At 37.0% G+C, this 144179-nt stretch overlaps 2 protein-coding genes, 1 long non-coding RNA gene and 3 pseudogenes across 3 annotated transcripts; 5 read left to right on the forward strand and 1 right to left on the reverse strand.

Annotated features, from left to right (window-relative positions):
* Positions 1-5519, forward strand: part of LOC122144379 — a 9939-nt pseudogene extending 4420 nt beyond the window's left edge.
* An 8632-nt stretch (positions 5520-14151) lies between these two features.
* LOC122144380 lies at positions 14152-19343 on the forward strand (annotated as a pseudogene).
* Positions 19344-28533: 9190 nt separating this feature from the next.
* LOC122144375 lies at positions 28534-29607 on the forward strand. Its single transcript, XR_006159686.1, has 2 exons — positions 28534-28642; positions 29184-29607. It is a non-coding gene; the product is annotated as an uncharacterized LOC122144375 (long non-coding RNA).
* Positions 29608-50381: 20774 nt separating this feature from the next.
* LOC109097851 (PHD finger protein 24) lies at positions 50382-83965 on the forward strand. The gene is given in 10 exon segments (XM_042755233.1): positions 50382-50745; positions 63225-63652; positions 70045-70230; positions 78328-78409; positions 78594-78802; positions 79604-79651; positions 79654-79793; positions 80779-80814; positions 81783-81872; positions 83749-83965. Coding segments are annotated over 9 exon segments (1314 nt in total). The 5' UTR covers positions 50382-50745; positions 63225-63226; the 3' UTR covers positions 83846-83965.
* A 3709-nt stretch (positions 83966-87674) lies between these two features.
* On the forward strand, positions 87675-94182 carry LOC122144381 (annotated as a pseudogene).
* A 16415-nt stretch (positions 94183-110597) lies between these two features.
* LOC109097853 (protein phosphatase 1 regulatory subunit 3C-B-like) lies at positions 110598-112829 on the reverse strand. Its single transcript, XM_019111471.2, has 3 exons — positions 112655-112829; positions 112300-112366; positions 110598-111902 (listed from the first exon to the last, which is right to left on the reverse strand). Exons 2-3 carry the CDS (start codon positions 112311-112313, stop codon positions 110921-110923), a joined length of 996 nt encoding a protein of 331 aa, XP_018967016.1. The 5' UTR covers positions 112314-112366; positions 112655-112829; the 3' UTR covers positions 110598-110920.
* Between the last annotated feature and the right edge of the window lie 31350 nt (positions 112830-144179).

Consider the following 144179-nt stretch of genomic DNA (forward strand, 5'->3'; position numbering starts at 1 on the left):
CATGCCACAGGGATGCTTTTCTCTCAAACTGAGCAGGAACTGTGCACGGAACTGCCATAATTGATACTGGGCCCCATCCTAGACCTTTCTATTATTTCTAGTACAGTTCACCCCCTAAACCTCTCTGGCCCACACCTGTTCTGTCCTTTCTTCCTTCTATTCTTAGCTCTGCTGAAGTCATTTGGGTTTGGAAAGCAGCTGTTCCTCCCTCGTGGTACCTCAGAGCTCTACTGAAAGAGTGAGACATCCTGGTGTCTTGTCTCCTGAGATTGGTATGCAACTAATTTCATAGCACAGCAGTGGCCACGGAATGCCATGCCAGCATCCGTGTAGTAATACGTGGCATGTGGCAATGACAGGAGTTTAGCACCAATTGCTCTTCCTCGTATCTCTAAACCTGTCTTTATTTTTATTTACAGCACATTTTTTTCAAAGTTAGAATTTGGTCAAAGTCAAATTTACAACCTTTTTTAAACCCTCTTTTGGTTTTGTGAACCTATGTTGCCCAACATTTCATTATCTGTGCTTTGGACCCCATGGGGAGTACATAATGGCTGACTTGCTCACCAGCACTCTTCCTTGAGCATGCAGTGGGGCATTCTTCATCACTGCAGCTAGCACTGCAGCCCTTGGCTCAGATATAACCTTTCTGCGAATGGTCACTTTTTTTTCCCCCACCCGTCCTCCCCCAAAAAGGTGGTTGCTGATATCTTGCCGGATAGCCTTTAAAATACTCACACTTGTGCCATATGTACAGTGGCTTGTGTCACTGCAATGTTTTGCTGCTGTTGTTCACACTCACATCTCACCTGAATTGTTATGTAAGAGACAGGGCCTTTTGCTGCATTTTGAATGTGACCAGATTTGACACTGGTTGCGTTGAAGTTTTGGCTTTTGTTTCTATGGACTCTAAACATGTGGAGGAAGTATTATATATATTTTTTTTAGAGTGTCCCCACAGCATTTTTCTAACTAAAATGATAAACCACAGCCTGTGGCCTAAGTATTTTTCTGAATATGATTTTTCTTCGAAGGGTAGCTATTTTTGGATGCAGTAATCCACTTCTATGTCTTATTACTGTTTAACTCCCAAAACAATTACTAACAACCTGAATCCAAAGTCCCCGCCCCTTCCCTAATGCTGTTTATGTTGATGGTAGCACATGCTGCCCTTTGTCTCAAAAACACCTTTCCTTTTTTCTCCTTTCCCTCGCACCCTCTTGGTCCCTTTTTCCCCCGTGAACATGGGACTGCAGTGCTGGGCTTCGGGGTAACTGCCCCCGGTGGGGAGGCTGCTATTTCACTTTGGGTTGGGCCGGTCACGCTATCATCGTTGGTTTGCTGTCTGCCCTAGGCTCAAGAAGAAGATCCCAAAGAAGATCTGTCTTTTGTCTTGTGGTTAATTCAACCATGTAAACCATAAAACGATGTATCATTAGCAATACACTATGATCAATCCAGTTGGGACAGTGTCATTTTCCCGAGCACAATTGGGTATCATAACCATTGCCAAATAGATTAATGAAAGAAAGATGAATGGGTGGGGTGCCTCAAGGGTTTGTGTTAGGGCCATTACAGATGTTTTTTTTGCATTGTACTTGAAGATATAACAATACATCAACCTTGGTGTTTTTTTTTTTTTTTTTTTTTTTTTTTTTTTTTTTAGTTTTTTCCTCCAGACCCAATAAAGTCTGGACGGCAATCTGTGGACATGCAAGGTTTATTAGCCTTAGGCCAGGAATCTCCAACCCTGCTCCAACACGCATGTCTGTAATCTATCAAGTAGCCCTGAACATCTTGATTAGCTGGTTCAGGTGTGTTGGATTGGGGTTGGAGCTGAAATCTGTAGGACCGTTATTGTGTTATTTTACTGACAAATGTCGAGAGTACATTACTGTAGCGCGAAGCACATTAATACAATGCAAGAGCGCAAATCCGGATGCGTGCTCTCAGATACACGCTTTGGGTCTCGCCCGAGCGAGAGAGTGCGCGCACTTAAAACGTATCTCTACTCTCGCTCAAAAAATGTGTCTGTGCACTTCCAAATCACTCGGGCTATGTGCTATAGATAATATTAATTCTTTTGCATCTGAATTAAACGTTGTCAAAGGATATCATTGCTTTTTTTAAAAATTAGTCTCAAAAACCGATTTTTTTTACATTGTTTTGTATTTTTGTTTTAACAAACTGGTTATTGTAGCTACTTTGTTTTACTAATCTCTAGTTGTATTTTGATCTTTTCTGCAAAAAAAAATGCACAGATGTGTCATCTCTCGTAAAATAGGTACTTGTAAACACTGTTTAAAAGGTACTTTATAATAAACGCTTTTAACCAATCAGACGTCCACAACTGACACAATTTAGCAATGTAATGGATGTAGCCTATGAAAACATGGCAGGAATTGGGTGCTTGGAGATTGGTACATAACCTTTGTTATTTATTTTATAAAGCACGTTTAAAACCATAAAAATGGACCTTGGTCCCAACTGGTTGGTCTCTGAGCAATTTATCTAAAACAACATAGTATATAGCCTATGTACCCTAAAGACATCTATATAAACCATCACTGTTATATCATATATGTCAGATAAGGTACCTCAACTGAAATTAAACTCAATTGCAGTAGAATTCTAAGTTGGTATGATGGCAGAATAATAAGTAACAAAGCTCACTCAGATCAACATCAAATGTAGAATATATGATTGTAAATTATGCAAGATATAGCACATGCTCTAATATCGTGCTGTTTGGGGACATTTGTGGGAACTTACAATGTTTTTTTTTTTTTTTTTTTTAATCCATGTGTCTGTTTTCAGTTTGATTTGTTTTTTTTTAATCATGACATCACCACTTAAATTCGCTTAAACATTCAAGGGCACTCTTCTCTAAAACAGTGAATATTCAGTTATATGACAGTTACATGTAATACGGGTCTGCAAATGCATTAAGCCCATTAGACTATAAGAGTAATGTTATGGAAAAATAGAAAAAATAGTGTTAATTTATATTCAATCCAAGAGCCACAATAAGTAGTATATGACCACATGAATTTGTTAGATCCATATGCTTTTTTGTTGTTTAGATAAATCGTTCAGAAAGGGTTTGACCAAACTGTTAAAGGTATTTACAAATCATCCAAATGCCCAATTCATTTGTAATATTATGACTAAGTAGTTATGAAAATTGTAAAGAAATTACAGATCCATCTTTGAATCTGATGGTTGATAACCTTGGATGACAAGTGGGGTATTCAGGGCCGAAATGCAGAAAAGAAATAATATCTATAGTGCATGAGCCCAGAGAGATTGAGAGTGCACAGGGCACAGTTGAGCACGAGGAGGAGATAGTTTAAGTGTATCTGCGCGAGTGTCTGGTTTTTGCGAGAGCAAAGGACTATTGCGCCGGTGGGTCGTGACGAGAGAAGAGATCCAGCTCACACATTTATTAATGTGCTTTCGTGCTACAATAAGAGCTCTCGACTTTGTCAAGTAAAATAATGCCATAACGGTTAGCTCTCCAGGAAGCAGGGTTGGAGACCACTGCCTTAGGCCAGAGCACCAGGTGTTCCATTGGGGATAATACCCTGACAGATTAAAACTGTGGCAGTGAACAGCAGTTTGACAAAATCAGTTCACTTAGAACGGACCAATATAATCTTTAAAGGAATGTTCTGGATTCACAGTACAAATGTAAGCTCTGTCAACTCTTATGGGGTTTTCTTTTGTTTTAACTTATCCTTGTTAGTGCCATGAAAAGTACAGGATGTCATTAAGTGATTGAAAATGTAGTAAAAGTATCTTAACAGCTGTGATTCAGTATAGTTCACAGAACAGAAGTTTAATGGCAGCATGTTTATAATTCCTCAAACACATAAGACAAAAACACCAAATATCCCACAAACTGCACTTTCAAGAAATACACTGCTTCTAAACAAGCACAGTCTGGTTATTCACTTGTGTTTGTTTTTTTTTTTGGATCTAAAGCTGTATAGATTTTGGCAGTGCATCGACAGTGCCTGATTGGGTCATAGAGAGAGATTCCACTCATTGTTGAATATGGCCGTGGTAGATGAGGTGTTGACTGGGACGTTCACTCAGGCTCGTAGAAAAATAGAAAGCGTGTGCTTTGAACACCATGAGCAGAATCAGTGGAACGATGGACCCGAGTTATGTCATGCTGTCCTTGAAATGTAGGGTTATAGTGACACAATTTACGCAAACAGAGTTTGCATGATGCGTGACAGTTTATGAATCGAGCGCTCATGTGATGGCCATGTGAACTGAATGGTGAGTAAAGTGCGTACCAGCCTTTGTACTGTCACAAAATGATTTGATCAGATTCACCTTTACTCAACTAATTAGGGTTCTTCATTTAGTGTTTATACAATGTATTTTTTTGAAAAATGGTAAATTTATGCATTCAATTAAACCCTTGACCCATAGGTTAACTTAATGTGGAAATAGTCTTATAAATTTCTAACTTCTGCATTTTTGGCCGTTTTTAGTATGATTTAATGATATAAATTTTTATTATATGTTAATGTTGTGATTTTTAATGTTATTCAGTATGAGGAGATGACGCCATACTTAGGGGTGTATGGGCAACTAAAGATTTAAAGCCCCGGTATTTAGATAAAGTATTAATAGTGATTTTTCAGCTAATTTGTGCATATTTACTACTTTGTCTGTACCATTTTTAATTTGCTAGCAGAGCTTGGAGGCTGACCAATGTCATTTGATAACACAGGTGAAGTAACAGTCTTCACAGTCACTCTAAGAGTCCTCTGATGGAGAAGAGGGGCAGCATGAAGCTCACAGCCATCCTGAAACCTCGCCTGAGGAGTCCAGTGCCATGCCCTATTTTCAGCCCCTTGGCCATCCTTTTTCTGAGGCGCGCAAGGGTAACTGGGACTTGGGATTCAGATGACGCGATGCAGAGGAATGCAAAGAGTCAGAGAGGGCAGTGTGTAAGTTCTGTTAGAGCGTAACATTCCATGCCAGTCATGACCACCCGTTTATGTTTTTGTCGAAAGTTCGATAATGTAACTTGATTCTGGTTTCAGCAGCTCGAAGATTGCCCATGTTCATTTAACCACTGGGCCACCACTCCGCCTAGTATGGTTACTCTCAGTACACACAGTTCACAAGGACTCTGGCCTCATACAAGGACCTGCCTCACAAAACTCCATTGGCAAAAGTGGGAGACTGCCATGGGGGAGGGTGGTGAACGTCCCATCCGCCGCAACAACAGCTACACCTAAGACACCAGGCCATCATGGCATGCATGGAGACTTCAAGGCCCCAAAGAAGGCTGACTTCCATGTCAGAAGACGGTAGCCAAGGACAAAGCCAACAACAGAGAGACAGGCGCCATCCGCGATGGACAGCTAACGAGTTCTGCAATGACGTGGCAGAGAATGGGCACCTGAGGTATCGGTGATGGTGAGGTTGCTTTGGAGTGCTGACGTGATGCTGGGAGCAGCCGTCGTTCTTTGGAGGAGGGGATAGGGCCGATGTGACAGACCTGAAGTGTCAGATGCTCTTCCAGTTCCTTCAAATTATCACTGACTGCTTGGCTCCTTTGCTTCACGGAGGAAATGCTTGTCAGGTAATGAGCATGTACTGCACAGTGCCTAAATAGATTTACAAATGCTGGTATTCTAAGCACTCAAGCAATTTACCTTATTTTGGTTTTCAGTAATGCAATTGGTCCAATGGTTGCCTTGGTGGATATGAGAGTGGGTCAGTTATATCTAGTGCCACCAACTCCAATCGGTTGCTGCTGTATGAGTGGAGTGGGTATCTGTGTAGGTTGTCGGTACTTTTCTTTTTTTATTATTAGGGCCGACAGAGGCATCCAAACACTGGGCAAGGACCGCCCCCATCCCACCCGTCTAGAGTATAAACAAAAAGCCATGTTGGTCACCCAGACAGCACCTGCGTGTACAGAGCAAAACCCTCCAACCGGCAGAGCTTCCCTAAACGAGACTTTGTTTAATGTCAGTGGTTTCAGCATTGAGCTCGCCTCAGCTGTCACTGCTGTTGTGGTTGCTTTCCAACATTGGTCTTCCGTTTCTACCACTCCTGCAAGGAACAGGACTGTATGCAAAACAACCAATGCCAACAAGTCCTAGACAGAGGGCTCTTGAATGAGATTGCTAACTACATTTGTTGTTGAGGGTGTTTTTTATTTATTTGTTTTGCTTTCAGGGTCGGTGTCGGTGGGGGCTGGTGGTTGGCTGCGCTCCAAGAAGGCAGTGGACTGGCGAGACTGGTCAGAACATCTCATGGCCGGGTTTGTCCACTGTTGCCATTTCTGGCTTTATCAGAGCGGGGCCATCATGGACCGTTTCATCTATGTCATTTGTGAATGAAAGCCTTGAAAAGTCTGCTTCTGCTTCCTCTCTGCTACCAGAGCCCCAGAGAGAGGTGGACGGTATATCTAAACTTCTACTTTCTACCCTCCGTCCATGTTCTACGTGTGAGCGTGAGGGCTGAAAAAAGGCCCCTTTGATAGCGTAACTCGTGATTCTTGGATGATTCATTCTAGCCTGTATCAGACTTGTATGCACTGAACCAGGTTCCCCATACCATAGCAAACGAAGAAAGTCTTCAAAAATTAGAATGGGTTGCCATTTAATCCCTCTTGTACATATACGTCAAATTCTTTTTTTTGTCATCCTGATACAGAACTAAAGGGTTTTTTTTAAGGTAAAGTAAAAGCAGTATTAGCCTCATTTGACATAGATTTTCCAGTTTCTTAAGGATTTGGAGTTCTTAGAGAAGCAGTGTCTTGGTGCAAAGAATTTGGAGGAAAAGGAATTTTCCTTATGCATTTGGTTCTTCATTTTCCCCTTTTTTCAAGAAGGCCTGACTAACTGCGGAGCTGTCACAAATAGAGACTATGAAAACACATTTTAGCGAAGTCTGTGAGGGTTGATTAGCGAAGAGTAAATTGGGGCTCACATCCGTGTTCCTTAATACAATTTGTCAGTGTCCCTTTTCCAGATGTTTGTTTGCTTTTAGTTCCTTTTGTAGGGTAACTACAAAAATGGGCCTTTGGTAAACTAAAAAGTTATTCTTTTAGTTATTATATTCTTGAGTGGTTTACAGAATATCAACTTCTTCTTTTGTTTTTACGACACTGTAACTGAGCGTTTCATAGTTGCTCTGTTTTGCCCCAGCATCTAATAACAACTAAATGGACCAACATGTGCTTGGAGATGCAGTGAAACATCTCCGAAGCTACCGCAAATATTCAGCTTCTAGTTAAAGCACAGACACTTGCTGTAGTTTAGCATACTCTGTCAAATACTTAAATGTAGCGGAGCCCCAAATGTTTGCTGTAGACAGGAGCTCCCATTCGGTGGATTATGGCCCATTGTAATCTGTCACCAAAGGTCGTTGTTGTTGCTAAGGATGAAGTGTTTACACTCCTTAACAGGTTAATGCTCGGCCAGAGTTACTCCAGGGGCTAATAGATTCATAAGTTAATTATTATGAAAATTCCCTGCCCTCCCCTTCCCCCCCCCCCCCCTAAAGAATTTGGCAATCATTTGTTTTAGTAAAAACAACAGAGAGCCTCTCTTCCACCTTTTAGAGTATAACAGTAATGCCTTGCTGTGGATGCTTGACATACAGAAACAGTGAATTAACCCTTGATGAGGGAGTGAAGTTTCCTTCCAATTAGCATCCCTGCAAAACTTGAGGAATGGTGTAAACTCATTTCTGCTCCAGGGTATCATAGACCTGCTTCCCCAGTATTTCTGAGGAATGCATACCAATACAAGACAGTTTTATGTAATATTTCAATGGGTTGCTATTGTAACCCCTACGCAACACAAATTGACTTACCCTATTGTATACGCTAGGTGTGGGACGGGGGTGTTAAATGATGGTTTGGACTGAAGGGTAGACGTAGCTCCATCTTGCACTGCTGTGAAGCACCAAGTGTGAGGGGGTAGGGGTTATGAACAACTCATTTGCTGTAGTTGCCTAAGGAAGAAGTTCTCTCGCTTCTCTCTTTTTTTTTTTGGTTTTTAATACAAAGAGAAAAAGTGGAGCGTTTTTGTTGGCCACTGGGGCTTTGGGGATAAAAAGAATATCAAGGTCTTTTCAATTATCACTTGTCTTTCGGCCTTTAATTTCCAAAAGAAGTAATAATTTTTGTGCCATATTTATTTATTATCTTAGAAATACTATAAACCTTGACTGGTAGGTCGGCCATGCATAAATCACATATATATATATTATATATATATATATACTATATATATATATATATATTAGATATATATATAGTATATATGTATATATTTATGTGAATGATTCATCTGCATTTTTTTTTCCTAAAAGTATTTAGGACTAGAATTTTAATTGTGGGGGTGGAGGTCCATAATTCTAAATAAACAATTTAATTTGTAATATTTTTTTTGTTTGTTGTTTTAAAACAGACAAAACCACATATATTATGTGACCATTACAATATTTGTATCAGACAAGATTGCATTTAGCGACAACAAAACTATCAACATTTTCCATCAACACTTACAAAAGAATTTCTTGAGGAGTTGAGCTTTTCTCATACAGTTTAAAGCAGCGGCGACAATAATCCTGCTTACAGTATATGCACGTACAACCGTGGTTCTCATTAGGTTGGAGGAGTTGGTGCGTGGTTCCGTGGCAATTGATCGCATCTGGTCCAAAAATAAGCTGGGACCAATGCAGAATGATATAAATAAAGATAAATGAGTGTACACACAAGGAAGTGGAGCTGGCGCTGGCTGGATAGCCGTCACTAGATCGTTCTGTAACCTAACACGGATAAGCCATGTAGCATCTGTAGTACATCCACCTGCAGCCTAGCATTTATATGGAACGCTGGACACCGCCAGTGTTTACAGTCTTATTTGCGAGACGAGAAAATAAAAGCTGCCAAGCACATTCTGTGGAAAGGCACACATGTTTTTGTCTGTGTGCTACAGAACAGTAGGTTAGAAATTGTACAATATGATTTATAAAGACGAAGGCATCATGGTTTAAAGATGTTGCTGCCTTTGTAATATCCGACATATTTCACACTAGAATCTTTAGAACGGAAAGGTCACATTGATTATACAACAATAATCTATTAGTATTATTTGTATTTATTTTGTGTATATTTGGCATTTTGGAAGATCAGTCTTCAGCACATACTCTGATAATTTGCTAAAATTCGTCACCCAGAACTTTTCACACCATCTTCACCTACTACACTGTGTTACAGAGAAACAATATGACAAAACGATCTATAGATAAGAAATAGAAACATTCTTTTCTCTATCAATAATTATTGTCTCTAAATATGGATGACACAAATAGTGGTAGTAAATAATACAGGTGCGTGACCGCACTGTAGCCCTCGTGTGTGGATGAATGGATCTCACGCCGGATCGATCCTACCTATGTGCGCGTTACTTCCGGTGTTCACCTACGTCAAAAACACATCAACATTCCGGCAGGATTTTGTCACATGTGGCTGCAGTACAAGAACACCTTGGTTCATAAAAGACCGATAGTTAAAATCCCATATATTTAGCACTGACATGAGTTAATTTTGACATTAACATATGTGAACAGATTTACAGGATTTATTTTAGACGTAATATAATTATGTTATTTTACTCACACCAAATTTTGTTGTGGTTTTAGTGGGTGTCACACATGTTGATACCACACAAACTAAAACAGCTTCACTAAGTAAATACTAGAGTATAGACCTTTTCTACGCTTGACCAAAATAACATTGTTCAACAGAAAAGTTTTGTGTATTCAAGATAAAAAGGCCTATTTGTGGGCGAGTGCGTATGAATGTATGCTGCAATGCATTATTTTAAGTTCTGTAAAAAATGCATATCTTTTTCTAGACAAATAAACTTCTGAAAATATACATTGTCTTTACCTGTAGCGTCCGCCGGTTTTTTAGTGCCTCTCTCTCACCATCTATAGGGTTATCACAGGAGTATAAAGCAGACAAATTAATAATAATAACAACTAACTGAATTTAATTGGTTTTGTTCTGGGTCTTGTACTTTAATAAACCGTTGAATCCATCTAATCTAATTTAGTAACTGGTAAAAAGATATGTGTTCACTTTTACCATCTCATCTTCAAGCAAATTTTTTTCTACTATAAAAATCAGTAATGGCCACAATATGAATCAATGATTTTTAACAAGGATCCTGAGCAAACTTCCCTTCTGATTCCCATCATTTCCTCCTCTGTAATATATAATGTTATATCATCAAATGCCAATTTGTTATTTGTCAATCCATCATCATCATTCTGTTTGCATATGTATCTGTCTTATATATTACAGTTATGAATGCTGCAATGAATATCAGCGTATCTCTGTACTTAAATATCTTTTCAGAAAATAAAGTTTTGAAAAAAGGTAATTGTGTACCTGTAGTGTCTGTCATGCCTTTCTCCATCGTTAAGGGATTCAGATAAACACTTTTATCACCCAAATATGTTGTTCCTTATCTTTATTCTGTCAGGAGTCAAAGCTATTGAGTTTGAGTAAATGGCCCTAAACCATTTTGATGCTCCACATTTACCTTCCATGAGGCAGCCTCATACTCCTCAGAGCTGAGTCTGAGGGACGGCGAAATGAGAAATCGAAAATGAGAATGCAGCATTTATGTTAATGTGTGTGGAATGAGATAAGATATAATCAGTGAGTCATTTCAGTTGATCCTCCAACATGAGCAGAAGTTACGCAGAGAGGCCAGGCTGGCGTGGGAATAATGAACCCAACTGTTTGTGGGTGTCGCGCTCTGTTGCTCTTCAAATGTGGACATAGTCAAAACAGAGAACCGATGTTTCAATTTGTATTTATCCTTTTCCCTAAACTTTGACTGACGACATAAGATTTGAGGTGAAAAAAGCAAATCAATCGGAAATAGTTACCTATATCATCTGGCAATTCAGTTGTTTTTATCACATTGCAAGAGAAAATGAAATACTACCAACACAAAAATGCACAAGTTAATTTAATTCTGTCATACAAGCTGTCATATTTTCTCAACCATGCAGATAATGTGAAAAATGCTGGCTATTTGGCATTTCTATAACTCATCAGGATGAAATTATTAACTGGTTATTAAGGGACTTTTCTTCATTAAAAATTAATGCGTAAACTAAGCACAGAATCAGTTCCAAAACAAAACAAAGAAAACAATCGATGCCTACGAGATATTAACTTGGAATAGAATCACTAAACTTAATCAAAATAACTGTCAAAACAAACAATAAAAAAATGCAACATATATATATATATTATATATATATATACTAATAGTATTATATATAGTACTTATATCTATCTTTTTACAAAAAATCGGTACATATGATAAATTGAATTAAAGTTGTGTCGGGATGTGATATTTTACATTTTATACTCATTGTTAATCATATAAAATAACATAATGACATGTTTAAAACGATATTATAATCTAGTTTTATTTCTAATTTTAAAATAACACAAACACCAAAATGTGATGTGATGTAATGTAGTAAGAGATGTATTGTAGGTATAGACTACTAATAAAATATATATTATGTTCAATCATAATCCATATATAGACACCTATAGTATAATAGTTTAAAAATTATAAAATTTTATACATAATGGATCTAGTTTTATTCTAATTAAAAAATGGAATCATAATAAGATACACCTTTGTTTCTAACTGGTATTACAATGTGTGATGTAATTACCCTGTAACCACATGTGGAAACCGTAGCCACTGCCAACAAAGGAGAGAATTTGGGTAAACCGTTGTCATACTCGGATGACAGGTGTGAGTATGCTGAACTGAAAACTAGAAACAAAGTGCTAAATTGGCGTCGTGCACATGATATCAACCTGTGGTGCGAGAACTTGGAGATCTTTATTAGTTTCCGTCATCACAGATGTCGACTTGTTTACCTGTCATGAGCAGATGGATGGAACATCTCGCCCCACCACAGATCATTGTGCAAGCGTCATTTCCCACTACTCAGTGGCCTTTCATTGTGCTTTGTGATCAGAACGTCCCTGATTGTGGTCAGCAGTGAATGGTGTAAGAGTGGGATGGTGTCAATTGAGGTCTTTTCAATAAAGTAAGCCAGGGTCCCTTTTCCTCTCCAAATTGGTTTGTGTTTGGCGATTTAGTAAAGAAAAATAGAGTGATCGTGCGCTCACTGATAGAAGTCACTGCAGTTGTGATCCAATTCCAACTGTTCAAATTATAACTGCTTTATGCTGACACGCTAGTAAAAACCATACCCCTGTTTCGCTGTAAAAACATAGCGTCTGACGACATGTTCGTTTTATCTAACACGCAGTGGTTTGTGTGTTTTTCATGCTCCAACGCCCCTCCTCTCCGAAAAAAAATCTGTAATGCGCACACCCACCAACCTTTTTCCATTCACGCACAATAGACCTTGCATACGTATGTAAATAGTGGCGCAATCTGTGTTTGCAGGGCTTACGGGATGATTTATGCCTGGCAGACTTGACGCACGACGTGGGAACCCGCTAGTATAAGTACACAAGGCCCATTATGGTTTAGCCGTAGATATGAAGTAAAAAAGTTAAATAACCGGCGATCAGTCAGTGGCGCCGACCCGAGAGAGCTTTTAAGTTTGAATATCAGGTAAACGGTATGTCTTTTATTTTTGACAGATCGGCTTTACTGTGGACGTACTGCGCATGTCAACAAGTGGAAACCGGGGTGCGAGATAACCATGTTACAATAAAACCGACATGCAATTAGATTTAATGTCACCCAGTGTAGAGCAGCAGTGCGGCTCGAAGCGCGTCGCGGCCAGATGTCGGTTAACCTCGGCAGCTCCAGGCTCCTGCACGATGCTACATGTCAGCTCCGGAAGAGAGAGAGAGAGACGGAACACAAGAGAAGCAAGGTCAGTACTGGAAGCATGCAAAACACACACTCGCCTGCATTATGCACTCAGTCTTAAGTGCGTTAGTAAGGCCTTGGTTTAATTATTACAGTCAATTTTCATAGTAAGTCTTAAAGGTTGGTGGATTTTCAGGGCTTGATTTTACCACGTAACAATGCTTGTTTGTAGTTGTGTGCTACACAGACTACCTGTGTGTGAGCATCAGGTGACTAGGAAGGGAACTAATTGCATTGGATGTATGTCTAGTGATATGTGAATCCTGAATTAAAAAATGAGTAAAATTTTACAGCGTCCAAATATGTTTATTTTTGACTGTTTACTTGGTATATAATTTTTTTTTTTAACGGTTAAATAATAATATTTGTTCTTTTTAAAAATGATATTTAATTTCTGTGTCATCAAATGTGCCCCCCCCCCCGGTCAGCTATGTTCCAAAACAAACGTTTTATCACATCATTTGATGTTATGTTTTTACCACAGGTGGATTTATTTTAAAAATACTGAATGTGTCACTCTATTCTGTTCAATATAAAAACTACAATAACTGTGTAAGGAAGTATATTCATTGTCCTTCAACTATTAGGGTCCAACTGTTTTGGTTTCATTATTTGTAATGATTTTAATTAAGATATATATTCATAAATTTGAGGTTAACAGGATCACAGAAACTAACATTGTGGTTGGCCTACACGGTAGAGCCCAATTTCCAGATATAAGATCCTTGGATAGCATAATATGATTCTTAATATATTTAGTATTTTGACCCAGTACTGTATTTATATAACTTTTAATATATTTATAACATAATTCGGGCTTATCATATCATCTCGGAGGGATTGTTACCATCTCATTCTAAGTTCTAGATATGATATGGGAAATGTTGGAGTTTATTCTGTTAGCACATTGTCAACAATGTACCAAAATGAAGCATGTAACAAATAAAGTCTTGTACAATATTGACTGTGCATATCTGACAAAACTGCCAAAACTCATATGATTCATAAAATTATTGTAAAACCAATCGCTTGTGTGACCACACCAGTTTGTCTCTAACATATATTGACGAATATGGCCACTGGGAAAACATCCTTTCCACTTGGCATTACCAATTGGTTTAATGTAGCTTGGACACTAAACTATAACAACTACATCTTACTTTTTGGTTGATGTGAAATGTCCCCCCGAGTACATATAAAGAGCCCGATGGTTTATTCTCCTTCTCATCTTGTCTTAGAATGCAGAAGACTTCCTGTCCTGGTCGCCCTCATCGGTGTTATGCTCAGTATTTTATGTGGGCATCTTTCTGTTTGTGGGGGCGTCCTAATAGTTAGGATGGAGGTCAACAGAACGACGCACCTGTTCGCGGACGGCCTTGTCTCCAGGAGCCCCGGTTGACAGGAGATTTATGGCTGAGTGAGCCACTGCTTTCGTAGCGGCCGGGGTTCTTGATCATTGACGCCCTGAAGGCCGACTTCATCCCGATCTGCATCCGGAGACCACAATCACTCCAAACCATTCGAGAACCAGCTGCCCGTGTTAGATGAGATGGCATCATTACACGCCACTCATGCCAGACTCTACACCGTTCGGGCTGATCCGTGCCACCACTACTATGCAGAGGATTTTCAAAGGCTTTTACCACAGGTTCCATGCCCACGTTCATTGACGTGGGGAACAACTTTGCATCACAATGCCATTCATGGACGACACTCTAGTGCACAGCTGGGCCAAGTGTGGGGTGTGGTGAATCCTTACAACTGGTATTTTCCATTAAAACCCAACCACGTCAAAGTTATGTTTTTGTCAAAGAAACAGAAGGATATTTTAGGATTTGTACCCCCCCACATTATCATATTAGGTTATAGCCTTGTTCTGAACCACTTCCACCAGATCTCATTACCATGCAAAACCCCCCACAAAACCTTTTGACGCTTTACATATAAATGATCAAAAGTGACAGTAAAGAGATTGATAAAGTGCTGCTCTTTCAAAGTTTCTATCATCAGAGAATCCTCAAAAAAAAATTAGCATGGTTTCCACAAAAATGTTTACAACACTAATAATAATCAGAACTGTTTCAAAAGGCTTAATAGAATGATTTCTGATGGATCATGTGACACTGAAGACTGGAGTAATGATGTTGAATATTCAGCTTTGCATCACAGGAATAATACGGGGGTGACACTATGTGATATTTGCTATAAAAACAAAAGCACCTATTTATAGCAGTCTGATTACTATAAGCATGTTCTTTGTCAGAAAGCTTTATATGCCATTTATGACCATTTGTAGAAATTTAGAAAGACCACTATTTTATTCAATTTAAATGAGGTATATTTAGATTGAATGATCTAAAGTGTAGATTCTTTGCTAGTTTTGGTAAATGGTTGTGTTATTTTTCTCGACTGTTTTAAAAATGGGTAAGGAGTGTTTTTTATGGGGGATGACACATGGGTGAGTCTCTTCCCCAAGAAGTTCCACCGATCGCTTCCCTTCCCATACTTAAAAGTGGAAGGAATTGGAACACCGTTGCCAACGAGCATGCTCCAAAACATTTCATCCACGAGTAAGCAGAATGATTAGCGCATCAATTAGGAACTTGCCTGGTGGTTTAAAGATCTTCCCTTTGTTTACCTTGTAAATAGATGGCCATATCTCGCATGTGTACACTGTTAAACGCAGAGTGTTCCGAATGCAGAGGGGCTATGGGTTTGTGTGTTCTTTCTTTAGCTGGAGGGGGATATGACTGGTTTGTGTTGATTGCTACAACTTCCTCGGTGATGGGATCACGTGGACACAGAGTCGCCCTGGGATCACCCGCAGATGGCGGAGGAAACTCTCACCAGATGGATGGAGTTATCAGGTTAGCTGTAGCCTAATGCGTTTACCCACATCTTTACCATGTTACCAGTTGTTATATATTTTCTTGGCATTATGCATTTGCTTTCCATCTGCTTATGTCTCCACCGCATGACCCCAGGGTCAGTGATTAAGCGTTTGAAGAATGGACACCCTGCTGGTGTTGATGGGTGATCCTGGCAATGACGACACTGAGGATCATGGTGGAGGGAAAGCCAGGAAAGAGACAGATGCTGCTCTGTGTTTCTACGGTTACTATCCCTAGTTCCAGCACCAGGCTACCAGGTTAAAAGAGACACTGTTATGATTTGTCTGTATTTAATCATATAAAACCACACTGGCTGTGTCCAGGAAAAATTTAGCGTGGGCGTGGGCAGGTGGAGAAGAAAATGTTCAGGGGTTGGTGGCACAACACAAATGACTACTGTAGTTAGTAAGCTGTAGTCAACATAAGTTGTCTGTATTTGCAATTAGTATGTTTACTTGTGTACACTTACGGGCAGAATGACTTTATTTTGACTAATGAAATGTAATGATGACAATGTAAGACAATACTATGGTAAATGTAATGTAATTATTTAATTATAAACTTTTTAAAACAAACCATGCATGATAATTGCAAGATCATGCCTAAAAGTCAGAATGACCTTTAGTCTCCAGAAACATAATAGCTGCAGACAACTTTAATTCCAAATAATATATACAAACAACATACATGTACTTAATACGTAAAATTATTTAACAAGGGGAAGGAAAGGCATATATCCATCCATATATTTTATGTTATAGACAAGTGTATATGAAAATCGTGAAAATGGAAACTCAAACCAAGTTGTTGTAATTTAAAAAAAGCAGATAGTATGAGCCTTGTTCGCCATTTCCCCTTTCCTACAAAATGTGAAAAATAGGCCTCTTATGATCGAGAGGAATGTTAAATTTTGTCTTTGGGGTTATTCTTTGGCCTTTTTCTATGTGTTTGGAGTGTTCGTCATGTTATGTTGTGTAGGTGGAAACATGAGAGTGGTACCTCAGACTGAATCTGGTGCCAACGCTGGCACTTCTCTGGGAATTCCTCATTCATGATAGCAGTGTGGGCCAGGTTTCTTCTATGACCCGTTTTCCCTCAGAAATGGCTCCACGGGGTTGCACCATAAAGGACTCAGCATGGCTGTAGGCACTGTGGACACTTACACGGTAACAACAGGTCTGATGGAAATTTCTAGCTTGCTGCTGGTGTTTTGAGGTGTAATTAGGTTTGCCTGCATTTGTCGTGTACTTCCTTTCATCAATTGTGATAAAACTTAGCTTAATTAACTGTCTGAATTTGTCGTGTATCTTTAAAGGTAACCACCAGCTTCTTGGATGACCTACTCCAAACATGGCCAAGAAATCCCACACAGACAGTCTGTCTCCAGCTTGCGGGCTGACTTTCAAAACATTTCGATATATGACTAGTACTTGGGCCAAATGCCCACACAAGGCAATATTCCCTTCTCTGAGCTCGCGTCTCCATGCAAGAGGACTATCTGATAGGCTGTCAGTGAGACCCTTTGTTAGACGGTCTGTGCCAGTTTTTTTACCCCTTCAAAATGCTGCCTGGGCTTCTTTTACATCATAGGGAGTTGACTGTATGCTGTGTTACAGCCTTACTGAGGTAGGATCATGTAAAGTTGTGAATCAGGAAGAGCTCTCCCTGCTGAAGTTGCCCCGTAATCCTTAAGGGTGGGTGGTGGGACTAGTTGGTAAGCTGCAGGTCAGCTGTTCTCGCAAGGGGTTTATTTAGAGATCTGTGGTGTGTGGGAGCTGCAGCACTCTTTTTTGAAGTTTTGTTCTATGGAAGAATCATGGAGTTTCTCCAAAAAGGGACGTGGTCCAGATCTGGCCTACTCACTCAGGCCCTGCTGGTGCCACACTCACTGAGCTGTGCCTACCTTACTCTAGGGACAGCTATGTCATCTATGAGGGAAAACGTGGGCTACCTTCTTGCTCTTCACGTTAAGCATCTATGTTCCTCTCCGTCTAAAACTGGGATGGACTCATGGTGACACTTCCCCCACCAGACACCCAGAGAAGACCACTTCAGAGGCTATCAACAGCACTGCCGTCCTCAGTGGTTAGACGGCTAGGACCACCATTATTGGTGGTTATGGGTGGGAGTGCTGGTGGGATCGATCTACCTATCCCTCTCCATCCACAACCTGCCCGAGAGGAGCATGGCACCTGCCCACCCTCATCATTTCCTCTCCCCGCTCTTCACGAGTACAGAGAACCAGCCAACTGGCAACCTCCCAATATGTTCATCTCCGTTAGTGGCTCAATAGCCTTGGGGGGGGATACCTCTACATCGATGGCCAGGAAATTACCGGGAACGTATATGTACCCCAGTGTGACTCTGTGTGCGGCCTGCTTTCTATTATCACGGGCCTGGTTTTTTTTTGTTGCATGGGGTTGCACTGGGCGGTTAGTGCACCCCAGAGGACACCTTCAGGAGGTTTGTCTGAACTTATCGGGCCTAGCTCACAGTGTTCCTTGCCTAGGGGCACTGTACTGCTTACTAGGCCTGGGACGGATCCTGCTGTGGGGGGACCCTCTGAGAGTGTTCATCAAGTTCAAGGGACTCATGGAAAACTCTGAGGAAATTCCCTGCCACCCACGAAGTACCGAGCCAGTTTAAGGAATCAAGTCAGCAGGCTGAAAACTGCCAACCAAAACCTCATAACACCGTTGTATCAGCTGCATCCGACACGCGCGGAGGGGACGGGCGGGGGCCACAGAAAGTGGTGAAGCAGGCCAGCAGGCCAGATGTGGAGGCTTCCGGGCTGGTTACAGTGTACTCTGCCACATTGGTTCTCTTTGTGGACTCCTGGGGTCGTTGTTGCTTCTGGTCCTCCTCCGGAGGGAATGGCCTTGCAATTAAGCCTTCTCCTTGATGGAAGGCCGGACCAATGCTGCACATCCAGGCCTGTAGCCACCAACCTCTCCAGCCTCTAACACAAGCAATCCAGTAAGACGCACTCGATTATGAGCTCCACATCTTATGGCTTGCTGAGCTCATTACTACGGATGGCAATAAATATTATTTCTGTAACCCCGCCTAAAGGGGGGAAAAAATGGGGTTTTGGTTTTTTTTTAGTGTGCCATGGGCTCCAGTGGTTCATGGTATCTGGCCGCCACACAGTTTTTCAATGCAAAGAGGACACCTCCCAACCTTCACATCCATTAAGTGGGGTGCAGCATTTGTGGGCTTTCCTCAAGGGTCACACAGGCACTGCTCGTCCTGCCTCATTGGTGACCCTCAAACACATTCTACTCTCACATCATTCTTTGCAGGTATTCACATTGTATATCTTTCTGTCTTAGAATTTCTTTAATTCTTTAATCTCTTATTTCTAAGGCATCACTAATTTTACACATGCAGGTTGGTGTCCTTTTGTGCTGTGTTCTGGCCTCGGGTTGTGCGAGTGTGCCGTTGGGACCCGTTATACGCGTCTCAGAAGGAGCGGAGGAGAGGACGAGAGACGCTGTCATGGAGATGAGACCTGCGGAGAGAACCCTCAGACGTTAAGCTGGGTCTCTTGCAGCTCACTGAACGCCTTAACCTCTTGGTGCATGGAGCGCACCCGGTGGTTCAATTGTATTGCATTAATGCTCACATTAAGTTGGGCACAAAAAGCGTGCACAACAAGATTTTTCAAGGGGGGGATGCACGGTCCTTAAAAAGGTCTAAAATCTCTTAAATTCAGAATTATGTGGCTGCTTAAATATTTTCGGTCACGTTACCGACAAAGATTAATCCAGTCTTAAATAGCGATTGATAATGGATAGTGTATTATTTCTGGTTATTAATGTCTCGCTTTTGAGGCTTGTGCCTCGTTGAAAGACCTTTCATGGAGAAATCACAATCAAATGAGCGTAACGGAAGCCGTAAGAGAACGCACCAAAGTCAAAATTTTTTTTTATATTATTTATAACATGATCTAGTTAAATAACATACCATGGACCAAGGGGCTATTTTCTGATACTTTCATGATTGCAAATGCTCTGCAATGATTGTAAGTCAACAAAACAACGTAGTTAAGTTATATTAGGTTACACATTTTTAGACCACAATTCAAACCTAGTTCCAACACAGATCACAAACAAGAAGTATTGCACATTCTCCAAGTGTTTTGGTACTGGAATGCTTTAAGCGTTTTGAAGGAATCGGTTAATTACCGCCATAACTGGTGGTTTAGCCTCATGTTTCAAAGTAATGCATTTCCACCAAACATTTCTTATTGAATATTCAAATTGGGAATTTAAAACATTAATCTCATAAAATGTATTTATTGCAGTAGGAATTTTGCGGCAGTTAAATTATGTAATTTGATTGGTAACAGCCGCCTGTAGTGTATATTGAAATTACTTGATCAACTATAAGAATTGGACATGAAAGATGACAAATCCTTTTAATAAGGTTAAAAAATATTGGCCCTTAATAAAGGTAAATAAACATCCTGGGGGACATATTAAAAACCATGCAGATTCAAGTATGTAAAAAAGGCTAGCATAATGATGAAAAATATTGCTTCAGATATAAAATCGTTTACACTATCAAAAAATCGCGGTGATGCAATGTTTTTATGGGGTATTTTTTGTATTGGGGATATTGGCTGCTGATATTGAAAAGTTCACTGTATACGATATAATAAATAGCATTTTTGACCGAGCAGTGAGTTTCTTTTTACACATTAAACACATTAAACTATTTCATATACTATGTACTATAATGTGTATTCCAGCACAGGTTTGGTCCTTAAAAAATGTCACGTAGGATGGTCTTAAAAAAATCTTTAATTTAGCTTGATCAGATCTGTAGACCCTCGGTTTAAACTGAAACAATGTTTTTTCTGTCACTCCTCATAGTGACACAGCTTTTTTTTTTTTTTATCATTCACCAGACTGTGTGAATTGTTCCATAAAGAAAAGTATATATTTTTTTTGTGTTTAGTTGGTGTAAGACTTGGTGTTGAAGAGGCCTTAGCAGCTAATGTGTTCTCATCACTAGTGTGGTTTATACGCTTGGTTGTAAAATGGAACATCAATTATAAATAAACTTGTTTACCTTTAGGTTTTTGCGTCGGTTTGTGCTGCAGCCATCCCTCAGGAGACACCCTCATGCGTGTGGAACGTGTTTGCACCCATGTGAGTCACCATCTCTAACTTATTGTTTCTTTCCTCTTCTACCTCTTATCGCTTTCTGTCTTTTTTATTTTAAGGAATTGATGAAATGATCTAGGGAATGTGCACATTTTCGAAATAGACTCGTTTGGGGGTTGAACAAATGGTGGTTGGTGTTGTTTGACAATGTGGTTTCGTACGAGGTCCTTTATAACTTCACTAAAATTCACCCACACACCACTTGCTTTTCATGTAAAGAGAGTTTAGCCCGCTAACTGTCCCGCTTTGTAAGTAGGATATGTTACCCCATGGAATTTATGCATAAGAGTTTACTAAAAACTCTTGGACTTTCAACAAGAGGTAATTTATTGTAGGGATGACTTGGTGTCATTACGGAACCAAAAACCCACACAGGGATAACATTGTGGATTAATGGACAGTGTAAGGTAATGACAAGAAAAAAGCTCTTCTCCATGACTGTCATTATACGATGTTATTCTTTTTTTTTTGGTTGGGTAGATTGATGTATTGAGGCATCGGGTTTCATCGTGGGCAGTGTGTTTGTGATACTGTGGGTTGCCATGGTTTGATGAGGGTGGACGTGTCAGTGGCCCGGGGGTATTTAAGAAAACTCCTCACATCAGAACGCCAGGTGCACTGGCTAACCTGGCCACGCCCCGTTACATCATACAAACCCAATCCAAACCTCTTCAGAGATGTTGTGTTCATCCTCCTCAACTACCACTGACAACCATACGGAAAGGAAACCAGTATTGGTTTTGCATCTGAATTTGTCTGTTTTGGACCAAAAGAGGTTCTAAAGCATTCTGCTCCATTTTCGAAATCTGTGAGCGAAGTCAATACACCGAAGAGCTGAAGTTTATAAAAACTTTCAACAAAGCTATTGACCGCGTCAGCCTTTGTGGACGCTCGCTGCCTTATGTATTGAAGAAGAGAGAGAAAAGATGATCTTTGTGCATGCCTTTTTACGGCCATGGTCCACAAGGTTATTATAGAGACAATTAGAAGTTATTATATTGAAGGGCTACAGAAAATCCACAGTGTTGCTATGTTCTGAACACGAAACCCCAACCCCCCCCCCCCCCCGCTGTTCAAATATTTAAAGGGCTAGTTCAGCTTAAATGTAAATTTTATTATCATTTCCACCATGATGTTGTTCCAAACTCAAAGCAGTTATCTAGATGACCAAGTTGCTCCATACTTTAATAGTGGATTGGGGCCGGCCACAATTGTGGTCACCATTTGCCTTCGTTGTATGGAAAAGAGCAGCATGGGCATTCTGCCAACAGCCACCACCTGTTGTGTTTTTCAGAAGAAAGAAAAGTCTACAGGTTTGGAGTAATGATGACAGAATTTTTTTTTGGGTTTGGGTTGAACTATCCCTTTAAACCTAGACTAGAAGTGCATGCTTAAGGGAAGTCATTGATTCAGCAGTGGATTGGAACTATTTTATTTTTAAAGCTTGACACTTTGTTTGATAACCGTTCATTGTTAATGTGTTGTCCTGTCTATTCCCTAGCAATAACCACTCAAGCATCAGGGTGAACCCATTAACATTCTGTTATTATTCTGCACCGTTTGAAAGGTTTTTTTTTTAAATTATTAGATTTAAAATTCCTTACCTAGATACCTCACTAGTTTTAACGGTTTGCCTTTGTTTGATGTTAGTGAATGAAACGGTGTTCATTAAGTTTGCGTTGACTGTTTATTTATTTAGCTGTCATATATTTAGTTCACTAATGGATTAAATGTCTTATATGATCTCATTTGTGAGGAGAAATGCACGGGGAGAAGATAATTACATCATGTGCTCAGGTTAATTTAGCCATAATGCAATAGAAGATAGTTTTCTGCTCTGCTGGTGCATTTGTGGTGTGTGGGTAAGGGGCTGATTTTTTTATTTATTATTTTTACTTTTTTTTTTATAAAAGCAAAATACTGTCAAGACCTGGCGACATACAGTGGCTTTTAATGTTTTTTAATGTGTGGTTGATGATTGAATTAGCTGTGAAAGGCATCATTTTAATTGTCCTAAAACTTGTTTAAAATTCATGATAAAAGGGAGAAAAAACAATTAAATATTTTATACAATTTGAAGTGGTTGGTTGTGTGTGTTGTTTCTAGTTTTTTTTGTTTGCAGGAGCAGCTGTTTGCCTGCAGAGGAGCAGTGTTTTATCTAAAAACACCCTATGAAATCTGATCGGTCCTGCAGACAGTAAGTGTCAGGGTAAGCTCAGAAATGACTTCTGACCAGCAGAATTCAATCCTGTTATGCTGTGACATAGCTTTTGAAGCAATATACTTGCTTTGTAACCAAATAACTTTTTGATCTTTCACACATATTTAAGGGAGAGATGTTCAGGCAGATGATGTATTTCTTTTACAGTCTTTATCAGTAACTTAGAAAAACTGTGATTAATTTTTGCAGAACTAATGTTATTTTTGGTATATCAGGCGAAGAATAATGTCTTAATATTGTGGGACCCTGAGGTGGCAACATTATTTATTGAAAGTTCACCTGCAAACGTTAGAAATTAAAATATAAAAATAAAACAGTGAGATGACCCATTTTATTAAACATCACTGGAGGAAATAGCTATTTATTTATAACTGACATACAGTGTCACTTCCTATTTATTGCCCATCCTGCACTGAAAGGAACACTGAAGACTAACCTTTTAACGTAAAATTATACATTTATATGCTAGTTTGTAATTTAAGGATGCAGCCCCTTTTCCCCCTTGATGCCCAAAGTGCCCTTTTGTCAAGGAAATTTTTTATTGTTGTTGTTATTAAAAGCCCTTTGTGAGGGCCTGACCAATCTAACTATTAGTAAAAATAATGAATACTAATTTAGCCATAAATAAAATGATCCACATGATGACCTTTCAAATGACGATCTCATCCGGGAGATCCCTCAGGTTTCATAAACCTTTATTAGTTTAGCACACTACCGGATACCTTCAATAATGGACACGGTTGTTCTGCTTTTTTGAAGTATAGTGTCAAATGTAATGATCTGTAGTGTGTTTATTATTATTATTATTTGTGCGTATGATTTGAAAGCTTTGTTTGATTTTTGACTAAAGGCTGAAATGGTTTTGAAGTGATTGTTTGATTTTTGCCAGAATAGTCAGGGGTCCTGTGAATTTAGTTTGAAGGTTTGGATTTGTGTTTAAGGTTTTGAGAAAATGAGTGAAGTTTCACGAAATGTGTTTTAGCAATTCAGAAAAAATCTAAATTAACACATTTATTTATATATATATATCTTCTCCCCCCCCCCCCCACCACTACAAACCTACAGAACACAATTAGCCAAGCAGGTGGGCACACCCTTTGTGCCCTACATCAAAGTATGAAATACCTGTCCATCATGTTAAGAAATTACCCATGACCATCTGTGACTGGAACATAAACAAACTAATCTTACGGACTTTCCCGATTGTCCTTTGTTCCTGAATACAATACAATCTCCTCATATCATAGCAGGCTCACTGCACAAACATAAAGGAGAGAGTGTTAAAACAAGGACATTTGAGCAGATTTAAGAAGATTTTATCAATGCAACGATGTGTTTGAGTGTGCACGGTAAACTTCCAAAGTCCATTTTAGCAAACCAATGCTACAGTTTACGCAGAAATACATACAAGCCCTATCAGACCTCTGGTTCAGTCTGCGTAACAGGTGCAAGTCTGATTCGGAGATCCTTGCTTATCTGGAGAGAACGATCTATAAAATCCCCGCATACCTGATAGGTCTTCTTGAAAATGGTTCTCCCACGTAACCTTCCCTGGCAGTCACAAAGGGGAGAATTTCCGCAGCCATGACCAGTTTGATTCCAAGAAACAGGATGATCTTGCAGTTGTCAGTTAATCTTTATCTTTATCTGTAGACTAGGGTTTCTGTAACACACATTGCAGGATTTTGAAAAAGCCAGGACAAAAAAAATGAAGAATAATCCAAAATCGGGGGGAAAAAACTTAATGAATGGATAAATAAATAAATAAATATTTCCATTAAGGGGACAATAGTTTCCCCCTTAAATTGAATTATATTAAACCTGTATGCATCATCTTTCATGTTAATGAATATATTTATTAATTAAATGAAATTTAAGAGCCAGACTGTTCGACCCCCTCAAATCAGAAAGATGACCATTGTATAAGAAAAAATAATATTTTGTAATAGAAAATAGCATTAAAACAGAACCAAGCCAACATACTAGTAACTCTATGTCGGTGGTTTGCACCTACGTGACCCTGGAAGACATTAAAACTACATTAAAGCTTCAGAGTCTCCGACGATAAGAATCAATCTTTTTGGAGAGCTGTAGATTTCTGCGAGGAGTTTCTCTTGTGCCACGGATTTCAGAGGGCTTGGCAACTCGCACGACATGAACTAACCATGCTGAAGAGCCTTTTATTTTTTGGGTACCATTGAACACAGAAAGTAATTGGAGCCTCTTGTACAAAACAAGCGCTTTAGAGTAGTGGGGGCGCCTATACAAGGTAGACAAATCTTTAGCCATTCATCATGAGCACAATGAGTTGGAACCTCCAAAGAACAGAACGTCTTGTTATTAGAGCATCTTGCAATTTAAACAACTTTCGCCAATCTACTAACCACACATATTTCATAAATACCGTTCTGAAGTTTTGGCAAGTTGCTAAATCTGGTAGATAGAGAACAGATAAAAACATCTCTTTCAAATCTACAACTGTTCTCCGTCGAAATGAAGCCAACGTGGTACAACGTATAAAATTCATAAACATACTGATGAAAGAAAACTAAAAATGATACATAACACAATTATTGTATAACTGGATGAATGTTAGGAACGGAATACTTTGCTATTTAGTTCACAGTGCTGGCAACATCAAAATATATTATTATTTTTAGTAACAAATAATGAAAATGTAGTTTCATCTAATCCACCGACTACAATGCACATTCTCTCTGATGATTCATTTTAAATTTCTAGATTAATATGTCACTTTGATCTTTTTTGGGCGCGGTGGTCTGGATTCAAAAAAAATAAATAAAAAAAACTTAAAAAAAATTCTTGAAAAATGCAAGTTATGTGGTGAAGCCAACCGGCAGAAGCATGCCATTGCAATTGAAATAAACCAATAACAATGGAGCTCCTGTGGTCAAGGTAATAACTCACTGTGTCAAGGTAGCAAGTCTTAAATATCCAGAAAACTGAGTTTCGTGTCATTTTCCTTTGAAGATAGAATAATAGAGGATATATATATATATATATATATAATAAACATAATTTTTATATATTATTTTTTAAGACATTATAATTAATTAAATAGATAATTTCATTTCAATTAAAACTTTAATAGTGGAACGTTAATAGGGTGCTGTATCATGAGCAAAAGGATATTCATCAAAACGCAGATTGACTAGAGCTACTCTGGGTCGTCAGTCTGATTGTCTGTAATCGGAGGCACAAGCCGTCGTCCCTCGACAATCAGCTTGGATGACGTCTGGACCTGCTGCTGGGGACTATGCGCCCAGAGGGGAAGTGGATCAGCAGAGAGAAAGTGACACGGCATGTGGCTGCATTCTCTGACACTCGTGAAGTAATGACTGAAAACTGGAATTGCGAGCTGTAGTTAGAATTCAACCGCTTTGAAAGTCAAGTAGAGGAGCAAAGTCGTCTGTTCAATCTCTTCACGCTTCATTAGGCGCATGAGATCCCAGCACAGAATGAAGACCTGCTGTGTGTGGGTGGAGGCTACAGCCCTTGAGGAAGTATTAATTGGTGCGTGCAGGATTTCAGGATATGGGCCCGGGGGTTTTTTTTTTCTGCTTAAATTAACACATGTCCGAGGCCTTCAGACACGTTTGCTGGCTGTATTACCATTGCTATATATTTTAGCATCCAACATGTAGATGCATGCCTGAAACATAACACTACCAGTATTTGCCAAAACAAAAGGCCATTTCTCTGCACACTCAGGCTGCTCTGAGCCATTTATACATTTCACAGAAAATATGTATTTTATTTATTTCTGGTATAAAACAGTTTTAACACAGAGAAAGATATAAATAAAAATCTGTCAATGACTGGTAATTCCTACAGTAAGCATAAAAAATACAGGTAGTCAGCAATGCTATTAAAAAATACTAAGCAAGTTACATCATAATATTCTGATAGCATTCATTGCTTACCTGTCGGCAACAGCAGGTACATGTTCATTCAGGGTTACACCCAAAAACACATGAACCCACATATTAGTAGTGCTGTCAATCAAACAACCTGTGGTTTGGCGAGAATTTGTAAGTTTTGATATTTTAAATATCTTCAATAATGTTCAGAAGAGTTAAGATATAGATAAAAGAGTCAATGAAATGATTATTATCATAACCATTATGACTATAAATGGTACAATACCACATCAGATATCCATAGGTAAAGCATGTTCAAGTACTGAACCAGATTACTGCAGATGATTAGTTGGCCAGAAATATGTATATTCAGATAAGAGCAGTTGGAAACCTCAGTGCTGAAAATGTTTTATTATTTATTAATTTTAAGTTAATTAATTTTAAAGTATTTGCACTCACAATCCGTGTGGACACTTGAGCAAATTATGAATTCAATGCAGAGCTGCATTGCACTTTATTTGATTTTATATTTAAGTAACTTGAATAAACGCAAAAAAACACTGATTTCAAAGGCACATGAAATCTAAAAATGGACACATGACATTTAAACATCTAATTTGTCCGACAAGCACTTATGTACAACCTTGTTCCCTCCAGCTATGACGTGACATCTGGCAATACAACTTTTACTTTCACCGCATTTGTTTCTCATGAGGCAGTGACACTGATAAGCACATTTCAAAAGCCCAGAAAAACATGTTGAAACTTTCCCTCCAGTTCAGATGAAGGATCACTTGGGAGGTGCCACCAATTCCAGTTAACAAAAGAAGGTGAAAGGGCTCTTTTAATAAGGATTGATTTACAGGAAAGGGATGCCTTAAAGCATAAAGAAAGTGAAAGTTTGTTAAGAAGCATATAAAGGGTGTGCAAGCAGCAGTGAGGCATATATCTACTGGGCACAGGTGAACGAACACATACAGAGGGACAAAATGAACTCTCTGACATTTTGGGCAGGTGCTCCTGCTTCTATTGAGCGTCAGTCCTATGGAGCTTTACAACAGGTCAGTCAAAATGTGTAATTTTTTAACAATATCCTTCTGCAAGATGTGTAAATTAATCAGGTTCATTTTAAATTGAGACTGTTGATGTTGTTAATGGTTAACATTCTGTTTACTGTTTAACTATCACAGCTCAGGACGATGGGGCAGCGGATTGTTGTCTAAGCACCAGCAACCGACGCATCCCGCAGAAGGGAAATAGGCTGGTGAAGTCCTTCACCATTCAGACCGGTGATGGACCCTGCAGAATTCCTGCCACTATGTAAGTCGCATTACATGCATTTCAAAATGCCTCTACACACTTCCAGGTGTATTTGATTTTGCATATTTAAATATGAATGTATTTCCACAGATTTGTCACAAAGAGGGGTCTTGAAGCTCTGCGCACCCTTTCCAAGCGACAGATAACTGGGTGAGCCCCACTGATCGACTACATACTAGCAGGACCTGTAAAAAAAACACCAAAAAATCTAGAGGTACGTGTTTGTGGGTATTTCAATCATCAAGTCTAAGTACTTAAATAATATAAATGTACATGCATGCTTTTAAGCTCTGTTTGCATAACATAAGATGACATACATAGCATTTAGGACTCACCACCTAGCAGCATCAAATAAACACAACATAACATTTAGAACATAACATTTAGAAGAGATAATGTAACAACATGTATCAGATAACATAAACATAACATAACATAACATAACATAACATAACATAACATTTAAAACACAACACATAACAACCTAATTTAAAACTTAAAACACAACAACCAACATTTAGAATATAACATTTACAACCTAACCATAATATATCAATAAAAATAATATAGTATTTAGAACACAACATAAAACTCATAACAATGTATCAACAACATTTAGTAATAACATAACATAACATAAACATATAACATATAACACTAACATAACATAAACATAACATAACATAACATAACATAACAAAACATAACATAACATAACATAACATAACATAAACTTTTTCTCTCTTTTCTTACAGGAAAGAAGCAGAGACAACAGTAAATGACACCATCACAGATTATGCAGGTCCAGCCTGCTCTCACACTACATGCATGAATGATACTGATACTGGAACAGATAGCTGATATTACTTAACCTTAATAGTAAATATTCATTAACAGGTTTGCTAAATGTGTACTCTAGTGGAGCAGGTCAAGTGTAAATCTACTGTCATAAGAATAAGCTTTACAATATATGAGCTATTTTTGAAATGTGAACCCTTCCCCTACATGGTCTTCATGAAGAGATTTTAAGCTAACTAATTTCTAATTTCCATCACTTTCTGAGTTTGTATTCTGTCTACATTGTATAAAGTTACTGATTCCTGAGCCATTGAATGAAAATATTTTTCTATATTTTCGCTTTCTATTTTGGAATATAAATAAAAGATTTTACATTTTAAATATGACATTTGTGTGCATGCTTTTTTTCAAGTTACAGAAATCTAAAAATTCATCTAAAAATGAACAAATTACTTTAAAACAAACAAACAAATCCTTCTCAAAATCAAAATAACTATATTTTTGTGTTTCATTTAAAAAAAAGTAATATGTTTGCAGCAACTTTGTAAAGAGATGTGTAAAGAGGTCCTGACTTTCACACATGCTCTGCATCCAAAATAACACTCACTCAGCATACACATTATAGGAGAGCTGAAGCAGCCCAAGTGACCTTTACAATGGTTATTTGTGTAGGACGCATTCAACCTCTAGACTATAGTGAAGCGCTATTCAAACCTGTTTGATGTATCTATAATCTCGCTGTAGTGTCACCAATGATTACATAATATTTCTAAATAATATACTGCACAAAAAAGGCAGTGCATCATCTGGCCATGCCCAAACTGCAATATGAACACTACCCACAGAGGAAAATGAAGTTGAATCAATTTATATTTGTTGAGACTTTCACACAATATATTGATTGAAACTATAAAAAGTGCAACATTTTAACAAGTAAATGATTAATCTCTTGTGAATATATGTTGAGAATAATTGTCAGATCAGCTCTGTGCATGAGGTAGATGAAAACTGACTGTATTGCCATCATTGTCATCCCATCAGTTGGACAGTAATCCAGACCATGATTTCAGTTGTGAAATCAATCTGCAGTTGATTCCAGATATACAAATTTGCTCAGAAATACCCAAAAACCCACAATCCAGATGCCCCAGAATTCTTTGCAGCCCTCCAGCATAGAATGCACTGAAAAGGACATTAGCTCAAACTCAAAGGTGGATAAATTCAAAGCTGACACAGAAATCTTAGCAAAGAAAAACAGAAACTGTTCTACATTAAATAAATGCTAAGCTAAAACTGTTGAAACCATCATTTACAGTCTGCACATAAGTATTTATATTTTTAAAGTACATTATTCCTGTAATAAGTACTCTTCCGAAAAGTATGCTAAAGTGTACTTCTTTTTCACAAGGGCATACTTGTAGTGCTTAGTATAAGTAAGTGGATTGGGATTCAGCCCAGGTCTCTGGACCAGTGTGCTGCATTAGTACACATGTAGGGGGGTCCAGGAGCTGTACTGAATGATCTGACCCCACAGGCTTCATCCATTAGCTCTTCTGTGCTTCACTAGTCCATTTAGCCTGTTAACCCCCACCCCCACCCCCCAGACTCCCTCTCTCTCTTTTCGGTCATTCCCTTGCTCTGTCAGATTTCTCCTCCAGGATACAGAAAAAGAGAAGGCAGAGACCCACTCTTTTATTTTCTCCCAGGTCTGCTGGGCACTGAGCGATGCTGAGGCTGGAAGACTGAAAGAGTGGGAGAAAGAGAAAAGTCAGAAACAAAAAGAGATTCTGAGAGGATGTTTGAAGAGCCTTTACTTGACCCAAGGAGGAATGAATGGACAGAAGGAAAAAAAAAGACCGGGAAAAATAGAATACAGAGACTGTTTAAAATGCAGGAAACTCGATCCTTACAGATCTTAAAGGAACAGATCACTCCAAAATCTATCATTTCTATTGATTGTTCTTTCTACCTATCGTTCTGTCATTCTATATTCGATCTGTCCTTCTTTCATTTTATTCTATCATTCTATCTATCTATCCATTGTTCTATCATTTCTATTATTCTATCTATTGTTCTATTGTTCTAGCATTTTATTTTATTTCTTTAAAAAAAAGTTTTGAATGGTAGTGTATATATAAAAAAATTAACTTGGCAGCATGCTTAAAAATGTTACATATAAACCCAAGAATGTAAAAAAATAATAATAAATGCAATGGCTATTCACATGATAGGAATTTAAAGTAAAAAAAGAGTAAATTACTATTTGCATGCATATCTGAGGTCTCTGTATGGGACCCATCATATATAGGACCATCTCAACATAACCAGAATTGATATTCTAACATTCATGAATAGCTATGGCTATAGATCTCTGTGGTAAAGGTTCACATTTCCCTTGAGAATGCATTATATGAAACCAGCAGACATGCCATAAATGTTGATATTCTTTTACAAGGCCTAACCATTTACCACTATCCCAACGATATAATCAGACTTATAATCAGTCTGGCAGTGATCAATCAGTCTTTCATTAATACAGAATCAACATCTTTGATTAGCACTACTTTTAGGAAAAAACACCAACTGTTCTAAACAAAGAACAAAATTATTTTTGTAGAGAATATTTTTAACCCTTATTATGTAACATTGCCGAAAGGGGTGAGGACAGTAAAAAAAAAATCGTAGTTCTGGCTTCTTGACCTCTTTAATCAGGCAGATGTGTCACAGGAAGACCATGAGTGGGGTCTCCCCTACTGAGCCTTTTAATGACAAATTTATTCACAGGCCAATTACAACCGTCCTCCCCCGCATTCGCACACCATGTAGCTCTTCTGCTCATTGGATGCAGGCTGAACAGCCGTACTAAAAGAGTACTGTGCGTTCTCTGATATTCTCTCTGTAATTATGATAATAGTCTGTGTTGAAAGAGAATTTGCTCATATCTCCAAATGGTACATCATGTTGAGCTCTCAAAGGGTGTTCAAAGGAACAGCGCTCCCCAAAATGAAGTTTTGTCATAATTTACTTTCCTTCATGTCGTTTAAAACCCTGTGTGACTTTCAAAGGGTGTAATTTTTGAGAATCTCCTGGCCATTGAAGTGCATGAAGACTAGGTCAGTCAAGCTCCAAAATGACAAAAAGCATCATAAAACTGAGCGATGTGACTTATGCTCTATATTCCAAGTCTTCTAAAGCCATTCGATAGCTTTGTGTGACTGAAATTTGAGTCAGTGAGTTGAACTCAAGAACTGAACCAGTCTGATTTAATGACTGCATTAAAAATCACATATAGTACTCTGCACCTACATAGTAGGTGAAAAACAAAGCTGTGGCAGCTTTTGTCTTAGGTTCATCTGCAGTTCTTCATGTAACTTTAATCTGGGACACATCATTATTTATCAAAGGGATATTATATGAATTGGATCACAAGATTTAGCCTATAGCTTTAGCTTAGCATTTAATGATTCATTACAAATCAGACATTGCTATTTCTCTCATTTTTTTCTGTGAATGGCAACTTAAATTTTGGTCTGTTTCTCACATAAAGCTACTGTATGCCTTCAGAAGACTTGGGGATATAGTTGTTTGAGTCATAAAGACCTCTTTTATGAGACAGCTAGTGAGATTTACTTGTCATCTTAAAGATTGACAGCTTCATTCCTCAAGCAATTATCTTTTTAAAAATTACTTTTTTAGAGAAATTAATTCAGGTTTGAAATGACATGAAGTTGAGTTTATTTACGTGAGCTGTTCCTTTAAGGTTCCTGTCTAATTGATGTTGGTTTTATTGACGGAAACTCTGCAGTCCCGTGACAGTAGAATGGATTCTCTAATTGGCCCTACATGTCCTGTAATTCCCATAAGTGCCATGCAGATGTACATATACAATGTTGCACTGCTGGACGTCAGTCCTGGAAACCTTACAACAGCAAAGTGATGACGGTAGAATTAGCAAGTGTTTCTGTTCTTGTTGATGGTGCAGTGGAAGACAAAGCAAGTTGTGAGAGTGGCTCCTAAAACTCTTTATCTGTCAGGTACCATTACACAAAAACTACTCAAAGTGGGGACGACTAGGCTTGAGAAATAGTAAGAGGCCTTATTCCTGCTCTAGTTTACTTCCTGTAAAAGACAAGAGATCAATAATGGTGGGAAATTTATGGCATCGTTTAAAGATGGTGAGATCCGGGAGCAAAGAGATGATGAGATGGTGTGGGCCATATTTCTGTGGATTTTGTGTTATCTATCTTGAGCCTTAATGACTTTTTTCTCTTCCAAAGATCTGAATGTTCTGTTATTCTGTTATATTATTATTCTGTTATATTATGTTATGCCAGAAAATTGCAGAAATGTGTTGAAAATGTGTCCATAATTAGGCCATAACTAACAAAAACATGTTTTGATAGCGCTGACTGTGTGATTTTTGTAAAAAGGAATGTGGTATGAAATTTTTCCAAATGTACACTATACATGAATGTTCAAAAGTTTGGGGTTAGTACGATTTTTTTTAATTTATTTGAAAGAAGTCATTTAGGCTGCATTTATTTGATCTAAAATATGGTGTGAAAATAGCAAGTTTGTATTGTAATATATTTTCAAATTTATTAGAATAAATTTTGAAATCATTCTGAACTGCTGATTTGATGCTAAAGAAACATTTATCATTATTATCAATGTTGCAAACAGTCCCTTTGCTTGAAATTATTATGAAAACGGTGATAAATATTATTCAGGATTTCCAGTTGATGAATGGAAATGTCAAAAGAATAGCATTTGTTTAAAATAAAAATATTTTGTAACATTATAAATGTCCACTGTCACTATGATCAATTTAATGCATCCTTGCTGAATAAAAGTTTAATTATAAAATCTTATAAATATATAAAGGGATGAGAGACAGGATGTTATTTCTGTCATGTCACACTTCGGTAGCTCCACCCACAGTGATCTTGCAGTAACTGTATTGCATCACACAGCATTTTTGATTTCATTTAGACAAATTACATCATGGTGGATAGTGTCAGGTCAGGACACAGTGTGACAAGATGATTCAACCATTCAAACGAATTTGCACACCCCTGTGGAAAAAGGTGACGTAACTCTATAATCTCAGAAGAAGCTTTGTGTTTAACTTCCTCTCAGACTTTGTCTGGAAGAAAGGGGTCTTCAGGCAAGATATCAGGCCTTGTTGAGATCTAAATCAAAGAGCCCAAAAAAAACCATGTGCTAATACAACAGCTGCCAAGCCACGCTGAGACCTTTCCACTGACAAAGAGTGACATTTAAGCTGAAGTGCCTGACCATATGGTGTTTTTTTGAACCAGTTTCATTATGATAATTGGTTTTGAAATTATGATGTGAAAACATGTTAAAGACAGGTTACTTTGCAGTTAAGAATTATGCTGTGACATGTTTTACCTTCATATTTACTGATTGCACCTGTGGCCGCAGCACTTGGACAGTCAAAGCAAGGACGTTTCTGGTGCTAATAGCACAGTGACCTGGTTTGGCTTGCAGTCATCTTAAAGATGTGCACAGTGAATAGTTATGTTCAATCATCCGACAAAAATCACATTATTATTCAGTGCTGCAGTTGTAGCAGAAAGGAGGTTGAGTAAAGTGAACTATTATTTAGTATAGCCTAAAATTAATTCAACTAAATTAAATATAAGAGCACTATCTTTAACATCTATGGGGTTGAAATGCAGAAGTAAACTTAGAAGGGTAAACTTCTACAGGGGAAATTTAAGACCATATCAAAATGGTGAATGGGTGCCGTCAGAATGACATAATAAATATAAAACATAATAATCCACAAGTAATCCACACCACTCCAGTCCATCAGTCAGCATCATGTGAAAAGCTTAAAATCTTCAACAATTCATAATGAATCTTTCTCTTTAAAAAAAAACTGTCTTTTCTGAATAAAATCATAAACATGCACAGCGCTGTTTACATTTGTCCACTGAAAAAGTAATCTCACCTGAATCTGGAGAGAAATATGCACATTTAAGCACTGTTTACAAGTGAAAACAGTCCAGAACAGTTCTTAATAAATATATCTGTGGATTTTAATATGCAAAGACAAAGGGAATGGACATATACACTGGAGGAAGCATTATAGTCTTATTTTGGCCAGAAGCAATGGTTTAAAGTAAAAATGTCTGAATGATGGATTTGTATCTTAGAAACACACAGATTTTCACTTCACAAGATGTTAATTGATGGACTGGAATGGTGTGGATTACTTGTGGATTATTGTATGTTTTCATCAGCTGTTTGTTCTGACGGCACCCATTCACCGCAGAGGATCTATTGGTGAGCAAGCGATGTAATGCTACATCTCCAGATCTTTCCTGATGAAGAAACAAACTCATTTTTAATAGCTTGAGAGTGAGTGAATTTTCAGCAAATTATTTTTTTTTTGGCTGAACTTTTCCTTTATTACCTGCTTGAGTTTGCTCATTAATTCACTGGACTATCAAGAGATAAGTGTTAGACTAAAAACACAAACGTAGTTTTTCTCATATAATAACTAATATTGCAGCGCAGAGTGTACCACGTTTGTAGCCAGGGCTTTAAGCACCACTGTTGTAGCCAGGGTTTCTAAAATAAGTGTAGTCTGGGTGGGAATTGTGCTATAATAACCCCACTCATTATATACACTAAACACTTTAAAAGAGACAGATATATAGATGTTTGTGAAAGATGTTTTCTGTGTTTTGAAGGAATGAGCATTGTTAAATGATATCACATTGCACCATTACTTTAGGTTAGGGGTATATCATTTTATAAATTGTTTATTATTCATTCAGTAATACATTGGCCTATTACTGTTATAGTTTTCATTAATAACCATTGCTGTATAGATGATAACTTAGTCTAATTCCCTTATGAATGTTGTTGTTGCACAACTTTGTGAAAATTTAACTACAATATGATATAGCATAGATGCAACATACTTGTTCTACAGATCTCTGCACTAGTGTCATATGCTACTGTTTTGATAGCGTTGATAACGTTTCTGACAGATAACATCATGTTTTTTGTTATTTTTTTGCATTTGTCTTACCGTATGTGGCCAGTCAGCAATAACAAAACAAATAAATAATGTCTGTGGGCTCTTTTGATTACTATCAGTTTCTCAGTGTTGCCAGATATTGCTATGAAAATAAATAAAAATAAACTAATAAAAATATCTTTCCACCTATAGTCACTAATGGCCAACAAACTCTCTGTTTAGTCTGTTTTTAGGAAAGCTACAACTTTGGAGTTCAACATATTGTTTCTGAGATGCAAACAATTAAATATTAAAATTTAAACTTAATTTGGTTGGTTGTATGTTGTTAAAGTTAACTTTAAGAAAATAAATATGACTGTCTGTAAAAGGAAAATATTAAATTAGTTTTTAAATTATTATTTATTTCACATGGGTTTGAATCAGATTCGGTCAGATGCTCATTTTACACCCAGATGGTGCATCTTACCCACTGACTCAACTCGGGTCAACTTACCCCAAACCCGGGGCAAACTGAGCCGTAGGAACACTTTTTAATAAGAAGCCATATTTTAGAACCCTTTGTCATAGATACATTCTATGACAGCCTTGTGTGATTTGGTTTTAATGAAATATGTGTTATAGATTACAAGTATCAAGACAAGTGATTATAATGGGACATATACTTAATTACAAGAATTAAAGTGTGACAAACTGCTAAATATACTATATGATGATTTACCTGCATGCTGGCTTGCTAGAGCTTTGTATTCATGTTTGCAGTGTTGAACTGCCTTTAGCAGCCCCTCTTTGCTCTTTCTCATTCTGTCTTCTTTTTTTGTGAAGGCTTTTTTTTTGTCTACAAAGTGTGCCAACAACAGCAAATTTGGTGTTATCTATATTAGATCTGATCAGGTACAATAATTTGATTAAACATTCTAATTCTAAGAACATGGATATTTTGTACAAGTTGTTAGCACTTTTAGAAGGCTGAGTCATTACCAACAAAAATAAAAACAAACTACCAACTTATTACTAATTCAGCAGATCAACCACTGACTAATGAGGATCATAATGCATCTACCTGGTAATGCAATGAGCTTCGGGAACTGTGGTCTCCACTCTCCAGAGAGCGGCACACAGATCGTGAGTGATGCTGCGGTGCGGGCGGGAAACACGGAACGAAATCAGCTGATCATTGATCAGCTTTGAACTGGGGTGAAGGGGGGATTGGTGAGAGGGGCACCTCAGTTTATGAGGGCAAAGGGGCAGTGACTCTAGCCACCGGGCCACCCCCCTGTGCACGGCCCTGCCGCAGACCTAGAATATGCATCAAGTCACTGAGCAATTATACGTATGTTTCCCTCAATTACCTCACTGTTATCTTAGAAAGTTTCTCAAATATGTCCACAAACCCAGGCTTGGCAAAAACACAGCAGGAATCACAGAGAGAGATACCAGAGATGTTTGAGAGAAAAGGTCAGTTTGAGGACAAATGGATGTTGATCAATAAACACTCTTAAAGGGTTACTCCATCCCAAAGTGAAAATTTTGTCATTATTCACTTACCCCCATGTCGTTCGAAACCCGTAAAAGCTTTGTTCGTCTTCGGAACACAATTTAAGATATTTTGGATGAAAACAGGGAGGCTTGAGACTGTCCCATAGACTGCCAAATAAATAACAGTGTCAAGGTCCAGGAAAGTATGAAAAGCATCGTCAGAATAGTCCATCTGTCATCAGTGATTCAACCGTAACGTTATGAAGCGACGAGAATACTTTTTGTACACAAAGAAAACAAAAATAATGACTTTATTCAACAATTCCTTTCCAAATCAGCGTAGCGCCATTTTGGCAAATCTGAGCTGTACACAGGTGACATACACTCTTCTGTGTCAGCCGCACTGCACCAATGCGCTGTTTGCTTACCAACCAAAGTGTAAATACATGTAAAAAATGTATCCTTGTGGCGCGGCTGATACAGAAGAGCATAAGCCGCCTGCGTACAGCTCAGAATTGTCAAAATGGCGCTACACTGATTGGGAGAGACACAGAGGAGAGGAATTGTTGAATAAAGTCGTTATTTTTGTTTTCTTCGTGTACAAAAAGTATTGTTGTCGCTACATAACGTTACGGTTGAATCACTGATGACAGATGGAGTATTCTGACGATGCTTTTCATACTTTCCTGGACCTTGACACTGTTATTTATTTGACAGTCTATGGGACAGTCTCAAGCCTCCCTGTTTTCATCCAAAATATCTTAAATTGTATTCCGATGACGAACATAGCTTTTATGGGTTTGGAACGACATGGGGGCAAGTGAATAATGACAAAATTTTCATTTTGGGATGGAGTATCCCTTTAAGTATAAAAGGAATGGCAGTAAAGCAAACATCCTGCTGAAGAAATAGGGTGTGAATTTGCAGACCACATTAAAGAACTCCATGGCTTCTTTTATGGTTTGAGTTTTTACCTCTACTCAAAAGCACTGTAGCAAGAAAACCGTTATGAAAGTTTTATTCTGGTAAAGTATTCATAGAGTTGGGGATGTTTGTTTTATTTTAGGCATATCCTTAGGTTGAGCTGTGGCATTCAGTGAGCACAATCTGGCTCTGTTTTTGCACAGTGTGCATGCAGGCTTTACATGACATCTGGGGCATTGAGTCTTGTTGGATAATGGCTTGGGGGGGCCGTTTTCTTTTGTCTGTACAAGAAACGCCTCTAGGAATGTTATTTCTTCGATGCTCAGTTTTATCTGCTCTTGTCAAACATTGTGCCAGTGATCCCAACCGATAACTGCATCTACTATTGTGTGGATGTGTGCTTAAATAGCTCCTATTTTTTATGGTTAACAGCTATTGTGCATTTATTTAGGAAATATCTATTCTTTTTAGTTTACATTTTATTTATTTATTTTTTAAGCCTTTATAAGTAGACATAATAAGTACCTGGACTTTAATAGCAAACCCCATAAAATGTTTTTATTCCCTATGTACAATGCTGTCTGGGAAGTCGTTTCCTGGTTGAGTTTCAGTTTTCAGTTGCAAAGATCTTTCTAAGGAAACAGCCATAAAAAAACATGATATCATGTCACCCTGGAAAAAAGATAATTATTTTCCATCTTCTATGGGAATTTCCATAACCAAAGAGGGACTCGAGATCTTGAGATCAGAAATATTTGTAATGCCCTAACAAGTAGTATTTGGATATGGCACAAGCCTGTGATTCTCAGTTCAGCTATTGCTTAAACTGTAGTGTGTGGACACTTATATATATTGTGTATGCTTTTACAGTGGTTGAAGTATGTCTTGATCTTTACATCATGATATTAATGTTTTGTGGTTTATAATCTGTGTGTGTTAGATTAAAGGTCATCTATATGCTGGTGTACTTTTACAAATGAAGAAAATTAACATCAGTGGATATACCCATTTAAAGTTGAGAGACTTCTTAATGGACAAAAAATATTAATGACTCTTTACTTTTCAAGTAATAAATCAGGATTCATGGTTGTGATTTAATTAACATTGTGCTATTTGCAATATATTTTAATATGTTTTTTTATTTAATGGTTAAAATGGAACCACTTCACATACATTCTGTGTTCTCTCCTTCACCGATTAGTTGCGTGCCTTTATTTATTTTTTAAAATCTAGGCACGTAACACTATTTCTTTACAATTCATTTAAAATATACTTTTAATACTTAATTTTAATGTGCTTCAGGGATATTTCAATAGCATTTCAGCTCATTAGAAATGCATTAGCATTACACTAGTTTAATATATAGCTGTTTTCAAAATTATACAAAATGTTACAAAAATCACAAAAAACAAAAAAAAAAAATTAAAAAAATTAAAAACATAAAAATTTAAAACATTTTAAAAACTTACAAAAATTACAAAATAAATTCCTAGAGTACATTAAAAAGGTCCAGCAGCATATATAATATCTTGACTCAATTACATTATATTAATGGCAGCGTTCACACTTATTCAAGTAAGTGAAGTGCACCAACCTGCCAAGTGTGAACTCTCCCAGAGATGAACATATGGAAAAACCGTCCCACCAAATGTACTCTTCCATGTTCAGTTTAGCTATTTGGGTAAAACTCAAAAGTCATTCTTATTATACTATCCCTGTATTTTTTAATGTTTGTTGGGGGAGAAACCAATTAGTGCTCATAACTGGCTGCCATTTATTTCCTCCTTTAATCTTTTATACTCAGTAGCAGCACATCCAAGTCTCATTCATGAATAAGACTGATGAATTATACATACAGTCATTTCAACTAAAGTGCACCGCAGTCCTCTGGTTTCCAGCTGATGTCTCACCATTTATTATATCTGTTGTTTCAGCAAGTCTCATGCACTAAGCGTGTCTGATTACCTCCATCACAACTTATTTGCATCCACCACTGTTATAATATGCCGTAAAAACCTCAATCCGCTCAGTGTTTTTCCAGCTTCCCGTCAGTTTGCCACAGTGTATGATGACTGCACTAGCGACGAGTCATCTCCGGGGACATCCAATTTTGTAGCCCAATTGTCGAGAATGTGCGGAGATGGAAAAGAGATCAGCTTAATTGTGTATTTTCCGCTCGTTTGGGCCAGTAGTGTAGCTGTGGTTTTCACCGACGGAGCACTTTCAGGTATTTTTCCGCCTTTAAATGGAAAACAGAGGAAGTTTTTTCAGTTAACTTTTGAAAGGCATGATTTATAATAGTGTGCATGATATATAATATCACATCATTAGTACAGTGATGTATGTAGGTGTATACAAAGGCATCAGTCATTAAAGTCTAAGTATAGCTGGGTAGTGGTTGTCTTCGCTCTGTATTAGTTAAGTAGTCTAATAGGGTTGGAGGAAAGCTCTCAATATGAGTATTACAGATATGCTTTTAGCCAAACTACGACAGGGATGTGTCTTACAGTAAACTGTCTGAGGTATTGACATCAACTTATGATTGTTGATGTTTCTCCTCATTTCTTTTCCCCTTCTCGCTGTGCTCTCCCTCCCTCACTCTCCATTATGCACTTAAAGTTTTAAAAGCACCTCCTGTTTTAAAACTGTAACCTTCGTGAAGCGCTGTCATGTTAAATTAAAGATGCAGACAGCATCATTTTTATGCAAAATACCTAAAAGGATGAGAAAGGCAGTTTAGCATTATTGAGGAGTGTTTTACAATTCATATTTTCCTGAGATTAAAACGCTGATTGAGTTTTGCTTTCTGTAAAAGCATCGGTTCTATTCAGCCAGAGACAAAGCAAGAGCCTACACAGATGAGACTGGATGCATCTTCCTTGTCAGTTTATTTCTAATTAATCAGCTCATGCAGGTCTTCAGAGGCCTAGGCTGCACAAGTAGGTTATGACAGCGTCTATCTCCTCATCCTGTGCTGCTGAGAGTCACCTTTTTTGACTAACTGGTTCAAATAACAGTGACACAACTTACCCAACGAAAATAAATCTAAAATAGTCCTAATTCTTTCAAAGATTTGATTTTTGAATTTAATTAACATGTTCATTTTTGCTTAGACTGATTAATTGAGATAATGACACAGTGTATCCTCATCTGACACAATTTACCCCATATGCTTTCATATTTCATGGCTAATGTTTAGCCATATAATTTCCAAGGCTTCATACATTGGCAGTTTAACATATATGATATATTGCATCCAAAGTCACATACTTGACAGTATAGGTACTACATTTCATTTCAAATTCACTTTGCATTCTATAGTATGAATATAGGTAATATGAATGAAATTCAGATGGACTACGTCCGCCATGTTGTTCCTATCACATGATCTGCCAGTGTCAGTTGCATCACTTAATTTCCATTCACAAGTTCTTTCTTGTGGCCTTACTGGATAGTATCCATTGAATGCGCAAGAAGTAGCGGAGGTAGTAGGTCATCTGGTCATCATTTGGTCAAAGGCCTACTACTCTGTTCACATACTGTTTTTTGCATACTATATAGTATGGAAGTAGGCATATTCGGACACAGCTCTGGTTTTTATCATAGAAATGCTTATCACTCATGGGAATCTCTTAATTACAGGCAGCTGCATATGATGGGCCCTTTCTGAATATATGGTGATATGACAAAAATAATGCAGGTTGATATATTAAGGGGGCGACACAGCTGGCACATCTTACCCCACTGCCCACTCTCCCTTATCTGATTTTAGTGGCAGTGAGTGAAACCAATATATATATATTTTAAAACCCAGGCATTTAAATATGAGCTGAAAACCACATATCTGCCTCTAAGTAAGGATTGTGAAAACATTCAGAGCATGACTATGTTTGAGCCCGAGGCATTGATCTAAAATCCTGCAGAAATGCTTTGATACACCCCCAACACCAGCATGACCATCCTCTATGAAAATGTGAAGACATGCAAGACATGTTTGGCTATGTGGACCATTCATTATATTTGTGTCATATAGCCTATGTACATGGAGTATAACATGCATATAACTATATATCAAACCCACATTTTACAACCAATTACATTCTTCTGAATGCTTTTCTCTGCTTTCAAATTTGCTGTCCCTAATAATTGGAATCAATTTGCAGAGCCAGCTGGATAGATAGATTGATAGATAGATATTTTACCCTTACCTTTATGCATGATTTATGTTTCTTTCTGATTGCAGCTAAAGAATGCTATGTGTTCTAGCACTATAAGAGTGTAAGGCCTTCACAGGCATTTAATTAAAGAAATAACTGACTGGACCTGCTGTCAGAAACTCATCCTGCCACTCTTTCTAACACCTCTAATGGATATCTGTGCTCCGCACCGGCTGAATGTCAGGTCATCTTGCCAAAATGTCTTGTATTTAAGCTCTGCATAAAATTCAGTCAAGGTCGTACTTCCCAAATCTAGCTTATGTCACCATTCCAATCAAATCAGTGCAGACAGATCCATTGGGTTTGGGGCTGAAGAGTTTATAAACAGCTTTTTACCTCCAGGGGTGCAAATAAAACACTTTACCAGATTGAACTGGGGGAACACACATGGGGTAGTTTAGCAGCTTAAGGAAATGGATAAATGTTGATATTGTTGATAATGTTGATATTACACCTTTTTGAATGACTCAATAGCTTGTCTTGTAAACATGTCTTAATAATTATAAACCGTATGGAAAAGGTCTTAATTAGAGACTGGACTCATAACTGTTATCTGCCCCCGATTATTCTAAGTAAAATAACGTACCACACGATACCTCATAAACACAAAGTCAACAGCATATTTAAATAAATAAATAAATGTTAAAGTTTTTCTGGTTGTTATCTCTGGAATGAGTCACTGACAAATGCCCACTCACAGAACGAGTTTGGTTTTTCGTTTCCAAGACGGTCTTTGAATTAACTCTTGGAAAACTTTCCTGAGAAACATGATAGTATAATGTGTTGCCATGATATTAGAGATCAAAACTGTTGGTGGCAAGTGATGGCAAAGTTTGTTGAGATGGTAACATTTGCTATTATTCTTAATTTAATATTTTTTTTTTTAAATCATATTTAAATTCTAAATCATATTCATTAAGGGTTTTTGTCACATATCTGTCTGAGATGGTAACATTTGCTATTATTCTTAATTTAATATTTTTTTTTTTAAATCATATTTAAATTCTAAATCATATTCATTAAGGGTTTTTGTCACATATCTGTGGTTGTTAAAACAACTGGTCTCTTAGTGGACATATCTGCTGATAATAACAAGAGCTTAATCATTATCTAATAGTCATCTGATTACTGTCTAAATGTCTCTAATGACGTAAGCAAAACAATGTACTTCTGATTATATATAAAATTTGTGGCCTGACCAAAGCACACAAGAGTTTTTGTACTACTAGACTGCTGTGGTAGGAATCAGGATGAAGAGGAAAAGGAGGGAATATTACATTGTCTCTATCAAATTTCCGCATTGCTGCTGTAATACAATTACGATGCCATTCGATGATGTGAAATAGGGAGGCATATCCTGCTTCTGAAAATGCAGTGAAACTGCACTGCATGTTAAGCACTGTATGAAGTGCTAGAAAACAAATTACATTTGTAGCATTTTTAATTGGACTTTTATTGGCAGAGGCCAAACAATGAGGATGCAGTGAGTTGAATATTAACATGTGACATTAAATCCTGATGCTTACTGTTTTCTAGCTGCTCACAAACCAACTCAAACCAGCTTCCAGCTTTTTATAACAATGTGAGTTAGTCAGGCTGGTTTTGGAAAGAAGGGGGCTGGTCAACCAGCTAGTGACTAGCTGGAAACCAGTAACTTAGGTTTACCTAAAATGGGATTTTACAGCAAATATAGACTGAGTAAAATGAAAAGGGGAGTTCTCTGTGAAACTTTCTTTTTGTTTATTTTCTTTTCACAAATGGGACAGAACTAAACCAGGCAGAATAAGAGAGAGAAAGAGAGAGAGTGTGTTGCTTGGCAACAAACTTGGCATCAAAATATTTTAGGATTTTAGGTTTGGCTAGACTTGTAGTGTACACATGTCATACAGACTTAGATTTGATAATTGCACAAATATACTGTACAAGTTAATGAATGCATGATGTGATATTTTGCCTGAAAATCTTACTGATGTTTAGTGGTACTTTGTAGAGTAGTATTAAACATTGATATCTTAATTATGCATGTAGATTTGCCATACAGTGAAGACTGAATGTCTGAATGTACCTTATCGATTATATATGGTACTATTGCCTGATCAAAGTTTAAATGGCACAAAAAGATCCCTATAAATGAGCAATATTTAAAGCTGAATATAATGATATTCACATGTAAAGTCTGATATGATACAAATCAAGACGTTACATCACAAAACTGCGAGAGCTAGCTGCAAAACTATAAAATATGTTTTTTTCTGTGTTCTTTTTATTCGCCTCAGGAGTATTCCTTGTTTATTCTGTTGAATGCGTACATTCCTCCTGAAACTCGTGTACGCACGGCGCTAGAACAGCTGGCTGATCAGATCACACACAGAGCAGCGTTACCCAGACTCTTTCATTGTCATTCTCTGTGATTTTAATAAAGCTATTCTCACCCACAAACTGCCTAAATACGGACAGCACATCACATGTCCCACCAGGGACAGCAATATACAGGACCATTGCTACACTCTGTCCTGGACTAATGGACTAATGAAATGGGATTTACAAGCCTGCTTCGACTGCACTGATTGGAGTGTTTTTGAGGCTAAAGCCGCTGATCTGGATGAGCTCACTGACACATTGACATCCTACATCAGTTTCTAAGGACATGTGTGTTTACACCAGGACCTATTTAACATTTATCAACGACAAACCCTGGTTCAGTGCAAAACTCAAACAGCTTCGGCAGGTCAAAGAGGATGCCTACAGGAGTGGGGACAAAGCCTTGTACAAACAGGCCAAATACACATTGAATATGGAGATAAGAGTAGCTAAGAGAAGCTACTCTGAAAAGCTGAAAAAAAAACAGTATTCAAAGAACGACCCTGCATCAGTGTGGAAGGGCCTGAAAGCCATCACCAACTACAATACCCCATCCCCCAGCACTGAGGCCAATCAACAACTGGCTGAAGACCTGAATGAGTTTTACTGCAGGTTTGAAAAGCCTGGTATCACACCCCACACCCACTCTGACCGTCTTACAACACAGCCATCAACACCCTCTCTCCCCCTACTGCTTCCCAGCCTGCACTTAAGATCTGTGAAGATGATGTACGCAAAGTATTCAGGAAATAGAAGACAAGGAAAGCCAAAGGCCCAGACGATGTCTCTCCAGCCTGCCTCAAAGCCTGTGCTGTCCAGCTGTCATCAGTCTTCACACTGATCTTCAGCAGATCCCTGAAGCTGTGTGAAGTCCCCTCCTGCTTTAAATGCGCCACCATCTTCCCTGTACCCAAGAAACCAAAAGTAACAGGGCTAAATGACTACAGACCTGTTGCTTTAACATGGTCATGAAGTCATTTGAGAGACTTGTGTTGGCCTACTTAAAGGACATTACTGGTCCCTTGCTGGACCCCCTGTAGTTTGCTTACCAAGCAAACAGGTCAGTGGATGATGCAGTCAATATGGGACTGCACTACATCCTCAAACATCTGGACAAACCAGGGACTTGGGCATAAAAAACATTTCCCCCCCATGCCATCTCCATCTTAAACAGCTAACACAGAAATGATTACCTGTTTTCTGTAATTCATTTCTCCACTTAAAGCAATTACCTGTCTGTTCCAATTTTTTTTTTTACCACTTTATTATAATTATTTATTTTTTGTTTTTTCTTTAGTCTTATTTAATTGTTCTTTCTTTTCTCATGTCATGTATGCATGTATGTAGTATGTATGTGTGTACCAAGAGCTCCTAAAAAAAACCACAACAAATTCCTTGTGTGTCTGCACACACTTGGCAAATAAAGCTTATTCTGATTCTGATTCTGATTAATATTGAAAAAAGGTAAAAGTATTTATCTTAAATTATTTAATATGCACTTTGTATAAAATATACACAACCATTCAAATGTTTATATATATATATATATATATATATATATATATATATATATATATATATATATATATATATATATATATATATATATATATATATATATATTAGCTAAAAAAAGTAAAAAGTAATTTTGTTAAATATTATTACAGTTTAAAGTAACCATTTTCTATTTGAATACATTTTAAAATATAATTTATTTCTGTGATGCGATGCTGAATTTTCAGCATCATTACTGCAGTCTTTAGTGTCACATGATCCTTCAGAAACCATTCTAATATACTGATTTGCTGCTTAGTGTTTAAAGCAGTTTTACATTTTTAATAGTTTTATTAGAATATTTAAAAGAACAACATTTATTTAAAATAGAAATATTTTGTAACATTATAAATGTCTTAATGTAATACAACATAATAAAAATAATTCTGTGGTGAAGTAAATCCTAAGAAAAAACAAATGTTATTTCTACATTAAATAATTTAGTTCAGGCAAGAATTAAAAAAAGAGTAAATTCTATATTAGTTCTCAATTTAAACTTGTAGAAATTAAAGTTTGAACTTATAAGTATATTTTACTTGTAATTGTGTGTTTACATTATTTGAGTAAATATAAAAGTTATGATCACAACCCACCGGCTAATTATTTATTTCCTTTGGAAATTGTATATATGTCACAATTGGCTTGGCATGCTCTTGACAGTGCTTCATAGCATGCTTTTGCATTTTCATATGGACAGAGATTCTTTTTAAACGGAAGATGGAAAAACTCTGTTTATAAAAATATGTTTGGACATGGCCTTAAGGAGGTTTTTACTTAATTTCATACTTACATTTTACTTAAATATGTGTGCAAAAATTTGCAATTGAAAAATTAAGTTTTTTTTTTTTTCTTCAGTGAAGGGTGAGTAAATGATGATAGATTATAGATTATTTGAGTTTTTATGTCTAAGTATAGATATTTAGTTTGAACCTATTTTTCCTGTAGCTCTAAAGGTACAAAGTGCTAACAATGGCAGATCGTGACAAAACAACATGAAATTTGGGTCTAAAATGACATTTAAAATTCAGGATTTACAGTTAGAGGGTAGAAAAATTTCATGCTGGTTATTTTCAAATTTGATAGAACATTATTTGGAGATTTATTCTGCTTTCTAACCTTATTAAACCTCTATTAGTGAAAATAAAACATGCTTTAGAGCCATATTATTACAGTGCTGCAGATGAATGTTTAAAACTGTGACGAGAACATCACAATGTGTCCTATTCATTCTTTGGGACCGAACCATGCCATATACAGTCCACAACAAATGCCCGCCAAACAGAAGTCTCCATTACTAGCATCTTTCAGCACTGCATTCTCATTCATCTGATTGTTAGCAGAGAGGCTGATGGCGAGCTCCTCCCCAGAGTCCTGCCAAATGAACACTAATGGCCAAGAGATCACGCTGTGGATGGGCTGCTAATGGTGATGGAGCTAGTGCAACGGCTGTCTTCCCTACTACTCGATGTGAAAGCACCGAGTCTGGCTCCATTGTGCCTCTGCTCTTGTCAGGAACATTTGTCTGTATTAAAGTGTTTATGAAGCACTTGTTGAAAGACTTAAGTTTGGCTGCCCTTGAAGCGTTTATGACATCTTTTCACCCAATATGAACTTGACAAAGATGTAGCTTTTTGCCACCAGACAACACAAAAACATAAGGCAAACTATAACCAGCTATTGATCATGTGTCATATTCTAAAATGAAGCAAATACAAAGACAAAATAACCAAATTTAGACACTTAAAATGACAACAAACAGTGACTTTTCACTAAAATGTTCCAGCCAAACACTCTCGTGCAGCTATCATGGATGCTGATTATCATTTTAAAGCAATATGCAGGGTTCAGTGCAAGTTTTAAGCTTGATTGACAACACTGAACAAAAATTTATTTCCATTTTTCAAATCTGGTTTACGGTGGGGCACTTACAGTACCATAGAACGGAATGTGGACAATGGTGCAGGTTTGATGTCAGAACCTTGAAGACTAATTTGCCACTGGTTCCTTCAAGATTTTTCCTTGGGGTTTTCAACTTACGAGTAAAATAAAGCATAACTTGATAATATATTTAATAATATATTAAGATGACATTAGTGTGACAACTTGCTTTCTATTCAAATTTTCAATTCCATTGCCATGAAGACATAACTCTTAAAACCCTTAAAACAACCATAAAAATGACAAGAATAACTTCTTTAAAAAGACACATTTTATGAGAAGAATTAATGTTAGTGCTTATAAATCCTCCAAAAACGGCCCCCCGTTAATTTCCATTCTAAGTGCCTCATAACCTCGCTAACCTTGTTAGACAACAGTACAGTCCATTGAACACACTGACATCAGTCCCTCAGCCTCATTTTCATTCCTGTCAAAAGTTAAATATGGTGCTATACCCTGACTCTTTTGTTTCATTTATTTTCAATAGTGACAAAAAAGTAAGCACAGAGTCCTTTTAATTTTCAGCTAAAATGCCCCACACAAAGTCTCATTAGCATCATTATCCTCTCCATGTTGCCTGTAATATCAATAAAGTAATATTCACTTGAACATGAGTTCTGGCTTGCTACAGGATCTAATTTATAAGCACATAATGTTTTCTCTCATTTCCTTTTTGACTGTAAGGTGTAGTGGTCCCTAGGAGATCCATCGTTCAATGTGCATTTACCTCAGCATTAATTATGCATGTGTCTCCATTTGACCCAGCATGCACTGGGACCTCATACTGGGAAGTGTTGAACATAACTACGCAGGATTATATGTTCATGGGTGTTTGAGATCTTGATGAAGATGTATATGTTCAGAAAGAATTCCATGAACTTTTGGTGGTCATAACTATTACCTGTGAAAACAAGAATAAAATGTAACAAATTAGGGGTTGTTTGGATCATTAATTATTTAAGCCTCATTTTGTAAATCCTCATCCTAATTTGGTCATGATGATTATTGGTGATACATTTTTCATTACTATTGATATTTTGACTGTAATATTTTACATGCAAATTCTATGACTCATACTATTTAGAAATGAATTACTTTTAAAAAAGTGTCATGATGCCGGACTGTTTAGGCTAACTGCTTAAAGATAAAATATAAATATGTAATTGTTATTTATTTTTTTATTATCAACATTAACTCTGCCCCACTGGCCAGGAAGTGTGAAGATCAAACAGTGAGTTTAGTCAGTATTTTGTAAAATAAACGTTAATTGTATTGCATAGGCTATTATGAAATTTTATTAAGTTTGAGCTCTCAGGGATACTTGATTCTGGTTGGTAATTTGAGAAATTCTGAGAATTTTAGTATAATTGTGCATTAAATGAACATGGATTTTTGTAGTTGGACAGACAACAGATTAATTATGTATATTTTTGGGCATAATTAATTGAATATAATTAGCCAAGACTGTAGTACGCGCACATCTTTTTGTCTAGATATTCAGTATTGGTTTTTGAAAATATTGTAGTATAATCTACAACCCCAAAATCAACAAGGCGATGTATGTGCATGGCTTGTATCCACTCTCTATGTATTGGCTCATCTCATCTCCCAGTGCCAACGTCATTTGAACAGACCAATGAAACGTCTCCTTTCGCAGGCTGAAAACAAGTTCCCTGAAGAGGCTGTAAGAACATTGGACCCTCGCGAATCTAGTGGGCTTGTCAGCAGAAGCAGCGGACACAACTTTTACCAGGCTTGTGTTTATTTACCCGAGCTGTACGGTGTCCACAGCAAAACTGAGCAGAATTCAGCACCGGAGCTGTCCAGTCTCCGCGCCTCACAAACAACGCTGTATGCACGGCCGCGGAATATTGTTTGAAGGGGTTACACACTGTACACTGACCGCCGCGATTACACACGCATAGCCTTCACTGACGAAAGCAAACACCTTGAAATGACTGCTGGCAGCGCGTGAGAGGAGCAGAAGAAAATCGAGTCCCTGGTACCGGAGCACCATCCCATTCCCTTCAGGTTAGTCTTAGCTCTTTTCTAACTATAGATACTAACTAAATCAAGCCAGTTGTGATTTTTACAGTCCACGTTCAATCTCAGTTAGTAAATCTTGTGTGCAACATGGAACATGCATTTAAACTGATGGTCATAAACGCAGGCAACTTACTGTGCATGGACGTAAATTTCACGAGACGGATCATTCATGCATCGGTTTTGTGTGGGTGTAGAAAAATATCCCGTCTATGCCACCCGATCTAGGTCAGTGCTGTTTGGCGGGTGTGGATGAGAGCCATGCATTATATTGCATCATGTTCTACAGTGAGGTGTAACGAGGCAGTTTGATATGCAGCTGCCAGACTTTACGCAATAACTTTTCTTACACTGACACTGAATGTTGCACGTTACGTATTTACAGTGTTGGATGTGATGTGAAACGTTTCACACAATAACTTGCGCGTGGTGAAGTGTACACGCTCCCGTGAGCAGCACTGCAGAGGTAAGTTTTTCTGGATCAGTTGCGGTCTCTTTGTGAGACCTTTGTGCATCACTTCTGACGTCACAGTCCAGGAGCCAGCAGGGTGTTATGTAGTCTTCGAAGAGATGATATGAGCTGCCTGCATTCAGAGAATTTCACAGAACATCATTTATACATTTCTATAGATTTTAAAGAATATAAACTGATAGCCTTTTATTTTTTTATTTTAACTGATTATTTATTTGTTTGTTTTAGATAGCAATATTTTAATCATTAATATTAATAATAAATCATTTTATTTTTTATTACTAAATGTAAAATTAATTATTGTAAGCAATATTATTGCAGAACTGAAGAGGATTATTATGGTATTACAACCTGCATATTATTAAATAATAATAACATTGTCATAATCGTTATCATCATCATCATCAACAACAACAACAACAACAACAACAACAACAACAATGATCACCATTATTATTAATAATTAATAATCTGATTTTAAATATTTTATATTGCCAAATGTAACATTATTTAATAAATATTGTAAGTAATATTATTTCAGATTTTAGGAGCAATATAAATATTACAATATTACTACCTGCATAATAATAATAATAATAATAATAATAATAATAATAATAATAATAATAAATTACATTATACTGGTACTACTTCTACTATACTACCAACAACAACAAAAACAATAATAATTATATTATTATTAATTATTAATTTTATATGATTATCATTAATTTCCAAGCTATTTCTACCTGATTTAACCCATAACAATATGATTTGTTGATTTATTTAGGTTGATTCAGTAATGCTAAATAATATTTTTTAAATATCTTGACTTGAATATCATCTATAATAATAATTGTTATATGAATATAAAGTTGATTTAACCAGAGCTTGATGATAATAATGATAATAATAATTTATCATTCTTTATATAAGAAACTATATTATTTATAATGCAAATGCTAATACTAACAATAGAGAACATAAAGAAAATAAAGCTGGTCTAATCAAAACATATAGGTTAATAGGAGTCTACTGAATTTGAAATTGCTGTACATTTAACCTTGTGAACTTTTTCCAAATCAGACTCTTGACAATCATATTCCATTCTTGGCCTTTCTAGTTCTATATGTGTTTGCTATTCGCAATGGTTCAGTATTAGTGTTGGTTCAGTTGATCTATTTGACTTAAACCTCCGCTTTTAGCCCTGTCCTACTTCTTCAGGACCCTCCTTCACCTTTTGGTGCTCGGTTCTCTCCTGTCTGCCCTCCTACCCACAATGCACCATGAGTGTCAGCTCTGGAACCCAGCAGACATTCTAGGTTCCCTCGTCTCTCTCACAGCTCTCATTGTCACCTCCTCTCAGAAGAGTGCCTGGCACAGACTCTGTGCCTGACAGGAACTGAATGCCAACGTGGGGGCTTCTCTCTCTGGAGGCATTAACATTCAAATTCCTCCACATTGCAACGCCTCCATGCCCATAGGCCAGTGTGCAAGAGGAATCTCAACTCCCCGTGCTCATAGTTTGTCCTGCATACTTTGCTTTTGAGATTGTCCAAGGTCAGGCTTTATGGGATGCGATGGCATATATGCGTTCATAAATGTTCCCAAAGCGCACAAGCCCACATTGCACAGATTATGTGTTTTATCACTTTGTTGCTCATTAGCATTTACAGAGAGCGTTGGCGATTTCATTTTTGAAGTTTGGCTGCTTATTTTTTTTGGGTGGGTGTTTGTGATTCCAATCACTGGCAGAAGGTGGCCTTCGTGGACTCGTTAGTGTGATTAGTTCCAGGCCTTTGGGGATGGGATATTCACTTCAATGGGAAGCATTCCCATGGAAAAAAAGAATGCTTTGTCGCCATCCTATTCACAGAGAAAGGGAAAAACAAAGGCTGGTGCAAGGCAGGGTTTGTTGGGATTCAAGTCAGCGAAAGCTTGACAGTGCGAAGCGGATTTGTGAAACATGGTATTAAAATAATATTAAAGGGAAAAACAAAGGCTGGTGCACATGTAGGTGCAATGCATAACATTCATGTTTTGCTGTAGTAAATAAGTGTAACTACTGAAATGTTTCAATTATTGAAACTGTAGCTCACCACGCTACAAGTTACTCATAATTTAAAGGGACAGTTCATCCAAAAAGCTCTATGTACATGTACAAGTTACCTTTGTGTTTCCACAGGAATTTCTTTTTTCAACAAAAAGGAGATATTTTCAAGAATGCACAGATATTTTCCAAATACGTTATTTTTCAATAGTTTGAGTACTGGAGCATCTCCTGAATTCATTCATGCGTTCGGATTAGTCAGATTCACGAATGATTCATTCTCTACATCTCTTGCTGCCTTTTGACAAAATATTTAGCTTACAAGATAAAAGGTATTGGAGCTATTTTTTTTGCAGAAAAATATATTTTAATCGAATACTTAGAAAAAGCAATGGTTGTCTTTATATGAAGTAAACATATTCTGCTGAACATCTCTGCAGACAGATGCCTCACTCAGATTGATAATTAGACGCCACGGTGTCCTCACATAAATTGCCTATGAAATCCAATTTACAGCCTCACTTCATGAGATATGATTTCACACAGAACATGTATATGTCAATATGATACTGAGAACAAGCATAGATAATAACCAGTGCTTCTCAGGATGAATGTGATTTAAAGGGGTCATGAACTGCATTTTTTATTATTTTGTACTGTTCTCTGAGGTCCACTTGTAACATTATCAATATTTTAAAAAAACATAAGCATTTAGAAGTTATAGACTATTTTCTATTGTGTTTTGACCCCCTCATCAGAACACACTGTTTTAATAGGTGTGGTGGATTGTAGACTCGGAAGTAAACGCCCACTGCTATGATTGGTTGACAGTTGTGTTTAGCCTGCATCCTTCATAGATGGATGCTGCTGTGATTAAGGTTAAAAATGCATAAATATTCAGTACGATCTCTAATAAAGCAATAGTAACCACGTAATAAAAACAGTTACTCACACTTGTGTGGTGTGACATTACTTTCAGATCCAGTATATGGCACTGCATCGTCTTTTAAGTTTCAATCTTTATAAAAATCCTGTGTTAAATTGTGCTTTGTTTGCAAATTAATCCACGGTAAAATGAAATAAACAAAGGACCAAGTTCTTACTGATGTGGTCTGGATCTACATTAAAAAAAGTTCATCCACTCTTTCCTAATGTTGGGATCAGCAGGGAAAGCAATGCAAAGATGAATACAATGTTTTTTTTTCTTTTTTTCTCAACTTGGCACTGCACACACTTGTTGTCTATAGAGCCATCTGTATCGTTTGATTTCAGCTTAGACCTGCATTTGCCTCTCTCATTATTCACTAATGTGTGAATCGTGGGCGGGGCTAAACAGGCTTTGCTGTAAAAGCAGGCGTTGATCATCTTCTGCCTGCGGAGGCGGTGTTTAGCCACACTATTACATCATAAAGTGGCACATTCCACACCCTGTCATTCTGGAAGATTGGCTTCAATAAAAGTTATTTTTAGACTCTTTCTATCTATCCGTCTGTCTTTCTGTTTGTCTATATAAAATGTAACTAACAAATTTCTGTTCTGTGACACGTTATATAAAAAATGAAAACACTATATATAGTCTGTGTCTGTGTCATTTGTCATATAGAGAGAGACAGAGACAGCAGAGATGTGTACATATGGCTGTGAGTTTTCATACATGACTCCCCACAGCCCCCAACTTCATTTCTTTTTCAGGAGAGTCATCTAAATTTTTCATGGAAGTATAGCTGGCCTGTTAGTGAGCTGTGTTGGTGAGACAGCTGTTGCCCAAAAATACACTGCACCCTTTGAGCTTACGGGAATGATATTCCTCTCTTTTATTTCTGTGAGATTGCTGACTTGGTGCACCCTTTAGTGCAAAACTTCAACTCTAAACATTCTCAGGGACCTGAATTTTCCCCTGGGTAAAAATAAAAAAATTCAACCTTGTATATGAATTCAGGTCAAGGAGTATTGTATTTGCTTGTGCAGGGGTTTTAATAACGGATAATTTACTTAATGCTTTCCTTGAGGTGTCACATATTACCTGTTCCAGTTTAATAATCAACCTACATCAACTATAATAATGCATTATTTTAATTAGTAAAGCATTTTGATATTCCGTAGATAATTTTCAAATCTTTACTAGTGCATATAGGACAACATTTAGGTTGGTTTTAATAAAATCCATTTGCTGAATCACATACCTTGGGAAGCCCATCTTTTATGGAAAAAGGACTTTCTCAGGTGTCAATCACCGTAGACTTCCATATTCCATATTCAAATCTCAATATTCAAATGAGCAGTCGACCAATATTTGATTCTCTAATTATTACAATCCTGACAAAGTGGTTACAGCTCTTGTGTCAAACTCACCACAAAATAGAACATTAGCAAATCTTTCATTTAAAATTCACAAGTGTGGCCCAGAATACAAATGGTGTTCTTTCTATTTCCAGAGGCAACATCCTTGCAGAGATTTAAAGTGCCCCTATTATGCCCTTTTTAAGATTCCTAATATTGTTTTGTGGGTGTTATACAATAGGTTTACATGCATGCAAGGTAAAAAACAAAACAAAAACAAAAACAAACAAACAAAAAAAAATGCTTTCATTGTATCAACATATGCATTTAATATCACCTAATTTTCCAGCGATTCTCAAACGATTCATTCGAAGCAGTTCTAAGATTCAGTCTCTCTAAAAACCTCCTCTCTGTGAACCTACTCTGCTCTGATTGGCTGTGGTATATCAGAAAAAAAAATATTTTAACCACTGAATCTTTGCAGCCTCATCATTCGGAAGTGAAAATAAAAATTTATTTGAAAGTGAAAGTGAAGTGACATTCAGCCAAGTATGGTGACCCATACTCAGAATTCGTGCTCTGCATTTAACCCATCCGAAGTGCACACACACAGAGCAGTGAACACACACACACACTGTGAACACACACCCGGAGCAGTGGGCAGCCATTTTATGCTGCGGCGCCCGGGGAGCAGTTGGGGGTTCGATGCCTTGCTCAAGGGCACCTAAGTCATGGTATTGAAGGTGGAGAGAGAACTGTACATGCACTCCCCCCACCCACAATTCCTGCCGGCCCGAGACTCGAACTCACAACCCTTCGATTGGGAGTCCGACTCTCTAACCATTAGGCCACGACTTCCCATTTTCTAGAGATGTTACGATTCACTCAACTCACAATGCGATATGATTCCTGATACTGATTTCACGATACGATTTTCACACGTTATTTATTTATTTTTTTTAACAAAATGAGATTTAAGACAAATTATAAATGAAAAGGTGTCCTTTTATTATTTCTCAGAAAAAAAGCTGCACATGTATTTGTGAAATTGAAGCATGGCAAAACTAAATAGAAATTTTAAAACAAATCCCAAATCAAATAAATAAATAATACAAATGAAAGTAATCTCTCAGAAATATCAAATTAGCTTGTGCTCTATTTAAAATTAGAGGCAACCACTGCATTTTAATCACAAACCAAAAGCAGTTTTAGATTGTATTTATAAATTCAAAATTTGAAACAAAAACAGAATGGTCTGACTTTAATTTTGTGAAATTATACTATATGCGATAAACATATCTGAATGAAACAAACACAGATGGGCTGAATGAGACGCAGATTCACTATCAAACAGCAGGTGGCGCTTATGGAACAGCAGATACAGCGTTTCCTTGGTTGCAGCTATAAACAAAGAAGTTCTGCGCTTTAAAATATTATGCATTTAACGGAGGCAAGATGAAAAGAAAATACCATCTAGACTTTTCTAAAGACAATTCTCCTCAGAGATACATTCATATAAACCCCCAACCCAAATGTATCATTATTCGTTTAACATCTCAACTGACTTGAATCGTCACATATTTTTATCGATTTTCAACCGGCTCCCGGTGCATCATTACATTACTACCTTCTCGACATGATGATGAACAAGCTACAGTGTCTGAGGGCGGGTCAAGTTGTAGAACATAGGCGGGCATTATGCAAATGTATTACCCGGTGTGGGATTGGATTTACTGATGTCTTATTTAGGCTGTTAATAGCTGATTCTTTCTTTTGTGAGACAATAACTACTTATTGTGCACTTCTGACTTTACAGCTTTGCAGTTCGTTTACATTCACATACAGCTACATAACACTGCATGAAAGGCAATATTCAAAATTGCATAATAGTGGCACTTTAAGAAAATAGTCAGAATCTGATTGTTTATTGAACATTTTGCATCCCAAACAATTTTATTTTTGTAATCTGATGTATTTTTGTCAGTCATAATACATCAATTTAATGTTCAGAATTTTTTATTTTATCCGTAGGCATGGCAAGTGTATTTTTATAGCATACACAATAATAAATGAAAGTGCTTTACATTGGCATCATAAAAAAAAATTTAAAAATCCATTTTAAAATCATTTATGAACATACAAATGAATAATAAATGAAAAAGACAAAAAATAAATAAATGATAAAAAGTCTAATACTCAGTCTAGTCAGTTATTTCCATTGACTTATTTCTCTGTTTGGCAGTAATTGCTTCCCCTGCGTCTGAAAGCATCGGCCGTCACTGGAATGAACATGTTATAATCTATGCTGAGAGTTGGGATGCAGTGGGATTTCTAGCCAGAAGTCATTTTCATAAGGGTTTCAAAAAGGGACTGGCTCAGACGTTATTACAGAGGCTCTGTAGCCCGAGAGATTCTCATCTTTTATTCTCCTCGAGGAGACCTGCGATGACCTCTGTCTTCTGTCTCTGAGGACTCTTCATCCATCACTGCATAGTCACAGTTTTACGTCTGTGTCACAGTTCTAGTTCTAGCATCAGAGTGTTCACGCATGCATATGTTCTTCTGATACATATTGCCTGCTGAAATCACCAGCTCTATGAACTGATTGTCTGGCTTCTATGCAATTTCCGCTCATCAGGTGTGCAGGACTGCTGGGAAACAAAATTGCATTTACACTTTCCCAGACTGATGCAATGAGTGCTTACAAAGGGGAACGCATGAGTTCAGATTCACCTGTGAAATAAATTATATAAATTAAATAATAAATTAAACGTAATAAATTATAAGTAAAAAACAAAACAAAAATGGAGGGTCACGGAGCACACGGGGAACAAAACACAACAAAAACTAGGAACAGAGTCTGACAATTTCTGCCATGGGGGAAAAAAAAAATATATATTTTATCTCACAGTTCTGACTTCTTTTCTTGCTATTCTGAGTTTATATCTTGCTCTTCTGAGTGATTAATTGCGAGATATAAACTCAGATTTGCAATTCTGAGAAAAAAAGTTGTGAGATATTACCTCACAATTTCAAGATATAAACATAAAATTCTGAGAAGGAAAGTCTGAATTGTAAGATAAACTCACAACTGCAAGAAAAAAAGTTGAAATGACTTTATTATTTATTTTTAATTTTCTGTAGCAGAAAAGGCTTCCATACATTGGTAATGTCTTAGGATAGCCATTTCAGAGATGGAGCAAGTTATTAAATTATGATGAATGATTCTGGGAAGACTGATGAAATGTGCACAATAAGACCCCAACATGTATTAAAGAGGAAAATAGTATTATATAAGTCAAAGAAATCAATCAAATATAAATAAACAAACAAAATATATAAATGAATTATATTAATTCATAGGTTTTAAAAATCACAGATTCTTTTGGCACTAATCCATCACATTTTCTTTGTTGTAGCAGTATACAAAATAATAAGATATTTAATACATACAATAATTGTACAAAACAATATTAAAATTAGTCAAATTCCAGCTAAATTACTTATGATAGCTATATTGGTGGTATCTGATGTAAATAAATATGTATAAATATTGATTCATTCTGTCACCCTATTGGCAATCCTGATTGTTTTCTGAACGGTTGCCTGGCTGTAATTCAGAAACTTAAAAATTATTGTTTGTTTGACAAGCTACCGTTTTAAAGAAGCTTCCCCAATTTATTTTTATTGACTTAAGAGAGAAGTAATGTTATTCTCAGACAATAATATATGCAGTTTGCTGCCAGCTTTGAGATTGTGCCTAAAAGATACACATTAATTAGTTTGGTGACAAGGCATTAATGTGGCATCTATCAGAACACGCTGAGCTGTAACAGAGTAAAATACATCATACAGCCGGGGGTAATTACTGCAAAAACCTCTGTCACTCCCAGACCTTTGATGAGAAGAGACTCAGCACCGCCTCCTTGAGTTCCCTCATAATTAAAGTTTTTCAAATGCTGCCTGTAGGGACAAATGCAATATTACAGAGTGGCTTGTTTAGGTGGGTACAGAGAAGAACGTGATGGGTCAGAGGAATTAAGAATAAATGAGGGAAGGAAATATCCATTGAAATTCAGGAGCATGTACTTTGTGTTTAGAAGGCGAGAGAATGCCAACTGAAGCAGTTTCACACCATTACCCTGATTAAAGGCTGAATGGATGGAGCAAGCATTCAAGATTATCTGATGTCTGCTTTGGACAAGCTAAATCACAGTTCATGTCCAACACAAGAATGGAATGAACCAAGCTAAATGCTTCAAATTCGTTTTTAGTGCATCATTCCTGTGTTTTGAACAGGGTTGGAAAAAGATCATAATTTGAGAATTGGCTCCCTTGCAATTAATGAGTGTGAATTTAAATTGAAATGGAAACTGAAAAAGGAATTTACATTATAGTAAAGTATGTACATTATATATATATATATATATATATATATATATATATATATATATATATATATATATATATATATATATATATATATATATATATATATATATATATAAAATAGGCCTTTTTGTTAAAAATTGTTGTTTAATCTATTTTACCACAATTTCACAATTATTATATCTTAAAAACTAAAATAATTAAAATGTGTTTTTGCATAATCCTAAATGAGTCTTGGGCATGACATGCCTGTAAATTTGCGTGTTCACCTATTCAGTTAGCCTATAATTTGCAGTTGTGTGTTAGAAAATGTTAGAATGACAGCAGCAATGCATAATTCTGTTAAAAGGACTCGCATTGACGCAGGAGAGAGGTTTTGTATGTGGACAGGCTGTAGCTGCAGTTCTCTTGTATGTCGATGTTCTTAGTTCACATCTGTGTTTTGTATTCATATTAGTTGAGCATCCCCACCCATAGTTATATCTAAGTGTGTGAATTACTTTTTAAAATGAGTCTTTCCATTAATGCCATTATATTGTTAATTCAGACTGATTCGCGAATGCGGAACATGCATGAACACGCATGAACGCATTAAGAGGCGGGATTTATCGCATGAACCAATCTAAGCCTAGCATAACCAGTCAAATCGCGATGGAGGCATTGTCTCCTCTCATGTGGTAGTGTACGTACAGGTGCATCTCAATAAATTAGAATGTTGTGGAAAAGTTTATTTATTTCAGTAATTCAACTCAAATTGTAAAACTTGTGTATTAAATAAATATTTGGTTCTTTTAACTGTGATGATTTTGGCTCACATTTAACAAAAACCCACCAATTCAATATCTCAACAAATTAAAATATGGTGACATGCCAATCAGCTAATCAACTCAAAACACCTTCAAAGGTTTCCTGAGCCTTAAAAATGGTCTCTCAGTTTGGTTCACTAGGCTACACAATCATGGGGAAGACTGCTGATCTGACAGTTGTTCAGAAGACAATCATTGACACCCTTCACAAGGAGGGTAAGCCACAGACATTCATTGCCAAAGAAGCTGGCTGTTCACAGAGTGAAATGAGAGAATCTATGGGGTACTGTCAAGAAGAAAATGAGAAACAAGAGACCAAAAAAATGCAGATGAGCTGAAGGCCACTGTCAAAGAAACCTGGGCTGTCATAAACTTAAACTACTTCAGTTTGTGTGCACTGAATTTATTTAATAGACGAGTTTCACAATTTGAGTTCAATTACTGAAATAAATGAACTTTTCCATGACATTCTAATTTATTGAGATGCACCTGTGTGTAGCCTATATGTATCACACTCATATCACATCTTGTTTTGGATAAGAATAAAACGTCAGGTCCGACAATATTGTCTTTTTTAATTTAAATCTAGCTTTATTCGCATTTGCCCATGGAAACCTCTATGAACACACTTGACTTGACTTGGCCAATAAATCGTGAAGGGGGAATTTACATTTCTAGGACAGGTTAGATGCCTGCCTTCGTTGCGAGTCCCATCAAGCACTTTACTGATTCAACTACTCTCTTCTTCTCCTTCTGCCTGGCTCTTTGTCCCGCATCACTCACCGCAGAGCAAGCCTGTTCTTGATAAAGCTGCTATGAAATTGTGGGAAAAGCAGATGAGGAAGAAGTTGTGGTGAAGCGATCTTTATATAGGTGGAGCAAAATACTTAATCGCTACGTCTATAGCGCATTGTGAGTGGATGTTTACATTGTCAATACAGGAGACAAACCAATGGGCCACTGGCTGCTCGCTGTCCCTGCGTGATGGTCCTTGGCAAAAAACAAACAAACAAACAAACAAAAAAAACATTCTGTTGGCCCCTTTAGGTGCATCAGCCCACCGGGAAAATGCCCGGTATGCCCGATTACCAATCCAGCCCTGGTGTCTGAGCAACACAGCGGTGATTTGTTTCTGAATGAATCCACGTTTTGAACAAATGGAGTGAACCGATGATTCAATGTCCTATTCATAAGGAGAGCTATTTACTTATTTCCTGAATAAATCAGCCGTTTGAACGAATTGAATGAATGAATGACTCATTAGCTATTTAGCTATTTTATAGTTACTTACACTATGTGTATCTGATATGAATAAAACAGTTCGGCAAATTATATTTGAATTAATTGTTATTGCTGCTTCTATAGACATCCATGTGTATTTTACAAACTCTAAATCTATTGTTTTACTAGTACTTATGTGTATTTAAATGACTGAAACCTAAAACAAACATAATGTGGTTAAAAACACTGTGATTAAATGACAAGTGCAGTGTGCATCTCAGTGCCAGCCAAAGCAAAGTCTCTTTAATGCAAGTCATTTCACTCTTTGTAATGCCTTTCAGGCATGCAAGTGCAGCTCCTATCTCTTTGAATGGGGAAACATCAAATTCTCCAAATGCTCGCCAAGTTTAAAATTAAATTTCATCTTTGAAATCACCATTGAAATCTGACATCAACTGTCTCATAAATGTTGTTTCTTTTGCTCAAATAGTGATAAAAATGCTTATTTTTCAGGCTAGACCAACCAGGTCGCATGTATAGTCCTGAGCGCACGTCTCAGAACGTTGACTGTTTCTATAGCAACCGGGACTTCTAACAGCAGCTGCAGTGATGAGATTACTTTACCGATTAGTGATTGGCTCTTTTACTCAGTAGGCGGGGCTTCGTTCAATAGAGCCGCCATATTGAGTGTTGAATTTTTCCCTATTCAAAACTATACAAGTAACACGTCTTGGGTATTCTATAGTCTTTGGCCAAAGCGCGAAAGCTGTTTGAATTTGCCAGTTTTGTGACATCACTGAAAATTCTAAATCACACATGTAGGACCATACCACTCAAACGGTTAAGATTGATGATCTGTGATGGCAGCAGACCAATACGAGACACACCTAGCCATTCAGTGATCAATAATATGAGAGATCTGTGTTAAGAAAGCTCTAGCGAGGTGATTTGCAGCAAATTTGATGTGGTTCACAAAATCTGCTTAATCCAGCATGTGGGCGTATTTTGCCAGAGCAATGATTTAGAGACAAAGTCGATAAAACATGTCTTGTTTTCAACCTTTATATTTGTTATGCAACAGGGTGCTAACACCTACGCAGCAAGCATGAGAACTGTCTCTCTTTATTAATATAATGTAGGATTTAAAGCTTAACCTGCTGAAAAAAACACCATAGGTGATTGAATTGCCTGATATGATATAATAATGTCTCATGTTGAAAATAGCTTCTGCTGTGTTACTATATTGCAGCCATGGGTGTGCTGATGTCCAAGAAACAGCAGGTGGAGAAGGTGCAGAAGTGCAGCGCGGTGGTGTCTGCATTTAAAGACACTCTGAAGGACCGGGCAGCTCCAGCGGCTGTGGCCCAGACTGAAGAGGTCATAGCCGAGAACGGGGAAGGATCTGCTGATGGATCTCACCAGGCTAACAAAGAGCACACTGAACAGAAAGACAAGGACAGCAAACCAGGGTCAGTACCAAATCAGCAGGCCTTAGCTCTGCCCACAGAGGAGCATAAAGCCAATCAGGAGGCTTGGGGGCGGCTCCGGGATGGGAAGGGGGTGGAGCCTGAGGATCTAAAGAAGGCACATCAGCTCACTCCTCCTACGTTTGTGCGGCCAAAGAGAGAGGTCAACGACGACCAACCGGTAGATGTGCCACTTGGGCAAAGAGAGCAGGTAATATGACTAAAATAAAACATTAACATTTATTTTTGGTTCTCCTATATTCCTGCTCATCTGTCATCAGAAGTGTTTTTACTGCAGAAGTATTTCTCTTTTACTTATTCACATCTTTTTTTGCATATGGTAAGTTAAAGTTAAAAAATAAATAGTTACCTATATTTGAGTTTTGGGATATATCATACATATCATTAATATATCATTATTCTTTGTTTTTTTAAATGTTTTATAAATTCATTTTATTTTATTATGTCCCCTTGACCCTACATAGAGTTGGACAGGTGGTTTGTAGAATGAATGAATGATTGTCTTAAATGTATTTAGAATGCTAATTGACAGGATAATTTATTATAATTTTATTTTTATTAAATGGACATTTTAAAATGTATTCAAATTCATTTAAAATTTGGTATAAACCATTTTTCTTTAGTTTTATATTTATTTGGGGGACTATACAGTATATTAAAAATTATGTTTTTACATTTTTATTTTTTTTATTAAATATTTGATAAATTTGTTATTTTATTATATTCCCGTAACCATACATCAGACAAGCTCTTGTCACACTATGCTGCCAGAAGGAACACGGAGCCGTAGATAATCGAAACAGTCTTTATTAATCCAACACAGGGGTAAATCCAACATGGAGAACAGTTGGAAGACACACATACGTAACTGGTAGACCCGACAAAACTGAACTGAAAGGACATAATTGTGGCAGGATAATTGTGGAAGAATGAGACACACCAGGGATCAAATTAACACAATCACTGGGAGACAAAACTGGGTTACAGGGAGCAAAACACACACAGACAAGTCCATAATCCTGACATGAAGTCCCCTCCCAAAAGGCGCATCCTTGCACCGTAGTAACAGAGGGAGGCATGGGTGGGAACTTGGGAGGAGATTCCGGTTTAGGATGGACCCCCGGGAGGGGGCCGGCAGACAGAGAACACGGAGGGAGGAGCCAGGGAGGAGGAATGCCCACCAATTCCAGGGGGCCGACCAACGGTGGCGGAACTGGTGGAGGAGGAGCCCGAGGCGGAGACGGAAAGCCAACGAGCCAGGGGGTGCTGAGGATCCGGGGGGCCAAGGTGGAGCCGAGGGTTCTGGCGACCGAGGGAGAGGCGGAGATCCAGAGATCCGCAGTGGAGCCAGAGTGAATTAAGACCAAGGTGGAGCTGGCGGGAGGAAGGAGCCCAATGGAGCTGGTGGGACAGAGCGACTAGGCGCAGCCTGTGGAGAGTAGTCCAGACATGCTGGCGGGTCGATGCGCGACCAAGCCGGAGCCGCAGGGACAAAGGAGCCCGGTGGAGCTGATGGTTCCATGGTCGACAATGGAGGCGAGGGAGCTAGGAGCCGAGGTGGAGCAGCTGGGACTACGGGCCAAGGTGGAGTCCGGGATGAGGCGCCTGGAGGCGAAAGTGAGGGAGACTTCGACCACGGCGATGCTGGAGGATGGCAGTCCCGCGAGGCTCGCATCGCATAGATGGTGGGCTGAGGGGGAGCAGAGGGGCTGCCAGATGACAGCAGTGGAGGAGGCAGGAGCGGGTAGGAGGGCGGGCATTTTCGAGGTGTGGGCACTGGAGGACACTTTCTAGGAGCAGGCACTGGAGAATTGGAAGCCCCCTCAGGGCTGGACAAGGAAACCAAGGATGAAGGAGGGCTGGACAGGACCAGCGGAGACGATGGAGAGAGGAGAGTGGGCAGTTCAATCTCCAGTTCAGATTCCCAGTCTATAAGATCCACCTCCTCATTTTGGCCCTTTTGGCACTCCATAGTCCACTCACCCTCAGCCACGATGCAGGGGGCGGAGCTCCACTCCGCGCTCACACCGTCCACGGCTCTCTACCTTGTGGTGGGCACTGTAGCCGGCTCTCACACCTGGTCTGATGGGTTGGGCTTATGCTCCGTACCATGTGGAGATGGTGGGCTGGGCTCTGGGTCGGGAGCGGCACTGGCGATCATTCCGTGGGAACCGGCGGTGAACAGAGATCCATTTCTTGCCAGTGTCCACTCCACAAAGGCGGCGAAATTAGCCATCCTCGGACGACGGCCCTCTGTACACAATGTTCAAACTGGCGTCGTAGAATGCACAGAGAGCGTCGTCCGGTTAGTTGGTGAGGCATACCATGATCCAGAACAGTCTGGTGTGTGCCCTGAGCAAATTCTACCCCTACTCCAGCAGGAGGAGGAGGTATTCCGAGCGAAGGAGGGGATCCATACAACACAACGGAAAGAAAAAAACTGAGGAAAAAACACGGAAAACAAACAGAGAGTAGACACGCAATTTACACTGTTTCGGTCGGGTCTTCTGTCACACTACGCTGCCGGAAGGAACATGGAGCCGTAGATAATCAAAAAGTCTTTATTAATCCAACACAGAGGTAACTCCAACATGGAGAACAGGAGGAAGATACACATACGTAACTGGTAGACCCAACAAAATTGAACTGAGAGGACATGGGTTTATAAAGGCAGGATAACTGGGGAAGAATGAGACAAAACTGGGATCAAATTAACACAATCACTGGGAAACAAAACTGGGTCACAGGGAACAAAACACACACAGACAGGTCCATAATCCTGACAGCTCTTTGGATAATTGTCTAAAATGATTAGAATTTTTATAATTTATAATGGTAACTGACAGCATAATTAAATATTATAATTTCATTTTTGTCATTTTTATTTGTTTATTTTTTATTAAATAGACAATTGTTAAATTTTTTTTTAGCATTAACCATTTTTGTTTAGTTTTATATATTTACTTGAGGGAATATATATAAAAAATTATCATTATTTTGTATTATATATTTATAAATACATAATTTTTTATATTTGTATTTATTCTAATTCTTTTTATTATTATAATTCTTTTTTAAAAAAATTTTTTATTAAATAAATAAATAAAAAAATTAAGTAAAAAAATAATTTAATTAAATTAAACAGCCAAATCAGCATTAAATTTGTTTCATTTTTTTTTTTTTTTTTTTTTTTTTTTTTTTGGGGGGGGGGGGGGGGGGGGGGGGGTGCTACATATTCATACATATGTATACATGGTAATTATTTTTTTTATACTTATATATTACATCCATATATTCTTCTGACTGTATTGGACACCAAGCCTCAAAAATTAGACATTATAGCAACAGTCCTGAACTCCACACCTCTAGAACAACCTCTCTTAACCTTAACCTTCATAGCTGGTTATTTACCTACAACTGCATGAGAATAACTAAATATATACAAACTAGTCTGGCTTTCCTTCCAGCTAAAAGTAGAGGGGTGCTGTTGGAGGTTATCCTTTCATTCGGAGCTGAAACCTGCTCTGTAACGCATGTATGGGAGAAAATGTTAAGACTGTGAGCAAGGGAAGCTGTTCCCAGCTCAGCCTAAATGGCAGCTCAGGTTTGTTGACAGTGCGTGGGCAGCAGGTATAGGCTGTGCTGGAAAAACCTGGCAGGGTGAGCTGCGCTGGCATTTGGGATCAGTTCGAAATTAATTGGGATCACTAAAGCTTGCGGCGATGGGGCCAGACCTCAAAACGAGCCGTAGAAGAGTCACTCCACACAACTCCACTCAACAGAACGCTTTTGTTTATCTGCAGTCTCTCTCTGTCAGCAGAAATAAAAGACATAAGAGCAGGCAGAATGAGATGCAATTTGACTCGTCTTTGTGAGTTATGTCTAGATGCATTTGCCGATGTTCAAATATGGTTCAGGAAAATGAATAAACAAAAAGGCAGTAGTGACTTGAATGAAAAATACAGCTGGTGAATATAATTGTGAGAATGAAAACCTTTGCTTTTACTTTGGCAAAGGGAATAAACTTTGTCCTAAAAGATAATAAAAATGAAATAAAGATAATAAAAATGAGGGAATTTTTTTGTCATACAGTGTATAGAATATAGAACTATAATAATACTTAGCATTAGATTATTTGATTTTGGGAATAATTTGATTAAAAAAATTTGAAGAAAATATATTAAATATGGTATGATTTTTGTTATATAAATCTTTTTAAACCTGTATGAATGTAATTTTTTTTTGTCTTTGGGAAAATAAATATATTTTTTTATTAATATTAAGGCAAAATGATGCTGAGAGTACTGATGCAGAGCTTGATTTAGATTCAGCTTCAGAGGCTCAGTGGCAAGGTGACGTCCTTTGGCTCTTCTGATCGTCCCGCTTCTAAATACAGCACTTCTCTCCCCCGCGCTCATATCACAATCCTCACCGTCCTCAGAGACACATGTCACAGTCTGAAGAGCAAAGACTGAGTGTGTCTGGTGCCTATGCCACAGTAGGGTGAATTTTTCATCTGGAATATCTGACAAGTATTAGATCCCTGGTTTCCTAGTACCAAGATACTTAAAAAGGTGTGCAATAACCAAATTAACTAATTACTTGAAGTTGATTAGGTAGCAGTGGTTCTGGAGGTAAAGCTAATTTTAATGCTTGGTTTCCACGTTCCACATCTTTCCCCTGCAGGTCTCTTTTCACATTGTAATATTTAGCTCTGATTGTACGTTTGCGTCATACAGACTCCAGCAGAACTAGCAGCAGCAGCAGCGCTGTGACCAGGCCGTGAGTCATCAGCTCTCAAACCATCCCAACTCCTGTGGAGACTCTTGGGTCTGCACCAAAAGTCCTTGAAAATGAAATAAACTTTGAACTACAGTTTTGTCTCCGCACGTTTCCAAGGCTTTAAAATGTCTGACCCTGAGCTGCATTAATGTGACAGGTTGTCAATAGTTATGTCCAGTCTCCACAGTCTGTCTCTAGACGGGTGGTGCTGCAGAGAGGAAGAACAGCATGAAATAAGATGATGTAAAATGCAGTTCATTGGATAGTAGATTCTATCAGTGATTTACCACACATCATTACCTTTTGGAAGGTGACTAATTATTAAGTAGCAACAGTGTTATTTTAGTTTTAAAAACAGTCTTATTTTAGTATCATTTATATATTGCTATAGTATTTATTAGAATTTTTATTTAATTTAGATTTTATTTTAATATTTTCAGTTTTAATTTTAATTTTAATTTACGTTTGAGTAATCTTGTTAAGTGATTTGATCATTTTTTGTTTTTAAAAATATTTCTATTTAGATTATGTTTACATGTTTATTTATTTCAGGCTTTGATTTTAGTAATTTTAGTTCTTCAGATCTTCAAATCAATAAAATTATTTTTATTTCAGTTAGCTGCCACGACAACATTTTTAATTTAGTTATTTTTTTTTTAAATTGTTTCATATTTATATTTTATTTAAGCTTTAATTAAATTTTTTTTATGTTTTGGTTACTTATTATTTATTATATATAATTTATATAATTTATTATATATTATTTATATAATATAATTAATTAGATGGTTCATGAAACCTAAAAATAATAAATTAAATAATAATAATAATAATAATAATAATAATAATAATAATAATAATAATAATAATAATAATAATATGTATATTTTTTAAATCAAGCGATCAAGTTAACTTCCCCTGTGGCATCTTTTTTATAGTAACGAGATGTTTGTTCAAATTACTGCTGTACATAAATATTTTTCCAGATATATAAATCATGGAGTATTATTTTCTATTTTTTTTTTTTGTAAATTAATTTTAAATGTAATGTTGCTGCCACACTAAATAAAATAGGTTATTCAATCACAATGCCTCATTTTTTTTTTTACTCTCAAATATGCCTTTTTTAGAATTACATAGTAATATATTTCAAAATATATTTTCCCCTTAAGTTGCTTCAACGTAGTCTACCTTTTTTAAGTAGCTTGTTTCTAATGCGTCAAAAGAGTAATTAAAGAAATGAATGAATGAATGAATGAATGAATGAATGAATGAATGAATCAATCAGTGCTTTAATATAGCTTGGCAAACTGCAGTTTCAAAGAAGATTTCTCAACAATAGTTACAGTAGTTTTAGATTGTATAGACAGTAGATGTCTATACTGTCCATACAACAGATTTATGTTCCATCAGTTTAGCATTTATTAAACTTTAAATAAATTTCGCTCCTGGGATCAGTAAAAATTTTCTTCTGCTGCATTCATCAAATCAGCATGACTTCCACATATTACAGTATGACATGAAAGTGACCACATGCAGATTCAGCTGCACCATAGGAGACTTTAAATGTGCATGGAATGTCAAGTGAGATTATTTCTAGATTTGGTGACCTTTAGTGAAAGGCATTTAGTGGAGGGGGGTATAGAAGTTTAATTGAAGAGGTGTTAGCTTATTGACGAGTCTCCACGCTTCCTGTCATGTGTAATTATGCATTTTCAGTGGGCTGTATGATCTTTCTTTGAGTGAATCAGTAAGAGTCTGGTTGCTAAGTAAGGAATGATTTATCTGTTTTGCATTCAGCCCATCAACGATGAGATATGCGAGGTGTGTGAGGTTTGGACAGCAGACGATCTGTTCCCCTGCCGGACGTGCACGCGGGTCTTCCACGACGGCTGTCTGCGGGAGATGGGTTACCTGAGCACTGAAGCCCTGCAGGAAATGAGAGAGACGGCCCACACCACCAGCGGCTGGAGCTGCTATTACTGCGTGAGTTCTCTCAAGCCTCTTTCATGAATACATACACACACACAATCAAATGCAGACCTATTTACAAGCACATTTCCAGTCACTGGCTGTGTGTAGTTGATTCCTATAGTTATTACTGCACAGGAAATGTCTTTCAGTCTGTAACAAGGATCCGTTCTGCAGGAATGAGCAGCATATTTATATTTTTCTGTGTGTCTGCCTTAAAGAAATTACAATAACCTGATTGTGGCATGGATGTAGTCACTATGAACTGTCATTGTATGTAAAAGAGTTGTGCTGTCAGAAAATGTCCATTTTGACTGGTAACAGAGCAATAAGTCAGCAAAATTGTCTAATAAACCTGTTAACAGCAAGTCTTGTCTGGTTCACATAACCAGGGTTTTGTCTGATACTCAAAATTATATTAACAGTCTTTTATCAGCCTAGAAGTTGACATAGCAAAGCCAGTGAAGAGCAGAAGCAGGAGACAAAGTGAAAATGATAAAAAATGAGCAGAGTTTATTGAATAATTTTAGTTGCATATGTTTCAGTGAACAGACTTTGTCTGATGAACACAAATCCAATAAGTGTTAAGCCATAGCAAAAGAAAAATTACTGCTTCACAACAATGTCCTGTGACATTAAAAACCTTGGAATGGAGACATTCTCTTATATATTTCTCGTGAACGAATATCCCTTGGAACTACACATCATAAGACTAAACAACAATGGAAAAATAATATAAAAATATAATAATATGATTTAAATGACTAATCATTGAATAAATCAATAAAATGAGTACATAAATGGCTTAAATTAATATAATTGATTATATTATTAAATGTAATAATAAAATGATTAAATGATAAATGATTATAAACCCATGAAAAAATAATAATAATAATAATAATAATAATAATAATAATAATAATAATAATAATAATAATAATAATAATAATAATAATAATAAAGTACTACTGCTGAAGTACAGTATTTATCATTGGTAGTTCATGATAACTAATGTAGTTAACTAATGTTTATGCTTGAAATTCCCAATCACACAAACTGCTTTTCCACCACTGGACTAAAGTGTTCTCGTTTCTTAAAGGGGTCCTATTACGCTCTTTTACAAAGTCTTGATTTTGTTTTGGGGGTGTACTAGAACAGGCTCTCATACTAGGTTGTTCGAAAAACACATTATTTTTCACATAATTTACATTATTACAACACCTCTCTCCCCAGACTGGCATGAACGGCTCGAATAGTTCCTGCATCAACTTAAGGCCTGCCTTCCGAAATATGAAAGGTGCTGTGATTGGTTAGCTGGGCCAGAGTGTGTTGTGATTGGCAGCACTCAGCGCCTGGTCGGGAAATGTCATGCCCCTTTTAGATAGATTATGGTTGGCTGATTCCAGGCCAAGAACTTTACAATTGTGCCATGCCAAACCAAACTTAAGTGGAAACACAACTGGAACCGTTCCTTACGTTCTTAGAACCATTTGGCCTGAATGTGGAGAAATGGCTGTGGATTCCTGTTAAAATGAATGGATTTTGCACATGGAAATTCACCAAACAATGGTATATCTAACTCTGCCAATAGATACATCAGGAGAAGAGCAGAGTTATTCCAGAGACTCAATAAGACCAGGAACGTGTAAAGTAAATACAGGTGCATCTCAATAAATTAGAATGTTGTGGAAAAGTTCATTTATTTCAGTAATTCAACTCAAATTGTGAAACTCATGTATTAAATAAATTCAGTCCACACAGACTGAAGTAGTTTAAGTCTTTGGTTCTTTTAATTGTGATGATTTTTGCTCACATTTAACAAAAACCCACCAATTCACTATCTCAACAAACTAGAATACTTCATAAGACCAATAAAAAAAAAAATCTTCTTTTAATAACCTTATCCAGCAAAAAGTGCTGACAGAGTGATCCGATATGTAGACCACCTCTTAGCTAGTATATATCCACAGATCCTTACTCCTCCCAAAGGTCAGCGTGAAGATGAGCATGCCAAGATGATTGTGTTATGCTAGAGAGTCTGGGATCTGTTTAAAGTGCTCTTTCTCCCGGCGTCAGAGAACTCTGGCACTAAAATTACAGAGCTGGCTGTCAAAGCGTACGAGCATCCTTCAAAGTGAAGTAGAGCGCTTATCTCAGTCATGCAGGCCGCTGATGCTTAATTCATTTGTTGAGAGTGTAAGACATTTTCGAGGCTACTGCTACATGCACTCCAGACGGACTCACTGGTTTCCAGCTAGACTCGCACCCTCAAATGGGTTGCATCCCATGCTGTATTGCAAACATTAACAGCTGTGGACACATCCCTCGAAACAATATGTGCAGCGCCGGGTTGTTGCGGAAATGTCTTGCATGTATTTCCTCAGAGGGTTAATTCACAGTTTATGTGTCTGATTTTCTCACTTTGCCCTCGCTACAACCTAATCCACATGTGTGCGTAAGCGTGAGTATGTCGAGGACTTGAGATGTTCAGACTGGGGATTACACTGTTGAATATTGCTTTCAAGGGACACTGAGGTTTTGTTTCATATAATACCAGTCATTATTTTCAAGTGTATTTCAGTGCACTGGGACAAACTGAGGCTTAATAGGAAATTATAGCGGCATGGAGAACTCCAAGCATGAAATTCAGCAACAGTTAGTGATCGCGAGAAGACCATGGTGGAAAATTAATTAAGAGTCTAGGCCAGGTTGTCAAACTGATTTTGGCACTTGCCGTCAAATGCGGGCTTCGCCATTCAATAGAATCAGCACTGTGATTAGCCATGTGACAATTTAGATAATTACAGCCCTTACTCGTCCAAAAACAACAATAAAAGAGCTCAAACTGATATGACATTCACCTGGCGTGGAGATACGCTCATAAAGATGATGGCATGGATGATGAGGAATGTCAACAATGAAAACTGTGGGCTGAAGCAATATAGACAAGGCCAATAGGGATAAGCTGTGAATTGTTTTGCTAGCTAGCTGTACTATTTGTGTGAACATAAGTAGGTGATTTTTCCCTCTTGTTCTGACATCTTTCAAGATTTGTGGCTTGAAAATGTCACCCAGCAGTGGTGCATTGTGCTGAATCTGTGGTGTTGTTTTCTCTGTCTTGTCTGCTTGTGTTCTTTACACACTGGTTTTCATCATCTGTTGGATTTCCTGTGAAATTCAAATCTCCTGGAGTTTCAGCAAACATGAAGGTTTAAAGGCATAGTCAACCCAAAAATAAAAATTCTGTCATCATTTAGTCATCCTCGTGCTATTCCAAACCTGTATGACTTTGTTAAACTGCCTTTACAATTTGGAACTGATTTGGTCAGGGCTGTACAGTGCAACAAAAAATCGGTCTGTGCAATGAATAAATGTTCTAGAGTAGCACGTGTGCGATACAGTTTTGCATGTGTATATAGTAATAGTGTAATAGTTTGTATATAGTAATAGTTTAATAGTGTAATAGTTTTGGATTGAACTATTTTTAGATTACATTAACATTACATTTATTTTTTAATGAAAAAAAATTGGTAAGATAATACTTCTCTCTAAAGAAAAAGTAGTTTTTTGTTTCTTAGTGGATGCATATTAATTATCGTCATTGATATCGTTATCACAATAAATACCATAACATATTGTGATATAGTTTTAAGTTACAAATGGCCACTCCTTCTTTTACATTGAAGTTTCCCTGCTGTCACTGATTTTATACCTTAAAACTAATCTTTGGTAATCACAAATGACATATTTAAACATTTTCGCCTTTTTAAAATGCTTGGATGTAGCTCTACATGTGGATTCATGAATATACTAATTGGTCTCGACCTCCAATCAGTCACACCAGTTCAGACCTGCTGTACTTTTACTCATTTAATGAAAGTAGTAAATGCTATACAATGGCAAGTGGCATTATTGGATGAATGGTTATTGGAGAGTGAATATGTGAGTGAATTTAATCAAATTCTGAATTTAGAAAGGGCGTTTTTGGGACTGTCTTTGGTACACATTATTTTTAAGAAGAAAATGCGCAGCAATGGTGAATTTGCACATCGATTGTCTTTAAGTATGACTAGACAGACAGTCTACTGACAGACAAAGTCACTAGACAGACATGTAAACAATTTTTAAAAACTCGATTTCCACCACAAGGGTTTAAAAATGTAAAAATGTGGATAGCCAGTTGCTTTTTTCAGGTCAGTTTGGAACTAGCTTAAAACTGGATACTGCACACTATTCATTTATAATATATACAACACAGTAAATAAATAAAATATATATATTCTGAACGTAGTCTTACTCTCATGGTGGGATAAAGGTCACATTTACAGTTGTTTTGTGAATTTTTGCGGCCTTTCAATAGGAATTTAAGTGATTGGGATTTTTGCTTGAAGGTAAAAGATTTCAAGGTTATTCATGCAAATTTACAATGTTGACACAGAAAACTGCTTGGTTTGCTTATTGCTACACTAGTGGTAATAGACAATGGACATTTTTTTTTGCCCATGAAAGTACACACATCCCAACTGTCAACATCTGATTTAATGTTAATATTTCAACCAGTAGGTCAGTGAATTACTCAGGTAAATCACACATGCTTAATCTCTCTCTCTCTCTCTCTCTCTCTCTCTCTCTCTCTCTCTAATAACTTCATTAATAACTGCATTAGTCTGCCATCAACGGCTCAAGCCTCTGTTACTAGGACTACAATGACGTTTTGGAATTAGCAGTGGAGGCTTGGGATGAGATGCATAAGAAATTAATCCTACACACAGTGTTTTAGTGTTTTATGAAAAAAAAAGAAAAGAAAAAAGACACATGTCTTGAAATACAACATCTGACCAATGTATTGAGGTGTGAAAACTGTTGTATAATGTAATTTATTAAATATTGATTTATGTCAATATTTCAACCAGTAGGTCAAGGTTTTGCTATTTAGCACTGTCAGTTTGCCACTGCTGGTAGATGCTATAACTGCACCAAAAAACACCATTTTTTGGGTAAAAAACAGTTTCTACATCTATGATTATTCATTCAAAAAGTAGACGTGCACTGGAATCATTGCAAGCAACATATGAATCTGAAATGTTTCAGTTTCCCAAATTTCATTTCATAACTTGGGACTGGACATAATGTGGTGCCATCAGCCAATCTGTGTTGACATGATGTAATTTTCCTGCGGCTATATAGTCACATGGTGTTTACTGGCTCCAAAAAAAGAATGCCCATAACTGTGCATCCGTGAGCAAAGATAGCACACTTCAAATCACATCTTTCTAGGGGATCAGAGAAACTACCAAACATTCACATCTGTGTACCTACAGAGTATGTTTGTGGCCTCAGAGACCACATTGAATCCTACCTCTTGCTAAGCATTGTTTATAGCATTTGTACCTCATTTTGGGGTCTCTGACCGATGTCTGTAGAGAATCGGTTGTGGATAACACACAACGGACATGAAATCCAATCTCTTTACAATGATCATCCTCAAAAGGGGAGTGTATCCTATTGTCACCGCTGACAGGAAATGGAGGTACCTCTGAGATGTACCCTTACCATCTGCTCTAGTGCCATTGTTCAGATGAGTTCTCATCAGGCTGAGGAAAGCTGACTGAAAATACAGCTACTCCCAGCGGTGCTGGGCTCTGAAGGCAGAGCTTGAGCCAGGAAAGAAATTTCGCTCTGAATTTGATATGAAAGGACAAGCTGTCATTTGATCCATGAGAGCTTCTTCCTGCACCTCTTACACCTCAAACTCATTAGGTTTCCTTAAAAGCTGAGTTAGTCAGGTCATTCATTTCCTTTGGTTCAAAAATTGTTAGCCTTTTTAGAAAGGTAAAGTGGGGGAGAGAGAGCGATTTAAACACCTGCTGGCTGAAGATAATTAATGTAACAGTGTTTTAAGGCTCATATATATGAAGGGCCCGGAGGCTTTATGCAGGATGTTTTTCTCATTAAGCCTTTTTTTCTTACATATTTTTACTAGGGTTGTCAGCTTAATCTGTTCATTTAGAATAATGATCAACAAATAAACTACTTTTTGTAATGTCCATTCTATGATTTATTAATCTGCCACATAATGTTTTTTAATGATGATTGGGGGCTTTTCTCTGTATGTGACTGGGATTATTAATCGGGATTATTGGGATTATTAATCGATTATTAATCAGTAAATATTGTGAGTTTGAAAAAGGGTTGAAAACTTTAATCAGTTGACATCTCTACTTTAATCAAACATCAACATTTCTGTGATTTATTACATCTGAACAGTTTTTAGTTTAAATTATGTGTTTTGACACTGGATAATAGTGATCTGTCATTTTATTTTATGTTGGATATTTATCTCTGTTTGTTAATGGGGGATTATTGTAAAAAAAAAAAAAAAACTACTATTTTGAAATAAAACTTTCAAGTTAGACTTGTTTGATAAGGTGACCCTCTCTCAAGTTAGGGCAGAAGGTACCCAGTGGCATGTTGTTACTTTTAAAATGAGTCATTATGATATTTAATAGATTTATTCTATTCATATGTTCATAGCTTTCCTTTCACTTTGGAGTGTTACAAGCTGTTCATGAATAGATAAGATCCCTAAAGTTGCAAAGACTGAAGTCTCAAACCAAAAGAGATATTCTTTATAAAAATTAAGACTCATCCACGCCCTCCTAAAATGGCTCGTTTAAACACGCCCTCACATATCTACATCACTGTGTGGGAAGATTTTCATAACGCCGCCCAAATGTTCACACAACGAAAGAATCCGTAACTTTGATTCTCGCTGTAGTACAGTTGTACTCCACGTCATGTCGTGAAGACGCTTTTTTTTTTGTGTGAAAACAAAACTACTTTGTTTGGCCTTCCAAAAGAGGACACAACTAGAAATCAGTAGTTAAGTTGTATTTACAACACTTTTCCAGAACAGTTCAAGCTAAATATTCAGATGTGTGCAGTGCAATTTATGGAGGACTGTTTCCTGAAAATGGGAGAGTAGCCTACAATGCGTCTACACACAAAGGTTGTTTCTATAAAGTGGGGCAATTCCAACTTTGCAAGGACAGTCTGGCACTTCTGACTCACAGCCTGTAAGTACGTTTTCATATTTAAAGAATTTGCCAATGATGATTCAAACGCGAGTTTTGAGCAGTGTAGAGTAGTAGCGCTTGTTGTTTGTCATTTCTCCTATTACAAATGCAGACATGGTTTTATGTTTACGCTGCGCGATACAACGCAACGTGTAAAAAGACAGTATACTGTAAGTCATTATAATCCGTTATTTATGGATTATGCAACAAATGCCTCGTTTGTAATGGGTTTTATTCGTTTTGTCTCGTCGCACAAGCCGGGAGACGGCATCACAGTATAGTAAGTGGTGTAACATTTCTGTCACACGCTTGAGGTATTCAGCCAATCACAATGCACTGGATAGCTGGGCAATCAGAGCACACATCGCTTTTCAGAATGATGAGCTTTGTAAAAAGCGACGAATTTCAGAATGGCGGGGCATAGAGGAGAAACAACAATAATGTACAGTATATGGAGAAAAATCAGTTTTTTTGAACCTTAAACCACATAAACACATTTCATTACACCAAATACACTACATAATGTTCTTTTTAGCAACGTCATATGACCCCTTTAATAATTCTATGGATTAGATGTACATCCAATCATCTTCATTATTCATCATAAACCTGTAGATCAAATGAGCATAATCATTCATTCCGATCCGAATTCAGAGTTTATTTGCTATTTGCTAAAAATAGAGCTGGGATAGGCAGACAGCTTCTTGCCCTAGGTCAACTTACCTTTTCATGATTTTCAATTTTGTGTGATCATTAAATTAGAAAATGATTACTTTTTTCCTCTTAATAAGACAGTGGATTATGTATCATCATCCTGTTCATGCTTAACTCACTTACTAAATATCTTACATTTGAGTAACAAATGTACAATGCATCTTACTGTATTAGTACTAGTATTGAAAATGAATTTCCTGTTGATACAGTTGTTTCAACGTTTAGTCCACAAGCAAGGAAGCAGTGTAATCGAATATTCTCTTTAAAGTGAAGTGTCTGCTCTACCGGAACTGAAAGACTCTTCCTCTTCCTTTCTCAGGATAATGTGAACCTGCTGCTTACTGAAGAAGAGATGTACAGCCTCATGGAAACCTTCAAACAGTGCAAGATCATCCCCAGGTGTTTCTCTCAGTCCCATTTTAACAGCCTCTTCTAGATTCTGGTTTAAATATGTGCCTTTGTGCAGTAAATTAAGGAAGCTAATTAAAGGTTTACTAATTTATCACAACAGGACTGTAATTAAGCCTGACCTGTTTCCATTGATTGATGATGCAGTAACTCCCCTCTCACCTACTTTTTGCTCAGAGTCATGCCTGGTGTCAGATGAACTCCTGCAGTACAGGCACTTTGTGACCAAGCAGCTCTTTGAAAGAGACTTGACCGATGAGGAGGAAGAGGAGGTTCTGGCACAGTTTGCAGCCCTGGATCCAGACAAGAAGGGTCAGATTGAGTGGTCTGACTTCCTCTACCATGAGTCACTTTCAGTGCTACAGAAATTCCGGGACCGAGGTAATGTGGGACATGGACAAATTTAGCATGTTTTTATTATTGGAAAAGGTGCAAATGATCAGATATAAAGGCAGTTTATGTTTTTAAGGCAGTCACTGAGGAAAAAGAATGCACTAAAAGACTCAAACTCGTTGCCGTGTGCACATTTAAAGACTTTACACAACTAATTGTGCAATGATTACAAGATCGTTTCTCATCCCCATCTGATGAGATTGAAATAGAAATCTTTTGTAACGTTATAAATGTCTGTACTGTCACTTTTGATCAACTCTATGTGTTTTTGCGAAATAAAAGTAATTTCTTTGTTTAACCATTTTTGATAACCTTCACATTTATGAATAGTATGAGTACACAATCCTTACACCGAATAATCCTGCTCATTATCCTAACTGGCTAACTTGGCTGTTTATGTTTGGTTAAAAATACAGAAACACTTTAAAATGTTAAATTATAAGAAACAATCAACAATTCAGCCAAAAGCATTGTGAAAATTATTATAACCCCCCCCCACCCCATTTTTTTTTTCAAAATGCTAAATTATAATGAACAATCAATCATTCAGCCAAAAATATGGTGATTTATTTTTTCAAAATGCTAAACTATAATGAACATTTAGCCATTCAACCATAAGCACTGTGCAAATTATTTTTCCCCCCTTCCAAATGCTAAATTATAATGAACAATCAACCATTCAAACTAAAGCATTGTGAAAAAGATTTTTTTTTTCAAAATGCTAAATAATAATGAACAATCAAACCATTTCATCTAAAGCATTGTGGAAATTATTCTATTTTTCCTCAATTCAGAATTCGCTGCTGAGAATTTCTCAGCAAGCGAAGGAGAGGGATCGAGCACGGGCCCATATCGGGCCGTATTTCAGAGTATAGACCAGGACGAAGATGGGATCATTACTGCCGGAGAAAGCCAGAAAGCCAGAAAAGCCCAAACCTCCTGGTTCCACAAGATTAACAAAGAATCACAGTCCTGCAGTGTCAGGTGAGCTGAAATATATGCGAATCATTAAGGCTACTTATAGTTAGCAGGACATTTCTGAACGATTCTCAATCACAGCCCACTTGCATAATCAACAATAAACTTCAGACACTTCAAACACTTGAAAATCTTTTCAGGGACTCGTCCAATTTGCCTGGCCTCTGGGAGCAACAAATCGGATCAAGCCTGGCAGTTTTTATAGCCATGTCAAGCTGCCATCACTTTATTAGCATATATGCCCCATCTCTTCTCATGAATTATGGGCTAACTTTGCATTCAGGAACTATGCGGAGGGAGTATGAATCATTTAAGCAGTGCATTTGCTGACAGTTCTGACTTTGGTATTAATGCATAACGTAAATTAGATGATATAACTGGTGGGGTAAGTCATCTGTGGAAGGGAAGAGGAAAGTTTCTCAATGACAGGCTAAAATCAGGGACAAGGACTGACTTTGACAGAACACTCTTTGCCGGTCATATCATAATTCAGACCTCGCTCTGAGAGCCCAAAAGTCAGAATGATGCATTTTTACAGTGATTTGTAGGGTAAAATGGAGCCAGGTACTTCGAAATGGATCATTTGTCCTACTGAATCCTTCATTCCTCAAGTATCATCAGAAAGAAATATCACAAATGTGACTTCTTTAATATCTCAAATCTTCCTCCTAGATAGCAATGAAGTTAAATGGGGAAGTTAAATGAAATCTTTCATTTATAATTAGTGCTTTAAAATCAAGAGGGACACCTCAGCCAATGAGGACAGAGGGGCAGTGGCTCTAGCCACAGGGCCACCCCCTTACATGGCCCTAGTATACAGTATATATTTTTCTACAACATATTTTGCATGTTTTATAAAAAGACTGTCATTTTTTGGCAGTCTTTTTTGTTTTTACATCATACTCCATGCTATTGTTTTTATTTTTATTTGATTTTTTTCACCAATCATCCCATTCTTTTCACCACTGCTCAATGTCCATTTGTCCTGCAGACTCATGGGATTGTGTTCCCCTTTGTTCAGTATGGGGTAAGTCATTCCATCTGCATGGGCCTTCCCTGGAAACATCTTACACCGTTCCCGGCCATCATTGTCATTATACTCATTATAATCATTATCACCCCAATTGCTAAATATTCCATAATGGAGGCCAAGGAATCAGTGGCTAAATATATCAAAGCTAAATTGGGTAGTTTTTGACTGTAATGGTCGTTCTCTCAGCCACTGTGGCTGTATTAAATGAGATCTTGCCTATTGTCAAGATCAAAAAGAGGGGCTTTGTTCCTCTCAGAGAAGCACTTAAGGAATTTTTTCATCAGTTTTAAGGGGCACAGCAGGTTTAAATGAGTGCCCTGAGTGCACGGGGATGTGCATGGGGGTGTGGGTGTTTGTGTGTACAGTATGTTTGGCACATTTATGGCATGAGTAAGCTTGCATCCTAATTTATGCCCGCTCATTAAAATCAACCGATGGCTTGAGATCAAAAGCAGACAGTCTCGACTCTAAGTGGTCCCAGTTCTGGACGAGATGTTTGAGTCGCCGTTCAAACCCTTGGTCATGGTTGCATTCAGTTTTTTTGCTGCACATGTCATTGAACCTAATTACAGGAATTTCTTGTTTTCAAATCAATTTCAGTCAATGAAGTTTGTTAGATAATTTCAGTGTACTGAATGGCATGCGATGTCTGGACTTGTGTGAATGCAAATTTATACACATGAGCTGTGGGCCATTCAGAATTGAATTGAGAATGCATTTTGAATTCCAATTCAAGTCCTGAATGCATGTTTCTGCTCATGAGTGAACTAGTTTTGTCTTGCCAGTGGTTGGGTGTCATCTCTCAGGGCTTAGAGTTGTCATGAGAACAAACAATTAGAGTTTGAAAACCCAGAGACTGTTGAAGTGCCGCCTGCTGTGAGCTGTACGGTAGTGTGTGTGTGTCTGTGTGGAAGAGACTGAATGAAACAGCGTGTGTTTCAGCTTGCTTTCTTCATCTGCAGTATCAGCCATGTTGGTCCAATATCCGAGAGCAGTCCTGCCAGTTCCAGCAGCGAGAGAAGCAGAGATAAAGCCATGGAGAATGACAACAGGTTGGTTGGTTTGTGTGTGTGTGTGTGTTCGCTTATAAACTACAAGTGTGTGGCAGAGCCATACTAGAATGCTTACATTATGATCAACTCCAATTATTATGATTTTCAGATGGTGGAAATAAATCACATAGGCATCACAATCACATATCAAGGAGGGATCTGAGCTATTTAGGCACATATAGGCACTGCCTAGTAACACCCTAGAAACAACACAGAACACCCTAGCAAAAATGCTCAGCAAAAAGCATAGCAACTGCCTCTCAACAGCACTGAAACCATCCAGAAAACTCTAGCAAACACCAATTTAGGAACCACCTAGAACCATGCAGAAACATATATACTGCTTAGCTACCACCTAACAACAGCATAGAAACCATCCAGAACACCATAGAAAACACCATAGATCAACCAGAACTCTGTAGTAACTATCTAGCAAAGATCTAGGCACTACCTAGAAACACACTAGCAACCATCTTAAAAAACCCTACTAACTTCTAAGCAACCACCTACACAATAGCTTAGAACAAACAAACTAACAATCACCAAGAACACCCTAGCAACCACCCTGCAGGGTTCTGTCAGTTAACTCTCTGGTAAAACACCAATACCCTAGCAATGACTTGGAAACACATTAGGCACCACATAGATACATCCTAGAAAACCATCAAAAAACCATCACCATAGAAACCTGCTTAAACAGCTGCCTAGCATCAGCACCCCATAAACCACCCAGAATGCCCTGCCCTAAGCCTAGCAACCACCTAGCAATGCCACCACTACAACACCCTAGGCACCACCTAGAAATGCCTAGCAACTGCATAGAAACACCTCGACCACCCAAACAACCTCCCTAACAGTCCCCCTGTGAATCAACAGCAACTGTAATCGCCCTAGCAATGTCCTGACAGCAACCTAGAACATCATAGTCACCACCTAAAAAACACCCTAGCAACCATCCCGAAACATCCAGCAGCTGCTTAGCAACAACCTAGTAATAGCATAGCAACCACTGCTTAGAAACCACCTAGTAACAGCATAGCCATCACTGTCTTGTGTACCTCTGTTAGTGCTGCCTGAGACTGGAACTCTCAAACTGGCCAGTTTGGGTGGACAAAGTTTTCTAAACTTTTTGACAAAAATGGAAAATTTGAAATAGGCTGCATTTACGCCATGCCATAATTACTGTAATTTCGAGATAACAGCATATGACTTTCTTTGTAGCATCCTAAGCAGTACCTAAATGAATCTGCGTCAGTCAGGTGGGTATAAGCAAAGACTATACAATACCCCAAGACGTGTCACTCATATAGTTCTGAATGGGGAAAAAAATGCAACGCTCAATATGGCTGCCCTTCTGGATGAAGCCCTGCCTTTTTTCTCGCTATTTGAGCAAAAGAAACAACATTTATGAGTCAGATTTAATTGGTGATTTCACTTATGAGATTTAATCGTAAGTTTGGTGAACAGTTTTTGAAGAATTTTGATGTTTCCCCCTATTCAAAGAGATGGGAGCTGTACTTGCATGCCCGAGCGTTTCGAAGAGATGGTCGCCGAGTCGCCGAAAATGACTTGCCTTAAAGGGACTTTGGGATAAATTAAAGCCCTCAGAAGATTCCCAGTTTACAAGTTGTAATTACGAGTTCTACAATGATGTGACGTTGATAATGTTGCAATAGAAATGTGTAATTCCGAGAACGTCACGTGTTATCATCTTGAAATTACCAGTAATCATGACATGGCTTGAATGCAGCTAAAAGGTAAATATTTCTACACAGATGTCAAGATTTGGCTTTTTTAATTTGTTAATTTTAATTTGTGGTTTAATAGTGGTTTTAAACTGTCTGAGTTAATTCTATTTTAACGTTACATTTTCCAGACCTGTTACCTGGGACAACTTCCTGAGGGAGAGCGCCATCTACATCCTGGCCGCCAGGCCCAACAGCTCAGCCATGCACATCCGTTTACCACTCTAACCACGGCCACATAGCCTGAGACTTCCAGAGGGGCTTTCCAGGTCTGGATTCACAAGAGAGCGGTGCTGTGAACTAAACCGAGAGTCACACGAGAGTCAAACGCAAACGAGCACGCCTCCACACACTTCTTGAGCTTTTATGAGCTTGGGATTCTTCCTCTACCGACACAATCTAGCGTCACACTGACAAATTCAATGCTACTGAACAATAGCACATCTGTCACCACTTCTTGAGCTTTTACGAGCTTGTATGATTTCGTTCTTTGTGACTCTGTTTCGATCAGAGAACCTGCTGCAAGAAACACTGTTACACATTAGCAGATTTACAGCACCACAGTGTTTGCATAGTGTTTTTGATGTTAACATGTTGTATCATTTTTGAGTCGTGGCTCTAGCCGGATGAGTTGCGATCGATGGATCCATGTGAGAGCAGTGGTTGAATCATTGCTGATCTAATTTCTGTCACCACAAAATATGAATATAATATAGTGGGCAACAGCGGTGCCACACAGAAATCAAAGTGAGATGCTATATTATACAATACTTTATGCGAAAATATTGAATGTGTATTTATTCCCACATCTTCAGGGATGGTTTATGGCAAGGAGCTTCCAGACTGCCAGGGGCATATATAGCTATGACATGTGAAAACAAAGGAAATGTAAGATTGTTACTGACAGACAAATGCTACCTGTAATTAAGATTCTGAAGTAAGAAGATGGGAATAAAATAGAATTTTCAGGCACCTAACAAATTGCATTTGCAAGTCAGAATTATGAGAAGATTTTTTTTATTTTCATATTGTATTTCTGAGTGAAACATGATATGTACTTAGAAAAAAGTAGGGTGGAATTTAATTTGATCAGTGAGGACATGATTGGATTATATGTAATTGATCTTCAATTCTAAAACCTTGTGAGGGGGATGCCAACTTAGGCAGTATTTATGGCACCATAGGCATGTTACAGACCACAAAATCTGTTCTAAAATGTACAGGCAGCATAAAATTAGCAAATCAACAGTGAGCATTTTATAAAAAAATTGTTAAATTGAAATTTAAAAAAAGGATGATTTTACCCAATATTTGTTTATATTTATGTTTATTTTAGAGTATTGCTTTGTTAGCTTAGCAACATCTTAATTGAAATACGCTATTTAAATTAATCGAGTCAGGTCTTATTATAATTAAGAATATATTTCTAAGAACCATTGTCACTTTTTAATAGTTTATGATGCAGAACTAAAAACACAAAATTGTTAAAATGGATTATTTTACCCAATACTTGTTTGTGTGTATATGGTTATTAGAGTATTTCATTTTCAGCTTAGGAACATGGCAATTCCAAACAACTGAAATTAATTGAGTTAAGTCATAATTATGACACTTTTTAAGATATTCCATTGACTATTTTACCATTACTATTGACTTATAATACTAAAATAATATACCAAATTTTAAAAAATATTTGAATCTAATATCTAATTAAAATTGTTTACTCAATATTTTTTCTGTGTTTTAAATCAGTTTTGAGTCAAGTTTTCTGCAAGATACCTCATTTGACTTATAAGTATGATTATTTCAGTGGTGATATAATCTGAATAATAATAAAAGAATTATAATTAAAGATCTCTGATCTGTTTACCCAAATATTTGTTATAATTTTTTTATACCTGTTAAGAGTATCCTTTTGTTAGCTTAGCATCCTGCTAATGCCAGACTCTATTGAAATCAATTGTGAGTCATGTATATCCTGTGTGCTTCATTCAATAATCATAGTTTCTATGAAAATCAGTTCAGACTGGTCACTTTTAAGGTTTCAACACCATGCTTCTGGCTTAAAACAAAACAGCTCACTAGGCTGATATTAAGTCTCACTTTTAAGTAGCAACTGTGGAATGTAAAGCCACAATTATACAATATATACTGTAAGATCTCATTTATATACATATTTTAACTCCTGTGTAAAAGATAACAAAGCAGGGCCTCTGAGGTACATAATCCTTCCTTGCACACCCTGTGTCATGACCTGTTGTTTTATTTTTGATTTGATGTTTCTTTTAACTCATTAGTTTCAGAGTTATATTTTACAGGGTCTGTCATTTTTCAGTGTCTAGCTAAAACAGCTGATGCAAACACGCAATCTTCCAAAACACTCACTGAAATGCTAATTTAAAGGCAAGAGCCATCAAAATGTTGATAATCAGGTTGAGAATTTACTGCCTAAAAAAAAAAAAAAATTCTTAGATATCTTCCTTCCTTTCTTGTTTATTCATGTTGAATTTGTTCTTAGATCTGGTGCAGATGAAAACACTTTCTAATATCTAAAACTTTTTTTATTCGTAGGCGTAAATGATGCACACTCCTGTAAAATGGCACCTGGTTTTAAAACTCATTTATCAAAACTGTAGGAGGGTATGAAACATATCTGCTCTTGTTTATGTGGTCATATCCACTGTAATTGCTTAGGCTGAAGTAAGTTTGTGTTGGATTGCTCAAAGCAGTTATTTGAAGGGACTGTGCAATACTCTGAGTTTTTCCTGGTAGTGCTGGAAATAAATGCATGACATTAACTTCAAAAATTACACTCGAGTTGTGTGGGATCTGAGTCATTTACTGAGAACACAATCTCATATGAGTTTATAGAGATCTATCTATCTATCTATCTATCTATCTATCTATCTATCTATCTATCTATCTATCTATCTATCTATCTATCTATCTATCTATCTATCTATCTATCTATCTATCTATCTATCTATCTATCTATCTATCTATCTGTCTATCTATCTGTCTGTATATCTGTCCAGCTGTCTCTTTGGCAGTCCATCTATCACAGAATGCTTATGAAACCACTCATAGCACCCTAAACAGTCTCACACCCCTCAAATGAACGGCTGGGACACAAATTACTTATTATATTACTAATTTTCACTTCCATCTGTATGCTTTTCACTACAGGGAACTCAAAACACATTCCCAATTTGGATCATGTGAAATGCCATTAAAAGCTGTGATGTGTGATACCGTCCCTCATGATGTGCAGAGTATTTGTTGGAATGGAACAGCTGGAGATGGTTGATGGCCCTAATAAAAGTTCAGCTCAGAGCAGAAAGAGAAGTTGCAGTAGCAGGTGTGAGAGACATGGTCCCTGGGAGGGAGCTTTTTAACACATCTGTGAATGCACAGCGCCACTGCCTCCGCACGGGTCCCATGAGACCTGTCCCGCATCTGAACATTCTCTTGGAATATCAGGCTGCCATTTGGAATGGTACTGTATGTTGAAGAAATTTCAAATGAAAAATTTGAGCTTATGGTGCCTAAATTTTTTTTCTCATACATTACCCTTAAATGGATAGTTCACCCAAAAATGAAAGTTCATTTCATTTACTCACGACCTCAGGGCATTCCAAGTCTGTAAGAGTTTCTTTTTGCCGTTGAACACAAAAGAAGCTATTTTGAAGAATATGGGTAACCAAACAGTTGATAGTCCCCATTGACTTACATAATATGAAAAAAAAAAAAAAAAAAGTCAATGGAGACCACCAAATTTTTTTCTTTTTCAAAATATCTTCTTTTGTGTTCAGCAGAAGAAATAAATGTATACAGGGTTGAAACAACTTGAGGGTGAGTAAATGACAGGGCATTTTTGGGTGAACCATCCCATTAAGGTTGTATGGTCAAACTAGTGCGTAACTGGAAATTATAAGAATTCAGACGAGCCAGAGCTCAAAGTCAGGTTGAATGGAATCTGGCACCTAAAAGCACTTCCTGTGATTCTGAGGGAGGCTGTGTCATGAGCGGTGATCCATTGAGGTCAAGATGTATCAGTATGGTAGATGGCATCACTCATCGGCTGCACTCAGATGATGAGAAGGAGGAGAGTCGTGGCGGGATGCCTAACCTCATCACTCTGTAAGGTCGCACTCATCTGACGCTGTCAAGGGCCAGCTTGGAATGTTGGTGGGTGAATTAGATTCAAGAGCGGAAGCCAATTTGTTGTTAGTGTAAATCCTAGAAAAGAGAAGAAACATTAAAGCAGCTGTACACTTGTCATGCATACTTTCGAAGGATTCTTGTGAAGATATAAATAAAGCATGAACTTTCAACATAACATCAGCTACAAAAGACCAAAAGGGTTCATTTAAAGTAGCCTAACACACACACACACACACACACACACACACACACACACACACACACACACACACATATATATTAAATAACATAAGTTTAAAACAAATACCTTGGTGTAAACAGTAAAATAAAATAAATCAAAACTATATAAAAATGAAAATACAAATATTTACAGTATTTCGTATCTTGATATGAAATACACAAAAAATACTTAAACTATAGACCAAAAGATTAAATATTTTGCTTTATTTCATGTCAGAGCTTATCTGGGCCCACAGTTCTAATATATATATATATATATATATATATATTATATATATATATATTATAATATATATATATATATATTATATGAAATAAACACTACTTTATTTTTCACGGGAGCAGGAGATACAGCTGATGGAGTCTTTTTGTCTAGCCTCACAGCTTTTGTCTCTATTTTTAAACCCACATTTCAAGTAAAATATTCAACCAATTCTATTAGCATTTGGGCTATAATGCACTCCCGTGACCTCCTTTTGCCTATGCAGTAGACAAAACACAGTAAAGCAGGTAACCCCAAAAATACTCCTCACCTTCACTCTGCTAATCCTGAATTCAGCGCCACAGGGGTTCTGTCTTTAATTTCCTTCTTTAGACAGAAGTATTTGACACCTCTTTTCCATAATCTTTTTTACCTCCACATTTTACCCTTAAGATTGCATTAAACAAAAAAATATGTTTGCTATTGTATGGCCAAACAAAGAGACAATAATTATGGCGTTGATATTCACAACTGAGGTAATCACCTAGGTTAAAGCAAAATAAATATAGTAGGCTAGTTTTCAGTAGTCCATGTCTAAAAAAAAGTTAGACACAAACATAGCAGAGTCTGCAATTTCAGTCGCCACAGTCTACTTTTGCTATTAGGCAAAATTAGTTTGGCTTATGGAATTGTCATTGAAGATTAATATGAAATTAAACTCTGGTTGAACTGCAACATTTTTACCCTAAAAATGCTAGATTTTCTGACTTTTAAGTCCTGAGTGTTTGATCACACATATTTAACAGTCTCCCCCTCTTTTCTCCAGTATTTTTCCGGGTGTATGTGTTGTGTGTGTGGTATGACGCAAAACTAATGTGTGCTGTCTACAATAGGATGAACTTCGGAAAGAGGTATCACAAATGGCAAATTCTGTCGATATTCAAAGTCGCCTTGTTTTTTTTAAGGCGCTTCTCAACTCAGGACGAGCACAGCCAAAGCGTTGCATAGCAAACCGATATTATACACTCGTGTTTTTGCTCTGCGGTGTTCCTTTAATGCACTCAAAAACACATTTCTATCGCTGAATATATTTTTTTTTTTTTTCTTAAGCGGGGGCGGGTGAGAAAGAGGAGAAGGAATGTAAGTGTGTGTTTTGAGGTCTGATTGGGCTGCTGTCAACTATACAGAGGTGAAAATCATTGGGGGAGTTAATTGCACTTTGTGCATGACACAATGACATCTGATGATGACACACTGTGCCTGAGGAAAAAAGCATTAATTCAGCGCGAAAAACTCAGGTACGTGCACAAAGACCTGCACGCTCCACTTGAAATGATTGTTAATAAATGTACCAAAACACAGCAAGGGATCTCAAATAAAACGGACGTGACTATACATCTCATTAGAGCATGGGAGTTCATTTAAAATTCCGAGGCACACCGTGAACTGAGCTTTGCGTTGTGGAAAAGTGGTGGAGTGACGCGCTAAATGTTGTCCCACTCCAGTGGAGCGTATTAATAGACACCTGCCTAACATATTTCCACGGCACACCGCATTTTGTGTCAAACGCTGGTGAAAACAAACAAAATGACCATATTGGAAAGAAAAAAAAATGTGTTTACCTGCTGCACCACTTTATGAACATCCGGCATACTGGGAGTGTTCGTATTACCTACCTGACCAACATTATTATAAGGATTTGGCTTGTCTCAATTTAAATAGTTAGCGGTGTCCCTCTAGCAGTTTGTTTGTTGGGGACACGCGAATGCGCAGGGGGGGGGGGGGGCAGAGCCGCCGCTTGGTTCACTTCCACTAGCGAGGCGTGGTTGAAGGCGCGCGTACGGCAGTGGAGATGCAGTCCGCATTGGATGCGAGGATGTTGTGTTTGTGACGATAACAATGTGAAATGAAAAAAAAGTCCCTACAAAACTAATACCAATGGACGAAATAACTGGATCTAGGGACCAAGTAGCGGTCGCGATTTCATACCGTACTAACGCAGAAGGCCATGTAAAGTCTTGTCATGTTAGGTACTGTGCAATGCCCGAAATATTATTGTTTCTTATATATGCAAAACAAAAGAAAAAAATAGAAAAAAAACAATTGTGACGCTTGCAGTCGATAAGAAGACCGCCCGATGCGCCGGCTAACTACACTGCTAGCAGTGTGCGATAGCATGAGGTTGTTATAATATTAATAACGGCCCCACAGTTAAAGCGATGCAACATTTTCACTTTATAACTGCAGATGAGGTGTATTAAAGACTGAGATGACGTCTGCTGCTACTTAAAAACCAAATAGATCGGGTTCGCATTAAATATCAGAACGATAGCTTCGAGCTGTTATGGGTGTACGCTTATCTTGTTTATGTCAGACGGCCTTGTGAGATCCAGCGACCTTGCAAGTAAGGTGTTCTAAAAACCATGTGGACAAAAGAGACAGTGTGGAAACTAGTCTTGAGGTTAAGGGTCTCAGGCTTTAGAAAGAAACATGCAGGAGAATTTGACAACAGGATCTGTCAAACGCTTTCAAAAATCTTGTTATATTGAGTTTTTTTACTTAAGCCGTAAAAGTTAGCTTAAAGAAAATGCCAGTACTTTGAATATAAATGACCTACAACCCTTAATTACAGTTTGGACAGGAACTAGCAAGGTTTGAGAGAGACTGTTTATGTATGCATATACAGTAAACCTGACCTTTAATTTAAAATCAACTTTGATTTTAATTTTTTGTAACACATCTATCTTTTTTTTACGTGTAATGTCTTAAAAGAAACAGTACAATAAATAAACCTATCCAATCAAATGAGAATGTTCCTGTTCCAAATTTACAATCTGCAAACTGACTAACGTTAGTAGATGTAGTCAAATCATGTTTTGCTGTGGCATTAACCTAAGTTGTCCTGTTTTAAAAGGCATTACCCCAGAAAAGAAAATTTAAAATCTCGTCAAAACATACTTTATAGTTGAATTAACTGCAAAAGAAGAGCTTGTGTATAAAGAGTGGATTTCAAATGCATGCTGAATTTTCACAACTGTAAGAGTCGTTTAGGTGTCCAACACACCACCATGGAAATCCATATAATCCACTCATTTTGTTTGTGTTATACGATCATTTTAAAGCCCAGCCAGCTGGCCGCCCACCCTGTGTGACCTCTGGAAAGGCTTGTTTAGAAGTCACTACATGGGGAACACAAGCAGCGATAAGGGCCGGCATGGGCCAGGGAAAGGCCCACAGAAGGGTATAGTCGAGGAACCAAGGAAGGAGACCGTCCTAAAATCCTGATGGACAGCCCAGGGAGGATGCTGATATTTTTCATGGGGAGACAATCAAAGTATGTGTTTGGGCTCGCATTATCTGTTCATTTATGAAGCATAGGATGATAACGTGTCTGTCTTTCTTTTAGGCACCTTTAGGAAAAAGAGGAATTCATCGACTGAAGACCAGACCTGGAGACCAATGAATAAGGTTCTAAATTCTAGATCAACCCACTGTATTACGGTGGAACAGGAGCTGGACGGGAAGAGTCTATATTTCTGGCTCTTGTTAATATTGGACCAATAAGATCCTGTTCGATAAAGGAGGTATGTAAGAGTTAACATTAACAGAAACTATTAAAACATTTTTCTTAATTGTGAAGTCATTATTGGGTTAAATGAGAAAAGCAATTGGGTACTATCATTTTAATGCATCATTATTTCCATAATTAATCACACCTAATTAACATGTTAAATTGACAGCCTTACTAAATAGTAGTAAAAAATATAAAATGAATAATAATGTTAGTAAAATGAAAACTGATCAAATAATAAAACGTTCAAAGTGGGCATCAAAATATACTGATAAAATATAATAGTATATAAACGTAGCCACTGGTACATAAGTCTTCCTGCTAAAGTTATTCCGACTGAGATCTCAAGATAAACCTCAAATCCTGGTCATTGAACATACATTTTGACTCGTTTCTTCTTCACCTCGAACCAACTGTGTGGCGATTATGGATTTGCCTGAGGGAGCCCCGTATAAATTCTTTGTGGATGACAGTGGACACTGACCCCAGAGTGTAAAGGGAGACATCAATCATCATCGGCCTCCCGTTTGTACTTGTTAAAACCAAACAACACTGACCTTTTTCTTCTCTCTTTTACCGGTGGTGACCAACCAGCTCGGCATAGTCAACAACGTCATCCAGGTGGAAGAAGACAGACTTTGAGGTGTGTCTGATGCACTCATGGTGGATTCACAGAAATGCTCTGACATGTCAGGTTAATGCAACCAGCCGCTCTTCTTTATCTTTTTTTTACAAGCCATTCAATTATAAGAAGCTGGAAATGGCTGCTACCTAATTTACGGATACGCAGAAAGTGGGTTTTAAAAACAATCAGTCATGGGTTTTTGTGACGCATTGTTTTTATTGATTATAAGACCTGTCCATCTCTTCCTCCTGGACCGTACCATCAGACCTTTGTTCCCAACCAGGAGGAGAAGTTCAAATCTCCACCCAGTCTGGCCCCCTCTATCTCCTACAGTCCATCCTCACTCAGGACACAGGCATCTCTGTGAGTATGAGTATCCAGTGAATTTGATTCCTATACTGTACTCATATTAATTTCCCAAAGCAGGGAAATGCAGATGGGAAAACATCTGCAAATGTCGCAGAATTTAGTACATCAAAAGGTAGGCATGTACCATTAATCAAAAAAAATCTCACTATATGAGGGACATTTCCAGATTATTAAGTTCTACAACTACAAACCACCAAAATAAAATGTTTGGTTTAACTTTAAAAAAAAAAAAATGATGAAGAGAAATGTATTACCATTGTGTAGCTTAAAAACATACGTGAAATAAATAATAATAGTAATAGCATTTAACAATAAGACACACTTTTGTGAAATCTCTCACATCTATCTCTTTTAAACCCAGTTTTATAATGGTTAATTAAATTTGCAGTTAATTATTACAGCCTCTAGTGTAACCAAAAACAGACAAATAAAGAAACTGACGTAAAAATCCCACTAAAACTGAATTTAGGGGAAAAATATTTATAACTGTTAATTATTGGAAAAAATTGATAGAAAACTAATTTAAAAAAAATACCGTTTTTGTTTTTTATTATTAATGTTTTATATAAATTGTAATTTTACTTCTAAGAATCACTACAACCTTTAGAATCTATCGAATCATCAACTACTATAGTTTTCTCTTTGCTCTACCATATATAATCTATTATTTTACTATATTAATTATCTATCGTGATTCGATTAAATAATGTTGCTCTCTTTATAGAAGTAAAGACTTTACAAAAAGAGAAAAAAATTGAGTACATTAGTTAATTTGTTTTGAAGTGAATAGGTTGAAATGATCATATGCCAGCTGATTCAGTGTAGTGATTAATAAATCAAATTTGGCGCTATTTAAAAACGTCACTGAATCATTGATATTAACAAAGTCCACAAGATTTAGCTTGGCGTATACAGTGGAAACACAGTATTCCCTCCTCGAATAAACTACTTCATACCTGTTAACATGAGCATAAATTCAAATCTAGAAAATAGATCTGTCTGCATGACAGAGAAAACCTAGAATTGGGATTCGTATGTAAATGGAGAATCATTCACTTTGAATTTTATTTTTACACTTTGCTTATTTAGAGAGTTTAATTTGTACACCGTACTGTAAGCTTCTGTCCACTAATCAAAATGAGTCTCAGGCTAATGGAAAAGACGCTCTTGTTTCCTAACAGTGTGATCCATCTTTGGCTCCCTTAGCCCAAATCACGCTCTTGCTAATAACTACCTGTACGCTTGGTCCAATAGGGGTAAGCAACCACACTTAAAGAGCTTCCTGTGGCAGATCACCTGCTATTGATTTCAAGTCTGTTCTGAGGACTGGAATCTCCTCCGCCTCTCTGACAGGACGGCGTGATGGTTCCTGGAGTGCCACACATCCGGCATAAAGGAAGAAATATGTACACAACCCTGCCGTACCAGCCAATCTGGAGGAAAAAAAAGGCATTCTAAATTACTACTAAACTTAACATGACTCTGTCTTGCTTTCATTGGTTTTATATAGTATGTATTTACTGTAAATAGGGAGCGTAGCTAGAGATAGCACTTTAGAGGTATATCCTAATCTTTATTGGGTATAACCTAATTGTGAAACGTGAGAAATAGCTTATGATTTACAGGATAGTTAAGCACATAGCTGCAAAATCATTTTTGGAGTTTGGTACACTTCTTTAAACACACATAGTAGGGAAGAGATGTATATTGAATGTGAAAATGAGTGTAAATAGAGCTTGACTCGTTTGTTATAATTTACGTGCTTTTAAATGATCTAAATTGGTGTGTACGGTAATCATCATTAATATATTCACATTGGGTAGCATAATGAATCAATCTTATCATTTCAGAAAAAGGCCAGTTATCAGCAGTTTGTTTGGGGGCCAAATATATAAAAAAACTGCAGGGTTTTTAAGAAAACTTTGTTTCACTCGAGAAAACTAATTCCACATTTTCCAATCCATGAAAAAGTTCATATTTTTTAATCCAATTGTTTTTATTTTGATTTATTTTTAATCTTTTCTTGCTTTTAGTTAGAGCAGCACCAAAATAAATATTGGCAGAAGTCTTGATCTTGATGTAACTCTTAACTCTTTTCTGTTTCTTTGAAATCAAATATCACTTTGAAATAAACGATTCACGCCAATTTAATTTTGTTGTTAGTTTTTTTCCGTTGACATTCTGTTGTAAGCACATTTCAAAATTTTCGGGACTTTTTAAAACATATGAACAACAGCTTGATATTTTGAAATCGTCAGGATATTAAGTGCAGGTATAATCGCCCTTGATTATTTTATATAGTTGTTGTTGGCTATATAATGGATGGCATGGACCTAGATGCAGCCGGATAGAAAATCTCTTTTGGTGTGTTTCACGGAATCATTTGTAAAAGCAGATTTTGAGAATTATAGTCAATACCTCACAGGATCAGATTTAGACTAAATCGTAAATTATTGTGTAAAACGCACTGGCTAATTGCAAATTGGCTAATAAGCAAGCCAACATGTTATCATGTTACACGATGCCTGTCAAGTTCACACAATGTTATGAAACGCATAATGCCTAGTCCACACCCCAATACCACCCATACAAAATCTCCAACACATACTGTACGCCAGGGAAGAATGCAGTTGGTGCTACGTGTCTTGCCCCACTTACCGTCTCACGTTGTTAGATTACAGAAAAAATTTAGAACATTTTTTATGACCTCATAGTTACCTCATGTTATTACAGGTCATATGAAGCTTAAGACAATGACAACCATACAGTGTTCTGGATATTCGCACAGGAGTCTGGATAATAAAATACTCATTTTTAGGTCACTGATGACGCGAGTTGTAAGCAGTACAGGACAGGTCTGTCTACAAATAAAGGTGTATTTCATAATGAAAATTGCAGTTTAAAAGAGCACGCTAATGATTTTTTATGATCAATGGTGCCAAATGCAAAAACAATCCAGCCAGGCACATGTGAATGTTGGATTATTGTCATTCTATGTTGTGTTTTGACCTCTTAACGGCTGTAAAAGAGTAAGTGGCTTTAAAAAAAATAATAGCAATAATATAATAATTAAATGTTGTCAATAAATAGGGACTCATCATCCGCTACAACAAAAACAATGTATAATCTTGTATCCAAGAACATTAAAACAAATAATGGATACATAATATAAATAACATAAAATGAAAAATTTGGTACGTGTCTATTTGTTAACATTAGTTAAACCAACAATGGAATACACCTTTGATGCATTTATTAATGTTAATTTAACTTTAAATATTTACAGCATTATTAAAATCAAAAGTTGTATTTATTAATATTTGTAAATATTTTATTAATCTTTGTGTCAACGAAAGTTAATAAAGGGTACAAGTGCTTATTGCTTAGTTCATGTAGCGATCAGGGGCTGTTCATAAAAAAGATTAAAGTCCTAAATCTGACTTGAAAATAACCTAACAATCAATCTGGACTAAAGCGGTTTCATAAACAACAATTTAAATTCACGCTGGATTCTCACTAATTCGATCCAGTTCAGTGAGTCAGGATAATTAGATCGCGCACGCTTATTAGGTCGAGCATTGATCGAATCGATCCACCATGGCAAACAGCGAATATTTGTGCTGTTTTAATGCATTTGAGACATTATGTTTTCCTCTGTGCATAACTGACACGTCACATGTATATTTTTTCATCTGTAAATGTTAGAAAGTCATGCAAATATATCCATTTTGCTGTCAAGAGTGGGCGAGGCTTACGCGAGTGAACGAGCGCTGCTGCGCGCATGCGCGCTACATAGACTGCGCACAATAGATTAAAGGCGCGATGATTCTGAAAAAAATAATGCATTCTGCCAAAATATCTTTTGCTGGACATTAAATGTGACGCATTGTAGAATTTTAAATCCTACATATAAGTACATTTTTACATAGCAGTAACTGTAAATCAAATGTAAGCTGCTAATACAGCCCCTGCTATCTCAATAAGTGCATGTGTGGTTCCTCTTATCAGTTAAAGTGTAGTCTGATTTCTATTATATATTTTCATTTTTAATTCAGTGGTTTTAAATTTTAATTTAGTGTTTTAAATACTTTAATGTTTTAAAGAGCAATTTTAGATGATACTGTTTTAATGTTCTACTAATAACTGCTACTGTTAACAAATGTATTACTCCTAGTTAATGCTCAGCATTAAATGATTTATCTACCTTTTGTTACTAAACATTTAATACAATAAATTAATAAAGAAATACATTAAGATTTAAAAAAAAAAAAAAAAATATATATATACTAGGATATTTGTCTCCAAAATATATATTTAGCTTCAAGCATATAAGCATAGCTTTTATATCAAAAGGTTGTTAAAATAACGAGAAATACCTTATAAATTAAGTCAAATGTATCCAAACTTTGGACTGGTAGTAGTGTGTCATTAAATAATGTATTTTTGATTCATATGCTTTTAAACGTTTCTTTGACAAACAATCAATACTTTGAGCTCCTGGTAAAATAATAAGAATAAATAAAAAATCTATGTCACACTCGATCTGTTGGTTAAATGCTTTCACTTTTATTATCTGATGAATCTTACTTTTGGGATATTTCAAATATTGTTCAAAAATACTGTTCCTCACCACTAATAGGATTTATACACAACATTTTTGGGACCAGTGTACCAGACTTCCTCCCGTCACCTGCTTGAACAGCACACAGAATAACCTGAATATGTCCTTGCCCTCTTTTTTTTTTTTTAAGAACCAAAGACAAAGGACAAACTGTAGCCCTAATTATTCAATTAAGACTGCTTGAGGTTTAATGGCTAATCTGGACACATTGTAACACATTCTAAGGCCACAAAGGCATGCAGTTTTTGTCTTGAATGGCTCAAGAGAAACCAACAACTGCAAACATCAAAGATCAGCAGGAATGTTTGGATTCCTCAACATTCAAACCTTTTGTTTCCTGATGATTTAAATTATGGTTCTTGAAATGCTGTATTGCAGGTCAAATTTGCAGAAGTGAAAAGTGTCGGGCCAAGGACATAATCCACCTACTTACAGACATTTGTGAGTCATTTAAAGTTGGTATTTTTTGAGGTCACACTTGAGGATTTTTTTTTCAGAGTTAAAATCAGGTTAGTAGGTCAGTGGATAAACCTGGCTGATTTTTTAGCGATCTTTAAAGAAAAATGTCTTCAGATATATTTAGTGTACTACGTTGAGTTCTTTGTGAACAAGGTTAAAAGTTGTCAGGTTTTCCTTCATAATATTCCAATTTAAAAGTTCACCCACTAAGAGACGCTACAATCAACTTTCTCCACACGTTTAAAGCACTGTTTACAATCTGATGCAATATTTAGGCCTATAATGAAGAATATAATATACGGCATTTTCATTTAATCAAAGTAATGATAATGCAAAAAGATTCCATAAAGGTCCTGATTTAATTGTTTATACTTACAAAAACAAAAATGACAAATATACTGTATATACTTTTAAACTAAACAAAATTCTAAACTAATTCTAATGTTTATATTTAAAGTCTGTGGAAGAAAGCAGTGGTTAACCAGTCTGATTTCTGATTATTATTGAAAATACAGCTGAGGTTGATTTTGTAATTGAGTGAAGATTCTTGAGAATTTGGGGAGGGAAAGTATGCTTGGGAGTTCATGTTGACAGTAACATGTCATGAACTCATTTAACCTTTCTTTTTGGAGTTATTCTCCCATAAGACGTCTGTTTAGAAAGCAACATGAATTCTTCTGTCCGGAGGGGAAATTCATAAATCTCTAAATGAGCTGACAGACTGTGGTATGTTTTTGTTTTCTTTGAATATATAGGAGTGCTAGTTATAATCAGTAGTTGATTTAAATGATTACGATACCAAAATCTATTCAACTTTCTCAGAACCTATCTAAATGGATACCCTCTTTAATATTGCAAGATGGTGCAAAAACATTTATATTAGGTTAGGATCATTTAATTTATTTTTTTAAATATGCAATACTTTAACCTCTCAGTTTGAAAAATGATTATTCTGAGTCATTCTGTTGGTATGTTCCCTTTATTTGACTTGATAAAGTTGGTTTGATTATATGCAAGCTTGCATAGTAACGTCAACCCAGATTTTATGCCATTTAGCATGCATTAGCATACTGTCCAGAAGTAAATATTCCTGACTAGGGGTGTAGCGATATACCGGTATTGACGATAACTGTGATATTCAAAGCATCAATTATCAATATTGTGTTAATTAAGTGTTTGATGATATACCGGTATTAGCGATAACCGCAATCAGTTCTCTTATACGTTTCTTATGATAACACCACATGTAAATACTCCAACACCAGTACCTGGTTGAGCTAGGTAGCAGTATTGTGCCTTAACACTGACATGACTTGTCACACAAGAAGAAGACACAGCGCTCATAGAATGGGAAACGTTATATTAACCTGTTAACAGCAGTTTCTGTGTACATATATTTAAGTAAAGGGTGATTAAAAAAATGACATCTTATTGTAAAGTGTTACCATTAATATTTATTCACCGTACTGTTGAACTTGACAGTATTTTCTCTCTTGTTATTTTATAGGAGCTTCAAAGAAGTTGGAGAAAGCCAGAGTCTTGTGCCCTGTGTTTATCAGTATCCTTATGTCCATTGGGTGAAAAAGAACAGCTCAGTAAACAAAGTAAAAAATAATTTGACTGATATCTTCCCCCCAAGGTTTCTATAAATATCGTGATATATCTATATCGTGAATTCGTATGGTCACAATAACCGTGATATGAAAAATCTAATATCGTGACTAATCCCGACCTTAAAAAGAATTTGAATTTATGAATGACCTTTCTAACTGCATCAGTGGCATTCCAAAGCAGGGTGAACAGACAGAAAATAGAACTGATACCATCCCATATCAAAAGGAGAAGGTGAGGCAAATAAAAAAAATGCGTTCCTTAGTAACCGTCTCTGACTCATGTGACTCCTTCAGTTTGGCCATGGGCAAGTCCTTGCTTTGTATATATATAATATGATTTGTATCGACCAATTGAATGCATCCTAGCAGAATAAATGTGTTAATTTATTTCAAATAATTCTTTAAAAAAATAAAAGTTGTAAATGATAAATTATTTTTAAAGTAATCTTTATCTCTCTGTATAAAATAGATGTATATATTATATACACTGCATATATACTGCATAAATGCATAAAAAAAATCTTAAGTTCTAAAAAAATGATAGTTACAATATATAATAACTGTATTGCTTTTTTATTCATATCTATCCATCTCTCTCTCTCTCGCTCTCTCTCTGTCTCTCTCTTTCCTCTTCTAAAAAGCTATAGTAATTAGTCTACACACACACATACACGTAAAAAAAGTTTTTGTAATTTTCATTTCATAATTTAAAATTGTATTCTAAATAAGCAAAATGTTATTATAAACTAAATTTTGTAACATAAATTTATGAAAGTTATTGTATTTATGTATGTATACACACACATACACACTGTACATGTACTTAAATATTTAAAAAATATAATACATTATAACTACCACTATGTGTGTATATATATATATATATATATATATAATAAAAAATAATAAATATATATATATATATATATATATAATACTAAAAAATATAAAAATAGAAAAATAGAAAAAGTTAATGTAAAAAGAAAAAGTTAAAATAGTAAGTTGTGGTGTGTGCATATATGTATAAGTATAATGAAAGTATAATTATACTGAAAGTATAATTTTAGCACAAATATATATGAAATGCTAAAATTATATTTTCAGATATACTTTTAGATGTTTTCGTAATTTTTATTTAAAATCATTTTAATTTATAAATCAATAATTGAAAATCTTGGATAAAGTGCTATTCATATGGAGACTAAAAAATTATTCAAAAATTCAAATATATATTTGTTAGTTAGTGTTAGATTGCATGGTGTGTTTAACCAACGCATTGACAATTTTTGACATGCAATTGATAACTGCATGTTTGCTTGGTTCAATCATTGGCGTTTCAATAATTCCTCAACTTCTAGCTCTTTCAACATGACATATTTTATGTTATAGGGTCATATAATACATAACCTCCTGCGTTAAAGAACATGTGTAGCCTACAGGACAAACTAACAAAAACAGCTTGCTTTCACTGTTCCCTTTCTCTCTCCTTTCCTGTTTGCATCCATAACAACACGTTATTGCACCAAAAACATGAGAGTGTCTCCTTCTTTTTCGTAGAAATTCCTGCAGCACAGAGAAGCCTCATTCAGGGAATCACGTTTTGCCACGGACAAAAGCTCTGGCGCTGGTGCCAGAAGCCTTTGGGGAATTCAGCTAACCTAGGGAACATTGACATCCAGCATGTACCCGTGATCTGAGAGTCATCAGCAATATTTCCACTTTCTAGAAGACATAATGTAATACATCATTCTGACAGAATGAAACACTGTCTAAGAACAGAATTACACATAAATATATGAGACAAGATGTATGTAGGTAAGAATCTGCACCATGCAGCTGGTGCGAAGACAGTCATATGATTATGAGTCATGTAATAATCAATAAGGCCATTAATTCAGTCCACTAAGAGACAGATCATTAAAAATGCAAGCTGGTTTGGAGAGGAGACACCTCTGAATTACATAAATCACTTTCAGATGAGAAGGAAGAGGAAAACTATGTATGACCAACTCTCACACAAGGACATTCCAGTCTGCTTACTTCATTCACTAGACTGAATAAATCACCAAAACTTGGTGAAATCAGAGTTCAAGGAGGCAGAGAACGGAGAGAGGCCTTCCCTGACATGCCTGTTGTACCTTGGGGCTAAAAAAAGGAAAATTATTGTTTTAAAAATCGACATTGAATGAGAAATTTGTATGCAAAAATTGTATGTGATCCTGTCTTACAGATAGTATACACATATTTCCCATTCTTATACTTCATCAGTTTGCTTCATTTCACCGCACAGCTGTCCCTGGTGTGGGAAAACATGACATACTTCATATTTCATCATGAGGCCTGATGACGGCTGATGTCTGTCAAATATCTCAGTTACACACGATGAGAGCAGATGAGATGTCTGTAGGTATAGGAAAGTGCTCTGTTCTCAGTCACGAGGCCAGCTGCTGCTCACACGTCATTATGTGAATCATATCATACTCAGAGACTTAGCAAAAGAGCATGACGTTACAGAGAGAAATAACAGATAGTGTTTGATATTCCCGCCAAAATCCACAAATCTCTATATTCCTCTGTTCAGTGATTAGCAGTCTTACTATTAGTCTGTAAAGTTATTTAATGTCTCTTATGCTTGCCAAGACTGCATTTATTTGATCAAAAATACAGTAAAAATAGTAATATTGTGAAATATTATCTCTATTTTAAATAACTGTTTTCTACTTAAATATGTTTTAAAATGTAATTTAAAGTAGGTGGCCAATCAGAGTGTGCTTTCTACCGCCGCAAGCGCCGCCGCCGCTGCGTCTGCAAAGTGCATTTGCAGCCTTTGACTGCTGAGTGGCGCTTTAACCACAAGTTATCAAACAAATGCATCAAAGCTCATTTTCGTAAAATAACTTCAGCTTTGCCTCGCTGGTGTGTTACATTTGACGGCTGCAGTCAGAAGAAAATGAAAGAAAAACACTGTAGTTTAAAATATGTAATATTCACAGATGAAACTTTAGTAGACTACTTAATAAGTTATGTTCGTTTCTTAGAACAAATAAAACAGAATAAAACATACACATACTTTGTTATTCGTTACCTGTCATTTATTTTGACAGATAACTACTTGGGGAAAGGATATCTGTCTGTACACTGATTAAGAAAACAGTTGCCCGTTTTATAAATTATTTCCATTATTTTAGTAAAACGTGAGGCACTGAATAATTTCACTCCCATTATTTAGGCCAAACTAAAACAAGAAACGAATAAATTAAACCTTTGCAGTTGCATTTAAATGCAGGAGTGTATTCTATTCCTTAAAATATCAGAGTGCAAGATTTGTGCGACACACAACATTTATTCTTATTTGTCTACCTATTTTTTCTTTATTACAAATCTTTTTTGGTTTGATTTTGTATCATTGCTTGTAAAAAATAATTAACTTTGTAATGCATATGCAAAATGTAAAACTGCAATCTTATTCGCAGTCTATAGCATTTTATAATTATTTGTGCAATAATATCTAACTTAACCTGCTTTGTATCTTTATTATTTAATGTAAAAGAGATTTATTAAAACAATCAAAATCAACGAATTGGAGCGGCATCAGCCATTAGATCATTTTAAAACGTCGAATAGCCTTTAATTTACAGGTTATAACTGCACCTGTCTCGTTTGTAGACTTGTGAAGATTTATTTTTATCTTACGTGGGGGGCAGACCTATTAAATACCCTCTAGACATCTCTGTTAAAGTTTTTAAAGCATTTTATACACGTTTGTATAAATTCTGCTTTCAGAACAGTCCGTAATGGAGAGATGCCTTAACATTGATTTTTCCTCTGAAACAAAAACGAAAATTTAAATTAAAAATTATATTTTACGTTTTGAGAATGGTCAACCCTTCTCCATTCTGCAGATATTGTTGCTTCTGGTTTGTGCATTGTAAATCACAGAAAGTCTACAAGTTGTCTTAATATATTTTTACTGTCGCAATTTATTTTTACATTTGTATTGCCAAAACGACTGCAGTGTTGCTGCATACAATTAAAACTGAATATAGTACAAAGCAGCAAAGGCTATACATTAAGAACAAAAGTTTTTGTCTCTTTGGCAGATGCTCGTCTCTTTCGCCAGTTTCTTTGTCTCTCTCTCAGAAGCACCTCATCCCTCCTGAGATAGAACAGAAACATATTATATTGTATGTAATACTCGTTAGGCCTATGCAGTTGCAAAAATTGCAAAAGCCAAGCCCAACGAGGCATGGAAACACTTTGCCTAAACCTGTTCTGCAAGTTTGAAACCCTCATGAGACACTGTCCATATGAAAGAGCAAGAGATTCACACCTTTATTTTTCAACCCCCACAAGCTATACAGAACTACCCCAAACCCCAACCCCCTTCTGCTGGACTGAATTCAGTCGCTACTGGTTGCTCAGTGTAAAATAGACACGCTCTATCTAAAATAAAAAAATAAAAAAATGGTGTAACATAAACCAGCGAACTGCAGAACACTTTTGTATTAACCCTTGTATGGTGTTTGGGTCTGTGGGACCCGTTTTCACTTTTTATCAAAAGGAAAATTATACTATAAATTATTTTTTCTAACTCAGACTCAAGAACATATATCAGAACAAATTTTCATTGAACACTTACTGTACACCCCCCTACATATTTATATTACACACAGAATGTTCGGGTCCACTGGACCCAGAGCTAGTAAAAGAGTGGAAATTTTAGATCATGTGTACCTTCACACGGTTCTCCTATTGTCTGGGCCTGCTATTGTGTGTGTGACAGAGAGAGAGAGTCTGTAAGAGTGTGAGTGTAAGTGTGAGTTTTGTGTTTCTGCTCCTGCCATTCCCACACAAGGTTGTAGCACTTTAATTCATAAATGTGATCTAACAAAAGTAATGGGCAAATTTTTGCCATATATGATGTTTGTATTGCTTGTAATTGGGATAAAGTAAGCATCTAATGAGTATATTAACATATAATTTTTGATTGTGTTGAATTAAAAAACAAAAACTGCAGCGGGTCTACCAGACCCACGAACACTGGCTGAGTAATAAAAATATGAACATCATACAAGGGTTAATCATCAGTTCTTGTGTATAGGTGGGCCGGTCTGTTTTTTGGCCTCAAGGGCCATGTGTTGTCATGCTACTGGGTTGAAATATGCTGCTGCCTACACTCACAGCAGCCCTAATCTTTTTATTTAATATATTTTCTCGCAGCCCATATTATTATTTTCACCAGACCATAATAATAACAAATTCTCAATTGATAATTAAGCATTCTTTTTGCAAAAATCATTGTTATTTGTGAACGTAGGCGTTTGAGGCAGGCTTTAAGACCAAACGGAATCCTCTGGGGTGCGTTTCCCAAAAGCATCGTTAGCCAACTATGGTTGCAAGTTCCGTCGTTACCAACATAGTCCAACGATTCGGTGTTTCCCGAAACCATAGTTCAAACGAAAATTCGCAAACTTACGTGGTTGGAAATACAGTTTCTTGTTAGCAAGGGATATGGGCTTAAATAAATATGGTCTTGGGCACAATAACCAAGCCAACATGCAGTACAATCTATATATTCCATTAAATCTAAATATAAATGCATTTTAATCTATTTTTGCGCATCCTCTAAAAGTGCCGTTTTTGAAGAGTGCGCATGTACATAAATCCCTAAAGGGAACCCCGGAGTTTTAAGAGGTAACCCGCGATGAATTAAACATCAAATAATGCAAAATGACAGGGAAAATGGGAAAGCAGCCTTTATATCAAACATATAAACAAAAATAAATTGTCACAGATGAGCAACGCGGGAGGCAGGTTCTGCGCCAGAGTGCACAAAGTGAATGTGCATGCACAATTTTTAGGTGGGAGGAGGATTTTTTGTTTCTTAAAGTAATTTTCAGATGCAATGGAAAAAAAAAATGGGATAAACACAAACACAAAACTTGTGAATAGTTAACAACATAGTCTAGATTAACCCACAGTAACAAAATTTAACCGATGAATTTGTTATCCCTCAGTAACAAATTTTAACAGATTAATCACCTATTTTTGTTTGCTGCATGTTTTTTAAAAACACGCTTAAAATAAATTACGTTTTTGAGAGTAAATAAAATATGTCATGTATAAGTCACACTTTATTACATTCAGAAATAATAACGGAAGGCCTAATAATGTTATAATGTACCAACAGGATTTTTTTTTAGTTCCCCTCACTTTACAACAAATCCTTTAAATTTAACTATTAGAACAGAACAAGAATTAAAAATATATAATTCTAATGGATAAATATAATTGCAGTATATAATAATATAGGCTTAGCTATAAACAAAAACTAATAATAATAATAATAATAATAATAATAATAATAATTTAAAGCAAAACATAAGGTAAGGTTGGGCTTACCGCTTTCATTCGGGACAAATCCAAACATTTCCATATTCGTGATGTTGCCCATTTTGAAGCTAAACTATTATTCATTAGGTAAAATAGTCTTTGTAGTTTACGTGTGTTTCAGTATTGACGGAAAAAATATGCCGAAGTGTTCCGCTACTCATGCCGAATGGCACGGTGAACGACTGCTGTTTCCAATATATATGTGCACGTGAGGCACCAGCGCGATCAAACAGCTGAAACAGAAAACACTCAATTTTTGGTCACATACTAAAGGCATAATTGAAAAATTAAGAATAATAACAGAGTTAATAAGAATTATTTCTAAATGCTGGACCGTTCTCATTTCGCTCTGCCTGATGGTTTTTTTTTTTTTTTTTTTTTTTTGCCAAGAACAAACAGAAATGAAATTAATCTGTGTGTGTGTGTGTATAATGACTATTTAATAACAATAGCATGCAGTAAGAGCCTTTGCGTAAAGGTCTTTCTTTTAATTTTTGATGCGAAGACTGTAGCCTAAGACTATCCCACGTTTTGAAATTAACTCACTGTCAAATTTTTAAGTATACAATGTTATATTATAATGTTATTTTTGTTTTACTTCGTTGTTTCATCTCTGTTTACAAACCAAAATTTTACAATTACAGTCAGTTTGCAACCCATGCCTTTGCGCCACCTGGCGGTAGTTTCGCGAATAACTTTAACATGTGACTGACTTGCAGTTAACAGCGGCGCAGCGGTATTACCCATTTTGGTTGTCCATCTACTGTATTACTGTGATGCAAAGCTGAATTTTCAGCATCATTACTCCAGTCTTCAGTGTCAAATGATCCTTCAGAAATCATTCTAATATGCTGATCTGCTGCTCAAGAAACATTTCTGATTATTATCAATGTTGAAAACAGTTGTGGAAACCGTGACACAATTTTTTTCAGGATTCTTTGATGAATAGAATAGAACAGCATTTATTTAAATCGAATGCATCCTTTGCTGGATAAAGGTAAAAAAACAACAATTTGTGTATGTGCCCATAACTGAAGACTTGAGTTTGGGGGCAGAATGAGACAGTTGTATATGCAGGTGGTTTGGGAGGAGAACAGGCTTGTTACTGACATCATTACAAACGTAAACTAATTAAGGGGAGACACCTCGGAAATACATCAGTCAATTCAGATGACAAGGGAGAGGTATGAATGACAAACTGTCATGTACAAGGACATTCCATTGTGTTCATCTCACTGCACGGGGCTGAACCAATCACATTAACTCGTCATGAAATCACGGCTGGAGTTGTGGGAGGTGAAGAAGATAGAGGCGTTCCCTGCCTTATCCTCACTGGAACTCGATTTACCCCATTCAAGTATGAAACCTTTCACTCTAATGCCGCCGGTATCTTTTTATGCAATACAGCTTCAGTCCGGTTGGGTTCACCCTCACAATGATTCCTCTGTCACCAGTCATGAAGTCCAGTGGGAGCTGAGTAAAACCTATAATTTCTCTAAGAATGAGTCACATCACATAATGAATTACAACTGATAGTGAGATTACTATGTGCTACTCATTTTTAAAAAGGGCTGAATTACCTATTTTTTTAGTTTCTTTCTAGCTTTAAATTAGATTTGGAATCAGATAAGATGCATTTATTTCTTGTTTATATTAAATTTTAATAATATGTTCTCTATAGTTTAGCCTTCTTATTGGGCCTGCGGGAGTTAGGAGTTCTTAGCCCATGTCAATTTTGGATATATAAAAAATTGCCCTGTGAACGGATAAAAGCCATTATTAAAAAAAGTTCCCTTTGCTCATATTTTGCAATTTGTTTTTACAAAGTTTTTACAAAGTGGCAATTCCTTGGAGGTCATTTACTTAATGTCCTAAGTTATTGTAACTGTGAGCTGTACATCATTGAAAATGATGAATTATAAAGAAAATAAATAATAATAATAATAATAATAATAATAATATACAAATAAATATTATAACATCATGCAAAGTTAATATTATAACATATAACTTGAGCGGCCCTGTCTGTGCACTGTGCTAACTGATTTAAAGACAAACCCTTTCTGAAGGGATTTCATTACATAAAACATTTACATTACACTGTTCCCTTCAAGAGACTCATGAGTCCCTATTCCCATCTTTCTCTCCATTATCTATGCTGTCAGTATAAAAGACTGCTACTTGTGTTCAGGGGTGAAATGAGGTTGTTCACAGATAGAACAGGTTAGCTTCTTACATCATCAAAAGTGTGAACCGGTTTTCATAAGAGACACTCTGAGCTAAAGGGACAGGTTGGGTTTGTGTGACAGACTCTCACACCTACAGTGTTCCAGTGTGTTCGTCTCACTCCTCTGGGCTGGACAAATCTCAAAAAAACTCAAACTCACGAAATCAAGGCTGGAGCTGAGGTGGAGAACAGAGAGGGGTGTTCACCTCCTCATACTCGTGTCAGTCAGTGCATGAAACTTCTAATTCCAGTGCCTGTGGTATTTAGTTTCTCAGTATTGCCTCAACACAGAACATGTATGAGAAGAAGGAATGTGAATGAGGGAAGACTCATGGCAGAGGTATTCTCGGGACATCCATTGCTTAAGAGGACCATATGCAGGCTCATTCAGCCCTTACAGAATTGACTCATGGCAAACAGATGCAAGGAGATGTGCATGACTGACAGTTTAATAAAAGTCATTTTAACGGGAAAAACATTGCTTAAATGGCAAAAAAAAAAAAAAAAACCTGTCACTGGGGCGGTACCCTAACGAGGGACATTTTTGTATACATAATTTTTAAGATACATATTAACACTTCAAAAGTGCAAATGAGAACACTTTAAAAGGGTTTCAAACTAGTGAAAGTAAATAAAATAATATATATATATATATTAAAAATTAAAAATGAATTATTATTAAAACTATTAGTTATTAATTATTAAAATGTAAGAATTGTAATTAAAACAATTCAAAATTTGTGGAAAATTATAATACATGCAACAATACATTTTCCTCATTTTTAAAGTGAATTATAATTTAGAATGAAAATATATTATTCATCAAAACAATACAGTATATATGTAAAGTAAAGGAAGTAAAAAGTATGGGTCACTGTGAAAATTTGTTAATGGATCCTTGCATGACACATCTATAATTAAATTGAGTTTTTATAATTAATTTTTATAATGATTTTTGTAATTAATTTGAGTTATGAGTTTTTCACATTATGGTGCTTTAAGTTATTTTAATTGTTTAGTGTTTAGTTAATGTTTATCACATTGTTGTGTTGTATGTTAGTTATATGCCATTTTTTGTTTGGGTGGGTAATGCTGGATACATTCTTGAAGAGTTAAAAGTTCAAGGGTCATACGGCCTTCCATTTCACCACTTTATTATGTGTTATTATTGTGGTTAAAAGACAGTTTCAGATTTGTTAATCCTTTTGATCTTTTATTTAAAAAAATCACAAAACTCTAACCTTTCATTGGAGACTGAGAATTTAAAATGGGGGGAACTATAATTATGAAATAAATGTTTTTCTCTAATACACATTGGACACAATTAACGGTACCCTTTTATTCAATACTTTTTTAAAACCTCCATTTGCCAAAACAGTATAGGAGTTTTCTCCCATGTCTGATGAGGCATTATAGGAGATTTACTGGTACATCTAGAAATTCTTATGAGTAAAATGTATCTGAAATATATTCCCACTCATATTCACAATTTTGAGCTGGTGAATATGATATTTCCCCCCATTTTAAGTTCTCATTCTCCAATCAAAGGTTAGATTTTTGTGATTTTTATTTTTTTACAATAACAGATCAAAAGGATAAACAATGCAGATTTATTTTCACAGCCTTCTTTGATCATATTTACCAAGGGTACCAACAATTCTGACCATGTGTGTATATGTTGATAAAATGCAAAATATACATGCACTAACATCCTTGTCACCATATTTTTAAATTACTGACTTTTTGATTAATTATTTTCGTAATGACAGCTGCCATTTGTTTACTATGTATAACATAACTATTTCTTGTCTTTTCTTACCCTCAAAAACATTCTTTCAACTTTAAACCAACTATAAACTCTCACCTCATCCCTAAGGCAATGAATGCATTAAAATGTTGTTCCAGAAACACCAATTATCCCGCAATATTATTTATGGCTAATTAAACTACATTAAATTTGTCAAAAGACCCACAAGTCACTCTCTGAATCAGTGTTACAATTATTTACACATCGTTATGGCTTCTAACATACTGTAAAATACATTTATAGAAAACTGTTATTGTAAATTGTAATTATTTTCCACATATACTTTATATATATAATTTAATTTATTATTACAGAACTTAGATCGTTCAGCAGTCATGTTGGGGAAATAAAGTCAATGTTGTGGTGGACTGTGTGTTGCTGACATTCTCAAAAGGTTTAGAACTGTAGGCATGAAATGTTCTTTTCCATGAGAACATCTGGAACATTCTTCCACACTTATTGTTTTGCTGGTTGCTAGGTGTGGCTTCAGTTAGATAAAAGACCTGAGGAGTGTCTTGATATGATACATTAAGTTATGAGACCAGTTCAGGCATGAAAAAGCCTCAGGCATGTACTACTTTATACCCAAGGCTTGTTAATACTACAATGTTGCTCAATAGCACTTGACAGAATGACACAGTTCCTGCAGTGTACAATTCATAAATCATGCAAAAGTTCACGGAAAGCAGTTTTTTTTTTTTTTTTTTTTTTTAATAAAATAGCTCAAAATAAATACATCATATATACATAAATACAGAGGATTCATTTACACCACTTTAACATGTCAGTTTACCTTTTCAGACACAAAAAAGGCAGATGATAGGGAAAGTGAGCCAGTTTCCCATAATACGTATTTTCACTGTATAAGTAATGCATAATGTGCAAATTAAATCCAATTCAAACATATTTAGATGTACAAATCATAGTAAACATTCACATTTTACTGCTTTAGCAGCATGTGCAAACCAGCAAGCTCTGTGTCCATTCAAGTATAATGCACCAGTGTCCCATCTTAACACAATGGAGTAACATTTGCCATTCTTCCCCAGGACCTGTTTATCAAATGGTCCGTGTAGTGTGGGCCTTTGCATGCCAGGTGTCTCTTCCTATGCATTTCATGACCTTTGACCCCAGGCCAAACAGAAAGATGCTGAGGGCTTGGTACAATGAAGGTTCTCCTGCTCGTCATCACCAGCTGAGGTTCAGGTACCACGTTTTCTACAAGAATGTGGTAGTTTTTACCTTTGTTGTTGTCTACGAGAGGAAAGTTGCTACTGCCGGGTCGGAACACCACTACAAACTCCAGGAGCTCCTTCGGGTCCAGATTGGACGGTAGCGACACATTAAAAGAAAACATGTCAGTTTCTAAAGCTGCATTTGTTTCCCTCACGTAAGTGCATGGAATGTCTTTATAGCTTCGCCATGAGTCAAAAGTTATGCGGATGAAGACAGTTTTGTCGAATTTAATGTTGCAGACCCGTACGGTCCCGCTCAAAACCCTTTTGCTCAGGCTACAGCTCTCCAACTGCACCAAGGTTTCCTTCAATCTTGCATGGTCTGCAACAGGCTGTGGAAAACCAAGCTGAAGTCGCTGTCTCATGCTCTGCATGGGTGTTCTAGGCTTTACATGCTCCTTGGGCTGCGGGGCATCTTCTGTTTCTAACTCCGAAGGGTCAGCAGTGAAGATGCGCACGGATGTGAGAGCGAGACCTTTAGCATCAGCAAACACAACTCGCTTTTTCTTGCGTCGCATTCTGGTGCTAGGAGAGTATGAGGACAGGGAGCTGGCAGAGCTGGATGAAGATCGTGAAAATGTAGGTGAAGGGGGTGAAAGCCTGGCTCGTTGAAGCTCTGGTGAAGATATGTTGGGGGAAGAGCACCTGAGAGCAGACATGCCAAGGAGCAGATACACCGGTGGGCTAATCTGCGCATGCATGGCCAGATCCACCGGCATCACCCGATCAGGTAAAGAGTAACTGCTGAATCCAAATGCACTGTGAAAACACAAAGGAAAAGCTATTAGACAATTTGGAAAATATAGAGGCATGCAATGGGGTCCAAAATACAGATCACACCAAAAATATACTCAAAATCTAATTTTTTGTTTAAAATAAACATTTTCAAGTGGATGCCATTTAATTTCTGAATTTCACTCAAAGCAATAATATAACATTTATAATAATAAAAAAAGTAACTTTAAATTTCAATGATAAAATGCTAAATAAAGCATTTTTACTAGTGGTCTCAAACAATCTGGAGCCACGTGACAATGTTTTCTAATCAAATATCCCAAAATACATTTTAACTTGTATTGTAACTTTATTAAAACCAATAAGTTAACTTTCTGTAATATCACATGCATTATTTTGTGCAGAAAGCTAGTGAACTCACTTTGTGCTGCGCATTTTTGATTATAGAGATGAACGTCAGCTGAAGATGATTGTTGATGGAGAAATATCTGCAAATGAAAGAAAAAAGGTTTAAGTAAATGCCCAAAAACATCTTAAGAGATGTGACTGAATAGATTTACTGAAAACTATTCACTTTAACAGCGTTAGGTCAGCAAACTCTTTGCAAATGACAGATGCTTAGCAGTAATATTGTTAATGTTTAATATTTAACATTCAATTTATTTATTAAGCACATTTAAAACAACTTTAGTTAACCAAAATGCTGTACAAAAAGCGTAAACCTTACAAAAAAAGCATGTTAAAACATGCAGAATAATTCAAAGTACTTCACTCACCTCTGTCAGTAAAAAAAGATGCGCTGAAATAGATTTTCCTTGAACTTTAAATGCAGAAGTGCAGTCAATGTCAAAGAAATAACGCACGCCAAAAGTAGTTATGAGAAGTAACCAGCACTGTTTGCCGTCGACGGACCTTCACTCAAGTGCGTGCTGTTGCTGTTTAGTGAAGCGCTGTTTCTCAGGGATTTTAAAGCGCTCTCGAAGGGGCGTGGCTTATTCCAGACGTCACAAGTGTCGAGGAACAGCGTGTCCTTTATGAATGATCAGCCCATTATTGATCTCAACGAAAAAGTACTGCAAATTTTACGATCACATGAATTCATCCTTAGTTTTGACTGATCGTTTTTCAATGAGTGAGTAACAAGAGGGAATAAAAACACAACACAAAACAGAACAAAACAATTAGCCATGACACTCTAGTTTAAGTCGACTACTTAAAAAGACCAACAGTGAACATGAATCACAGGAGAATTTTCTTTGTTTTTATGAAAATCGTGAACATTTGGAACAAGTAATTGGAACAAAATTGAGAATAACTCCATGATAATATGTATTCTTTGAATGCACTGTATAATAACAATATTTTACATTAACAGTATTGTTAACATACTGTATGCTATATACATTATTCTTTTTCTTCGCACTTGTAGTCTCATATGTCGATTAAGAAATATAAGAATATAATATATACAAGAATGCTCTTCTGTTGTATTCTTGGCAATAAGCAAATGTAAGTTTCCAAAAAGGTGTGCACATCCAAAAGACCAAAAAGTGGATTCAGGTGTAGGACAAAAAAGTCACAAATAACAAACAAACAAACAGAGAGAGAGCTCCATGCACTTATTAAACTATATCTTCTAAACCATTTGATGAATCCAATTATTTTCATAACCTTTTGTCATCAGAGTCTCTAGATTTCTAGAATTGACAAAATGGTCTAGGGGGAGTTTGAAAATGTAAGAATGGTGCAGTAAAAATGGTGGTGGTAAGAGCAAAAATGTAAAAGTGCTTATAATAGCAACACCTATGGTCCAAACTGGCTATGTGTGTGCAGATGAGTAGTGGGGGAGATTTGGGACCATCTTGCCAAATTTGGTGTTTCTAGGACTTACGGTTTTGGCTGGCCAGACACTTTTAGGGCAGAATAATAATAATAAGAAAATCAGTACAAATACAGTAGGGCTCTGGCTTCGCTGCTTTGACCCCTTATAATAAATGTTTCTTGAGCATGAAATCAGCATAATAGAATGATTTCTGAAGAATCATGTGACACTGAAGACTGGAGTAATAATGCTGAAAATTCAGCTTTGACATCAAAGAAAAAAAAACTAACAATTTTAAAATGTAATCACATTTAAATCGTAATAATATTTCACAATATTCCTGTTTTTTAATCAAATAAATGCAGCCTTGGTTGGTGAACATAAGAAAAATCTGACTTACTCCAGACTTTTGAACGGAAGTGTAGAAATCTAAACAACAACAACAAAAACATTTGTAATTCAGTTTAAATTTTTATAGCACTTTTCAGTTTTATAAATGTATTCGTGCCCCCAGCCCCCAGTGACAGTGGCATGGAGAATGTGTTGATTCAAGAACCCTTCAGTGAAAACAGTTGCAGATCAGAAGAGGGTTCTACAACAAGTGATTTCCAACCATGTTTCTGTACTACCCCAGACAGCAACATAAGAACAGAAGAGTTTGTGAAAAGTTCCACAAAAACATGATTAATGTAGGTGTCACTTCATACTGTAAATATTATTACGGCATACATGAACTGGGTGAAATCATCTTGTGACATTTTATCAGTGAAATCGAAAAGGAAATCTGACACATTTCTTCAGCTGAATTGGGTGTGCAACAGGCTGTGTGGAATAGATGTGGACCAAATGAGGGCTGGATCTGGGCCAACAAAACATGCTTGGCCCATGCTTGGTTGCTGTCTGGGACCCCTAACACTACACATATTATACAGTCTCTCTAATGCACTATCAAGCACACCCAATTCAGCTGAAGAAATGTGTCAGATTGTTAAACTACATGCCTATCTTGTATCTGAAAAGTCAAGAGCAGTCATTGTTTTAAATGTAGCTAAAGAATTCTTTCATACTATATACATATATAGAAGATAATACATATTTCTTTAACTGGGCCTGAGGGGTTGATTCTTATTAAAATGTATAATCTAAACAAAGAACAAAATCATTTAAAACATTTTTTAGTTTTTGAGTGAAAATTAAAGATTAAGTTTTTGTATGTAGCTGATTTAGATTTTTTTTTTAATTACATTTATTTATTTTGTAATTTTTGAACTGTAACTTCAGTGTGCATAACTGTTTGACTAACCTAACAAATTCTTTTACTAACGTTTTCATTAGTGTATAGATGATACATGCAAAATTTTGTGAGGATCATTCAAGAGGTTTAAGATTAAATCGAAAAAGAAGTTTTGCCAACTTTTAAAAGAGGTAAATTTTGCCAATTTTTAAAGAGGTAAAAAACAAACAAACAAAACAGCAAAAAGAAAAAAAGAAAAGAAAAAAGAAACCTGTGCTTCATACCCTTAGGTATATTTTTTTGTCTTCCTTTACTTTATATTTAAATTTAACAATTAATGCCTGTGGTTCACATAGACAATACTCCCAGAAGGTATCAGAAAACTGACATTGTATGCAGATTTTTTGAGGGTTTCAGCAATTTCTCAGGGATCAACTGTTAATATCAATGTGAATGACACAAGAATGCTCATAAATTTAAATAAGTGTAAATGGTTCAGAATAATGATTTATAAACAAGATGCAAAAAAAATAAATAAAATAAAAATAAAAATCATTATAGTTTGATATGGGTGAATAAACTTTTAAATACCATTTTGTAAAGAATATTTGATCTCCAAAACACTTAAATATAATTAAATGTTAATTTCATTTTAATTTATCCAAATTATACTAAAAACATTTGTCAAGCTGCATGACATGACTATTTATTGCTGTCCATCAGTTAAAATGAAAAGTATTTTTTGCTGTAGCCTACATAATTCTGCCTTCAAGTGTACTCCAACAAGTAAACATGCCAACCTTCATGAATTTCTGATGCCCTGGGTGCTAACAGCAATTTATAAAATGTCAGCCATTTATATCAATGTGTCAGGATTATGGACCTGTCTCTGTATGTTTTGCCCTATGACCCAGTTTCTGTCACCCGTGGTTTGTTAATTTGATTCCAGGTGTTCCTTGTCCCGTTAATTTGATCATTCCATACACCTGTGTTTCCCCTATTATCCTGCCTATATAACCCTAGTCCTTTCAGTTCACTTTTGTTGGGTCTACAAGTCAGTACGTGTGTCTTCGTCCTGTTTCCTTTGTTGGATTTACCCATGTGTTGGATTAATAAAGACTTTCACTTATCTTCGGCTCTGTGTTACTTCCGGCAGCATAGTGTCACATAATGAATTCTCGATGAATATAAAGTTTAAACTTTTTCTGTCACTTCTGATCAATGGCATCCTTGCTGAATTTTATTTAAAACCTTTTGAACAGTGGCATTACTGTAATGGAGGACAAAAACAAGATGCACTGTCACATATAAAAACTAAATTCTACAAATAATTCATGCTTCATTCTTACAAATTTCCCCCCAAACAAGTTAATAATTATTTTCTTTGCATTATGCTGTAAAGTCCTTTTGTGGCTGTAATTGTTTATTTTTTAGTATTAAAAGTTCCAAAGGGGTTTCTTATGTGAAACTGGTCCTGTAAAAATAAAGAACTGACAACTGTTTCAAGAAACGTTTTGCACAACTGCATACCATTGATTTTAAATTAAAATATTTGAAAGTTTTTCACATGCACACAATTGATATGGCTGGTATAACTTGTCTTGAGTCAAGCCTTCACAACAAAACAAAAACAGCAACTTTAGTAGGGGTGTGTACATTCTTGTTTCATAGTATCACAATAAGGTGAAGCAGTAGTTTATGTGGATCTTGTATACGGTTGTGCAACCAAGAGCTCCAAAGTCTCATCCAACAAGTTTCAGTCACTCCTTATGATTTCAATTTACACACAGAAAAATGAAAATTTGTAACCCTTTTGGAATGCAGATTACTTTCAATTCCAAACTGACATTATGTTGCCATAAGATCTGGATGCTACTTGGTTTAATATTTTGTGCTCCATGACCTTGATACATTGTTAAGTGTGGTTTAAATGAATAGTAAACCCAAAAATTTAAATTTGCTAAAAATGTACTTCTCTTATAAAGATTTGAAGAAGTTTAGCATTGCATGACTTGCTCATAAATGGATCCTCTGCAGTGAATGGGTGCCGTCAGAATGAGAGCCCAAACAGCTGATATAAAACATCACAATAATCCAAAATTAATCCACATCACTCCAGTACATCAATTAATATCTTATGAAGCAAAAAACGTCTATGCATAGATCAAGCAGCATTTACAAGTGATAGCAGTCTGAAATATTTATAAGCAAATATGTCTGTAGATTTTGATATGAGAGGAAAACAGGGGGTTGACTTTTTCACTGGAAGAAACATCATTATGGATTATGGACTCTTTTTTTATAATCACTTGACTTTTCACCTCACAAGATGTTTTACTGATGAACTGGAGTCTTGTTTGTGACGTTTTTATCAGCTGTTTGGACTTTCTGACGGCACCCATTCACTGCAGAGGATCCACTGGTGAGCAAGTGATGTAAATCTACATTTCACAAAAAATATTTCATATCAGGTCGGCATCTGTATGCTTTCCTGCATATAGCACACACACACACACACACACACACACACACACACACACACACACACACACACACACACACACACACACACACACACACACACACACACACACACACACACATCAAATCGAAGTGGTAATTGGCTGTGTGGACTTCACTGAATCTATCACCTTAGTCTGTAAAACCACTGCATGCACACTTATTGAACAAAATCAATAAGGATTGCCTCAGCAAACTCAGGTGATCAATTCTCCTCAACAGGTAAACTGTTATCTGGGAATTCTCATTTATTGGAAAGGCAGCACAGGCAAAGCAAATGTCACCATCTCTGCTCTCCAATTCCACTACTAATCTCTGCATTGATCTGTGCAGATGCTGGACCTTTGTGCACACTTTGATCGGTTTCAGTCTCCCAGTTAGACTGGAGAAAGAACATGGGAAGGTTAATGCTTTCCCTTGTGTTCATGTTGGGCCACTGAAATAACAGATATATTAGTGTCACATTAGTATTGTGTCATAATGTCCTGCACTGCAAAAACTTCATCTTCTGAAACTACTTTTTATAAACTTTTTCTGAGGTATGTCAGTATTTCCTATAACAAGACTTGTTATGCAGCTTAATTTATATAACTGAAAAACTAGTTGTTCGTTTATCACTCCTGAATCTGGAATGTGGATGATTATGTAGAACAGGTTGTCTAGGAAGGCGGTGTAGGTCAGATTATGTAACTTTTTTTTTTCTTTCTTTCTTTTTTATTAGCAACACAATATCACTCACCAGGGTCTGAGTGCACTAGAAAATATGAGAAAAGTACACAGTTTCTAGATTTTCAGCAGTTGCCATCTAAGTGTGGTGAATTTAAAATGTCTCAATTAAATATCTGTAAAGTTTAGGCCACACAACAAAATGTGTTGTGTGCCCTCAAAATGTCTTTGATTTTTCAAAGATTGATTTCTGCAAAATTGATCGTCAGAAATAAATACAGGCCACTTAGTTAATGTGGGCTATGCCCAAAAATGATTAATTTGCTAAACTAATCAATGAATCAGAAGTCGTAGAACAGCTTTTTTCGGTTATACATGCCACATGTGCACCAAACCAGATTTATGGCTACATGAGAAAGAACATTTATTAATTTTGGATCACAAATGGAAAACTACAGGTATCTCCCTTCAAAGTTTAGCTCTAGCCCTGATCAAATACAACTGAACCAGCTAATAAAGATCTTCAGGAGCACTTGATAATTACAGACAGGTGTGTTGGATCAGGCTTGCAGGTAGTTTGATCTCTAGAAACAGGATTGGGCACCTCTACTCTTTTAAAAAAAAAAAAAAACATTATTGTTTGCATCATAGCGACAACTAGTGTTACGTGGATGTCAGTTCACTTGCAAATTCTCGTTGGGTCAGATTTGGGATAGTTTCATTAAGTTTACTGTCTCTTTGTTCTTATGGTTTTCGGTCCTCAGATACTTTGAGAAAGAAATCTAAACAAAAGGGCATCAACACCTTCAATGCATGAACCGAAAAAAAAATGTTTTCACAACCAACAAATAACAACGTGTAACCACATGATGGCAGCAAAGCACCAGATAATGTCTAAGTGTGCAGGCTCTATTTCAACCTGCAGTGCAGTACATGAAGCACAATATCAACTGCGTTTAAACTACATGATCTTAATCAACACTTAAATATGCTTGCTTACGCTTCTTTTCTGGCTTGTAAAACTGGGCATTCAAAACAGTGCCTCACAAGAAGAAAACTGTTACACAATCTATTTTTTAGAGAATAGATCTGATGGATGAGTTGACTGATTGCAGCTCCCTGTGAAAAGTGGATCAAATCTTTGTGGTTCAGCACAGATGTGTTTCGCAGAAACATCATGAGCTGAATTTAGATGTTCACAGATGTGATATTATAAGCGCTATGTGATAGAACCTGAAGAATGTGACATTATTGCTAACTGTCTTGGAAGCTACAGCTAGCCGTTTTCTTATTTAACACAATGGCGGTTAGCTTATGTTGTATTTAATCCTGATTAGTATCTCAGCTGAACAGTTTATGCTTGGAATCAGATTTCATAATATATTGGATTAAAATAAGAAGCCATTACAAACAGATGCCTGGCATTTTCCCAAGTGAGTCACATACCATATGAACTTGACACACTGAAAGTGTCTTAAAAGATGCTGTTTAAAGCAGATTTTTTTTAACCTAATTAATTTGGCATTAAAAATTTCTGGAGCCATCCATGGTACATTTGAACCTGATGAAATGCTAAAACAAAATCCCATGCCTCCCTTGGTCACAGCTGTGCTGTGTCATCTAGACTGATTGTTTCCTTAAGATGAGACGTGTGCTTTTTTCAAGCAGTTATTTCCTACTCATGCCACATTTGATACACCCAACTCCAATGTATATGTATATATATTCTGCCATTTTTATTCTGAAATAATACATTTACAACAGCAGCTAAATTAATCTTTGTGTTTATTGCTAGTGCACTGAAATGTTGACCAAATTAACTTTAAGATTTATGCATTTAAAATGTCTTTCTCTTCCTGAAAACAGAGTAAAAAAAATATTGATTAGTCATGCTGCACTTGTGGGCGTGTCCACATTTTTGTCCTATCAAATGACTTCAATGATGATGTCCCTCCCACTAATACCGCCTTTCTTACTAATAACTGCAAGTAGCAAAATATGATTCACTGTTGTGATCCATCTACTGGCTATTTAAAAAACAAACAAACAAACAAAAAAAAAACATCCTTCAATAAGTCCCACCCCAACTTCCTGTTTTAAAAATGTCTTTAAAACAATTATGTCTGTATGGCCTTGTCGAAGGGCCCTCTGATAAATGCTTCCATTGTTTGCTCTTTGAGTTTGAAAACCACAGTGCTTTCAAGCATGAAAAAATAAATGTCGTATGGAATTTGCCCTTCATTACCATGTTAGCGGAGCACTCTGGGAAATCACAGCTCATTTTGCGCACTCTCTTTTTATGTAAACGTTGGCAGCTGATTGAGCACTTCTGTTTGAAGGGAAATCTTACATCACCGCGACTGGTCTCCTTTTGTGCAATATTAGCAGCACAGGGAAGCCAACAAGTGACAAGTCAAAGAAATTAGCAAATCGTAGTGGTTAATGATCTAAAAGAAGAGCTGCAGATTCAGATGCTGCAAGTGTTGATCTATGAATCACTGAACCCTCGAGCAGGGCACTTAACCTCAAGCTGCTCTGAAGGGAATGATCCTTGTAATAAGTGTACTGTAAGTCGCCTCAGCAAATAGCGCTCATGTGAAGACCACTGTTTTTCAGCTATACTGCCTGGCATCTTCCAGACTCAACAGAGCCTGGTTTTGCTTCATCCTCTGAGGTACATCTTTCAGTTTTTGCTTTCAAACAGAGTTTTTCAAAGGTTTAAATGAACAGGTAATGAGATTATCTCAAAACGAATCTCAAAAGAAGGGAGCAGAAATTTCATCTTGATTTTTAAATGATATCAGTGAAATTGCATTCTGTTGGTTTTAAACGATGAAGCATTTAATTGCTTGAAAAATGAGAGGGGTGTTTATTGGGAACTGAAATTCAATAGGAACCATTCAGGGGTTGTTTTCCAGCTGCTTCCCCGTGTGCAAACCTCTACTTGCAAATTTTCATTATAACATTATTGGACTGATAATATACATAAGTTCATTTACATAAGAACATATTGGCTGCTGATGAAGTGAGAAATGTGCTAATCGGACTTTGGCAGATGTATGATATTTGGATTTGTGCACATTGGGCAGCTTCTGCTGTGAGTCTGGTGTTTACAATGGATTCTGAGACACTCAATGGACTCGAGGTTAAAACGGAAGCGAAGGAAAAGTCAAGAAGCAACAGAAGTTCTTTCCATTTACTTGAGGAAAGAGTGAAAGCTCTTTCTATAGGCACTTCCCTTGTGTCTGTTGAGTTACTGTCATTGAGTGCTAACTGAGGGTTGTGTTCAAGGGCTGTGAATGAAACCGCGGCTGAGAGTTTCTGACTAAAGGTCCAGGTGAACCTCAGTAGGGGCCGTGAATCTCCCGCACTCATATTGAGGCTGAAAAGGCTGAGTGCAGAGGAGTGTGCAGAAGAAATTGGTTGTGACTTGGATTTTTATTCTTTCTGTAAAAAGACTTCAATCATTCTGTCTAAGCGCTTTTGTCTTTCCTTCATGTTGGCATTAAAATGTGTTCTGTTCATCTGTGCTGGTCATGTTCCTTTAAACACATTAGATTAGCATCTCATTTCAGTGACTCATTAGCAACAATTTGCTAAAAAGCAAGACTTCTTAAACAGTAATATGGGTATGAACAATATGGGGTTAAGAGTCTCTCAAGGTCAGATATGTTCCAATCACGCTACTCCCATGCAGTAAATTACAATACATTATCACTTGATTTCAAGTCAAAGATAAATACAGAGGTCACATTTAAATTAAGTTCTAATATAAAACAGCATTTAGTTGTATATATCCTTGTAGGGACTCCCCATAGGCTTAATGGTTTTTATACTTAACAAACTGTATTTTCTATCGCCCTACACCAACCCTACACCTAAACCTACCCCTCACAGAAAACTTTCTGAATTTTTACAATCTCAAAAAAAAAAAAAAAAAAAACTAATTCTGTATGATTTATAAGCTTCTGTACCCATGGGGAGCTCAACTTAGGTCCCCACGAGTTTTTGTGTATTCAGATTTAAGTCTCCACCAGTATAGAAAAACCTGTACCCCCCCCCCCCCACACACACAAATTCTATTCAAAACAAAAAACAAACAAACAAACAAACAAACAAATTAATGAGTAAGCGTTTATTGTACTAGCTAGTCTAGTTTTTCAATAAACCAATTTAACATAAATGATAATTTAAATAAAATCATAATAAAGTGTTGATTGATTAATTTATTTTAACAAACAATATAGTCGTTGCTCACTTGGTTGGTTCTACTTTACACTGCTAACATTCACGTTAACATTCATTCCTCCTTCACTTCTGACTTCTAGCAGGTGAGAAGACTTTTCTCATGGGAAGACAGACAGCTGCAGAAGTGAGAGTGGAGGCACAGTATAGCACAGGGAGCTGCTCAGAACAAGTTATCCACGGCTCTAGGACACAATTCATTTTCACTGAGTGCGCAATCCCTTAAAATGGCTTTCAACAATACTTGAAAGAGGCTTCTGTAATGACATCCTTTGTGCACTGTCGGTAAGTGGTGTTTAATTTTTTTTCCCCTGATGTTTTTTAAAGGGACCAGACATGTAGCCTCACATCATTTTAAAAATACATCATTGCCAAGATAAAAAAAAAAAAAATAATAATGATAATAAAAAAATAAAATAATTCTTTTGGGGGCCCAAGCCCCCTACAAAAACATAACTAGACCATGTTATTATGTCTGCAATTCTGCCATTTATTTGAAATATTTTAAACATTTCATGTTTTATCATGTAATGCAGTTTTTAGATTTCATTTAGTAATTTAATCTATACATTACTATAAATTAATGTATAGTTTCCAATACAGATTACTGTAAGTACCTACACTCTCAGAAAAAAGGTATAAAAGCTGTCACTGAAGTGGTACCCTTTCAAAAGGTACTACATTGCAACATTTAGATACTAAGATGTACCACTGAAGTACTAATACATACATTTAAGATACTAATGTGCACACTTTAGGGATAAATATAGTAGCCTAGTGCCCTAGTGACAGCTTTTATGAGACTTTATATTGAAAAGAAGGAAAAGGCTTAGTGTACACTTTTTGGATTTGGTTAATCCATAAATAAATAATAAAAAATAAAAAGAAAGACAGAGAAAAAAAAGAAATAAAGAAAAATGCAGGATTGCAATAAAGGGTTCCAAAAAAGAAGGGAATGAAAGAAAAAAAATCACATAATAAAACTAAATAGAAATGAAAAAATGAAAAAAAAGCACTATACAAAATTTAATTATCTAAAAATATTAATAATAAACACAGTGACCTTTTGCACAGACCTTTATGTTGCTGTGAAAATGATTTAAATGGTCTGAAAGAGCCCCATTTCCCAGTTGAATTAAGGTAGATTTATTTATTTATTTATTTATTTATTTATTTATTTATTTTTTGCTTCTTTTAAGTCATCTTGTGGCCCCTTGTATGTTTTCTGGGGCCTACAAATGGGCTTGGCCCTTTAGATGTGTACCATTTCACAAAACAAAACATATGAACCAGTAGAGTAGCTACAGTAGAACTGAATTACTCACATTAGATAGGCCTGACCAGCCCTTATCTGGGATTGTATTAGATGGTGTCCTCGTTACTGCAGGAATGTGACAAATGAAGAAGAATATTATCTGCTTCCTACTATTTACAAAAGTTTGGCAATCAGGTCAGGGGGCAGGAGACAGTGAGAGAACAGCTATGCTGTGCGGTACTCAAGGGCCAAGAGAGGAAACAGGCCCTAAGTGATCTAAATGAGAAACTGCTACAGCACAGCTGTTGCTCTATTAAGAGTCTCCTAAAGGAGCTTCACAAGGGGCTCTTGCTAAAGACCAAAACAGAGTCCATGCCAGAGGACCTGTAAGTTTTTCAAAGAAAATGGTTTGCTTGTAAATAAAGAAATATGACATATGATATGGAGTATGATATGAATATATGACAACTGCTCATGAAGTTAATATTATCCCTTGTTGCATGTTGCCAGGAGCTTCTAAATGTGACGCAAAATTAAACTTTTATTAGTATAAATATAAATAGCACATACATATTTGGGGTAAAATATCCATAAATTATCAATACTTTTCAGTATTGTATGAACAATATGCATGTTTGGTCAAGTCACGCCAAAAGGTATTTATAATCAACATTTCCGCAATCTTGGATTTATTTTTTCACTGAGCTGGACATAAGCGATACTGTCTTCAAATTCGGCAACACTCAAGATGCCAGATTTTAGATTTTATATCAGGAGTGCATGCGATGTCTTTAAAATGTGTGGCCTGCTGGCAGATCACAAAACATTTGAAACCAATCACAATAATTTTTAGAACAAATTTAGAGTGACATGAACCTAAAAAAGCTTCTTTAAGGGGTTCTGAGTGCCATTCATAAATGCCTTTGTTTCATATCGTTTTAGTTTGGTTATTTGTAAACTTGCACATATAATACATACAGCAGCAGCAACAGCAACAAAACCCCTTAGACTTTAACAACCAAGAAAAAAAATGGATTACTGCTCAGTCTGAAACTGGTTTGTCTGGCAGCTAATTAAATAAGTCCTAAGACTTATATTGAAAATTGGCAACCTGTCAAAGTTAACCAGACCTGATCTATGTAGCTAACAACAGGAGGCATGTTGTCCTTAACATGCCAATCACGACTGTAGCCAGGCAATCACAGAGGTTACAGGCAGCACCTGATCATGCGTCAAAGTACATCGAAACACTCCGACTTCAAAGGCGAGTCAAAGTATAGAATTAAGAGAAGGAAAGAAAGTGCTCTACTTGCTGTTATTCCTGTAAGAGAGCTCTTTTGTGAGCTATCAGCCATTCAAGACACAAAGAAAGTCCAGGTACCTTGTGAACCTTTTCAATTATGTACTTTTCCCTGTTTTGCAATTTTATGTAACGTTTTTAAACCAAACTGTATATTTTCAATGGTTGTAGATAAATTTGCTATGACTTATTTTGCTGCATAGCAGCCCAGGCTAATTAGGTGTGGACATTATGTATGATAAATGCACTGACAATCCAAAGGCTGAAGACGATAATTTATAGCTATCAGTCACAGGACAAGCATGCCAAATGATTGCTCACCCTAGCAAACAGCAGTCTTTGGTGCAGATCTATTGACTTGAAATTGCAATTGGCTCTTGGAATGAATATCGTCCACTTTGATTCTGCCACAAGCCACTTTTGCAACCCTTCACCTCTTGAAAGAAAGTATTCTTTGAGTAACTGGATTCATAAATGTTTTTTTTTTCTTCCCCCTTGCCCCCATCATGATGACTTTAGTCATTGCTGAGATGAACTGCAATGGCGGTGGAACCTTGCTTATTTGAGGATTGTGTTTCGAGATGATGAGCCAAAAGCAGTCTTTGGGATTGCTTTGCCTGAGACCTAACCTTCCACCATAGGGCTGTTGGTGAGCCGAGATGAGTTTTCTTTCCAATCCACACAAGCCATTTTCTTTGAGAAAAAGACTGAAAGAGCCTGAAATTGTTAGCTCCTCCTTCTTATGTCTGAAAGAACTCGGCTCCAGGGTTTTCTTGGGAAATGTAAACATCAAATAAAATCTACAAATCTTTGTGTACATATGCTTGTACAGTATGACTGACTTTCTTCCGTGGAGTGCAACTGAAGAGGTTTCACCAAATGTTCATGCTGCTCTTTTTATACAATGAAAGCAGATGTGTCCCAGGTTTTTGAAAAAAGGTTTAAAAAAACAACATTGGAGTCCCTTGACTTTCAATGCATGGATTAAAAAATGGTTCTTCAAAAACGATATATATAATAACGGTAAGTAAATGATGACAAAAATAATAATAAAATTGTGACACAAAGGTAAGTAAATGATGACAGAATTTTTTTTATTTTTGGGTGAGCTATCCCTTTAGCCCAGTTGAACCGCTGTGGTTCTTTATTACCTCAGCCCCCTTTCAAAATCATATTTCGGGGGGCCCCAACAAGGCCCACTCTCTGATCATGGCCCTGGGAATTGTTCTAACCTATTATCCATTATGGCACCCTGCTTTAACCCAATGAGAATAAAGACCTCCAATGTGTAATCCCCTGTGTAATCATTTATTATTGCTTCTGTTTTCGGCAGATTTTATCAGTATGATACCACACCTACTGAATAATTCTTTCATCACTCCTTGCAGTTCTGTGCAGTTTATATGTGATATGTGTTAACCGGTTCCTTTAATACAATCTACTCTTTGTGAACCACAGTTGCTAACCAAGACAAAGCACATGTTAATTATAGGGAATGGGTTTCGGGACCTCTGTGCTACCCACGCAATATTTACTGTCAAAGTTTCACAGGGGGACTAACAGTATGTTGACAGTGTGTCAAAACAACTGAATAGAATGCTGTGTTGCTGCAGCCCGGCTGGCGAGCAGAGGTGTTTGGGAAATTTAGCCTGCTGTCTGGCTGTGTCTGTATTTGAGTTTGTGTGTTAGTGCACAGGGAGCTCTGCATTCCCTCTGGGACTGAATGCCTTTAATAGGGTTTACTCTAGACTAAGACAACCAGATTGGGAATGATGTGGCACCTGGGGGGTAAACAGCAAAGCAGAGAAGAGAGAGATTTTGCAAATCAGCAAGGCTATTTTTTTTCATGCATAGAGTCATATGTCCGTTAAGCACTACTGGCCTTAGATGTTTTCTCAATTGCCCCAAGTGATTGCTTCATCCTCAGTTCTTATGTTAAGCAGACATCCTCTGCAGCCAAAATTGTCTGTTCAATGATAAATACATTTCAGACTGTAAATTTTAACGTAACCCTGCAGCACAGGAAGGGCTGAGCTTTCCTAAAGTCAATGTGAAATGCTATTCGTAACCCATTTTACTTCTGTAGTCTGGCATATTAAACATATATCCATCAGTCTATCCTCCAAACCATTTGTCCTATGTTTTGGGGCCCTCTGGGATATTGGAAGCCTGCTCTAGTGTCTCAGGCCATATGCTTTGTATTTAGATGGTGGGGGAAAAACCAGAGCACCTGAAAGAGAAATCCCATAGCAACACGCAAACTTGACACAGAAAGGCATTCTGGGTCAGCTGGGACCTAAACAGGGGTCTTTCTTGCTGCAAGGTGACAGTGCTACCCACTGAACAACTGCTGAGTGAAACGTGTCGTTCCTTTTTTCTTCTGTGGAATGAAAAATCTATCTGTGTTTTTTGTCCCTACATCAAAAGTCAATAAGGATCAAAAACTTTTTTTTGTGAACCACATTGGCTCTTATTGTGTCAAAAAAAAAAAAATATATATTTTGTGTTTCGCCGAAGAAAGTCAAAAGAAAGAAAAAGTCATATGGATTTGGAAAGACATACAGTAAGGGTGAGGGCCCGATAAACGAGGTTGCCAGAATATAAATTTTTGGGGTGAACTATCCCTTTAATGCATCAATACAGCCTGTGTACTTGGACTTCACAGAACACTGACTCACTAATGCAGCTAGCTTATTTTGACAGATACTCTACCGGCAGAATTAACATAGATGTTGCCATTTGATTAGATGTCCTCTAAGAGTCAGTTAACACGTGAGTGTTTAGTGGGCTGTTGAGTATCAGCCGGGTTTCAGGCTCACATCTGGTGCTGTCGAGGAGCCGACCCACTGAGCCTTTTGGATTATACTCCGCTAAAGAGGGTCAGTGCACACACACAGACCTCTGTTTGCCAGGTCTTAGGATCGGATTGGAGTCCGGGCAGTGTGGCATCAATTTGCAAGAGTGTCGATGTCGGACCAGAGCATGCCAGGGACCTGCAGGACTGCTGTAGAATCCTTTCCCTGACCCAGACTCACCTCTATGCAATTCCCCTGATCTCCAGGCCCCTAAACAGATTAACTCCGCAGCTGGCTCAGGGAACAGACTCGCCACCATCTCTCGATCACACCCCTCCTCTTTCTATCCGTCCCTCCGCCCCCCCTACTTTTTTGTCCCACCCATCCTTCCTCTTCCTTTGCCCTGTTACATGCCAGTCCGACGAGGGATTTACTTGCAATTTAATTTTCTCCTCATCTCACCTCACCTCTCCTCTCCCATTTCCCCTTTCCCTCCTTCTGACAGAATTCACTTCTAGTGAGCTAGTGGCTCATATGTTCTCTCTCCTCTGTTTATATTCCCCCTCCCATATGTCTCCTAGCATAGCATTCTCCATAAGGAAGAGCACAGGAGGTGGTTCCTTGAGGGAAATCATTGCTTATTCTTTTTTAAATGGGAGGCCTCGTTCTGTATTTGCTCCCATGGGAGCACAAGGTGCAGAATACTATTTCCCATTCGCCCGCAGAGGGATATTTGACACCTCTAAAGACACAAACACTAACCCTTGTTATATATCAGACTTGGAAATAGATATTCCGTTGAGATACCTGTGCACCGTTTACCGATGCTACCAGTTGCAAACAAATTCGCCCAGGTGTGTATGAGGATTTGATCTATCTATCTATCTATCTATCTATCTATCTATCTATCTATCTATCTATCTATCTATCTATCTATCTATCTATCTATCTATCTATCTATCTATCTATCTATCTATCTATCTATCTAAAGGCTTATAAACCCTGAAATTCAAGGCTTATTAAAAAGGCTTTGTTAAGTCACCTTATCAAGATTTATTTGGACAAACATTACATTTTGTAGTGTTAATGTTACATTACCTCTCTTTTTTGTTTAATTCTAACAGATTTAGTTTTATTCTATTTCCATACATTCAAATTTGAACTGCAATTCTGCATCCTGTTTTCTATACCTCAATTCAAATTCAGGAACTGGTAAACTTAAAGGCATTCTTAATTAAATTCTGAATGTCGCACACCTGATATACTCTCCACAATAAAACACCAACAATAAACAAAAAACAAACAAACGAGTACTTTCTATGTGACATGAGCTGTAATGTGTTTGGTATTTAGCCATGGCTTTTAGATCTATTTAAAGGGCCAATTACACAGGACACTCTCTTGCATTTGAAAAACAGTTAGACGGAGCGCAGTGGAATGGAACAGAACGCAGGGGGCTTGAGACACGCTGTTCACAGTTGAACTGTCTTTGAACTTGACACAATGTCTTAAACAGAGCAAGATAAAAATAAACAGCAAGACATGGCAAAGACAAAATAAACCAGTCAGACAAAATGTTCATAGATAAACTACTGAAAAATACTGTAGCACAACTGGATTGCAGTTACCTTTTCGAAAGGTATTTTTCCACTTTTATAGTGCAGGTTATTTGATTGTGGCTAAAATCACAGCCACCCTTCATGACATCAAATTGGTAAATGCTGGACTATGGGAATCTGTATTGTCTTGCAGATTAAAATAGTATTATCCCATCACTTTGAAAAGTAATAGTATCATATTATGCATCATAAGGTTTATATGTTTTTTTTTTCAAATCCCCTAAGCCAAGTGTAAGAATTGTGATGTTTTTGCCTTAGAAAACAATGTTAATAATAATAAAAAGACAGTGTTTTTGCTTGACTTAGGCTCTCAAATGGCAACATATGAGTCTGATGGACAAATAAACAGAGACGAGGAAGGTGCAGGGTGCAAGTAGGAGGGTGAGAGGGAAATAAATATGTCCTAGCAGTCAGTCATCTCATCAGACGGATCGACACCGATCACTCACCACTCTGTCAGTGGGGAGGGGAAAAATAGGAGCGAGCGCGAGTGAGCGGAGACGAGGAGAGAGCAAATGTATTTGTGTGACGGATCAGCGGATGCATCGCATGCCGTTTGCCCCCAGCTGGTCTGCTTAATGAAATGTGTCCAATGACAGATAGAGCATAGTGATTTAAAACCGAACCAGCCAAGGGCTTGCCTTCCTCTCCTCAAATGAGCCTTGAGAATTGGTCTATTTCCCCACTTCAGAGGGTTACATCCCGTACAATGATTCTGCATAATATTTAGATAAAGTAAATGAAAATTGCTTTCCACGTTTGACAAGCCATTAGATATTTGAATACACTCTCTAATAAGTACAAAAAACAACAGGCGACAATAACGCACACGCAGCACTCATGATTAGAGCTTTGATATTTTAATTCACTTGTCAGAAAACGTGCTCTACCATCAAGTAGCATCAAATTTGGCCCCCAGGGCTGGGGAAACATTTCATATAATGTGTTTTCAGGGTAAAAATCAAATAAGAAAAATGCAAAGAACATTTTCATTTAGTCTTCAAGTTTTTAGCTGAGACCTCCATTGGATTCTCTGTGTAAATGACAGTGTGTGGAGAAGAATAAATGAATGATAAAAGTGTAATTGAAAATATGGTTAACAATGCCAACTAGGACAGAAATGACCTCAGTTCTGCTCCATACACACACCACACACACACACACACACCACACACACACACACCACCACACACACAACACACACACACACACACACACCACACACACACACACACACACAACACCAACCACCACACACCACACACACACACACACACACACACACGACCAGATCACGTATAGGACACATTCTGCTAATTCTGTACACCAACCAAACAAGTTTTGTGAGAGGGTCTCCAAGTGGGGAAATTAAAGTGCCAAAAAAGGTAACGTTGAAGGTTAGGGCATTTTTAGCTTTTATAGAGTCACCATCAGTGTAAATCTATAGAATTACCTTCTTGTTTATACTGTTTTAGATATAGTTTTTGTCTTTTAATGAAATATTAATATTTTATTATTTATATCATAATTCAATTATATGCCATTAATTTTAACTATACTTAAAAATTTATACACACACTACAGTTTAAAAGTTTGGGGTTGGTAAGATTTATTAAATGTTTTTGAAAAAAGTATTTTGCTCAGTACATTTGATTCCTAAAATAACATTTAATATTGTTAAGCATTGTTATATTATTTAAATGTTTCAGTATTATTTAAATAAGTTTCCTATTTTAATATATTGTAAAATGTAGTTGATTCCTGTGATGGTAAAGTTACATTTTCCTTTTTGCATCATTACTTCAGTCTTCAGTTCAGTCACACAATTCTTCAGAAATTATCCGTAATGTGCTGATTCGCTGCCTCATGAAAAACATTTGTTATATCCAAACATTTTTATGTTGATGCATCTTTTATATGTTTGATACATTCTGAAGCATTTTTGTTATGTTATGAAGCATTTGTGGATATAGCTGATTAACTTAATACATAGATGTATAGGATGACTTGTACTGTATGTGTGAGTGAGCTAATTAACTATGCTTTGTCTTCTTTATCCTTGACAGAATATAAAAACCAAACCAAACCAAAAAAACAGAAACGACACCAGACATTTCTGTCAGTAATTTGTTATTGAGATTAACACTGATTACTATTCTGCTTGAACCTCTTGATTCCTTTTTTCTTTTTTTAGTGGACCTTTTGCTTCTCACCTCTTTCTTTCTCATAGGTCTCCATTGTGGGATGACAGGGTTTAAATACTACTGGGGGGCCTGGGGCTCTCCCCTTTGCACTGATGGAGAGAGGAGGAAAGTGCCAAAGGGACAACATTCGAGAGAAGCACTGATGTTTACAAATTCTCTTCCACGGCTCCATGGGGCAAATCTCCCTTTTCCTAGTTTCCCTTCTCATCCATGCTGCTGGTTTCTCTGATTCATGTGGCTGTTTTTGTGCCGGTGAGAAGAGAGACACATTCACACTCACACTTCACAAAACACTTTAAGACTCAACAAGCCCCCCCCCCCCATTGCTCATGACAATATAACACTTAGCAGTATACTCAATTTTAGTGAAATGAATTACATTTATATATCAATATTTGCAGCGAAAAGCCTCAAATTTAACACATTACATTATTATGGGAGACAAGTGAATAGACAAAAAGTGGCTTTAAAAATCAAAATACTGCTTTTTTTTAATATGTTTTACTGTTTATTTAAACAGTTACTTTTTTTAAGCTCCTCACACAATGAGCATCATTTTTTGTATGACACTTTAAGATAAAAAAAACACAACTGATAACCCTGAGTTCTGTTCCATTAACTAAATTAACACATAAATTGACACGCCCTGCATATAACATGTCCCCTTTTCTCTTTCTTGACTGTATGCGTATGTGAAATGCCTCATTTTCCCTCCACTGGGAAGATAAAACTGATTTCAACAAATAAGAACATTTTGTGTTTGGTTGGAGGAGGAAGTGTCAGGGTGTGAGGAAGGGAGCCGTGAGCCAAAGAGATTAATTAAGCTACAAATTCTACTTGATGGAAATTAAACATGTCTTACAAATACATGGCACTAGTTTCAAAGTCCAGAATCTTAAACCCAATTTAAATATGTTGCTGTCAATCTTGGGCAGGACGTTCTTGTAAAAAATAATTTTTATCACAATGTGCTTCTTTTCCTGGTAAACTAAAGGTTATAATAATAAACACATATGGGGCCACGTGAGAGAAAAGCATCGCTGAAATATTTTCAGTAGAAAATGTAAACAACATTGAACCATTTATATTCATTACATGGTGGAACACTCTAACAACGTCCTTCAAATTATATTATTCTATGTTCCAGGTGAAAAAAAGTAACAGGTTTTAAGTGCTTTTAATATTTGGGTAAAAAATTTATCCTTTAAATGGGACCAAAACTCACTACCCAATATGCTATAGGGGCTTGCATCATCCATATTGTCTGCAATATCTTCCATGTGTCAAGTTACAATATTAAAGTTTATACTTAGAGTTAGGGACATGTTCAAATCTCTAAGTATGCGCAATTGAAATAGAATTGCTTGCTTTAGCTATTACAATGAATGAAAACATCCATCTCAGATTGTTTTATGAAAACAAAAAAACAGGCACCACATTGAATGCACATGTGAAACATAGAGGTTAAATTGCACTAAATGGCAACAGGAGCACCGGAACCTGTACAAACCAGGATTACACTAAATTGTATGTCCATATAAAAAGATCCTTTGTGCTTTTAAATGAAGGGTATCCTACCGCCTGCTGATGCAGCGGCCTTTTGCATAGCAAGCTGTAGGCTAACCCGTTCCCACAGGAGCTGCTTCTGAATCACTAAACTGCTGGGAGAGTATCCATGAATGCAGGATTCTTTACATTACTACGCGCACGGGGACACTGTGGTCTTTTATGCATACAGATAAGATTTGGGACCAAAACGGAAGGAGCATCCATTTAAGTCACGTACTGAAAATGCATTACATGAATGTTTTGGCTGGGTGAAAATGTGGGGTGAGGGAGAACGAAAGAAGGGCTCGTCTTCTGGTTGAAATTTATTACTTTGATCACGATCACTTCAGTGATTGCCCTCGTTTAGTAGTTCTTGGCGATTGGAAAATCCACCATTTCATTATAATTCAAAGGGATGATTGAAAGCTGAGCCTCTTCCTCTTCAGACTAAACCAAATAAGCTTCACTTCTCTGCTTTCCTCACGGGAGCGGATATTTTATTTTCCCGCATTAAGACGCCTGACACACATGAGTAATCCAACAGCACACCAACTCACACCGGCAAAAATACAAAGCAGGACTTTTTGTGACCTTTAAATAACTCGGTTTAACAGAAATTCCTTATCCATTCTCTGCATTTTCTGATTTGCTACATGCATGTGGGTGTCTTTTTTATGGTCTTTATTTAATTTCTTATTTTTTTTTTGTGTGTGTGTGGTGTCTGTGTGTGTGTGTAGAAAGGGGGAGAAAGAGACTCTTGCTCCACAAAAGGCAATTCCTTATTTCTTTTAAATGAGCCCATATTGTGTTTTTATAGGGTTATAGTGTTTTTTTGAAGGAACCACCAGTGGCAACACTTTCCCCCATGGTTTTTCACAGGGCAGACAAGGCTAAGCCCATAGTCCCAGAAAATAAAATGCATGTGTGGGATGTTTTAACTGAAAGAAACTTGCAATGACTGATCGTAAAAATATGTCAGTTGCCATTGTTTTGTTCTCAAGATGAACGAGTAATGTTATTTCAAGGCGACGCTTATCAAAAGATACTTAAATGGTCCTAATGGAAAAACTATGACCTAATTCCCCTGGCTTAACCTAAAACCCTGTCTGGTGAAACAGGCCTAAGTGTCCTATTGTGTGAGATAAAGGATACCCAACCAAAGTGAAAATAATAAATAATAATAAATAAAAAATTAAAATTAAATAAAACGTATACAATTATACTGGACTATGTGACTTATGCTTTATGTGAATAGTGTGTTTGTTAGTCAAGTACAAGATTTATAAGCACATTAAAGGGGTCCATAATGATGCTTTTTTAAAGATGCATTGTTGTTGGTGTATTTGGTGTAAAAGAATATGTTGACATGCTTTTAATGTTCAAAAAAAACATTATTTTTCAAATACGTGTACATCTATTGGAGGTCCTCTTTATGCACCGCCTCTCCCTCCTTCTGACAAGTGCAGTCTGCCTTATTAGGGCCAAGTTTCTGACGCCACAGTGCTCCTGCGATTTGGTTTACGAAAAACACTGCAAGGCACCGGGTGACACACTGTGATTTTTTTTCGGCGATGTAAATGCCCCTTTCACATAATCGCGCGAGCTCATCTTTCAAAATAAATGTAAAGACAGTTACAGTAATTGTCTTTAGTTAGTTACCATCATTTCAAGCTTGGAAGGGGAACAGAGTGGTGTGACACACACAATGCATAAAGCGGTATGTGTGTTGCAGTACACAAGCCCAGGGACGGTTAAGCCAGTCTGGACTAGTGATGTGGACCTGTCTTTCTATGGACTGCATCCAAAACTTAGCTGACTGGCTGCCTCGTGCCGTATGAGGCAAGACGTTTTGGCAGGCAGTGATTTTGCACGAAGGCACCTCATGAACGGGATTTCGGACCCGGGCTTCTGAGGTCAGAGTAACGTGTTTAATGATCACTACAGCAAAATATAGGAGAACTTTGGTCATAACTAAGTGCATAGTTCAGTACTGCAAATATTAATTTTACTCACTAGAAATGCCATCACAAGGGGAAAAAAGTTGATCAAAAACCATACCTAAACCACATCAAACGGACCCCCGGTCCTCACCTTTTGTTTCAGGACGCCATCTTTATATTTTTAGCTTAAAACTGGTCCCGGGAAAGGTACGCACATCGGACCGTGGGATATCAACTATGTGCCGCAAAGCCAGGCCACCCTTCCGCTCCTTCTTTCACTCAATACGCAATTGTGATACCCCCTAGCAACAAGGACGTAACACACACGCACACACACACACACACACACACAAATCATGAACACAACTCAGCATTGAACCGTCATATAGCAACAAGACTTAACCTAATGACAAAATACATATTAGAACTGTAGGTGAGTTCAGAAGCGCCCAAGACTTGTCGTAGGCAAGTCAGAATTACCTCCTCTCTTCGGTTCAGAAGCACGCGTTGTCCATCTCCAATCTCATCGCGGTCTGCCTGCCCTTTTTTTTGCTTTGTCTGCTTTAGCATCAGCTCCCCTCAGCAGTCTCCCTCTGTTCCACCTGTTAGAGCTGGGCCGACATTTTCACATTAGTCTACCCCTACTTTCACTTTTTGTAGAACATGTGCTTTTGGGACGTGAAAACCAATGTTCTTCGGTGTACTGTTTAAGTAGGTGGGTGACCCGTGAACATTTGGGCAGCATTACGCAAATCTTTTAGACATACGCCTGCTGTCCGATATGTGGGCGGTGTGGTTTAGAATGAGCGTTCTGTTTTAGGGGGGCCTGGCAGGAGTCTTAACTTCTGATAAAGAATATCTCTTGATTTGAGATTTTATTTTCGCACCCTTACATATTCACGTAACTTCCCGCCCACCATACGTCAATTACCCTTTGGATCAGTCTAGTCACCCTGTTACACAAGAATCGAACTTGTATCATTACTAGCCACCCTTTGTATTACTATTTTGAATTGTAGAGTTGACATTCCATCATGTGTCGGATATCATTAGGATCACACCACCACCTTCCTTCAAAAACAATACCCACGCGACGTTCTTCATACTTGACATATAACTTTTAGTGTGGTCTCTTTGCCTCGAGCACCATCCTATCTCCTGGGTTCGTAGTGCTGATGTTACTGTCCTGGAAGCTGTTAGTTTCTATGCCTGCTCTCCCTCGCAGAATAACATATTAGGCCCCCAGGCGTTTGATACATCAAACATTCTAAGCAAAAACATAGATGTACTTTTGTACAGTTCATTTTGGTGAGATGATGGCAGTGTCTAGCTTTAACACTTCTGATATACCCCATGCTAGCCTCCTTTTTGTGTTCCACAGATCATACAAAACAACTTCGTTATACTTTATTAACTCGTTTGCGAGTGGCGTGCTGTAGTATTTCGAGTTACTTGACTTGCCCGTTCTGGGTGTCTCCTGCACCTATATGCTTGGACTAATCTCAAATCCAAGCACATTAACATCCTTGAGTATATCGTCTTCTGTTTAGTCACACGTGCCGTGGCATCAGTTTATTTACGTGGCTGAGCTGACTCATTTCCTCATGCATTAATGGTTGGGTGCACCCCCCCAGGTCATTGTCTATCAGAAGGGCCTTTGGCCCTCTTTTTTATGATGATATCAACCGGCTAAATTCTACCTCTGGGGAGGCGCTGTTGTGCTAGAGATTGAGTGCTATGCGAAGAGTAAGATATCACCTCCGATCATCTGAGACGCTGTCTAGAATTGTACTGAGGGCGTCGTTTAGGTTAGTCACCTCCCACTTACCCCGTAAACAGAGCGAAGTTTACTCTTCTCTCGCTTTTATAAACTGCTGGTGAGAACGGTCCGTCAAAGAAGGATTTGTGAGTTTCAAACTTTCAATGTGAAAAAAAGATGAACATTTTGGATTGTGAAATGGGACATTGGCTAGCCTTGCCTAGAGCTTATTTGTTGATACGTCCGTTCTTATGCATGTATTCAAATATTGTATTCTTGAAAAAAATGTAAAAATTCTATATAGTGATTATTTTAGTCAGAGTTGTGGGGAAACTAAATTACATTATATATTAAATATAAGCCCTCACATGCCATTTTGGGGCCTATGTTGAGTTGAACTGGAAATTGACAAAAACCAATTAATTTAAAATAAATTTTTTTTTTAATTTTTTTGCTCAAACCGTTAAAACTGACCGTCATCAGAGAACTAAGAACGGCATTCCAGAGGGGAAGCAAATTTATTGATTTTGACTAACAGATTATGAGGACAAACATATTTTTGACTTTAAGCACTCTTGCACTTATGGAGGCGAGAAAAGGACATGACGGGGACCTGATCTTTATGGAACTGTCACCTGTGTGATAGCTGTACAGAGGCCACTGTCCTTAGTTCTTTCAGACCTTTAGCTAAGTTTTAGTCAGACTGTGCATGCAAAGAGCTCAGACAGATTGATGGGAAAAGAGCCACACAAGAGAGACAGAGAGGAGTAGAAGCTGACTGAAAATCCTCTCACCAAACACCGCACCTTGGTCATTATCATTGTCTGTTAGGCCACGACCTCGCAAAAACCGTATACTTTTTACAAGAACTACGAAGCTAACAACATAAGGTCATGTCAGGGACTCAGAGGGGACAACTGTCCTCTGCTGTCCTGTCCTTCTCAAGTTTGTTCTGCTACTAAGTAGGGCTCAGGAAGTACGCCATGTTTGAATTCTACTCAACTTTGCCTCAAGTGTATTTCACCTCTAGATTCTTTTTTTTTTTTTCTGGAGCCAATCACCTCAGCTGTAAATGCCATGTGAGCACGGATCATTGTAGAGCTGCAGGAATGATGTCCATGACAATGCCTGTTGGCGGCCATGCATGGACCGGCAACAGCACAAAAAATGCAGTTAAAAACCTTCACTAGCAAACTATCCTAGAGCTGTCACATAAGGGCCAAATATAGTATACTTTGCTTGAAAATTACCAATTTCTAGCTTGCAAGAGAGCAGGATACTGGCCCAAAAGAATTGTTTTGTGCAATTTTTAGGAGCAGGCAGCCCACTATAGATGACCTCACAGTATACTTCAGATGGAAGAGTGTTTTTTCCTTCTTTCTAGAAACTTAAATCACAGTCCAGTGTCAGGATAAGTAATAAAACAGGCTTAGGTTAAGGTTAGGGCTTATAGTTAGGGTTGTATAGTGTTATGCAATGGTACGTATCAAAAGTTCTCTTATCCTCTTTTCTCAAATTTGTCCTTCTTGGTGTAAAGAAAATACATCATTTGAATTCTTACGGATTTGTGCTTTCAAGAAACCCTAAAAAAAATGCTGTCACCTGGGAAAAACACAAGCTATAAACTTACATACAAATATTTTGCATATTTACAATACTTTTATAAATATTAGCATGGCCCCAGTAGAATATTATGGCTTACGATTGTTGCTGCCCGTGGAGGCAAACGTCAGTTAGAATTGAGTTTGAGAAATGCCAATTCTTTTGAACATAATCATGGTTTTTGCCAAAGGTTTGGCAATTCTTCAACAAAATTCTCTTGGATTAGTTTGGAACAAATTGAATGACATAATGTATAGTTTGCAGTGTGACTCAATATATCTATAAAAATATTACGACTAATATTAACGGAACTTCATCAGACACAAGAGTGGTAATTAAAGGTGGTATTGCACCTGTATTCCATTTAGGAATACTAGATTTTCAACCTGTTTCTATGGGTGAAGCAATACATCAGCACTTATTACTGTGACATGCGGGGGTAACAGCATTGTATGCCTAGTTCCATGATGGGAAAGAAGGTTTTTGCCATCAGTATGGTTGGCAGTTACACCATCTACCAGCAGGGGTTAAAACTGATGCTGCTAACCAGCTAAAACCTAGGGCACCTTTTCAATCAAGAAGGTTGCATTTCTAGTGAGGATGCATCATTCCTAGTCCAGTCCTTCTGAGGCTTCAAGGCTAGAGCCTTGCTCAGCATTAAACACTAGAATGAGACGGTTTATGTGATGGAAATATGTTTCCGCCCTTGCGATCCAGATCATGAAAATACTATTCAAATATCAATTCCGCGACAGGATACCTTTATAAAAAAATTACCTATTCTCCCCTTTGACTCTATATTCTGCCATATATGTAATGACAAACCATTCTTGGACTTTCAAGTGGTCGTGCTTGTTTTTTTTCACTTCTACTATGTCCCACAAAAACAAAACAACAGCAAAAATAATGGGCTTCATCTCCAAAATCTGTTTTTTTCTCTCTATTTTGCCTAACAATCGGCAATGGACGAGCTACGTATCCTTGGAAGCTAATGTTTTTTCATGACTTTGAGTGTATGCATGAAAGGTTGTGGGTAGCGATGAAAGGACCCGTGAAGGAGATGCCATGGTGGCCTCTCATGTGATCTTCGCGGTAGGTAAGAGAGACCTGTTCACAACATGCCCGTACTGCTTACCAAGGATTTTCAAAATTGAGAAGTCCTACGATGGGAGTGTGACATGGGAAGCCACGATATACAAGACCTTCCTAGGACGCATCCTTCGGATTGAGAGGCTCCTCTCGACTAGGAGCTCTGATTTTCGATTTCGCTATTGTTAATAGCTGGGAAATGATAAGCGGAGAAGGGGAACCTTGTTCATGTGAGGAGAAACAATTTGCATATGGATGATAATTTAGTCAAGGAGGACTCATCAACCAGTTTTGTTCAGAAACAGTTCGGAGTACACGAGCATTCAATGGCCCTCAAATACTGTTTACTTCAAAAAGGACGCGAGACTATGTATAACTAAACCCATTGCCTTTGTGGATTCTTCAGAAGGAAATACCGCCTCGGTCGGCTTCCCCATTTGTCCATCCAAGGGCTACCATTACCTATCCAACGCGCTTTGAAGCTGGTGAACCCGTCTTCCTTATACTACGCGAGTCACTATCTCCAGTGAGATAACCCAGGATCTGCCGCACAACAACCTGTTCTATCATTTCTCACTCCCCCTGCAATTTCCTTTATTATAGATTGTTGGCGAAACTAATCACGCCCCCACTCACATGTCCGGGAATGTTGGAATCCGGCATCTAAATAGGTGGTGCATGGTTAACAACATTACTAGTGGCACAGAGCCATTCAGGTCCGTTAGCAATGTTACACTTACACAGCGGCTGGAATCACCCGAGGGTGGCCTTGTTTAGCTAGTGCCTCCAGTGCTTCTGTCAGCCATGCAAACACAGCAGGACCGAATGACTTTAGTCCTTATACTGTTGACCAAGTAAAATCTACAAAGCGTGCGATACTTGAAAGAAGATGCGTGTTTATAAAGATTCTTGGGGTGAAGTAATGAACAGTTGCACTATCAGCCGAGTGGTGTATATCCCTTATTGTCACCATTTTGGGTCCTAGTTCAGGTCCGTCGTTTCATCCACTCTAAAATGTGATTCCGATACAAGTTCCAGATCCCTGTTAGCGTGACACCACTGTGTCTACAAAGGATGCAAATTGTTATCGTCGTAGTGTCGCCATCACCATTGCACACGCGATAACAGATAGATGTGTATTGGTTGCTGTTTAGGATGCAACACAGCAACCATGCGAAGTTCCCTTGTCCCTTCATGTTACCGAACTGGAGTGTGGGTTGTGCGTGCTACAGCTTTTAAGCCCCTAGAAATACCTAGCTAAGGATTTTTTGGGACTTGATTGTTCTAGCCTTTATTTGGGGGTGCATTCCGTTCTGGTGTACCATCTTCCATCCGTATTCCAGCTTGTTGAAGATTTAGGGCCCATGAAGCATTCTATTCTCCGACAGCATGTCATATCTGATTATTACGGCTTATTCTGGTTGTGCTGTAGTTGGTATTCACAATAGTCGAAGCTCATGTCAGTGTAAACTACACGATGACAGCCAGTACCGTTAAAACCACTTTAAATTCATCTCTCACACAAAACCAAGGCAATGATCTGTGACTCATCCATATATTACTCCAGGGTTAAACTGTTTTCCAGTTTTTTGGTTAAAGGAATATGGCAGACAAAATTTTACTATGGGCTGGTGTGTTTGTATGTGCCGCACTAATTGTTATTCAACTATTACTTAAAAAAAATTGTCAGCTTAGGGTGTTAAAAAATTTTATTATTTGACATATAATTATATTCATCAGATGAAACGTGTGAGCAGCCCTCATAATAATAAAGATGGACGCGCTCTCACCACTGAAACAAACTTTTTAACAATAAGTCAACCCATAGAGTCAATGGCAGTGTGGTCACGCTATTGTTGGCTATCGCTACCGATACACTAGTGGTCTCCTGGTGGTCTACTACGTAGATTTAAGGAATATGAACGTTCTGTGCTCTAGTATTCAGCGACTGGTTCAATTTATAGTTTTTTCTGAATTTGCGTAGTGGACTTGCTTGCTTGTGGGTTTCATACCAAACTGTCTTTCCTTCTTCGTGTTCCTCCTTTTCTGTTGCCTCCTTCTACTTTCCTTTTTTTAGGTCCCTTTTTCAGTTTGATCGCTTTTTTTCGGGCACATTTTAGTTTCTGTCTTATCATTTGCTTTACCCGTCGTTTTATCTGTTCCAAACGATATTTCTTCACAATTGTGAGCCACATACATAAGTTCCTATAAGTAATTGATGCCCTGCACACACATCCTCTTCCTCTTACAGCATGAGGAAGCACAGTGTGAGTCGTTATGTTACGCGAATTGTCTATTTTTTGCGTTGATCTTATGTCCTTGATTGACTTCACGTATGCAATTACGCTAGTGATGGCCACTTGGTCGCATTAACAGTATAGTGTTTTCCACAATTAATTTTGTAACTGCGGTCTAAAAACAATGCCTATAACCCCCTTTGGTGCTCATTACACCGTCTTCACAATATGTATGCACATAGTATATGTCTATCGGTCTGGTGCTTCTACTGCATACAATTTCTGTCTATAGAACGCATTTTGGTAGCGGAAAACTACTATGATTTGGTGGTTTCCCATTTCTGCTGAGACTGGCAAATTGATGTACACTTGCCAACATGAACTTCTGTGGATAAAAGGCGGGTATTATGCTCATGTACCCAGCCTAATTACACTATCACGCGCACTAAAACACCCAATCAAGTAAAATATAATATACGTTTTTTTGTCGTGTGATGACTTGAAGGGTTGTCATGCATGCCTTTATTCTATTCAAGATTGGATTATTGTAATTGAGTGTATCTGGGGATTCCTGCATCGCTTCTGTTGAAATCGTCTTTCGACTATTACAAAATGCAAGCAAACCAGACTGTTGACTGGGAACCAGTTTCTTTTTCCCGGCTATTATCGTCTGAATTAGTAAACGGGTCAGTGTGTTGCCCAGTGTTAGCTGACATGGGCATGCTTGTTAATTTTGGAGTTCATTATTAAGGTTTTTATTATAGGTTTTTAAAGACCTTGCATGGTCTAGAAACCTGGATATATTTTGGACATGATCCAGTTTTATTCTCATACTCATGCACATTGAGATTATCTCAGAAGTTCTATTAACGGTCCCGTAAACCCACTTACGTACACAAAGAGAGACCGTGCGATTTTTTTGCGTTGTGGCACCCCACACATCTGCAATGACTACTGCCATGGAAATTAGATGTTGTACAACTCAATAGGTCATTTAAAAGCACTTTTAAGAGGCCATTTACTTTCCCACGCATTTGGTGTGAGCTTGTTGGTGCAATGTGGTATGTGGTCAGTGTGAGTTTTTAGTCTTGTCTGTTTTTAGGCAGTTAATTTTACATTAAATTAAACTGCATAATTATTAATAGAATTATGATATTATATATACCTACTATATATATATATATTATAGATATTATATATATATATAATATATAATATATATATATCTATATGTATATATTATAATAAATAATAAAATATTATTAAATAAATAAACAAAAATTAATATTAATAATAATTAATAAATAAAACTCATTTAAACGTATTTTTTCATAAAATAAGTTTTGTCAGTAAGTTTGCCCTCTGTAAACTTCCAGGGTTGCCACGGAATGACTCAAAAGTATTTAATTTAGGGCTGCCAATTTAACACGTTAATTTAATGAATTAAATGTTTTTATTTAAATATTTTAACGCAGTTAACTACCTGGCCGCCCCAGGACCTGTAAATCCCATCTTTATCTTAGTGCTGATTTGACTGTTGGGATTAAACATGATGCAACCGGGCATACAAACTCCACTGCGCCCGAATGCAGTTATATATGCCAGTAGAGCACTTGTGTGGTTCACTACTCAATGTGTGTGTGGCACTTGAAGGAGTTAAAGACGAGCATCAAATTCAGGGTATGGGACACCATATTTGGCTACACATCACGTCACTTTTTCACTTTCCATACAATAAGCGACTGTCACGGTGCAACCAGACCCCCCCAAACGAGAATAGAGTGTTGTGTCCGAATACAACATGCGCAACAGGATAGTATACAAAACATTTCAGTGCATAAAAAAGGAATAGGGTTCTATTTTAAAAAGCAATATTGTCTGTTTTTGTCAATTTGCCAAACAAATATTAAGCCCCTCTAAAGCCACTCCAGAACCTGTTGTGCGTCTAGAAGCAACACCGTGTGATTCGTTTCTGAAGAGTCGCATTTTGAACAAATCTGGTTAACTAATGATTCAATGGCCCATTCATAAGGAGAGCCATTTACTTCATTCCCGAATGAATCAGCCATTTCAGCGAATTGAACGAATGAATAAATTCCATTTTGAATTGAATAAAATATTTCTTTCTACTTTTTGAAATGTCTATTTGATACCTTTCTCATTTTACAAAATAATGGCTTATTATCTTTTGGGGTTATTTTCACAGGCAAGTTTAATTTGTGATAAGATTTGATTAATTAATTGCCACATCATGTAATTAATTTGATTAAACATTTAAATCGATTGACAGCCCTAATTTAAATAAATTAATTAATTTATTATATACTAAAATTATGAAACTCTATGGTAAAAAAAAAAAAAAAAATTAAAGATGGAAATCACAATAACATTTCTTTTTCCCTCATAACTGAAGAACACAGTTTCTGGAATCCCAAAATGAATCATCTTTCTAATTAACAGCCAGTG

The sequence above is a fragment of the Cyprinus carpio genome, unplaced genomic scaffold, assembly GCF_018340385.1.
Source record: "Cyprinus carpio isolate SPL01 unplaced genomic scaffold, ASM1834038v1 S000006657, whole genome shotgun sequence".
Lineage (NCBI taxonomy): Eukaryota > Metazoa > Chordata > Actinopteri > Cypriniformes > Cyprinidae > Cyprinus > Cyprinus carpio.